The sequence below is a fragment of the Gossypium hirsutum genome, chromosome D09 (genome assembly GCF_007990345.1).
Source record: "Gossypium hirsutum isolate 1008001.06 chromosome D09, Gossypium_hirsutum_v2.1, whole genome shotgun sequence".
In the NCBI taxonomy this organism is placed as follows: domain Eukaryota; kingdom Viridiplantae; phylum Streptophyta; class Magnoliopsida; order Malvales; family Malvaceae; genus Gossypium; species Gossypium hirsutum.
In genome coordinates this window covers 41981429-42125607 of record NC_053445.1, presented here as the reverse complement: position 1 = coordinate 42125607, position 144179 = coordinate 41981429, and the positions used below count along the sequence as shown (strand labels likewise).

General features: G+C 32.7%; 15 protein-coding genes, 2 long non-coding RNA genes and 2 other non-coding genes across 32 annotated transcripts in view; 10 read left to right on the top strand and 9 right to left on the bottom strand.

Moving 5' to 3' along the window:
- LOC107891267 (bZIP transcription factor TGA10) overlaps positions 1–471 on the top strand; it is a 5764-nt gene extending 5293 nt beyond the window's left edge. For both annotated transcript variants that reach the window (XM_041100719.1, XM_016816003.2), the window contains exon 11: positions 1–471. This exon is cut by the window's left edge and continues 465 nt beyond it. The gene's annotated coding sequence lies outside the window, so the exon portion shown is untranslated.
- A 1740-nt stretch (positions 472–2211) lies between these two features.
- Positions 2212–2284, top strand: TRNAK-UUU (transfer RNA lysine (anticodon UUU)). The gene has a single exon. It is a non-coding gene; the product is annotated as a tRNA-Lys (tRNA).
- A 1893-nt stretch (positions 2285–4177) lies between these two features.
- On the bottom strand, positions 4178–7395 carry LOC107891268 (FT-interacting protein 1). The gene is made up of 3 exons (XM_041100718.1): positions 6939–7395; positions 6774–6808; positions 4178–6682 (listed from the first exon to the last, which is right to left on the bottom strand). Exon 3 carries the CDS (start codon positions 6647–6649, stop codon positions 4280–4282), a length of 2370 nt encoding a protein of 789 aa, XP_040956652.1. The 5' UTR covers positions 6650–6682; positions 6774–6808; positions 6939–7395; the 3' UTR covers positions 4178–4279.
- Positions 7396–8241: 846 nt separating this feature from the next.
- Positions 8242–8999, top strand: LOC121220904 (uncharacterized). Its single transcript, XR_005918161.1, has 2 exons — positions 8242–8551; positions 8732–8999. It is a non-coding gene; the product is annotated as an uncharacterized lncRNA (long non-coding RNA).
- Positions 9000–28513: 19514 nt separating this feature from the next.
- Positions 28514–29631, top strand: LOC107891269 (uncharacterized). The gene is made up of 2 exons (XR_001682171.2): positions 28514–29065; positions 29377–29631. It is a non-coding gene; the product is annotated as an uncharacterized lncRNA (long non-coding RNA).
- A 3197-nt stretch (positions 29632–32828) lies between these two features.
- On the bottom strand, positions 32829–60356 carry LOC107891270 (3,9-dihydroxypterocarpan 6A-monooxygenase). Of its 2 annotated transcripts, XM_041100717.1 has the most exons (3): positions 59230–60356; positions 58645–59048; positions 32829–33182 (listed from the first exon to the last, which is right to left on the bottom strand). In XM_041100717.1, the coding sequence occupies exons 1-3, from the start codon at positions 60235–60237 to the stop codon at positions 33068–33070; spliced, it is 1527 nt and encodes a 508-aa protein (XP_040956651.1). In that variant the 5' UTR covers positions 60238–60356; the 3' UTR covers positions 32829–33067. The 2 variants fall into 2 exon arrangements, with proteins under 2 accessions (XP_040956651.1, XP_016671495.2); XM_016816006.2 differs by lacking the exon at positions 32829–33182 and having other exon boundaries at positions 58135–59048; positions 59230–60349.
- An 8790-nt stretch (positions 60357–69146) lies between these two features.
- LOC107891271 (3,9-dihydroxypterocarpan 6A-monooxygenase) lies at positions 69147–71026 on the bottom strand. The gene is made up of 2 exons (XM_016816007.2): positions 70025–71026; positions 69147–69903 (listed from the first exon to the last, which is right to left on the bottom strand). Exons 1-2 carry the CDS (start codon positions 70946–70948, stop codon positions 69289–69291), a joined length of 1539 nt encoding a protein of 512 aa, XP_016671496.2. The 5' UTR covers positions 70949–71026; the 3' UTR covers positions 69147–69288.
- Positions 71027–83341: 12315 nt separating this feature from the next.
- LOC121203120 (cytochrome P450 93A2-like) lies at positions 83342–84166 on the bottom strand. The gene has a single exon (XM_041100716.1). The coding sequence runs from the start codon at positions 84164–84166 to the stop codon at positions 83501–83503; it is 666 nt and encodes a 221-aa protein (XP_040956650.1). The 3' UTR covers positions 83342–83500.
- A 77-nt stretch (positions 84167–84243) lies between these two features.
- Positions 84244–85107, bottom strand: LOC107892534 (cytochrome P450 93B16). The gene has a single exon (XM_041100226.1). The coding sequence runs from the start codon at positions 85105–85107 to the stop codon at positions 84244–84246; it is 864 nt and encodes a 287-aa protein (XP_040956160.1).
- Positions 85108–85515: 408 nt separating this feature from the next.
- Positions 85516–87351, bottom strand: LOC107892888 (cytochrome P450 93A2). Its single transcript, XM_016817912.2, has 2 exons — positions 86375–87351; positions 85516–86248 (listed from the first exon to the last, which is right to left on the bottom strand). The coding sequence occupies exons 1-2, from the start codon at positions 87323–87325 to the stop codon at positions 85637–85639; spliced, it is 1563 nt and encodes a 520-aa protein (XP_016673401.2). The 5' UTR covers positions 87326–87351; the 3' UTR covers positions 85516–85636.
- A 3589-nt stretch (positions 87352–90940) lies between these two features.
- On the top strand, positions 90941–91023 carry TRNAL-UAA (transfer RNA leucine (anticodon UAA)). Its single transcript has one exon. It is a non-coding gene; the product is annotated as a tRNA-Leu (tRNA).
- A 1358-nt stretch (positions 91024–92381) lies between these two features.
- Positions 92382–96287, bottom strand: LOC107891275 (ras-related protein RABA4d). Its single transcript, XM_016816008.2, has 2 exons — positions 95660–96287; positions 92382–92994 (listed from the first exon to the last, which is right to left on the bottom strand). Exons 1-2 carry the CDS (start codon positions 95884–95886, stop codon positions 92553–92555), a joined length of 669 nt encoding a protein of 222 aa, XP_016671497.1. The 5' UTR covers positions 95887–96287; the 3' UTR covers positions 92382–92552.
- A 1462-nt stretch (positions 96288–97749) lies between these two features.
- LOC107891274 (transcription factor bHLH130-like) lies at positions 97750–100117 on the bottom strand. Its single transcript, XM_041100715.1, is given in 7 exon segments — positions 97750–97952; positions 97955–97991; positions 98092–98160; positions 98240–98305; positions 98406–98576; positions 98688–98938; positions 99230–100117. Coding segments are annotated over 7 exon segments (1026 nt in total). The 5' UTR covers positions 99630–100117; the 3' UTR covers positions 97750–97920.
- A 4358-nt stretch (positions 100118–104475) lies between these two features.
- On the bottom strand, positions 104476–108299 carry LOC107891276 (OVARIAN TUMOR DOMAIN-containing deubiquitinating enzyme 4). Of its 9 annotated transcripts, none has more exons than XM_041100712.1 (8): positions 108069–108299; positions 107137–107281; positions 106142–106552; positions 105974–106072; positions 105738–105859; positions 105405–105445; positions 104886–104984; positions 104476–104776 (listed from the first exon to the last, which is right to left on the bottom strand). In XM_041100712.1, the coding sequence occupies exons 3-8, from the start codon at positions 106539–106541 to the stop codon at positions 104605–104607; spliced, it is 933 nt and encodes a 310-aa protein (XP_040956646.1). In that variant the 5' UTR covers positions 106542–106552; positions 107137–107281; positions 108069–108299; the 3' UTR covers positions 104476–104604. The 9 variants fall into 9 exon arrangements, with proteins under 9 accessions (XP_040956646.1, XP_040956647.1, XP_016671499.2 ...); XM_041100713.1 differs by lacking the exon at positions 108069–108299 and adding an exon at positions 107908–108040; XM_016816010.2 differs by having other exon boundaries at positions 105974–106552.
- A 2316-nt stretch (positions 108300–110615) lies between these two features.
- Positions 110616–113400, top strand: LOC107891277 (protein cornichon homolog 1). Of its 2 annotated transcripts, XM_016816014.2 has the most exons (5): positions 110616–110889; positions 110963–111144; positions 111697–111819; positions 111953–112049; positions 112927–113256. In XM_016816014.2, the coding sequence occupies exons 1-4, from the start codon at positions 110815–110817 to the stop codon at positions 112029–112031; spliced, it is 459 nt and encodes a 152-aa protein (XP_016671503.1). In that variant the 5' UTR covers positions 110616–110814; the 3' UTR covers positions 112032–112049; positions 112927–113256. The 2 variants fall into 2 exon arrangements, with proteins under 2 accessions (XP_016671503.1, XP_016671504.1); XM_016816015.2 differs by lacking the exon at positions 111953–112049 and having other exon boundaries at positions 112927–113400.
- Positions 113401–114853: 1453 nt separating this feature from the next.
- LOC107891282 (transcription factor bHLH48) lies at positions 114854–120898 on the top strand. 3 transcript variants are annotated; one of them, XR_005918158.1, is made up of 8 exons: positions 114854–115984; positions 116096–116224; positions 116337–116402; positions 118540–118608; positions 118722–118793; positions 119643–119847; positions 119945–120013; positions 120501–120658. XR_005918158.1 is itself a non-coding variant. In XM_041100709.1 (8 exons), exons 1-8 carry the CDS (start codon positions 115487–115489, stop codon positions 120537–120539), a joined length of 1128 nt encoding a protein of 375 aa, XP_040956643.1. In that variant the 5' UTR covers positions 114854–115486; the 3' UTR covers positions 120540–120898. The 3 variants fall into 3 exon arrangements, 2 of the variants coding, with proteins under 2 accessions (XP_040956643.1, XP_016671507.1); XM_041100709.1 differs by having other exon boundaries at positions 119964–120013; positions 120501–120898; XM_016816018.2 differs by lacking the exon at positions 119945–120013 and having other exon boundaries at positions 120501–120898.
- Positions 120899–121069: 171 nt separating this feature from the next.
- Positions 121070–123971, top strand: LOC107891280 (exo-poly-alpha-D-galacturonosidase). Its single transcript, XM_041100708.1, has 3 exons — positions 121070–121899; positions 122898–123229; positions 123324–123971. Exons 1-3 carry the CDS (start codon positions 121337–121339, stop codon positions 123851–123853), a joined length of 1425 nt encoding a protein of 474 aa, XP_040956642.1. The 5' UTR covers positions 121070–121336; the 3' UTR covers positions 123854–123971.
- Positions 123972–124055: 84 nt separating this feature from the next.
- LOC107891279 (putative pentatricopeptide repeat-containing protein At3g13770, mitochondrial) lies at positions 124056–126956 on the top strand. The gene is made up of 2 exons (XM_041100707.1): positions 124056–124920; positions 125301–126956. The coding sequence occupies exons 1-2, from the start codon at positions 124605–124607 to the stop codon at positions 126548–126550; spliced, it is 1566 nt and encodes a 521-aa protein (XP_040956641.1). The 5' UTR covers positions 124056–124604; the 3' UTR covers positions 126551–126956.
- An 8212-nt stretch (positions 126957–135168) lies between these two features.
- LOC107891278 (putative pentatricopeptide repeat-containing protein At3g13770, mitochondrial) lies at positions 135169–138506 on the top strand. Its single transcript, XM_016816017.2, has 2 exons — positions 135169–136048; positions 136427–138506. The coding sequence occupies exons 1-2, from the start codon at positions 135553–135555 to the stop codon at positions 137869–137871; spliced, it is 1941 nt and encodes a 646-aa protein (XP_016671506.2). The 5' UTR covers positions 135169–135552; the 3' UTR covers positions 137872–138506.
- Positions 138507–144179: the final 5673 nt, after the last annotated feature.

Sequence of the window (144179 nt, the reverse complement as noted above, 5' to 3'; positions counted from 1 at the left end):
CAAACACTAAATTAACTTGTTTTAAGAGGAAAAAGGAGATGCCGAGTGTTGAATCATACAAATTTAACTTTCATCTTAATGTTTTTATAAAATTTAAGTAATTAAAATAATTAAGACGAAAAAGTTAAAAAAATTTGACCTTGGAAATATCAGTGTCACATTTTTACTGAGACAGGGAATAAATGTCGTACATCCTTTGGATAATAATTTTACAATGCGTGTAAAAACCTTCCGCCCCCTCCACCGTGTCTCTCTTTATGGCCTACCAGTAAAACTTCCACACGTGCCTAAACTCAATTTATATTAATGTTTTTACTTGAACGTCTTGACGGCAAAACTCGATAACTTGTCCCTAAATGAATCAATTCGATTAATCACTTGGTAGCAGCGGCGGTGAGTGGGGCAGCTGGCCGGAATAGGATGGTGCCGGGACAGGGGAAGCAACAGCCGAACGAGGAAAGGGGCATAAAGTAAAAGAAGAAGAAAAAAGAAATTGCAGCTTAAGGACCTCTTACTTTTAAGTGTGTGTGTGTGTGTTTTTTTTTACCTTTCAATAAACCAACTTGAATTTTTGTCCTCTGCTAAAAGAGCTGCCCTCCTCTGGTTTTTTGTCTCTTTCTCTGCTTGATGTTTGAATTGCAAGCCAAATATTGTTAAAGTAACTCCATTGCAGTCTTTTGCTTATGTTCATCTTCTACAAGCTTCATGGCTTCACTCTTGCAATCACAAAATTGATTCCTTGATATATGTCTACATAAAGCTTTCTTTTTCTTCAACAAAGACAATTATTATTAAATGGATATATTAAAAATAAAAACTAGTTAAATTTAGTGTTTAAGAAAGGGCAGAGAAATTATTTTTAATTACTCTTAATAATATTAATCAAATAGTAATATAAACTTCGCTGCTATTTGAGCTGCCATTTTATTTTTTCTCATCAAAAGAAATTTTATTAAAATAGAGAAAAGAAAATACAAATACCACGCAAACATGAAGAATATTGCTAAAGACAACAACATAATTATATCCCAGCACTAGACGATATTAATGAAAAACGACCCATAAACGTCTTGATCTTAAATCGAACACTGTAACGAAATCCTTAAGTGCAAAGGAGAACAAAAACCACCAACACAAATATCTCACGTCTATAAATTATCAAACACCAAAAAAAATCTGATCTCAAATTAATAATATACTTATATTTACCCAATTTGTAGTGATTTTGCCGATTTGTTCATGGACATGGATTCTTTCTGCTCATCTTTCTTTCTTTAAATATATTTATAAAATTCTGATGAAAGATTAAAAAATATGTAAAAGTAGTTCATTAACTAAACTAATTTTTTTTGAAAAATTAGAGCCATTTGAAGTAATTTAAATTATATTAACAATTCAACATATAACTACTTTTTAAAATATGGTTTATTAATATATAAAATTCATTTTAAATTAGAGGAGTAATTTAAATTATATTATTAATTTGTAGTTGAGAGGTTTTTTTCTTTTCTTTTTTGTTTTAAAAGGTTTTCAGCTTTAGTTAGGAAGCTTAATGATCAAATTGATAGAGGTTGTAAATGTGAAGGGTTAAATTTATTGAATTATTTAGAATTAGGATCAAATTGATAGAATATGTAAGAATTGATGATTAAATATGTTATTACACCAGTTTAAAAAAAGCTTTTCGTAAAACTAAATTTTAAATATTTTAAAATTGAATAACCAAAATAGAAACACGAGAATAATTATTTAAAATGAATTATGTTAAATATTAAAAAGAATGTGATTTTCTAACAAGTCATTACATTTTGTTGAGGGATATTGGACTCCCCACCCATATTGTTTGAGGCGTATTAAGCCTCCTTTTGCAATAAAAATAAATAAATTCAATTTTGAATATTAGATGGAAGTTTTTAAATGGTTTCATATATGTTTATGCATTTCCCATTTCAAAGAATAATTTTGGATCTCTCTTTTTAATACAATAATAACTTCTTACAATAATATTTTATCTAAAATAAACCTATATTTAGCAATAATTAATTTATATTATGTTGTAAATAATTGGGGTCAAAAAAAATAAAGATATTTACTACAATTTCTTTCTTAAAAAAATTTTACAACATTAGTTAGTTGAGGTAAAAAAAACCAAGAAAATATCTTATACGCCAGCAATAGGATCTCACAAAGGTTTAAGAGGTAGATTGTGAAGCCGTCTTAGCTCAGCCGGTAGAGCGCATGGCTTTTAACCATGTGGTCGTGGGTTCGATTCCCACAGACGGCGTTTTCTTAATCTTTGTTTCTTAGGCCTATATTTTTGTACTTCATATTGGCTTAATCTATTCCCCCCCTTCCCTGAAGCAGGGTGATACAATCCCTTTTTCCCTTACACATTCTGCAAAACGTCAAACAAACAACCTTAAAAATATTTGTTTATTTCATAACATAAAAGTCATCTTTTATAAAAATAGGCCTTAAATGCAAATTTAACCCTCCAACAATATCACTTTTATCATTTAAATTTTTTGGCCAAAAATAGTACATTAACTATCAATTTCGTCCAAGAACATAAAATAACAATAATTCTTATCCAAGATAACATAAAATAAAATTTGATAATCTAAATACCGCTTTTATAAATAAAAGAATCTTTAAATATTTAAGTGAAAAAAAACAATATAAGGAATTTTTATGGTTAAACCTAAAACTACTGGAGGTCATGTATTTTTGGTTTGAATCCCTTAACCCCTAATTCACTTTAACCTGCAAACTCCAAAATTCTACCATATCATCGGTGTCAACTCACAAAAATTGTTTTATCAACCATCACTTCACATTGTTAATTTCAGACTACATTATTACACAAAACAAGTCATATAAATATCGGATTATTATATACTTCCTCTCCTTTGTAATATTTTGAGTTTTAATAGTAAAAAAAAAATTCATTTCAATTTCTTAATCTTTAAAATTTATTGCTAATATATAACTGATGAGCTATTTAAAAGTCTACGGGTCATTTTCACATATATTGTAAAAAAACAAAAAAACAAAATGACATTAAGGGGGCGTTTAGTTCACCGAATGTAGCATTCCAAAATTAAGATTATAGTGTTTGAATTTTAACATTCCGACCATCCCGTAATTTCAAATTACGGTCGTAATATAAGGTGTAATCTCAATACAACCCATTCCTAGGTAATTTCAGATGATGGGTGTAATCTTAAACTTTAAACCAATTTACCTTTTGTTTTTATTATTCTAATTAATTTAAGCTTTTTTTTAAATGAAGTTTAAGACTAATTAAAAATAAAAACTTTCTTTTTCTTAATAGTGAACCAATAGATATCATACATTACAATTATAATCATTATATTTTATTTAATAATCTATTTATTAATATATTAATTATAGTTATAAATATAATTATGGTTGGTGTTGCAACTACTTCTTCATGAATTATTATAATTATGATCTATCAATTCATTTCAACACAATATAATTACTTATTAATATATAAATTGTAATAGAAAGTAAGAATTGTAATAATTTACCATAGTTTTATAAAAATTGAGACTAAAAAATATTAAATGAACAAAATATGTTTAAAAAAAAACAAATTCTATAATAAGTACAATCGAATAAAATGTGCTTTTAACCAAATACTTGAATATTATATTCTAGCCAAAAAAATTAAATAAAAAAATTTTATATTCTACTTGTAATGTTCTTATAATCTTGTTACGAAACAAAATCTAATATTTAGTGAATCAACAAAAGAAATTGAGGGAAGAATTTGAGCAGATAACCCTTTGAAGCACTGGCATTTTTTATTTTTGATTCGTAAATCCGACATTAACATGCTTATCATTTTGGATAAATTCAAAGAAAAATTAGTAAAGAAGATTAAAAGAGCAAGGAGAAATGTATTGGGTTGGGTCAAATATCTTGAATAGGAAAAGACAATAGAGAAAAGGGCTAACCAAATAGGACATCAACTATTATACCAATCAAATTCCTACATAGCTGGGAAAGTTAATGAAAAAGGGAGAATTTCAGACATGCATATTTATAATAATTTTATCTATTTAAACCAATTTTAGAACATATCTTACTGCTTCTTATTTGTATTGAATGTTTGTTGGCAAATTTGTTCATGACTCAATCCAAAAGAAAATCCAGTAGAACATAGCCCCTTAATTTAACTTTATTGGAAAGACAATGAAAGAAATCCGAAAGAGAGTAAAAAAAGAGAAGAGTATAATGGTAACAACAATTTTCAAAGCATGCTATCAGCTCGAGAGGGCAATCTCCGGAAGAAATTGCTGGGTACCGATGGTAGTTTGCTGCGGAATCTGGGATGGCGAAGCCAATACAAGCCTGCAACCAAAGCCATGATCTTAAATGGTGTCACATACAGTGCCACTGCTGCAACGAGGCAAAATAGAACAAATAGGCTGGTTGCCCTGGGGTCTCTCCAACTGAGTAGAGCTAAAAATCTCTCGCCCTGGGTTGCCATGTCTCCCACCACTGTTTGAATTCTTCCTGCCACACTCCTAAGCCTATCATATCTCATCCTGATTACATCTTGAGCTTTCGATGTCGGGAAAGTATCAAACTCTTCATCGAGTTCGTCGGGGTGAGCTACTTCTGCCCATGAAAGCTTGGTGTCCATGTGAGGAGGATGCCTCGGCCGGTATCGGTAATTCCAAACCCCGATAAGGAACATGTATAAGAACATGGTGGGGAGGATTAATTCAGGGTAGCATATCAATATGAAAAACAGAACATGCACTAGAATTGTGGTGATAGGATTTTTCCACTGGCAAACCTCACCAAGCCACTTGCTCATAGCGATCACACCCGAAAACAGTGATACAATCCTGAAGAAGTTAGCTTTGCTTCTTCTCATGCTCCACATGTGGGAATCCACATCCAACATATACTCCACCGCCTCTTTCCTCAACGGTGGCTCCGCTCGGCCAAGCCTCACCGCCACAATGTTCATGGCCTGATATCTTAGGCTGTCTAACTGGTTTACAGTGAAAGGATGCAAGTAATGCATTTTTGGTAGCAAGGGATGCGAATAGAGGTAGATCATATTTGCAAGAGAGAGGCATGTGAATCTAACTGCTAACTGAAGCTCCCCCATTTTCTTCAATCCAGATGGTTGTAGGACGAGAAGAGGGTAAGAGTGGGTATAAATCTTATCTGTTTCCAGTGTTGATAGCCGAATTCTTACCTTGCCGATTCGAGAATCATTTTTACCTCCACTGCCACCCAAGTGGTTGTTATCGAAAACTCCCAACGTGATCACCGTGCAAGGGTCGTACACCTCCCATGTATATTGCTCATTCCATTTAGGATTTAAGCTTTCGATTATGGTTCGGGTTCGCACCCACTTCTGCCCGTATTTAGCCACACAGTAAGCATCTGTGCTTCCTTTCCCTTCTTTGTTCTTCATTGGTTGAAGCCCTTGAGCACTTAAGATGCCCACCTCCAGGATTCCAATTGGGTTCTTCCAAAGCTGCCTAGCAGTTGGCCTTTGGTCACTTATGTACATGGTTGATTCATCCAGCACATGGTAAGCTCCTTCAAGACAGACTCTAAGGTGAATCCTACTTGAAAATTTGAGTTCATGCCTCTTGTCTCCCTCCAGCGCACCAAATCCGAACTTCTCAAGATTGAACCATTTTGAATGAACCGCTCGATGATCCAACCGCCTTTCAAAGATGTGGAGGGGCAAGATTATCCTCCCCATAACTTCATCTTTTGCAGAGGTGACTTTATTTTCAACTGTTAGATACAGTTGCTCTTCGAAAGGCTCAGCTGCTACGAATATCAAATCTTCATTCCACATGGGATTCAGTGTCTTCTGAGGACATACCTTGGTTTTAAGTATTTGATTTCCAACTTGAGCCTTAACAAAAGCCTGTGGTAATTGGCTTTTATCATGTGGCTCGACATCCTGAGCTTCAATAACGTTCACTCTAAGGTACCATAGTTTTGGAGATACATAAACCTTTGATCGGATGTTGAAAACACCCTCTCCTTGAACTGAGCTAGCATCTGTATGCCAAGCATCTGGAAATGCTTCATCTGCTTGTGTTCCCATCCACACCGCAAGCATAACCTCCCCTCTCACCTTGCTTTCCCCTCGACGGTCTTCTAATCGATACCATTGTGGTGCCAAAGGACTATCAGGTGGAACCCTTGTAGGCACTTCATTCATGTCGAAGATGACCCTTCCTATGTAATCATCCCTGCCAACCATCTCTCTGTCTCTTACAAACACCTCTAGAATTGAAGACTGTATCTTCTCCTTGGAGAATGCAAACACTTGGTGCCATTCCGGGTTCGGTTTCTTCTCGAAATGCTGTGTTTTTCCTTTATAATTCCCCAGCTTCACTTCGACATAAGGATCGATGGTTCCGGTAACAGGATTAGTGGGCAAATCTTTGGCTTTAACAACCCTGACATAAAGATAAAACATCTGCTCAACAAGGTCATATGTGCTTGTTGCTCGTTCACTGCTAATCCAACCACCTCCGCCGCGTGTTCCTCCATGAGGCCATCGTTCCCCGAGCTGCGGTTTTGTGTCCTTCAATTTGAACTCTTCTTTCTGGTTAGCAGCAGCCGCTGGATTCATTGATGACAGACTTCTTCTAACTCACCTCTTATCCTAACGAAATTTTGTTGCTTGAAAGCTTAGGAACCCTCAAAAGGTGCTAAATGAAGTACAATGAGTTGCTTTGTAGTTTGTATCAGTATACCTGTATTGTAGCTTTAAATCCTTTAATAGCTGAAGCTGAAACATTAGCACCAAAAACGAAATAATAAAAAAAAAAGTTAGAAGGGATTTCTTTTTACTTTAAGACAGCAAAACAGTTAATCAAAGCTACATAAAAATATGGATTCTAAAGTTGAATAACTCTCACCATGGCATACAAGAAGAAAGCCACTACTTTAGTAATTGGAATCGTTCATAATTGTCACTCCTTTATTGACTTTGTATAGTTGTATTCAAACAATGGATTCTTCTTATCTTCCCAAGAAAGTTTTGGAGGCACTTTGGGACCCTTTGGAGCTTCTGGTTTCGAAGGGTTTCAGATACTCTGTTAAGACCTCTTTAGCTATTTCCAACCCAACTTCCAGAAAAGTTTCTCCAGCTGCTGCTTTAATGTTAAGAAAAAGAATCATTTATTTTCAAAGAAGAAGAAAAAAAAGGGTACGCAAAACGACTGATGAAGGTGGAAATAAATATTAATTGAGGAGGGGAAAAGGCATTAGAAACCATAAATCATGACCATCCAAACTCCATAATTACTTCATCTGAGAACATATTAAAACAGAACAGAATAAAAAAAAATAGATAGTGACTTTGGTTCCTAGAATTCCAGGAAGCAGCAAAGGAGAGTTGATGCCCCACTTGGTTAGACAAAGATAACCTTTATAGCATTTTTAATATATAAGCCTCAAACTAAGTGCCTTTGATCCTCACTTTTATAGATTCTTTAAGCTTTCTTAACATTTTGTCAAACTGCAAAAGCAAATAATAAAAGCTTATTTAACCCATTAAGTCTGCCATGACACGGGCCTCCTACCCATTTTACCTTAGCTGCATATAGAGATGGAGGCGAGGCGAGGCCTTTTTTTTTTTTTAACCTCGGATTCAAGTATATATATACTTGAACTTGTGTCTTAAATTTTATTTAAGGATTAAAGTAATATTTAATCGTAATTTTTTTTAATTTAATCTTTGAACTTTTATTACTTACATAAATTTGGAACTTCGCAAATTTTTTCAATTTTAGTCATTTGATAGAAGATGAATGAGATGCGGTTGGAATATTTCTACCATCCGAGTTGCACCACTTTGCAATTGGCTCCTGATTGTTTCTGAAACGCAGGCTAAGGGTAAAAGTAAAGATTGCAAAACAGATGACTTCAGTGAGCTAAAAAAGCAATGTGATGACTGATGAGAGCTTAATTAAAGCAAAAATTACAAGTAAATAAATAAAAGTGAAGCAAAAAGCTTAAGGGTATATGACCTTTCGTACAAAGATGCTTTTGCATTTTTATTCTCCATCTTTATTCCAATCTTTAATTGTTTTTCTTTTATTTCCACTGGCAGAGAATTTGGTGCCACTTCGCGTTGCTTCATTGTTTATCTTTAGCTTCACAGTTGTTTTTAGAGCAATGTGATACCTTAGGTTACACATATTGTTTCAATAATTTAATTTTTTTTTGAGGTGGCATGGTGAGCCAATAAATAGGTGATACGTGGATATTTGATTAAATATATTAGATATCTATGTATTTGTTTATTAAAATTTTAGAAATAAATTAATTTATGATTTTGGGTCCTTAAAACCCTTTCATATCTAGCTTTCCCATCCTTTTTTGTTCTTAAAACTATTCTCCATCGTGACCATCTCTACTCTTTTCTTGCCTTCCTTATTTCAAAGCTCTAAATCATTTCACACCAAGTTAAACCTGAAGCTCCATCGATATCTTTTTTCTTTTGCAAAACTCAAAATCTATGAGTCAGGTAAGGGTGTTGTATATGGTTTGAGGGCTTCAATATGTTTTACAGATACTCAAAATTTAAAGACGTAATTGTAATGTTTAATTTTATTAGGATTAAGATTATTTTTCATTAAGTTTATCAGTTGTTAAATTTAGTGCTCATTGTTAATTTTTTTTCTAATTTAGTCTTTAATTTGTTAAGTATTTTGATGGGTGGAGTCAAATTGTGTTGGAGAAATTGCTGAGACAAAAGGATAATTTAATGCGTGAAAATTTGTGTTGACCGACGATAGAAAGTTGTGGATTGGGATTTTTAAGCTATTGGAGTTCCTATTTGGTGATGAGTTGCAAAATATTGCATGCAAAGGAATTATTTCAAAAGTGATCCAAATGTAATAATTCTTCATTGCTATGTGATGTAATTTGTTTGCTACCATTTAATGAAATACGTTTTTTTTTTTACAATTGAATGAAGGCCTTTCAAATACTCAGTTTTAACATAAAAAAAATCCAAATATGCATATTTTACATTTAAAAAAAAAGCCTAAAATATGTGTTTTGTAAATAAAAAACATCTAAATTATTTTCAAAATAGTGCACTTAACTCGATTACTTGTAATGGTCCTAACTTCAATCCGTAATGTTCTAACTTAACAGTGTACGAAGTTTTAATATGCACTAACTACATTAACCAGCCAATGTACCTAATTTAACAATCAAAATAGACCCCAACTCAAGCTTTCCAAATGTTGACACCATTTTTTTTTATGAAAAACGAAGTCGACTTGGGTTTTGAAAAATGAAACGGGAGTCGCCACTAATCCTTTTTTATGAGGTGTGATTGGATCACCTCGAAAAGTGGTTGTTTTTAATAAACGATTTGATTTTATTAAAACAACAAGTTTGGTCCACGAAATTCAAAAAAACGGGTTCGGGAGTCGGTTACGCACGAGGAAGGATTAGCACCCTCGATACGCCCAAAATTGGTACCTAGTTGATTAGTTAATGTCTTAATGTCGAAAACTGAAAACTTTAAAGAATTTTAAAAATACGATCCTTGTATTAAAACGTTGAAAAATTTCAGGAAAAGGGGGATATTTCACGTTATTCGAGAAAGAGAATCATATCCAGTAAGTTAGGACATAATGTCTCGAATTCCCGATACGCGAATGAAAAATGCTTATTCATTTAAAAGATATTTTATTATCTCGGGTTTAGGAAAGAGATCATGCCCAGTAAGTTAGGACACGATATTTTCTTAATTCCCGAGATCGTTTAAAAACTTGAGTTTGAAAAGATTCGTGTATTTAGATTTATTATGAAAATCGAAACCCAGTAAGTTAGGGTACGATCATTTCGAATCTAAACACGAAATATTATTTTTTAAAACAAATTTTGTTATATCGAGTAAACTAAAACACGAAAATCGTAGTAAAAAAATGTGAAAGCAAATTACATTGTTATTATGCGTGGTAAAATCATAATACACATAAAAGTATAAAAATAATACGAGTAATAGCAACAATATAAAATAAATAAAAGTCATACCTACAATCATATAAAATAACAATGTATATAAACAAATAAATTAAAACATTCATTCAAAATAATAAAGAAAATGAAATAAATAAGTAGTAAATACAATTAAATGTAAAGAGATATATATGGACATAAATTAAAATATGTGTATATATGTATATGTAATTACAAAGGTTAAAATGTGTACATATATATATTATAAGAAAGGTATATATAAATATTACAAAACATAGAATATATGTATGTAGATGAAAATATATACATATGTGGATTATATAAAAATATATATATAAATAATATACATATTTTAATATATAAAAACATATATATATATAGATATGTATATATAAAATTGAGTATTTATATATTAAATGAGTTAGAAAAAATATATATATGTATATGTATATAAAAACAATTATAATAATAATATATTATAACAAACATATCTAAAATTTTTATAAGTGAATATATAAAAAAAGACATAATAATAACAACAATAATAATAATAATAATAATAATAATTAAATAATAAAATTGCTAAAATATGGACTGAATCGAAATAAAAAACGAAAGTATTGGGCGAAATCGAAATAAAAAAAACAAAAAAAGATTAAATTGTGATGCGCGCCAAAAGAAGGGGGCCAAAATGGAAAATAGACCATAGTCCCAAAACGCAGCGCTGCAGTGGACCAAAATGTAACAAAAACAAAACATTGTGGCTAAATTGAAATTAAAGAAAATGACGAAATAGGACCAAATTGCAATACGCTGCAAAAACAGGGGGACTGTGCGTGCAAATAATCCATTCGAAGAAAACACGCGGATCCTCCCCCTTTTGTCGGGTCACCGCGCGGGTCAGAGACCAAAACGACGTCGTTTTTGGTCTCTGAACCCTAAGCCCAAATGGCGTCGTTTTATTTCTTATATAAATAGCAAAATAAACAAAAAAAGTTTTAAAAACATTTTCACAAAAAAAAAAGAAAGGAGCTCTCCATCTCTCTCTCTCTCGGTCCCTCTTTGGCCAAACATTTGGCCGCCGTCCGTCAGCCACCGCGCACGGTGGTCGGAGGCACAAAATCGGATCTTTTCGGTCCCTTTTGAAGCCGATTGCCTCTAGACCACAGATCCAAGGTGGAACGTCGAGAAAGATGAGCCCAAGATCCGAAAATGAGGAGAGACCGCTCGTCTCCTCCTCCTCCGGCGTGGCACATGTGAGATTTTCTTCTCCTTTTTCTCTCTTTTATTTTATATTATTGATATCTAAAATAAATAAAACATAAGAGATAAAAAAAATGCGAATCTGAGAAGAAAAAAAAACTTTTAAACTTGCATTTGTTCTTTATTTCAAACGTTCATAGCAAACGAAAGAAGAGAAAACTCTTCTTATTTTACGGTAAACTCAGCTTTTTCCGAAAAGGAAAAAGAAAAATCAAAGAAAATCCCCATTTTTTACAGATCTTTTGACGGCTTTTATAGCCAAATAATAAATCTATTCTATTTTTCTTTTCTGTCAAATATTGCTGCTGCTTTTGACTTGTTTGCAGGTGCTTGTAGCGGTGGCGACGTGACCGTGGCGGTGGCAAGTGGGCAGGTGGCTGCAGGCGGCGGTGGCAGAGGGCAAGTGTGCTAGGTGCGGCACTAGGCTAGGGTTAGGGTGATTAGGGTTTTTTCTTTTTTGTTTTGGATTTAGGCCATTCGGGTTTTGGGTCTAGAGAATTGGGCTTGTTGGGCTATTTTGGGGTATTGGGTGTTTTTGTTAATTTGGGCTTCGGGTTAGGTTTGGGCCTCGGGCAAATTTTGGGCTGTACACCAAATATTACGATTTATGAACTTTGGTATCTTTGTGTTTATGCTTTCTTGGGTGCCTATTGTTGCATCCTTGTTAATTTCTTCCCTTTTTCCAGCTTGTTTCTTTTAGGTAAAGATATCAAGATTTCACTTTGAAATCATGATTGTTTCAATTGGATCGTACATTCTGGTTGGACTAGTTGGACTGAGAACCAATCAGGGTACCATTCCAAAGAAAGGTACTATTATGAAAGGATGCAGCACCAATCATGCCTGTTTTGAATTCCTATTATTATTTTGTTTAGTGTAATTGTTAAACATAGCATTTTTGTGTTAGAAACTTTAATGAAACAGGGCGTCACAGCTAGGATCTAAGTCGTGTTCAAAACGACTTGTTTTGAGTCAATACCGTTTAATGAAACAATGCGTCGTAGCTAAGGTCTGAGTCGTGTTCAAAACAATTCATTTTGAGTCAATACCATTTAATGAAAATGGTGTGTTTAAGGCAACTGATAGTTAACAACTTTCCAGTCTGTTCTCAAGAGTCGTTACCTTTCCCTCTTAAACACCATTCATGGGGGAAAAACAATTATGCAATTTCAGAATTGGTTTTTCTCATCTCTCTTTCTCTCTTAGATTTTTTTCTTCTATTCTCTGGTGACTTTCCTTTGCTTGATTTCTTCTCGCATCATAAACCAATTGACCTAGGAATCAGTATGGATTAGTTGAATCGAGCAATTGAATTGGATTTTTTTTATATTTTTATGATTCTTTTAGTGATTTGTTTAATCGAACTACACAAATCTATCAAATTAATTAAATCAGTAACCGATGGCCTGATAAATTTGGCTATTGATCTGATTCTAAAACCTTTTGAAACACCCCTCATCTAGCCCAATCGTCGGGTCTGAGCTATAGGATGCTACATTCATTATTGGAGCAACTACCGTCAAATTCACAATAAAACAATCATTTACACATGCAATTCATTCTCAATCACATTTATTTTAGGTTAAACAAATAATTTCGAGCCTTAATCGAGCTTGCGAAAGCTCTTAGTCAGCCTAAGTACAAACCAAATTGCAAAGTTTTTAAAATGTGTGGATCAACGTCGCGACTTCATCTAGGGCTTATCACAACATGGCCATCTCAGTATGTTATGTTGCGACGACAAGCTCTAGCTTGTCACATCATCACTCACTATAATTGCAATGTTGCGGTGTCCAGAACTTGAAGTCATAACGTGGCCCTTGTTTTTGGTAAAAATGAACCATTTGGTACCTATTTCATATCTTCCAACCAAACCATACAAAATATGCACCAAACAATGATTTAATCTGATTCAAAACATGTCAAAAGCATGCCAAACAAGCTCAATATTCATGCTCAACTTTACATCAAAGCATTCATTACTTTAACATTCAATAAATCATAAGTATTTGAATATCGTTAAGGAATACCTACTAATTTATTCAATTACAAATCTTACTTATGCTATAATGCATTAAAACTTACCATTTTATACACATGTGAACATTATATACCTTAATGATTTAAAGGCATTAAACTTAAACCAAATCAACCAACATATATCTCAAACGTATAAATCAAACTTACCATTTCAACTAGGCGTCATTTTGGCCATTCTACTTACCTCATCCTACTAAATTATATGACAAGCTTAAGTAAATTCATGTTTCAACTTCCCACATTCATCAAGCATTGCTAATTCATGCATTAACCAATTCATTTACCATAAACAACATGAGAATCATCATATACCAAATCCATCAAAAGTTATCAACCTCATCAAAACTTTTATACATTACAATATATACAAATAACTTATATACATTAAGACACTTATATACATGCCACAACCCTAGGTTCAAAATGATCAAATATCTACCAATTCGATGATATGATAGTGTGAGCTTCGAGTTGATCTGGCTCGATGCGTTCCGTAAGGTATCAATCTATAAGGAAAAGGAAAAACAAACTAGCTAAGTATATAAAATGCTTAGTAAGTTCATAGGCATTAAACAAAACTTACCTTATGTTTCAATTAAATTCAATAAGCTACCAAAATTTGCCATAGTTTGGCTAGACACGACAAATCAAAACATCAACAAGGTGTGTAACACCCCGAAATTAGAGTTAGAAAAATTAAGGTTTGTAGGATGAGTCTATGGTTTCGAATAGACTTTTATGTTTTTCTTTGTGATTTAAAGATAATGATGAGCTTAGTGGTTCAGTGGTTAAACTTTTGTATACCTTTTGGTCTCGTATTTGAATCCCTATGTGTGTAAAGTGAGAAATTTATTTTTGGATATTAAGGTTTCTTATATTTTATATTTTATTTTATTTTAATTTTATTATTATTTTACTAAAGAATTTCCAAAACAAGTAAACTCCCCTCACTCTCTTTCACTTTTTCTTTTTATTTTTCTTTCTCTATTTTTCTTCAGATTTCTCTTTTGTTCCAAACCTATGTTAATTTTCGTTTCACAAGATTTCGTTTGTTCATTTGTTGTATGTTAAATCTGAATTTTAAGAAGGAAAAAGGTAACTACAGTTGTTTGCATTTCAGTCACTTGTCTTCGAATTGTTTTATCTTGTTACGATCGGAAAATATTTGTAATATTTGTATATTCATGTGATCGAGTTCTAGATTGGTTTTTCGATGTATGTCGGTTGATTTTGTGTGTTGGAATCGTCTTTCGGGTGTGTATTCTTGAACTATCCGAATTAGGGGTGAAATTGTGGTTGAATTTTAGGTTTTACAGCGAGAATAATGATGGTTTTTAGACCACACGGGCGGCCGCACGGACGTGTGTTGCACACGGGTGGATCACACGGTCGTGTGACCCTTGTTAGGAAAATCGATAGTAAACTACACGGCTTGCTCACACGGCCATGTATCTCAGCCACATGGGCTTGTGTCTAGTCACACGAGCTTGTCTCCTCTACTTTTAAATTGTGTAATTTTGTCACACGGGGTTAGAGAGTTATACGATCTACCCACATAATCGGGTATCTCAGTCACACGGGCATGTCCCTCAGTTACATGACCATGTGCCTTGTCCCACGGTCTGAACCCCTCCACACGGCTTGGCCATACAACCGTGTGGCCCTATTTTTGCAATTTTCTCACCTTTTTGCAAATTGATTCGTTTTAGTCCCAGAGTGATCCCAAATTCGTTTAAGCCTTTGTAAAAGTGGTTAGGACATTATTTTTGTGTGAAGAAGGTTATTTAAGGGTGTTTTTCTTCTCAATTGTGTAAAAGAATATGTATTTGTAATATTTAATTCATTATTCGAATAAGTACCTAGTGATTTGGTAAACTAAGTTTGAAATGTGAGAATGATTGGATGTGATAATTGAAAGTGTGTGCGTTGTTGTTCCCTCAATTTGTATCCGAATACGAATATGTCTGATTCTGACTCTGAATCTACTAAATTGTACTAATTACAAAGTGTTCATTGATTATGTAAGTCCAGAAAATGATTATGTAAGTCCAGAAAATGATTATGTAAGTCCAGAAAATGATTATGTAAACTAAGTTTGAAATGTGAGAATGATTGGATGTGATAATTGAAAGTGTGTGCGTTGTTGTTCCCTCAATTTGTATCCGAATACGAATATGTCTGATTCTGACTCTGAATCTACTAAATTGTACTAATTACAAAGTGTTCATTGATTATGTAAGTCCAGAAAATGATTATGTTCAATTCTGTATATCTGTATTGATCATATTATCTGTATTTGCATCTGTGTTTGGGATCTGAATATGAAGTGAAGGAAGTTTGGTTTGGTAGTTTAACCACATTATTTGATTTAGCAGTAAAACCGTAATAATTCAAGTGGCAAAAAACCACATAATAGTGTGATTTGGTTGGATAGGTCCATTATAAACTAGAACTGGTATGTAGAGGATGAAAGGGTCTAGTAAACCCAATTTGGTGTGATTGGGTGGACGGAGATGGTGTGTAGCGGTTGGATAGGTGGGATCACATTACATTTGTCTTAGCATTCAAGTGTGTATTGCATATATGTTTGATTGTATTATTTGCGTATTGATTCACTTATTCAACATGTATGAACATCGTGGTATTATTCGATATTTTTTTTATGTTTGAACGGTTGTTGACATCGCTTGTTTACGTATGTTTTGGAATCATAGTGAGCTTTCGTAGCTCACTTCCTTAGTTTTCTCTCTTTCAGGTAAATCGAGTGGATTAGTCTTGGACTCAGCGAATCAAATGATCTTAGAGTATTCCATTCTAGTTTGATTCAAATAAGTTTTCTATCATATTTTGATCTGGTTTAGTTGGTTTTGTAAATAAATTTAAGTAAACTGCAGTATGGGATTTTCGATTTAAGTTAACTTAATTGTTTCCATGCTTGACGGTCGATTAAAGTATGTTGGTTACTTGGAAAACTAGACAGTTTTAAGTCTTTGTTCGAAATTTTCAATTGACTATAAAAGGGTCATGATTTTACGTCGTATTACTTCAAAAATTAAGATTACTAAGTCCATTTTGGTTTCAAAGTTATTAAAAAAGTATTTTTTATCTGGTTTTAAGGTATCTGAATGACAATTGGTTTTAAGCTATCTTGGTGGTCAATATGACCTCCAGAATCTGGTCAAAACTTCAAAGCCGGGTTTTGGGGTGTTACAAGGTGAGTTTAACATATAATCAAAACATATAACATCTCAACCATATATCAATCAAATTCATTTTAAAGTCAACATTTCAATACAATGCTCATGCTCAATTCAACATTTATCCATTTGAATATCAAACAGATATAAAAATTTCATTTCAATTTTTCATTTTATATTAACCACTTAGCCAGATGAACTCAAGTAAACGAACTCAGATACATAAGTAACTACATAACACAAATTGCTCGTCCGAGCTGAATATATATTCGTGTCAGGTTACTAGTCCAGGATAAACCTTTATAACAACACATCCAATTGCTTGTCCAAGTTGAATATATATATCAAGTTACCCATTCAAGCTAAACCTTTAAAACGATATCAGGTTACCAATCTAGGCTAAACCTGTGTCACATGTATCTTCAAGTCTGCAACAAATGTTGGATCTCGATAATATTTGTAACCAATCACGTACAAGCGCGCACAAAACCCTATTAGCATGCCAATCGTATCTTAACCTTTACTATGTTCACCTAGGAACCTTTTAAAATATATACAAAAATCAAATACACAACAAAATAAACACATTTATACCATATGAACTTACCTGGCAAAAACAACAAACAAGTTAAATCTTCAAGGACTAATTGACAATTTTGGCTTTTGTCCGATTATCTTTGGTTTGATCCAATTCTTGATCTAAGCAATTATTTTAGACAATTCATTAATACCAAACACTTATACATTGTATTATGATATGAATGAACGTACGAAACTTTTTTTTAATACCCTTAAAAGTTTACATTTTATTCAATTCAGCTCTGAAACCGAAATAACTAGTTTTTTCAATTTTGAGCTTTAATTTTGAAACAAATTTCAATTACATTCATTTCAGACCCTCTAATATCTATTATTACCAAAATCTCACATCAATTGTACATTTTATTCACTTTAGTCCTTATGAACAAAACTAACAATTAAACTTTACAATCTAGTTCTTTTTCACATCTAAGCTTAAAATCTATCAATTTAACAATAATTTCTTCAAAAAATCATCAATGAAAACTTTCAAAAACTTTAACAATTTTATAAATTGGTACATGGGCTAGCTAAATCAAGCTCTCATGATCTTAAAAACATAAAAATTACAAGAAAAAGACTTGAATTACCTTAACAATTGAGGATCGAATGTTTGAAGCTCTCATAATGGTTTTTCTTTAGGTTTTCACAAGCTTGGACGGTTGAGGTGGTGAGAAAGATGACAAATTTCCACTATTGTAACCTTTTATACTTAGTTTAACTTTAATTAATTAAGTTTAATTAATTTAATCTTATTTAAGCTTAATCTAATCACAATATACATCACATCCCAATAATTCATGTTGGTAACTGGTTTAATTTCCATTTTGGATCTTTGTCTAATTACAATTTAAGTCCTTAAGCCTTTGACCAATTAAAAGCTTATATCAATAAGACTTTTACAATTTAGTCCTTGTACCTAAATTAAACAATTAATAGACAAAATTGATGGGTCAAACTTTAATAAACTTTTATACCAACCCCATAAATATTCATATTTAATATTTATGGGTCTCAGTTTATGAAATAGGGTTTCAAAACCGCCTTTTTTGACACCACTAAAAATGAAGTTGTTACAACCTTGCTTGAAACACTGGTTGCATATTATAAAACAAATAGATCAATAAGCACACATATATACGATGCACCATCAGTACAAATTCAAAGTTTACATTCCTCTTCTATCATTTGTGTACAAACTCATTTCCTACATGATTTTTTCCTTTTCCCCCAAGCCATCCCAAATTTGCTTCAGATGTTGAAGATTGAATTGATGGAGGAATAGATAGAAGGGCAAAAGTGGCTGCTGAAAAGGCTATTAGGTCTTGTGGTCTAGATTGGCAAATAGTAGACATTTGATGACTCTACATAATATAAACAAATATTAGCTGAATTTTTAAATAAATTATAAATATTTTCTTTATGTTGCAATTGACTTTGTAACTAGCAATTATAACTGACACTAATATAATATATATGTTATATCATGTATGTATTTTGTGCCAAACAAAATGCACAAAGGCTACCAAATGGAGACATATATTGACTAGCATATAATCAAACAAACAAAAATCAAGATAAAAAAGATGAGATGAATTGGTGTAAGATGATTAACCAAACCCACTTTTAGCATTCACTTCCAAAGCTTTTGCCAATGTTTTAGCTAACAATTAGTTAGCTTCAAGACATTTTGCACTTAAAAAGAACATCACCAGCCATGTGAAGAGAAAAAAAAAAGATAATATCAAGATTTTCCCCAAAAATAAGTGGGTGTCCGGCCTAGCTTATGAAAGAGATTTCTAATAGAAAGGTAGAAGTAAGAGATTCGACACTCAAATTTTCAGTTTTAACTTATGCTGTTGCAGCCCAAAAAGGATTCCTGACTTCTAAACAATCTCAGTCTATTATCTGGGTGTACTGTCAAACAATAAAAGCAAATAGCCAGTTAATCAAACTAAACCATAACAACGAACCAAACCATCGACACAAAATGTCTCCAATATTAATCATTTTCGAAACCCACAATGAACAGACCAAAATTGAAAGTCCTATAATCAGCATCGTAAAACCCTCAAATCAATTTCAAAAATTATTAAAAAAGCTCTTAACTCAAATAGTATTTCATTACGAGAAGGGACCAATGTGAGTAGCATCACATGCTTAATACATTAGGAGCAAAACACCTACGATGACCCAGAAAAAAAAAAAACCCCACACAAAGCAACAAAATATGGTTTCAAATAGGCAAAATAGTAAAATAAAAAATAAAAAATTAAGAATCCCTTTTGAAAACTAATCAACTTTACAAATTACAAAATAAAATGAAAGAACCAAGGAATTTACCGGAGATAAAAAGGATCTCTCTTCTCTCCTCAATGATTAAGGATTTAGGTTCTCATTTGGATTTTCTTTTCTCCATCAAAAAATGCTTATCTTTATGTTTGACTTTCAAAGAAATTTTTCAAATGATTTTTCGGTAAAATAAGTTAAATGAATGTAATTAATTTATATTATATTATTGATTTTATAAATTTAAAAAATATAAAAAATAGATAATATAAAATATTAATTCATAATTAATCAATTTTCTTTATCTTAACTTCTTTATAAGTTATACTATTTATCGGGTAGGGAATCAAACCAATTTGATTAAATGTAATTAGTATTTTTTAAAATTAATATTTAATTTAATTATAAAATATATTTATTTTCTTTTGGATTTTCACATCTAAATTAAAAATAAATTTATATATTATAAATTAGATTACTAATATATTGATATTATCTTTATATATACTAGATTTTATCATAATCATGATGTTGGTGAACGAAAATATTTTATGCTGAAAAAATATTTATAAGAAAATATTAATAAATGATTGTAAGTGGAGTGGTAAAGATATATATATATATAAATTTGTTGATTTTGTGTTTGATTCTCAAATAATATTTTTTTAATTATTTTATTTGAAGATTATATTAAAGTATGAAAAAAATGAAAATACCCTTATAATAATATTAATTACCCTTTAAAATAAAAGTATTTTTTTAATAATTTTACAGTTAAGTTGGTGTCGAGTTGATTTGTGACACCAACTTAATCGGTCACTTTATATATAGTATAAATAATTTTTATTAGTTATCATATTTAAAATAAAATCATATTATATATAAAAATTATATTTATTCAATTATAAGAATTATATTTTTATTATTTTTAATTTACTCAAATATATTCAATGGTTTTATAGATTTATAATTTTATTAATTAATAATATATTCACATTAATATACTATCATCTTAATTAATATTTAATTAAAATATTTTTATTATTATCATATAATAATACTAATAAATTGTAATTCCAATATCAATTTAGTAATACCATGAACAATAAATTATATTCTCTTTAGTTTAAACTTGTACTTTTATATATACTAATCTCTAATGTAAGTAATATGTGTTGCATGTACTTTTACGCGTTTAATTTTTAATTAGTTTTTAAATGACGTATTTTTAAATTTTGTTACCTATTGTTGATAATGATAATTTATCTTAGTTTTTAAATACTACACAAATTTGGGAATATATAAGAACATAAATTATAATATTAATTTGAAAAAATAAAAAAGGTAAAGCAACATGCACAATTATATTAATAGTTCATGATAAATAGAAAATATATTTAAACTAAATTAATAAATAAATTTAATAATAATTATTAAAAAATAATTGTTGAAATTTGACTTTCTTTTTAAAACAAACCCACAAATTATTTTTTACCTGCACCAAACAAATAACCTATAGATAAAAAAATGACTTTAAAAGTATTTGCTTCACACAATATAAACTTATAGAATTTTTTTTAAAAATAATACCATAATATTATAATACCTAATTATCAATTAAAACAATCTTCGATTACTCTCCGATGTTGTTACTATTCAAATGTGATTTATTATTGCCTCTTCATAGAACCATTCCTTTAATTCTCTATTTTTTATATAATTTTAACTTATTAATGTTGAAAATGTCCCTTTTTTTATCTGTATTTTTCTTAGATACTACTTGATTGAATATGTCTAATTATTGAATGCTATTTATAAAGCTAACCTTAAATTTTAATTGGCATATAACTCTAATATTAATTAAGTGATAATTAAGATGCTTAGAGTTTTATTCAAATAATAACAAAACTCTGTTTTACATTAATAAAATTAAAAAAATTTAAAAATAAAATAAACACTTTTTAACGTTAATTTTTTAACTAATAATTGTAAATTAAATTATAATTATAGTTATCACAAAATTTTTTTTATACCTTATACTTAGAGTTCTATTCAAATAATAACTCTATTTAAATTAAAATTATTTTTAAAATTAATTTAGTAATATGATGAAAAGAAAGAGTATTCGGTAAAAGAACCATGGAGGCTCTTGTATTAGGAGTCAGATTACATTTGCTCCATCTACTCAAAAAATGGACAAACTAGTCCATGCACATTAGATTAAAGAGACGATCGATCTTTTATGTTAAAAATTTCTTCCATTTATACTATTAAAAATTGACATAGTTGACAAAATAACTAGATAATGACATGTTACGTGCCACATCTACCTCATACTGACATACAAAAATCAACTTCATCCATTCATAATTGATAATTTTTTTTAACAAGAGGAATGGTTTATTTTTTGATTTAATATGTAAAGATATTTTTTTCTATTTTTTAAGTAAATGAGACAAAATGTAATACAATTATAGTAGAGAGTCCTCTATAATAATTTTATGAGCATATTCTTTTTCAATTCAATTTTTTTTCCAAATTGGTATGGACTATAGATAAATGGGTTTTTTACTAAATTATTATAAAAAAATAAAAAAATAACCAAAATATTATAAATTTTTTTTATTTACCAAAATATACAAAAAAAAACAAAAAAATAGAAAAAAAAGCTGCGCCGATTTGACAGGACCCTGGTGGAGGGTTTTGGATTGGTGGCACCAAAGGTGTCTAATTGATTGGCGGCACCGATGGTGCCATACTAGTTGGCGGCACCAACCTTATAATGGGGCCGATTGGTGGGGGGGAGAATGAGAGGGAAAGAAGAAGAAAGAAAGAAAGAAAGAAAGAAAAGGAAAGAAAAGGAAAGGAGAGGAAAGAAAGAAAAAGAAGGAAAGGAGAAGAAGAAAAAAGAAAGAAAAAGAAGGAAAGAAAAGGAAAGGAGAAGAGAAGAGAAAAAAAAAAGAAAGAAAAAGAAGAGGAAATGAAGGAAAAAAAAAGAAAAAAAGGTAATTTTTATTATTAAATTAAATTTTTTGTAATATTTGTGTGTTAAAAATTTATGTTATGTACATTATACATGTTTTATTATTTTATTTAGCATATATATTTTATGAAATATATTTAGCATGAAAAAATTCATGGTATGTACATTGTATGTTGATTAGAAATTTTTTTATAAAATTTACTTAGGATGTTGAAATTAATTTTTAGGAAAATAGCATTAAAAGTAAAATGATAAAAAAATATATTTAAGAAAGCATAAAATACGAAAAGAAGAAACGGAAATTGTACATTCACCGAAAGTAATAAAATGCGAAAAAGATTATATATTTAACAAATTTCAAACATTATACACTAAAATAATGTAAAATGATAAAATTAGAAATTACGAAAATTTTTAAAATAATATAATACGGATAAAAAAATACGAACAAATGGCCGAAATAAGAGTGTATTACTAACTTTTTTAAAAATTCAGAAATAATTAATACAAAAATTTCAAACAAAATGCACTGAAACAGTATAAAATAATAAAATACAAAAATAATATATTTTTATTGAAAGTAATAAAAATCAGAAAAATAATACGAGCAAAGGCAGGGATAAGGTTTTTTTCTTACACCAAATTAATTTAAAAAACACACTAAATTAATAAATTTCAAACATTATGCACTGAAATAATGTAAAATGATAAATTTAGAAATTACAATATTTTTTAAAATAATAAAATGCGGATAAAAAAATACGAACAAATGGTCGAAGTAAGAGTGTATTACTAACTTTTTAAAAAATTCAGAAATAATTAATATAAAAATTTCAAAAAAAATGAACTGAAATAATATAAAATAATAAAATACAAAAATAATATATTTTTACTGAAAGTAATAAAAATCGGGAAAATAATACGAGCAAAGGTAGGGATAAGGTTTTTTTCTTACACCAAATTAATTTAAAAAACACACTAAATTAATAAATTTAAAAAATTATGCACTGAAATAATGTAAAATGATAAAATTAGAAATTACGATATTTTTTAGAGTAATATAATGCAGATAAAAAAATACGAACAAATGGCCGAAGTAAGAGTGTATTACTAACTTTTTTAAAAATTTAGAAATAATTAATACAAAAATTTCAAACAAAATGCACTGAAATAATATAAAATAATAAAATACAAAAATAATATATTTTTACTGAAAGTAATAAAAATCGGGAAAATAATACGAGCAAAGGCAGGGATAAGGTTTTTTTCTTACACCAAATTAATTTAAAAAACACACTAAATTAATAAATTTCAAACATTATGCACTGAAATAATGTAAAATGATAAAATTAGAAATTACGATATTTTTTAAAGTAATATAATGCGGATAAAAAAATACGAATAAATGGCCGAAGTAAGAGTGTATTACTAAATTTTTTAAAAATTTAGAAATAATTAATACAAATATTTCAAACAAAATGCACTGAAATAATATAAAATAATAAAATACAAAAATAATATATTTTTACTGAAAATAATAAAAACCGGGAAAATAATACGAGCAAAGGCAGGGATAAGGTTTTTTTCTTACACCAAATTAATTTAAAAAATACACTAAATTAATAAATTTCAAACATTATGCACTGAAATAATGTAAAATGATAAAATTAGAAATTACGATATTTTTTAAAGTAATATAATGCGGATAAAAAAATACGAACAAATGGCCGAAGTAAGAGTGTATTACTAAATTTTTTAAAAATTTAGAAATAATTAATACAAATATTTCAAACAAAATGCACTGAAATAATATAAAATAATAAAATACAAAAATAATATATTTTTACTGAAAATAATAAAAATTGGGAAAATAATATGAGCAAAGGGCAGGGATAAGGGTTTTTTCTTTCTTACACCAAATTAATTTAAAAAACACACTAAATTAATAAATTTCAAACATTATGCACTGAAATAATGTAAAATGATAAAATTAGAAATTACGATATTTTTTAAAGTAATAAAATGCGGAGAAAAAAATACGAACAAATGGCCGAAGTAAGAGTTTTTTACTAACTTTTTTTTCAACTTGCAGGCATCGCACTGGCTCCATTGATTCGAACCGATAGACACATATCTAATGCGGCTAATAACGCGGTATGATTTATTATTTGTTAATCAAGGGTTATATTTATTTAAAAAAGGATATTCATAGTATATACAAATAAATCATTTTATCGTAATATTTTTTTCTGTAATTTAACACTATCAAGACTCGTACCGAGTATTAAGGGGCCGTGTGAGAGGTTTAAAGAAAGCTCCGGATGCACGATTGATGCCGTACTTGGAGCAAGCCAGATTTGGGTCAGCAGCATTGATCCAGTCCTCCGACTTACGCTATGATTTATTATCTGCGCTAGTGGAGCGGTGGCACCCGGAGACCCACACTTTTCATTTTCCGTGCGGGGAGTACACGGTGACCTTGGAGGATGTTGCAATGCTGCTTGGACTCCCAATTGACGGGAGTCCCGTAACGGGAGTATCTTCATTTACCGATCCGACTGCACTTTGTTATAAGCTCCTTAGGGACTCACCAGGAGATGGTGAGTCAAATTTTACGGGCTTACAATTTACATGGCTGAAAGCCAAATTTGGACAATTATCAGCGACTACCACTGAAGATGAGTTGATGTGCGCTGCTCGAGCGCACATCATGCATATCGTAGGGAGAGTACTTATGCCTGATACAAACAACGACAAGGTGCATTTGATGTACTTGCCCCTGTTAGCTGATTTGTCCATTGTTAGCTCGTATAGCTGGGGCTCCCCCATTCTAGCAATGTTGTACCAGGACCTTTGTTGGGTGACAAACCCGGATGTTGTAGCCATGGGTGGATGCCTCACACTGCTGCAGTCCTAGACGTTCTATTGGATGCCATTTTTGGCATTCATTAGTCACCAACCGTATGTCTATCCACTACTGAACAGGTGATAAAATATAAATTGTCATTATTTGTAGTCATAATATATTGACTAATGTTACCAACCCTAAACCCTATATTTATTTTTTGTAGGTGGAGTGTTCGTCCGGGTATCGAGAGGTCGAACACTGTCTCGATATACCACCTCATGATCGAACAGTATGCCCGGAAAGGGGTAAGCTGCTATTCTAATATTCATGACATCTTACTTTCTATATCTTACTCACACGTTATGGCTCTAACTTGTTACAATATTATTAATCATGCAGTTTATATGGATGTCATACCGTAGGCTGAAAATTACAAATGTGGTACCTTCGTTCGCATACGTTGATTCCCACATATGGTGCACAAATGCACTAATTATCAATTTCAACATGGTCGAGTGGTATCACGGAGATTGGGTGCTACGACAATTTGGCTGCATCCAACCTATCTCGGATCCGCCATGCGAGGTGGAGGAAGTTCACGGCATGAATAAGAGAGGAAAACCGATGTTGGATTGGAGAATTAAGCACCGAAAATTTGTGGCGCTGTGGAACGATCGATTGCATCGAAGACCTCGGATGGTTATGGCTACCGACCCGCAACCATCATTAGAGTATACACAATGGTACTATAGTTGCGGGAAGCCATATATACTTGGAGGCCAGTTGACTGTAGTCCCCCCGCACGTGCAGCAACCTGGGGGATCGAACGCAGCGGGCCCGATGGATCCGGATCCTATGGCATTTTATTCTCTGCAACCACCAGAGCCCGAGTAGGAGCCCCAGCCAGATCCCAAACAATTACAGTCGCATGTGGATTCAGATGGCTATCATCCGGATTTAGCGGGTGGTGACTATTTTTCGAGCTTCTTAGGGGGCGAATACGCCTACGAGTTTGAACTCTTTGGATCTTACCCGCCGCAGTACGGCATGCCCGGCCCGTCTGACCCGTATCCGCAGCGTCATGGGACTCATTCCGATTCAAGTTCGTCGGTGCCGAACAAGTCACAGGATTTTTCCTCTATGTAATATAACAAAATAACATCCATTAGGCAAGGCCCCTTTACTGACTATCAAGATAGTTAGACATGAACTTCACCACTTTGAATAGAAATATGAGCCAATAATTGGTTGGTGATAAAAGAAAGTTGATTAATTGACTTTGATGAACAAGAATTAACATTGTTTCAGTTGAAAAAGATAAATTGTTGTAGCCATATGAAGGTTCAAGAATATGTTCATTTGAACGAAGGGGTGAGAAAACGTGTATAGGCTAGGATTGAGAACAAAAGGCTCTAATGCCATATTAAAATAATGTAAGATTGTTAATTTTGATTTTCAAAGGTTTTGATATAACAAAATAATTCCAAATTCCTTTAATCAAATGTTGCAATTTGATTTAATCATACTTAAAATATTTTCAAGTCTTATAAACACTACAACAAATCTATCAATTAGTGATGAATTTTCTATGTGACACTTAAAATAATGTTAGAATATACTACAAACGTGATGAAAGCAAAAATCCTCACGTTTCATAATTGGTGGTATATCTAATTATATAACAATTTCTTAAAACGCCATAGGTTTATGTCTTTATATGTTTGGCATCAAAGCTTACCTCTAAAAATTTTGGTGGGAAATGTTTTTGTGATGTCTTGAAATCTTGCAACGATTTTTTATTGTCACTAATGTATAAATTTTTATTAGTGATGAATTATTTATATTCTAAACCATTTTTTTTTATTTTTACGTCACTATTATTAATAGGTTTTGTTTTTGACAATTTTATTCATTAATTTTTTATGATGTATAAAGGGGGACGTGTTATTTTTGTCACAAAAAATAGGTTTAATGTGAAGTACATAGTAATTTGTTTCTCCTAGTTATTTTTCTTATATTTTATATGATGATTTTAACAAATATTAGGATTATGTCTGTCGAAACTAATTTTAAAATAAAAAATTTAGTTGTCGACTTTAAAAACGAAAATTGGAGTCGCCACCGATCCTTGATTGAGGTGTGATCGGCTCACCTTAAAAATAATTGTGGTCTGCGAAATTTGAGAAAATAGGTTCAGGAGTCAGTTACGCACGAGGAAGGGTTAGCACCCTCGCAACGCCCAAAACTGGTACCAAATTGATTATTCAATGTCTTATTATCGAAAGTTTGAAAAGATTTTAAAAGAGAACTTTTTACTCACAAACGAATCAAAATAATAAAATATTCTTATTTTAAATCTTCAAAATACCGAATATTTCCTTTATTTTTTGAAATTCTTATTTCGAGATAATAAAATGTCATGACCAGTAAGTTAGGACCCAACATTTTTGAATTCCCGAGAATAAGCTTTATTTGAAATTTGTGAATTTATTGCAAAACAAATACATGACTTTCTAAATTCATCGAAAAATAATCGCAATCCAGTAAGTTAGGACACGATCTTTCTCGAGAATCATGAATGCCAAATATTTTAGAAATTTATAAAATATGATGATTTTAATGCTTTGACGCAACCAAAATATATATTTTCTTTAAAAAGTATAGTAACAATGCTAATGTACCACATGAATCCAATACTTTAATTTAAATTATATGTATGTATGTATTTGCAAATCGTGAAAATAAAATAAAAATATAAATGTATGGATATGTGTATATATTTACAAAATAAAAATGTCTGGGTATATCATAAAATATGTGTGCATTTAAATATATGTATATATGTACAATATGTATAAAATAATGGAATATAGAACAACAAAAAGATGTTTGCAATAAGCTAAGAATGTAAAAAGATATATATATATATTATAGAAGATGAATGTATTTGTTTTAAAAACTTTATAAAATATGGGAAATGTATGTGTATTTTAAAATGTGTATGTATACACATATATATACGTTTTGTAAAAAACAATATGAAAAATAATATATAAAAAAACATATGTATATGCATATGTATAAAAAAAATTTTGAAACCAAAATATAGAAGTATATATATGTGTATATAAAAGTTAGGAAATAAAATTAAAAATAAAAGTAAAAAAAGTATGTATGTATAAAATAGATGCGTACTTATAAATATATATATTAAAAATATGCTTATATATTATATATAAAAAATGCGTATTTATATGTATAGAAAATACAATAGTAATAATGATAGTAAATAATACAATAATAATAATGGTATAATGATAATATAATAAAAAACACTGAAAAATGGACTAAATTGAACTAAAACGAAAAAAGAGGGGGCGGATTCGCAATAAATAAAAAGGGACTAACATGAATGCGCGAACAAAAATGGTGGACTAAAAGGGAAATTAATCCCACCCTCCAAAACGCTGCGCAGCGAAGGACCACATTGAAAAAAAAATATGCGGGCCAATTTAAAAAAACAAAATAGGTTTAATTGAAGCGCATTGCAAAATGGAGGGACTAATAGCGAAAATCTCCCATTCGGCCAGAAGGCGCGGATCCTCCGCTCCGGTTCGGGTCACCGCGCGGGTCTGGCCATCAAAACGGCACCGTTTTCGTTTCTTCTTTAAGTTAGTCAAAACCCTAAAAAAAAAGTATTCTGCTTGTTTTTTTTTTTGTTAAAAAACAGTGGTCTACTAGGGTTTTTTTAACCCCCTCCCTCCTTGCGCCGCTGTTCGAGCCTAGTGCCCCATGCCCCGATTTCGCCGAAGAAGACATCGGCTCGACAACTCCGGCGTCCAGGTAAGTCTTTTCCTCCTTTCTTTATATTTTAAATGAAAAATAAAATAAAAAAGCTAAAAGAAAAAAAATAACAAAACGAAACTAAGAAAGATGAAAAAGGGAAAAAACACCTTATATATTCGAAAAATTTCTGTATCTATTTCGTATCAGTCCCTTCTTTGTATTTTTTCTCTCCCCCTTTTTTTCCTTTTACAAATTTAAATCAACCTTATATAGCCGAAAATTTGAAAGAAAAACAACCAAAATCAGATCTATATCTATTCTGTTATTCCTATTATTTTGTTGCTGTTTGTTTCTGCTTGTTGCTGCAGGTACGGAGGCGAACGTGCGCGACGTGCGCGGGTCTGCTGTTGGGATGTGCGGCGGCTGCGGGCAAATGCTGTTAGGGTTTCTGAAATTTTAATGTTTCTAGGCTTGTAATTGTTTGGGCTTTATTTCTTTAACGGGCCGGGCAAAAATTGGGCCCTACAATATCACTTAACAATTAGTGTCAAGAACTAAAAAAAATGTTTAGGAAACTTATTGGGAGACATTTTTATTTTTATTTGATTCGTTTGTGTGGCTAATTCAAAAGTTTTATTAGTGACAAATTATCTAATGCTTTCTTTATGAAAAAATTAACCTCACGTTAGTATTGAGCAAAATAGTAGCATACATTTACATCACTAAAAGTTTAATATTAATGACAATAAATTATAAAGAATTTACAAATTTTAAAAATGATAAAAATACAAAAAATGACATAAAAACTAAAAATGGTACATAAAATTATTAACCCTAAAACACTTATTTTCCAAGTTTCGGAGATCTGCTGAAATAGCATGTAAAACTAAAGCATAATCCATCCATCCATCCATCCATCATCCATGACCTTAAACATTTAATAATACTGTAAATTGTAAGTTAATATCCACAACTCTATCTAAAAGAGCATGGTATCAAGACTTGTTAGCCAAGTGTTATAAAACTCAAAAAATTTATTTCTAAAATGTTGTGACCTTAGACATTTTAATCATGATGCAAATTGCAAGTTGATAGCCACAACTTTACCTAGAAAGCATGGTATCGAGATTTGTTCACCAAGTCTTGAGACCTTCCGTTGAAGGTCACAATATGTAGGGAGTCCCCACTATTAGGTGTAATCAATTGGGTTTATGGAGCCCTATTCGAATTTAAACTCACTCTCAATTTAATTAGTTAAGAATTCTGAATGAGAATTAAATTCTTATATAATTTCCTTTGTAAACACCCAAGGTTAATCGAAAATACATAGCAGAAAATACTAAGAGAAAACTCTATAGAAATTTAGTGGTATTTTATTTCGGTAAAATTTTTTGTACTCAAATAAATTCTATTTTTCTTGACTTGAGATGGTGGATTAAGAGCAATCATAATTGTAATAATCCAACAATTATAATTTAGATCTAGAAGTTAAAATTTCGGTTTTGGGTTTAATAAAGGTTTGCATAAAGCTATTCTTAGAGCTCACTCTTTAAGCAATTGTAAGTTCAAAAAGAGTAAAGAAGATCCATCAGTTGAAAGTTTGAAGTATTCAGACTTTGGTTCAAGTTGATCGAAAAGCTCAGGCACCTTCCTAAAGGCCTTTTGCGACAATGACCTATCCTCTAAATACTCAATACATAAGTAGTTATTAATTGGGTTTATTATTTTAGATATTACAACAAATGTTCGAATTAGAAAATTTTTAAATTTCCTCTACTAAAATTTTCTAACATATTATTATTATTAGTATTATTATTATGCTTTTTTCACATCATTGTCTACTTCTATGTGTGTTTGTTTTAGCATATATTTTAAATTTTATTTTGTTTGCCTTTTACTATAACTTGGATTTTAGATTTTATAATTCTTCTCTTACTTTCTTTTCTTTTTCTTTTTTTTTTGTATAATTTGAAATGAGTTTTGGAGTTACAAGTAAATCTTATAATAACATTGGCTTGTACCATATATGCATGCATGCATGTATTTATGTATGCTTTTAATTCACGATTTTGGAGACTTTTTTAAGCTAGAAAAATTTGAATAAAATGCTCAACGTTTATGTGTGACAGTAACAATTGCAATTGTTTTTAACTTTTTAACATTTTTTTTAGTTTTATTCTGCACCATTGAATTTTTAAGTGAATCGTTTAATACCTATTTGTATTTTTTGTTTATTTTGACTTAAAATTAATTTTGTTTAATTTGATGATTTTTTTAATTCAAAGTATGAAGCACTTGTTAAATATATACATATATATATAAAAGAACTTTAAAAAACCTACGTAGTTGAACATGCTAGATTGTTGGAGCTCCTGGATGAACAAATCAAGAGTCTAAATAGGTAAATCAAGCTTCTCATAAGGAGGAATCGCGTTTTTTATTATAAGGTTGATATTCTTGCTTGTGCACCTTGATCTCTTTTGGATTTTTGTCTTAGGGGAGGATGGGGAACTACTGCTAATGAGGAGTTTTTGCTCAGGGGGAGTTGGATTGGATCTTGCTACTATTTTGCTTCTTGTTGTTTTTCTTGTTGATATTATGGTTTGTTTTTATTGATTTTGATGATGAAACAAACTTCTTTTATTTTGCCTTGGGTCTATACTTAACTTGATGGGTGATGCTAATATTTTGTTGTCATGTCTAATGGTGAATTGATATTATTGATCATAATCTGTGCTATAATATTTAAGGGGGGTTTAAATTTTAAGATTTTATTGATTGGGAAAATTTGCTGCAGAGTTTTTGGTCAAAATAAGCCTAAGGAGGAGAATGTTAATGCTACTAGTTGCATACTCACTTTGCAACTGGATTGGTTGCAACTTGCCTATGTTATTGGCATGTTTTGACTGTATTATAATGACTATTAATTTTATGCATATTTTAAGGGGGTTCTGAGCAGCAATTTTCATAGTTGTTTTTAGTGAAGATATTTAGTGATATTTTGAATAATTCAAGTATGCTTTATTTACCTTATTTAGAAATATTTTAGAAATATTTATGATAGAAAGAAGTTGAATTGGTGAATATATATTTTTACCTCTTACCATATTAAGGATCTTATTTTGAGCGACACTTTATGATCTAATGTAATTATACTAGTTAGGATTCACAAGTCTACAAAGATTTATATATTGAAGTATTGTTTATTGATTTTTAAGTGTGAATTAGAGAACTCAAATAAGTTCTTTGTGAAGAACATTCATGAATGTTTATGTGTTGTAAATAATTTATTTTATCAGTTTAGTTTAAGCTCTCATAGGAGAAAAACTTGGTAAGAGAGTTGAATCTAGATAATTGTAAGGGAGTGAGGTTGCAACGAGTTTAGTGAGTTAAACCTAAAACATCTCGTGTACTTTTGAATTATAGTGAGATTACTCTCTGAGCAAGACTTTGAAGATGTATGAAAAGGTTTTGAATCACGTAACCAATTACTGTATTCCTTGCTTTATTTTTCTAGTTTAAATTGTTTCCTAACCAACAACTCAACACTAATAGTGTAGGCGTCTTCTCAATAGTTCCTTAAATCACTGTCAAGACTTATAAAAAGGATTCAAAATCATATTGCATAAAGCTAAATAAGTCATTTCTCTACTTAGTAACCTTAATGGGTGGAAAATACTAAGACAACAATTGGGCAACTAACTTTGATCCATAGGGATCTCACAATTGTACCTTGTAACTTCTTACGATATCCTTGCAATGCCTTACGTGTTCTATGAGCTTTATCTACATACTAAACACCACGTAATCAACATTTTACTTAATATAAAGAAAGATCTCAATATTTATTATAAACAAATAACATTGCAAGCGAATCATGATTGGCATCTGGGCTTACGCTTAACATTTTGGAACAAGACAAGGAACAGTAATGAGAATGTTCTTAGGGAGGGAAATGGAGAGAGCCTAACAGCTGGGTGACATGCTAAGGGATGAGGTCTAAGAAGAGCTATTCCGGCTTTTTCCTCCATATTAATCCCGCTGTTTGCTCCATTCCAATCAAAACATTGTATCATTATGGCAAGGACAGTTGGGGACAACCTGTACTGCTAGTGAAGCTCCAGGGCAGCTTCTTCTTGCACTCCCAAATGGCAACAGGCTGAAGTGTTGTCCCCTCACATCCAAAAACTGCTTCTTTCCTTGCCTCCACTCTCTGATCTGAACTCAAGTGGGTTTTCCCATTGATTGGGATCCCTGCCAAGACCCCGTACATTGATAAACACCCTGGTTCCTTTGGGGATTTCATAACCATCAATGCTGCAATCTTCTGTTGACTCCCTCCAACTAATGGTCCTGCAGGATGAAGCCTCAGTCTTTCCTTTACTAAAACGTGGAAATGAAATTCTTGGACAAGTTAGAAGGCTACAAAAATAAGAGATATTACATTATCATTTTGATCATGATATATATAAAATACAAGCATTAGCTTGATGCTTACCTTTCTCCTACCTGTTTTCTTCATTATCTCAAATTTTATATCAATTCAATGATCGGAAATCAACCCATCCAATATGTAAGCAATGGTGTCATATACCGGCCGGCATGCTTTCTCCTTTAATTTCTAAATAACCTATTGATTTAAATAGAAGCATATGTATGCATAATAATATCTTTATTAGATACAGAGAAATTATTTTATAAACTCTTCTTATCACATCATTTATAGTTCTTACCAATTAAAAATAAATACATTATTTTTTGCACTTTATATGTACGATTAGTAAGGAGAAATCATGGATGATGCGAAAAGAAGAAATAATATATTTATTTTTAATTGATAAGGGTTATGGATGATATGGTAAAAAAGATTCATAAAATAATTTTTCTTTAAATATAAGATTGTTTGTTTTAGGAGTGGTGTGTGAGATAGAAAACTATATATGCAGAACCGTGGTTTCAATTGACACTACACCAGAATAGGCTTTTAGCGGAACTTTTTGTGGCGTTTGGAACAAAAGCGCCACAAAAAATAGAGCATTAGCGGCGATTTAGCCAAAGCGCCACTAAAGGTAGAGCATCAGCGGCGTTTATACGGAAGCGCCGCTAAAAATAGGAATTAACGGCGTTTTATATAAAGCGCCACAAAAAACCTAAGACGAACGGAGTCGTTTTTTGCGATTTTTTAAACATTTAGCGGCGTTTTTGTCTAAGCGCCGCTAATGCTCGGGTCTATAGCGGCGTTTTCGTCTAAGCGCCGCTAATGCTCCGAGTCTTTAGCGGCGCTTTCGTCTAAGCGCCGGTAATGCTCCGAGTCTTTAGCGGCGTTTTCGTCTAAGCGCCGCTAATGCTCCGGGTCTATAGCGGCGTTTTCGCCTATGCGCCGCTAATGCTCGGGTCTTTAGCGGCATTTTTATATATGCGCCACTAATTCTCCTGTATTCAGCAGCGTTTGTATCTAAGCGCCGCGAATGTATTAACCTTTAGCGGCGTTTTTGCCGAAGCGCCGCTAATAGTAACAAAAATCTTATAAGTTGAAATAATTAATATTTTGTTCTATTTATTATATATATATAGTGGGATAATTTACATTTAAATTATAATTAACAAATAATATTGATTAATAAAAAAAGTTTTTATTAAAGAGAAGTCGTATATATGTAATAGCTAACTATTTATAACAGTTGATTTAAACTACTTTACGAGAGAAAATATATTAAATTATGAATAAAATAAAATATAGTAAAACTTAAATTGTTGTATTAATGTAAAGAGTAAATTAAAAATAGAATTAACTTTTTATAAGAGTAATAAATTAATTTTGGTAGTACGTATATATTGTTCGACTAATTTATATATATTTAACAATAATTATTGACTATATTTAATTTAATTATGATTATATATATTAAAGATTTAGGGAATTTTTTTATGGACGGTATTTTAATGAGTACGGGGTATAGATTTAAGGTAATTGGGGATTTAAGGTTAATTTAGGGGTTAGAGGTTTTGGGGTTTGAGATTTAGGGTTAATTTCAACAGTCATGTGTTAGGGTTTAATTAATTAGATTTGTTTTTTTATTATTTTTTATGGTGATCAATATATACGTTCTTATATTTTTGTAAAATAGATATTCAAGAATAAATTTAATATATTGAATATTATAATAGGTAGATCATGATCACTTTATGCATGTCGATTAATCGGTAATTATCAATATGTCTACAATTTTGTTAACCCGTCACCGTTTGTTTGTGGAATTGAAAAATTTAAGGTTTAAGTGTTAGGGGGATTTAGGATTTAAGGGTTATGCTTTAGGGGTTAAGGGATTTAGGGGTAAAGGGTTAGGGGGTTATGGATTTGGGCCGAGTTTAGGGTTTCAACGGTTATGTTAGAGTTTAAGTTATTAGATTAATTTAGTTTTATCAAATATGTTCTTATATATATATTTCTAAAATATATAATATATAATAAATTTAATATATTGAAATTATGAGTATATAGTTTAAATTTATTTATTTATCAATAAAATTAAATATTATAAATTTCAAACTTAATACAAAAAAATAAATATTATAAAGGTAATATTACAAATTATTAAAAGTTTTTATTACTATTAATTATTGTTTAATCAATTATAACTATTTTATATATGATTATTAAAGATTTAGGGATTATTTCTGATGGCCGTGCTATTTTAAGGATTAGGGGGTATATATGGATTTAAGGTTTGGGATATAGGGTTAGGGGTTTAAGTTTTACGAGTTACGGGCTAAGGGTTAGTGGTTTAGAATTTATGGTTTAGGGTTTCAGGGGTCGGATAAGGATTTTAATTAGGTTAGTTTAGATTAATTTCTTTAAATAATGTTTTAAAAAATCAAATTAAAGTACCAATTGATATCAATTATATTAATGTTTTTGTCATTTAAATATTATTTTAAATAGAATTAAGTTTAATAAGTTAAAAATAGTTTGAAATATGCATTAAAGCTTTATTAAATGGCACCGTTTCAGAGTATAACTTCAATTTGTAGTGGCGTTTTTTGGAAACGCCGGAAATATACAAATAGTGGCGTTTTCCTAACAAACGCCGGAATGGTGTCTTAAAATTTTGGCAAAACGACGCCGTTTCTGTTCCGCGTGTTTTTACTTATCATTTTCCGTAAGGCAGAACACAAACAGAAACAGAATCAGAGAGGAGAAAACGAAAGCTATAATATCGAAAGAGAAAATACAAAGGAAAAAAGGGAGAGGAGAACTCATAAATCGGGTGAAACGAAGCAACAGTTGAGCCAATCTTGATAGGATACTATCAAAGTTGCGGAATTTGTGGTGAAAAAGGTAAGCTTTTTGTCTTTTAAATTGCTGTATCTTGATTTAAGGTTTGGGTTAAGTGTAATTTAGGAAATTGGGGTTTAAATAATAAATTCAATCACCAACCTTTGGCCTGTTTGTTTGGGAATTCGGGGAATTTCGGCGTTTTTGCGTGTCAAGGGTTGGGAATTTGGGAATTTCCTTTAGTGTTCCCCCAAGTCAAATTTCCACGATTTCATTTCCCCAATTTCCCAACTTCTTTTCCCCCAATTTCCCCCAAGTTATTCTTCCCCAAAGTATTTTCCCCAATTTCCCAATTCCTCAATCCCTTTCTGATAGCCGAACAACATTATTTTCTGGTATCGATGGACTTCCCCTTTCCCGTATTTTTTTGTGCATTTTGGGTTTGGATCAATGGCAATTCATTTTTGTAACATTGGCTTAGGGGAGAGCTCAATAGATTCACTTTCACTATCCCTTTACATGTTTTGGTTTTGGTTAGTCTTACTGACGTATTTGCCATCTATGTTATTCGAGTTAAATGAGATGAGTGTTGGGTATGAATTCGAGTTAAATGAGATTAGTGTTAGGTATGAATATATGTATATTTTGAAATTTAAAATTTATGTCTGCATGTTTTGTCATAAAAAATTATATGCATATTGTATATTTTAAACTGCTGCTTTCTCTTTATATATGTTATTTCCCTTATTGTTGCTTGGCTCATCTCTGTATAGATGACCCTGTATAATGTTTTCTTAGTCAACTGCAGCAGAAAGTAGACTTTTTGATCAATTGATAAACTGCTGGAAATTCAATCGTGAAGCAATCCCAGGAACTTGCAGCCTCTACTTCCTTGCAGCCTTTACTTCCTTGTGAACTTTAAGAGGTATGTATATTTAATTTGCTAAATTTATTAGTTAAAGCAAATGTTCATCACTTTCTTACTTTAATTATTATGATTATTATTAACTTAATGAGTCCATGAATGAAATCCAAAACTGATGTTAACCAAATTTACTGTAGTTGAATTCATCACTTTGTTAGCTGATAATTATTGAGTAGTGTAGACACCGAATTTTATTTGTAGTGTAGACACCGAATTTTATTTAAGTCTACCAATTATTGAGTTTAATTTTTCAAATGAAAAGAAAAATCTAAATTCTGAATCAATGTTAATTTGGACAAATTAATTAGAGGACTTTGATTGAATTTGGATCCATTTTCACTATTTGGGTAATGTATGATCCTTTTATTTTTTATGCTAAATACATATATATTTTTTTGGCTTTGACCATTAATGTTAGATTTATATAATTCTGAAAATATATTTTACAATATTTGGTCCATATGACCTTGAGCCTGTTGATGGAGTCAAAGTCGCCAACCACCACTGCCAAGGACAACTCCCTCTCCGATCTTCACCAGCGCCAACTGTTGCAACCTCTACTCCAGCCCTACCATCACACTATTCACTAAATCAGAGTCCAGATCACTACTTCAGCTTGCAGCTACCATCAACCTCACACCCAAAACCCTAGTCAACCCGAACATCATCATAACCAAATCCACTACCAGCAACCTCAGTAAAAAAAAAAACACACCAGATCGCAAGTAAAAAGGAGGAGGGAGAGCAAATACAACCCTTAATCGAAACTACCAAAGCCAGTATAAAAAATTGATAAGGATACAGCTCAACAATTTTCAACCAATTCTCTTATTGATGGCTTCGGTTTAATAAAAAATTGAAGAGTATAACTCAATTACGATGATCAATTTTAAGAAATAATGTTACTTCTTAAATTATCTTGAGTTATTTTTCTTTGTAAGTAGACTATATTGACATTTAATAATTATGAAGTTATTTTTTACTGTTGGATATTTACATTTCGTCTTCTTTGAAATCAATTTATGCTTTTATGTCTATTTGATTATCCATGAAAATTAATTACTTTAAGGTTTGTTACTGTTCCTCCCAATAATGTTTAATTTTAATTTTACGTTTGGATTAAACTATATTCTTTTATTAGATTATCTAAAATGAGGAAAGATAAGGAAAAGAAGAGATTAACCATAACTTTCATTTGATTATATGGTAGAAAGAAAAGGAGGTAATATATTGTATTCTATTTTGTATATAAAGTTCAATTCAAAATTTCTCTTTAATTTTTTATTTTGATGGGTTGAGAATTTAAAACACACATTCAATTCGGTAAGAATGTGAGATGGTTGGAGTTAAAATGCCATTGACAGCTACCTAATAGAGAGACGGTCCACGTTTTTTATACAAACTCAATTCCCTATTTGCTACTAATTTCTTAGTCAAGTTGCATGCAAAATGCTTATTTACCTTATAAAATACTATTTGTATAATATTTGTAACTAAAATTAATATTATATTTGTATCTAAAATTAATATTATATTATAAAATACTGTTTATCCAATCTTTTTTTTAAACAAAATTGTTTATCCAATGTTTATATTATAAAATCAATATTTGTCTCTCATTGTAAGGGACATAACTTAATTAATTAATATTATACATAACTTACATTAATATTATACATAGATGACATAACTTAATTAATTAATATTATACATAACTTACATTAATATTATACATAAATGACATAACTTAATTAATTAATATTATACATAACTTACATAAATTAATTAGTTAATATACATAAATTACATAACTTACATTAATATGATACATAAATGACATAACTTAGTTAATTAATATTATACATAACTTACAACTTACATAACTTACATATTTTAATTATTCGTAAATTACATAACTTACTTAATTTTCATAATAAATAACTTACATAAATAACTTCTTACATAACTTATGTGACTTACATAACTTACATAGCATAATTTTCATAATACACAACTTACATAATTTGGGTAATAAATAACTTACATAATACATAACTTACATAGCTTAACTATACTTATTCCTAAATCCTAAACCCGTGCAATTTATTGTCAAGATTAGGCTTCAAGAAATAAGAAATGGACCGGTCTTGGATGAATTTGTCAAGGGTAAGCGACGGTTACCGAAATGGAGTACAAACTTTTCTAAATTTTGCATTTCAATATGCAAGCCAAGAGAACATGATTCTTTGCCCGTGTAAGAAGTGTGTCAACATAAACTGGCATTATCGTGAAGTTGTATACGAGCATCTAATTGTTGATGGGTTTGTTCGTGGTTATAAACAATGGTTTTTTCATGGAGAATGCCCGCCTAGTACTTCATCTTCAAGGATGGATGTATCTTATAATAGTACTGCCTACCATCAATCTGTTAGAGGGGATGACATGGAAGGGATGTTGCGGGAAGCATTTAATATTCACAGTCATGGTTTACAGTCGTTCCCACCCGACTTTGTGCCATCTGATGATTGTAATCTCGGTGGAAATGCTTTTACCGAACCCGGAAGAAACCAACATCATGAAGAGCCGAATGGAAAAGTGGCAAAGTTCTACGCGCTACTTAATGAGATGAACGAAGAACTATATGAGGGATCAAAATTTTTAAAAATGTCGTTCTGCATTCGTCTTTTCCAGTTAAAATGTTTGGGAGGGTGGATCAGGAACTCATTGACAATGCTGTTAGACTTTTTGAGAGAAATGTTTCCGTTTGTAAAAATCCCTCAGTCATGCAAAGATATGAAAAAAATGATAAAAGACTTAGGTCTTGGGTACAACAAAATCCATAGTTTCCCGAATGATTGCATGTTGTACTGGGGCGATCGGAGAAACCAACAGTGCTGTCATGTATGCGGCGAATCCCGTTGGATGAATAGAAACACAGAAGATGGGAACGACGATGAAAATGATGCACAACCAAGAAAGAAGCCGGTCAAGATTTTGCGGTATTTTCCGCTGATACCAAGGCTTCAAAGGCTTTTCATGTCGTCGAAGACAGCGGAGTCAATGACGTGGCACCATGAAGGACGAACCGATGATGGACTATTAAGGCATCCGGCAGATTCTTTAGCTTGGAAATCATTTTACAATAAATTTCCAAGCTTTGCAAGCGATCCGAGGAGTGTCAGGCTTGGCCTAGCATCTGATGGATTTAATCCTTATAAGATCATGAGTACTGCATACAGTACATGGCCAGTGGTGCTTGTTCCTTACAATCTGCCTCCGTGGATTTGCATAAAGCAATCTTCCATTATCTTATCTATGATTATCCCTAGAGAGAAAGGGCCCGGGAATGATATCGACATTTATTTACAGCCACTTATTGAAGAGTTAAAATAATTATGGGCTGGTGTCGAGACATACGATGTGCGGAGAAAGGAGAACTTTAATTTACGTGCAGCTTTGATGTGGACCATTAATGACTTCCCCGCTTATGCCAATTTATCCGGTTGGAATACCAAGGGTCGTTATGTGTGCCCCTGTTGTGCTGCAAAAACATGTTCGCAATGGTTATACAATGGGAAGAAGTTCTCTTATATGGGGCATCGTCGGTGGTTACCGGAAAATCATAGATTTAGATTTCAGAGTTCGGCATTTGACGGTACTGAAGAGTTCAGAGAAGCTCTTTCGCAGACAAGTGGATCTGAAATCTTGTTAATGTTGGAAGATATGAATTTCAGTTATGGGAAGATGAATCAACCAGCAAACACGCAAAGAAATAGAAGATCAAATGATGAAGCTGATGATAACTTCGATGAAGAGGACGATCCTAATGAGGCGGACTTGTGGAAAAAAAGAAGTATTTTTTTTTGAGTTACCTTATTGGGAGCACCACCTTTTACGACACAATCTTGATGTTATGCATATTGAGAAAAATGTCTGCGAGAACATTGTCTGTACAATTTTGAATGTAGACGGAAAATCAAAAGACAATCTTCAGAGTCGACTTGATTTAGTTCAGATGGGAATTCGACCTGATCTTCATCCGAATCCACTTCTGAATGGTAAATATCGGTTGCCGCCTTCAATTTTCTCAATGTCGAAGACAGAGAAAGAAGTGTTCTGCATGGTGTTGAAGGATATAAAGGTTCCAGATGCGTATGCATCAAATATATCTCGATGTGTTAGTGTTAAAGATCGAAGACTATATTCGCTAAAGTCACATGACTATCACATCTTGATGCAAGATTTACTGTCAGTTGCTCTACGATGTTGTATTTCGAAGAAGGTGACGTCTTGTATAATTGAACTATCCAATATAATGAAAGTCATTTGTGGCAAAGTTTTGGATGTTCAAGAACTTCAGAAGGTACAGGATCGAGCCGCTTTAACTCTATGCAACATGGAGAAAATCTTCCCACCTTCCTTCTTCACTATTATGGTTCACTTGATAATCCATCTCCCGCATGAAGCAATTTTTGGCGGACCCGTTTTCTATCGATGGATGTATCCCATAGAAAGGTGTTAATTACAATTTTGTAAATTTTCCTTCATTCACCCATGTGCCTTTAGTTACAACTTTTGACAATGTTGTATATTGTGTTTAGGTTTCTATCAAAATTTAAGTCTTATTGCCGCAACAAGCGTTATCCAGAAGGATCGATTGCTGAAGGCTACTTGGCAGAGGAATGTATGACCTTCTGTTCAAGATATTTGGAAGATGTTGAAACAAGGTTGAACAGACCAAATAGAAATGCTGGACTCACGGATCGTAACTTTGCCGACAGTTATTTGTTCCAAAGTTTTGGAGAACCAATCGGTAAAGTTGAAATTGCAGAATTAGATGATTTATCGTGGGTACAAGCACATCGATATGTTCTGTTTCACCACGAATCAATGGAACCTTTACGCAAGTAAGTTCTAGAAATTTGATAAATATTTATCATTTCAAAATTGTTTATAGTCTAACAAACTTAACATATTTGTAACATAGTGAGTATAAACAAATATTGAGATCTCGTTCGCGCTCCCGAAGAACACAATATCGAGATATCAATAAGTTGTTTACAGAATCTTTTCATGAATGGTTAAGTCAAACGGTATGTAATTGGAGCTTTCACTGACAAATAATAATATTTGTTCAAAACATTTTTAATTACTCAGTTTACTTTCCATTCAATAGGTTTGGAGTGGGAAGAACGTCACCGATGAAGTTAAATGGCTTTCCCAAGGTCCAAATCGGGTGGTTAAAAGATATAGTGCATTCCTCATAAACGGATTCAGATTTCATACAAAATATCGCGAGAGATTGAGGAGAACTCAAAATTGTGGAATAGTTGTTAATTCCTCAATTACAAGTTATGCTAGTGCTAGGGACAATAATCCTGTGGGGGGAAATGTGGAATATTTTGGACTTCTTACTGACATAATTGAGTTGGATTACTACGACAAATGGAATCAAGAAAGATCAATTTAGTTTCACAATGGTAAACTTCGCTCGATTGATTCACACAGGACAACAATTGATTGATGAGCCGTATGTATTTCCTTCTCAAGTCAAACAAGTTTTTTACTCAAAAGATCCAACTGATGAGGGTTGGTACGTTGTACTCCGTAACATCCCTAGAGACTTGTTTGACATGGGCAGTGGAAGTAGAGATGACATTGACGACAGAACACAAACTTTACCATTTCCAGAACAGAACTTAAACGAAAATATCCCTAGTACTAGTACACAATTTCAATGGGTCCGCCAGGATACGGATGAAGATATTTACGAATTATAATGTAGTCAGCTTTTACGATTATCTAATTATATTTACGAATGATGTTATTGTTGTAATTGTATACTAATTTTTCAACTAATTTATTTGTATTGCAGATAAAATGCCTAGAAGAAAAGTGCGATCGCACCGCATTGTTCAAGGTACTCCAAACTCGGCGGAAACAAACAGCACTGAACAACAGACTGCAATTGGATCTTCGAATGTTCCGGTTACACCTGAGGAACATATAGAAGTTCAAAGTAATTTAACATTTAATTTTCATGTGTGCTGACTTCTTGTTTATTTTTTTTAAATTTCGTATATTACAATACTTTTATTTTTCAGATGAAACTGGTGAGACGCGGAGAGTTCGCGGACGTACAGTACTGAGCGATTTATACGACCTAGATCCAGTCGAGCGTGTCCAAGTATCCAGTAATAGCTTTGGTCAGCCTGTTGGATCAGAAGCCCGCCTTTTAGCAGGATACATGGGCATTCTAGCACGGAATGCAAATATGTTGCCAATTAACTTCGAGTCATGGCATAAAGTGCCCGAGAGTAACAAGAACCAAGCTCTCGATAACATTAAGGTAACAAAACGTGTATGTCATTTATAATACTTGGGTTTAAGTTTCGTTTACATTTACTTTCTTAAGTTGTGTTTTTTGTAGGCGAGATTTGCTCTAGAGGTCTCCGATGCTTATGTAAAGAAGGCATTGGGAAAAAGATGGAGAGACCATAAGAGCACTTTAAAGAAAGAATATTTTAAAACAAAAACAACACTCGACGAGAGATTACAAAATGTCCCGCCGGGAATGCTGAGGTACCAGTGGGAAGAGGTCGTTAGATTTTGGACTTCGAAGAAAGGAGAGGTATGTGTAACTTATAAAATTTTGTAATTATTTTGGTGTATAGTATTTCCTAATTAACGTACTAATAATTTCATAATGTAGGATTGTGAACAAGTTGGAAAACAGAGTAGGCAGCAACAAAAATTCACTCACACAGCTGGGTCGAAAAGTTTTGCGTGTGTAGGTCATGCAGAGGTATTTTGAAATGCTTTTAATATTGGCAGATATTTATTACTTTCTATCAATTAATATTTTTACTATTGTATTGTAGGAACTGTCGTCTGGTCAAAAAGTTGGACGACTTCAACTTTTTGACATTACACATAGGAAGAAAGATGGAAACCCTATGACTCCTGAAGCTGCAGAAATTATGGTACGTTTGCTTAATACAATTTCACTTGTTTTAATTATTTATATAGTGTTTACTTTCTAATGATTTATTTCATTTATTATAATGCAAATATTGTTAAGTTATGTTGCATTCTTATTTTTAATATATATTGCGTTCCTATCTATGTGTGATTTACACAACTTAAAGCGGAGGCAACATCGAGAGAAGCTGATGTTCAAAAAAGATATGAAGAACTCCAGCTACAACTTAAAACAGATGCAGCAGCGAGAGAAGCTGAGGTTCAACGAAAATATGAAGAACTCCAGCAGCAGCTTAGAGCAGATGCGACAGTAAGAGAAGCAGAGGCGGCAGCGAGAGAAGAACAGGCTGCAGCAAGGGAAGCAGAGGCTAAAGCGAGGGAAGCAGAGGCTGCAGTGAGGGAAGCAGAGCAGCGTCAAAAGTTCGATGAACTCTAGCAGCAGCTCCAGAGTATGATGAAGATATTTCAGCAGTCGCAACAGCCGCCGTCTTAGACTATCGTGTAAATATACTTCAATTTTGACTTTCAATTATCATTTTAACTTTTAATATTTTTGTAAGAATAATACGAATTTGTTTATATTTATTGATATTTATTATATTATTTGTTTAATCTATAGATTTGTTACTTTTGGCTGGTTTAGATATGATTTCTTTTGGTTTGTTTTTTACAAGAGGGCAGAAAATATAAAAAAAAATTTACAAATCTGCCAAATTTAGCGGCGTTTTTGGTAAAAGCGCTGCTATAGATTAGGGTCTTTAGCGGCGTTTTTGCGCGAAGCGCCACTATATAGACAAAGGGTATTTAGCGGCGTTTTCTGGATAAGCGCCGCTATAGATCAGGGTCTATTGCGGCGTTTGTGGGGAAAATGCCGCTATAGATCAGGGTCTATTGCGGCGTTTTTGGGAAAAGCGCCGCTAAAGACCATGATCTATAGCGGCGCTTATATAAAAAAACGCCGCTAAAGACCCTGATCTATAGCGGTGCTTTCAACAAAAACGCCGCTAAAGACACCAATCTATAGCGGCGGTTATATTAAAAATGCCGCTAAAGCTCTTAGTCTTCAGCGGCGTTTGTGATAAAAGTGTCGCTATAGACCAACACCTTTAGCGGCGTTTTTTTGTGAGAACGACGCTAAAGGTAGCGGCGCTATCTTTAGCGGCATCTTTTGCGGCGCTTATCAAAGCGCCGCTAAAGGCCTAAAAAAGCGCTGCTAAAGGCCTGTTTTGGTGTAGTGTGAGTAGGCATTTCTCCACATCATCTTCCAGGCTTTATTTACAAGTATTTGATTAATCTTTGGAACTATTGAAGGAAGGCTCTATAATTTTATTTCTCTCATTTTTCTCAATAGGTCATTTCAATGTAATAATTTGTCAACGCGCGTACTGTTTTCTTGCCTTCCTTCTATTGAAAGACGCATGAAGTACTATGATAATTTCTTGATATAAAAAAATCTAATTTATTAGAATTTGATTCTCATATTTCATAAGTTAGTCCAATTATTAATAAATGCATAAATTTATAATTTTTTATTAATTTGTTGGACCGTTGCTATTAATTTGTTAGAATTTGATTCTCGTATTTCATAAAAATTAATAAGTTAGTCCGGGGTTGATGGCTTTGCCTTTGAGACTCACGGACCAAGGGTAGTGCGTCCATAGATTTTTAAACTTTGACAGTATTCTTTTAAAGACAAAATTTGGTGCATAAGTTTCATTCACCGTCAATAAATAATAATATGACACATCATCATTAAATAAAATAAAAATAGTGAATGACTTATAAATAAATACTAATAGTTTTATTTAAACATAATTAAATAATAGTTCATTATAAACAATTATTAAAACCCTATACCCAACACCCTAGACCCTCAATGCAAGACCTTAAACAAGATCCTAAATCCAAAAGTTATTAATATTTATTTATAATAGTTACAATTAATATTTAAATAAAATTATTAGTAATTATTTACAAGTTCTCCATATTTTTTGTCTAATTTAATTATGATGTGTCATGTTATTATTTATTAATGTGCATAAGACTTATGCACCTACTGTCGAAATCATTTTTTGAAAATAAAAAATTTAGGTTGTCGACTCTAAAAAAATGAAAATTTGGGAGTCGCCACAAATCTTTTATTGAGGTGTGATTGGATCACCTAAAAAAACGGCTTTGGTCTACGAGTTTTAGAAAAACGGATCCGGGAGTCAGTTACGTACGAGGAAGGATTAGCACCCTCGTAACGCCCAAAATTGGTACCTAGTTAATTAATTAGTATCTTAAGGTCGAGAATTTGGAAAAAAACGTAATCCTTAGCAAAACTTAAAAGGCTGCGTATTAAGACCCTTATTATTTCAGAGAAAGAAGATACCACACCCAATGCGTTAGGGCACAACATTCTAATTTTCCCCAAAATGAATTGGGCCAAAATACTTGTACAATAAAACTTTAAAAGAACATCCACTCATCCAAGATTTAAGAAATCACACCCAATACGTTAGGGCACGATTCCTCTAGAATCCCAAACTCGGAATATTTCCTTTACTTTAAAAGAACATCCACTTATCCAAGATTTAAGAAATCACACCCAATACGTTAGGGCACAATTCCTTTAAAATCCCAAACTCGGAATATTTCCTTTATTATTTTTAAAAAAAATCTTCATTTCGAGAAATCAATGCGTCACATCCAATACGTTAGGACACAATGTGTTGAATTCCCAATAATGAGTTTTTATTTTTTTTGATTGAAGAGAAATGCTCGATTGTCGGATTTAACGAAGAAAATCGGAACCCAATACGTTAGGGCTCAATTCCCTTGAAAATCCTAAATACGAACATTATCTCAATTTTAAAAAAAAATTCTATCTTTAAATTTGAGTAAAAAATAATGTAACGTGATTTTATACATACAAATGCTATAATAATAATAACAATAATAAATACATCATCGACATAAAAATAATATAAGCAAATGAATAAAACGAAATAAAAAAAGGGTAATCCATGACATGCAAAATATTAAATGTAAACACAATTATACAATGGATGGGATAGCAAACAAATAAATAAGGATCAAAAGATGTACACATGGAAATTATGAAGATTAAAAATATACATATAATTTACAAATAAAATTTTAGGTTATAGAATTTATATATAAATACAACACATAATATACTTATGAAAATAAGGAAAAAAATAAGTATATTTTAAAAAAGGAAAAAAAAATGTGAGTATTTAATCACTTAAAAACGTAAATATATACATATATATATGAAAATATTCATTTAAAAAAAGGAAAATATTCGTTTTTAAAAAATATATATATGTGTACATATAAAAGGAATATATATAAATAAAAAAATAGAATAATAATAATAATTACACTATTAATTAATAAAATAAATAAAAAGAACATAAAAACTAAATTGAATTGCAATTAAAAAATCTGGGGTAAATCCACAAATAAATAAAAGTAAAAGGACTAATTTGAACGCGCGAGTTACATAGAGGGGCTGGAAGGGAAATTTTTCCTTTTCCTCTAAAACGGCGCCGTTCAAAAGGATTAAATTGGAATTTAAAATAAATAAAAGGGTAAATTAAAAAAACTTAATTACAAAAACATTAAAAAGCGGAGGGGCTAAATAAAAATAGATAAATAAAATTCGCAGTGGTATCACCTTCTCCTTTTTTTAAAATCGTAAATAAGTAAAAAAATAATCGAACGAAAAAAATAGTACGCCACCTTTAAAAAACTGCCAATCAGTCTTTTTTTTATTTATCCTCCCTCCTTTTCTCTTTTTTTTTTACAATGAAGGGAGAGGACTCTATTTATAGCTGAGCCTCCCTAATCCAACGATACAGATCAGTTACATCAACGGCTGAGATTAAAGGGTATCTACAAATTAAATCTCTAAGATTACAAAATCATATATTCTAAGATTACATATCATATTCAAGATTATATATCATCTCTAAGATTGCATATCATATATAAGATTGCATATATCATATCTTGGACTGCATATCATATCTAAGATTGCATATCCTCAAAAATTATGTTTCCATATGTGAGCCCGAGCTAAAATTGGGTATTACAGCTGCCCCTTTTTGCTCGTTCTTGTGTAACAGGGACGAAGCAAAGACTTTAAAAATGCCCGATTTTGTCCGGTCCTGCTGGATCTTGGTACTCTTCTTCTTTAAGTAGCATCATTCCTTGCTACTGCATCTTTAGAGGTATAGGAATTAGTGCTTCAATCTACTCCACTGCAACTTCAGGGAGATAAGACTTGCCATCTTCAGTCTGCCTCACTGCAACTTCAGGAGGATAAGACTTGCTTCCTTAGTCTGCTCCACTGCAACTTCAGGGAGATAAGACTAGATGCGATCTGCTCTCTGTAACTTCAGAGAGATAAGATCAGTGATTTTAATCCGCTCTACTGCAACTTCAGGGAGATAGGATTATCGGCTTTAATCTGCTCCACTGCAACTTTAGGGAGATAAGATTTGCCATCTTCAGTCTGCCTCACTGTAACTTCAGGAGGATAAGACTTGCTTACTTAGTCTTGTCCACCGCAACTTCAGGGAGATAAGACTAGATGCGATCTGCTCTCTGTAACTTCAGAGAGATAAGATCTGTAATTTTAATCCGCTCCACTGCAACTTCAAGGAGATAGGATTGTCGGCTTTAATCTACTCCACTGCAACTTCAGGAAGATAAGACTAGATGCGATCTGCTCTCTGTAACTTCAGAGAGATAAGATCTGTAATTTTAATCCGCTCCACTGCAACTTCAGGGGGATAGGATTGTCGGCTTTAATCTGCTCCACTGCAACTTCAGGAAGATAAGATTTGCCATCTTCAGTCTGCCTCACTGTAACTTTAGAAGGATAAGACTTGCTTACTTAGTCTGCTCTACTGCAACTTCAGGGAGATAAGACTAGATGCGATCTTCTCTCTGCAACTTCAGAGGGATAAGATCTGTGATTTTAATCCGCTCCACTGTAACTTCAGGGAGATAGGATTGTCGATTTTAATCTACTTCCAACTATCTTGGAAAGATATGATTTGTCGTCTTCGATCTGCTCCACTACTGCTTAGGGAGATAAGATCTACAATCTTCAACCTACTCCGTTGCTGCTCAGGAAACAAGGCTTGGTGGCTTAAATCTGCTTCCCACTATCTTGGAAAAATAAGATTTGTCGTCTTCGATCTGCTCTACTACTGCTTAGGGAGATAAGATCTACAATTTTCAACCTTCTCCGCTGATGCTCAGGGAGACAAGGCTTGGTGGCTTAAATCTGCTTTCCACTATCTTGGAAATATAAGATTCGCCATCTTCGATCTGCTCCACTACTGCTTAGGGAGATAAGATATACAATTTTCAACCTTCTCCGCTGCTGCTCAGGGAGACAAGGCTTGGTGGCTTAAATCTGCTTCCCACTATCTTGGAAAGATAAGATTCGCTGTCTTCGATCTACTCCACTACTACTTAGGGAGATAAGATCTACAATCTTCAACCTTCTCCGCTGCTGCTCAGGGAGATAAGGCTTGGTGGCTTAAATCTGCTTCCCACTATCTTGGAAAGATAAGATTCACCGTCTTCGATCTGCTCCACTACTGTTTAAGGATATAAGATCTACAATTTTCACTGATCTGTTCTCTGGGGAACATGACCTGTATAATGAACCTATATTATGCCTCAGATTAGGATGGCATGATCCAAATGCGTCAAATGCTCCTAACTAGACATGTGCGAATAATGTTTGCATGAATGTTTTTTTTAAGAGAATGATCCCACCTGGGTTGTCATTGTTCGAAGGTTATTAAGGCTTTAACACTGACGTGCTACAACGCTTTCTTGCTTGGCTGGCTTTTCTGAAGAAATATTTAGTCAGGTTACCCCCACTGTAAACCTCAAAGTTTAATCCATTGGGGCGCAAAAATTCATACAATTGTTGTCCCACTGTAACCCAAGGGTATGTGGCTTTTCTTCAATCCTCTCCTATCACAACTCAAGGATACAGGATCTAAATCTTTCTGGTCTCTTACACCATTCCCAGGGTGTCATACCAAAGGCTCATGCGCAAATGAAGGCTCTCTTCCCTGAGGTAACCTTTTTCTATTGCCCGGTGATCATTACTTTGTCACCCAACAGATTTCTAACCTTTTTAAAACTTGGTGCGTTCTAAACAATAGCCCTGTTTCAGGTTCCTGTATTATTTAGAAACTTCTAAAGTAATATGCAAAACCTCCATTGTGAAAGTTTTATTAGTCCATTAATCATTATTCCAATGCAACATGTTTGCTAAAAGGGTATAACAATGGATGAGAATACAATTGGTTCTGAGCATAGCTCGAAAGGAATAAATTATCAACAAAAGTATATAAGGATAGAAAAGAAATTGATTGGGAATGTGTATCTTGGAAAAGAATGAAGTATTCCAAGAATAACATATTCAATATAAAAAAATTTGGATGCCCTAGATATCGCAGCTTGAACTTCTCTGTACAAACTTTTTGAAGACCCTTCTGAGTTTGACATGTGTTTGAGAGATCTACAGTACTCTGTCGATGCCTCAAGATGTCGTCTACCCTTTCCTGTTGATTCAAGTATAGCAAGATCATCATATGCCCCAATCTGATCAAAATTTGAACTGCTCTAATCACCTCATGCCCTATTTTGATCAATATTTGAGCCGCCCTTTTCGGGTTTTCAACTCAAATCCCCTTTGGTCTCAAGGCGTCCTTTGCAGATTTTCACATTGGCCTCTCCTTTTACTTTTTCTTTTTTCCTTTTCTTTTTCCTCTTTTTTTTTGAAATATTTTTTGATTGAATCTGAACTCATAGGATTAGGCATGTCCTTGTTATCCCTTCTGATCGACGCTTTTCCAGATAATGCCCTCAATATAAGGTCCTTCTAAACTTGGATAAAATTCTTTTTGTATGGGAAAGATCCTCTTCAATACCAGGTCTCTCTCAAAGAGTTCTCTAGTGCAGACCCTTTTTTGTGAGCTCGCATCATTTTCTTTTGGCGCATTTGACCATGATGGATAACTTTGAACATTCCTCTTCAATTAGATCTTAAAACTTAGAGTGAAAGAATCTTGCCTTCAATAGGCAAAACCACGATAGGCCTAAGAGAAAGTCATTGCCCTGGTAGAGTTCTTTTTTTTTTGCCATATTTTCTTTGGGCAATATAGCATTAATCGTGAACAGACTGCAAACTTTTAATATTGTACTGTTGTTCAAATTTAGTACATTGTCAGATATGATCCTTTTGGCGTTCTATATGATTCTTCAAGAATTGACATACGAAGCAGCTTCCACATATTTAGTAAAGTAATTGACGATCACAAAGATGAATTGATGACCGTCAGACTCTTTTGGCAAGATCGACCAAATGACCTCCATGCCCCACATAAGGAGAAGTCATGCACCCTGATAATTCTTTGTAGGGTGAGATCCATTTTCCGACTTGTTCTACCATCCTTAACAGGTCCAGAAATAGGCTACGATCTATGACATCTTCAAAGTTATGAGATCCCTCTAAACACATGTCTCGCTCAGAAGGAGATTCTGAATCAGTAGCAGCATCACTCATGTCATTGATATCTGAGGACCTAGAATAATTGTAAAAGAATATACAAAAGAATGTGTGAATTTACGAATGATTATTTATACAATATAATTATGAACGAAAGAATGATGTGGAAGAAAATCCAAAAGAATGAAAGAATAATTACTCACAAAGAATGAAAAAATATTGGCTCAAATACAAAGATGTATGTTATTAGAATAATGATGTTCAGACATAAGCCTATTTCACAAAGGAATTCCTATCGTTTTTAGGCTAAAAGCAACAAGAATGTTCTGAACATTACTCTAAACAAGCTCTAAAGACTACAGAGATTTCTTCCGCAATCCAATTACTTAGAACACTCCCAAATTTTATAAGGGCAGACATCTAACAAGGTCCCTTTTCAATTGTGTCTCCGTATGTGAACACTTCTCAATACCTCTTCATATATTGCATTCATACCATTATCAATCATGATTGGGTAGCGAATTTCCTGCATTAGATGAGTTATCCAACTTGACAATACCCATGTTGATGAATTTTTCAACTAGCTTTTTGAAGGCAATGCAATTCTCTATTGAGTGCCCCATAATTCCCGCAAGATAATCGCATTGTGCACCTGTGTCGTACCATTTGGGATACGGGGGCTGTGGAGGTTTCACATGTAAAGGAGCAACAACATGCGTATTGAATAAGCTTTGATACAGCCCTTTGTATGACATTGAAATTGGCGTGAACTGGAGCTTTTCAGTACCTGGCTTCACATATGATTCTTGTTTTAAAGGAACCTGATGACTGGTGGTTTCTATTTTTAACCGACCCACAGCGATTGGTCTTGAGTAGCCCTTGTTATATCTACCTTCATTTTTCCCCTTATTCCTTTTCTTCCTTGAGGCTTTTATAGTATCTGGGTGCTCTACCTTCACCTGTTTTATTTCTGATGAATTGTCAAGAGCAACAGGATTGGATTTTGAGTTTGTCAGGCGATATACTGGTGTCGATGTACCAGTCAGATATTGTCGGGATCTGATAGTAAAGAGTGCCTCTTGTGGACATGCGTCTGGTTGGGCCTGAACACTTATCAAGGTAAAATCTGGAGAATATATAAGGTCCTCATTATCATCCCCAAAGTGAGCCTCTGGGCTTTTCCCTTTACCCAATAACTGGGTTAGCTGGCTCATATTTATTTGGAATTCTAGCATCTGATTCCTCATTTCTTGTTGAAATTCAGTCAATTGCTCTTGCATCTGTATTTGCATTTGCTCTATTCTCTCCAATCTTTGGTTCATGCCTCCTGACTTTGCTCGGGTACTATAACGGTGTTCGGTTGATTAGTTGGTTTCCAGATTAACTGAGGAATGATGTAAATTAATTAGAATCTTTTAATGTTTTTAAATGCATATGAAGTAATGCAATGCATGAATGCAAAAAGACGTCAATTTTGATTCAATTCCATATAAGAAAACCTTACTAGAAAGTAAATTTCTTTACATAAAGCGAATTACAAGTAAGACTTTGCCCTAGTACCCAGAACTCTGATCTTCCTAAGTAACAAAACTAATTCTTGCCCCCGATCCGATTCTAATTCATACTTCATACTCAGCATGTCAGCCTGTACTGCTAAAATCTGTACGTAATCAGCTGCTTCTCGAATCTAGACCACAGCTTCCTTCATAAGATGATCTCTACTCCTAACTTGACTTTGAAAGTGGTGGAGCTGTTCATTATTACTACTTTCGTTTGCATTCAAGTGCTTGATCTAGATCTCACAATTTTGCAACACCATTTCTAGCTCTTCCAAGGAATGCACTTGCTGTCCCTCTTTTGCTTAACTCGTGCAGCGACCCACTACTCACTCATCCCTGTTATACCTATCAGCTTCTTTGAAAAGGTTGGCACATTTACCGTTCTCGAGTAAACTCTATCCACTTGAAACTTTGAACATCGGAGTAAAGCCACATATTTTTCTATTGTAGGTACCAAATCGACATTCCCAAACGTGAAGCAACTGTAAGCAGGATTCCAAAACTGGGCGAGGGCTCGAAACAAATGTTTATCTACCTTCACATCAAGCAAATAAGGCAAGTCCCCATAATTATCGTAAAATAACTGCCTAGCCTCATTATTCCATTGATTCTAAATTTCTTTCAACTCCTGCAAATTGTTTTGAGTTACACTGATGCGAGTAAAATCCCATAATTTCGATACATACCCATCGGCCAGGCTATCACCATTTTCTTGCTGCGTTGTTTCAGACCAAGTTTGGACGCCGCATTGTCCTCTACTTTATCAAGAAACCCTTTTTCCATGTCAAGCTTTCTATCTAGCAACCGAATCTGAACTGACGCCTTTTATGATGAAATGAAATGCCATGTCATGCAAACAAAATAAAACACAAAAGGTCAGTGTCATATAATAATATAAAATATAATCAAGAAATAGTAAAACACCTAATCGGATGTCTACTAGGGTTCAATATAGTTCTACCTAGGGTGGATTCCTAAGGTTCATTGTATGAAGTTTGGCTTCTAGGGTAAAGGTACCCGAACCAGCAGATTCCTCCATCCTCACCCATTATAGGCTCCTATGGATCGAGTTCGGTTCAGGGGAATACATTTCCCTATGGCTGCACGGAGATGAAAATCTCACGAAGACATAGGTACGGATGTATCCCGGAAGCAATCCACTACCCTACACGGAGGTGAAAACCTCACGAAGGCATAGCTTCTCACTGCCACTTAAAAGGGTAAAAATGTTAAACCCATGAAATGTATAATGCAAGCAATATTTAAGGAATAAGATAATGAATGCGAAAGGATGTTATGATTTTTTTTAAAAAAAAATTTCTCGACCGTAAGACAAAAATTAATCAACTTTGTGGCTCGACTCTCTTCTTTTTAAAAAAAAATTTCCCCAGCGGAGTCGCCAAGTTGTCGAAACCATTTTTTGAGAACAAAAAATTTAGGTTGTCGACTCTAAAAAAATGAAAATTTAGGAGTCACCACCAATCTTTTATTGAGGTGTGATTGGATCACCTAAAAAAAGGGCTTTGGTCTGCGAGTTTTAGAAAAACGGATTCGGGAGTCAGTTACGTACGAGGAAGGATTAGCACCCTCGTAACGCCCAAAATTGGTACCTAGTTAATTAATTAGTATCTTAAGGTCGAGAATTTGGAAAAAAACGTAATCCTTAGCAAAACTTAAAAGGCTACGTATTAAGACCCTTATTATTTCAGAGAAAGAAGATACCACACCCAATGCGTTAGGGCACAAAATTCTAATTTTCCCCAAAATGAATTGGGCCAAAATACTTGTACAATAAAACTTTAAAAGAACATCCACTCATCCAAGATTTAAGAAATCACACCCAATACGTTAGGGCACGATTCCTCTAGAATCCCAAACTCAGAATATTTCCTTTACTTTAAAAGAACATCCACTTATCCAAGATTTAAGAAATCACACCCAATACGTTAGGGCACAATTCCTTTAAAATCCCAAACTCGGAATATTTCCTTTATTATTTTTAAAAAAAATCTTCATTTCGAGAAATCAATGCGTCACATCCAATACGTTAGGACACAATGTGTTGAATTCCCAATAATGAGTTTTTATTTTTTTTTGATTGAAGAGAAATGCTCGATTGTCGGATTTAACGAAGAAAATCAGAACCCAATACGTTAGGGCTCAATTCCCTTGAAAATCCTAAATACGAACATTATCTCAATTTTAAAAAAAAAATTCTATCTTTAAATTTGAGTAAAAAATGATGTAACGTGATTTTATACATACAAATGCTATAATAATAACAATAATAAATACATCATCGACATAAAAATAATATAAGCAAATGAATAAAACGAAATAAAAAAAGGGTAATCCATGACATGCAAAATATTAAATGTAAACACAATTATACAATGGATGGGATAGCAAACAAATAAATAAGGATCAAAAGATGTACACATGGAAATTATGAAGATTAAAAATATACATATAATTTACAAATAAAATTTTAGGTTATAGAATTTATATATAAATACAACACATAATATACTTATGAAAATAAGGAAAAAAATAAGTATATTTTAAAAAAAGAAAAAAAAAGGTGAGTATTTAATCACTTAAAAACGTAAATATATACATATATATATGAAAATATTCATTTAAAAAAAGGAAAATATTCGTTTTTTAAAAAATATATATATGTGTACATATAAAAGGAATATATATAAATAAAAAAATAGAATAAAAATAATAATTACACTATTAATTAATAAAATAAATAAAAAGAACATAAAAAACTAAATTGAATTGCAATTAAAAAATCTGGGGTAAATCCACAAATAAATAAAAGTAAAAGGACTAATTTGAACGCACGAGTTACATAGAGGGGCTGGAAGGGAAATTTTTCCTTTTCCTCTAAAACGGCGCCGTTCAAAAGGATTAAATTGGAATTTAAAATAAATAAAAGGGTAAATTAAAAAAATAAAAAAAAAACTTAATTACAAAAACATTAAAAGGCGGAGGGGCTAAATAAAAATAGATAAATAAAATTCGCAATGGTATCACCTTCTCCTTTTTTTAAAATCGTAAATAAGTAAAAAAATAATCGAACGAAAAAAATAGTACGCCACCTTTAAAAAACTGCCAATCAGTCTTTTTTTTTATTTCTCCTCCCTCCCTTTTCTCTTTTTTTTTTTTACAATGAAGGGAGAGGCCTCTATTTATAGCTGAGCCTCCCCAAATCTAACGGTACAGATCAGTTACATCAACGGCTGAGATTAAAGGGTATCTACAAATTAAATCTCTAAGATTACAAAATCATATATTCTAAGATTGCATATCATATCCAAGATTATATATCATCTCTAAGATTGCATATCATATCCAAGATTATATATCATCTCTAAGATTGCATATCATATATAAGATTGCATATATCATATCTTGGATTGCATATCATATCTAAGATTGCATATCCTCAAAAATTATGTTTCCATATGTGAGCCCGGGCTAAAATTGGGTATTACACCTACAATCAATGTTTTTTACAGCAGACCGATGGTCGAACCGATTAGCCCACAATCCGCCAATCCGACTGGTCCAATTAAAACATTATTAAAAATTTAAAAAATTTTAAAAAATTCCAATTCGACCATCAATTCAACTAGTTTTAACCGGTTCAATTGAGTTCTCAGTCTAGCCAGTTCAAAATTACCTTTCGATTCGGTACTCTAGTCGATTTCCAATCCAATCAACTCACCAATCGGTCCAGTTTATTATTGACTACTGTACATGAAATATTATTCTATTTTTTTACTATTTACAATGAAGTATTATACTTACTAGTACAAAATATAAATAATTATTATATTTCATCATATTTTCAAGATTCATCTATTAATATCTATTTCGCACACTAAAATATATAATAGGGACGAATGAAATTTAAAAAACAATGATTTTTGTTAATTTTTTTTATAAATTTTATTTTATTTTCACATATCATATTATAATTATTCGGATGTTTATTATTTATATTTGTAGTTGTGATGAATCTTATACTTGATAACCTAAGAAAAATCATATCACAGCTCCTTCCCTTGGCTTTCCTCACTTCTTCCACCGAACTTACTAGAAACTTCCTTGAGCTTTTTTATTCCTTCCATGCAAACCCAGATTCTTACACAACCACTGAAACCTGTCAAAAGTTTTCTTCAAAAACTTCGTATACGGGTCTATACAGAGCAATAAATCAACTGAGCCACGTATAAGAAACATCACCTGGTTCTCAATAAGAGCCATGTATACGCGTCTGCATTTGGTTGGTTCTGCAAGTAGCAAACCAGAAATGAGAAACCTGATCAGCAATAGCTACTCTGTGTTGGTCAGACATTATGACAATATACCATGTTTATATACTTATCTGGATAGTTATGAGATGTTACTATTTAGATAGCTAGTAGTGTATATGGAAAGGCATCAAATTTTGCATAAATACAAATGATACACAAACATACGAGGAAACTCTAAAATCATTCTATTTTCCTTTTATCTTCCAGCGTTTATATTGTTATATAATTAATTACCGTAATCTCATTATACACTATTCGATGAATTATTTTCGTGCATACAAAATCACAAATAATTATTGAATTTTATTTTATTTGTATGAATAATCTTTAAATAAAAAAAGGCAACAAAATTTGCAGAGTGGATGAAGTGGATGTAATTAGTTAAACTGGAAAGGAATGGTTTCATTCATCTTATTGGTTGCTCATTTTCTTTGGTTATACCCGATAGTCCTCCAAAAAGGAGGAACATATGTGGCAGTTTGAGATACGAACATGCACATCGTAAACTCATAAGACAAAGGAATTTATTGACAGGGCGATTCAGCAATCGCAACAGAAGTAATTCTAAGAAGAAACAAGTTCCATACGAAGCCACACAACAATGGCAGAGCGCCTAGTCATCCCACATTTTACAACTTACTAGAATAGAAAATGTGGACACAATCGACGGTTTACATACATGCTTATTTATACTAATATTGCACTTTTTACTAGATATTTAGATATAGTCCAAGCATGTCTGCAAGGAGACAAGGGTCTGTATCGGAATACTCATACTGCTGGAAATGGAGAAAGCCTTGTGACTGGGTGACAAACCAATGGATGAGCTCTAAGAAGAGTCATTCCAGCTTTTTCCTCCATATTAACAGTGCCATTTGCTCCATCTCTAACCTTCCAATCAAAGCATTGTATCATTATGCCAAGGACTGTTGGGACAACCTGTAGTGCCAGCGAAGCTCCAGGGCAGCTTCTTCTTCCACTCCCAAATGGCAACAGGCTGAAGTGTTGTCCCCTCACATCCAAAAACTGGTTCTTGCCTTGCCTCCACTCTTCACTAAGAAATCGCTCTGGTATGAACTCAAGGGGGTTCTCCCATTGATTGGGGTCCCTACCAAGAGCCCACACATTGACAAAGAGCCTGGTACCTTCTGGAATCTCATAACCACTAATGACACAATCTTCTGTTGACTCTCTCACAACTAATGGTCCACCAGGATGAAGCCTCAATGTTTCTTTTACTATAGCTTGCAGATATGGGAGGTTTGATATGTCAGATTCTTCCAGTATTCTGTTCCTTCCAACCACGGAATCAATCTCCTTTTGTACTTTCTCCATCACATTTGGGTGATTAATAAGCTCTGCTATTCCCCATCCTATTGTAACCGAGGATGTATCTGTCCCAGCCCCAAAAAAATTCTGAAAAATTCACGTTATGTCAGTCTTCTATCCTCTACTACTAACAGTTGATAATAGCAAAATATAACTAGTATGTTTCTTGTCTTTACGGTTAATAATTTTTCATGGTCAAACTAAAATATGGCTATGTTACGTGCATGTAAATGTTATTTGCACAAAATATGCATCTAAGTCTCATTACCATAACGAAGGCTTTTACGTTCTCTGCGGTCAATTTCATCTCAGCATTTTGGTCTTCCGATATTTCGATCAAAATATCAAGTACATCTTTCATGGTGTCAGCTGCAGTCGATTTATTCTTCTTTCTTGCTTCCTTGTGTTCCAATATGATTTTCTCCATCAGAATATCATATCTATCTCGAACATCCTTGAGCCTTTTCCTAAACCCTTGCAGATCTAAATTTTTACAAAACCAAAGTAAATCCGATAGATTAAACTTTGTGCCAAGTTTGTTCATCTCTTTCACTATTGTCTGCACTTCATTGGCTTCATCTTCTTTATCTGAACACCTCTTACTAAGTAGCATTCTTGATATTATGTTGTTGGTCAGCCTCATCAGTTCCACTCCAACATCAAGTGCTTCACCTGTCTCAGCTTTGTCTTGTATTAATCTTACAAATCTAGTCATCTCCTCACGTCTGACGGGAAGGAGTTGGTCCAAGGTTCGAGTCCCCAAAAGTTCAGACATGCAAAGTTTCTTCATGTACTTCCAAAGGGGACCATAAGGTGCCATGGCCATATCAGCAGTACCATATGTAAGGTAATCAAGATTGGCCATTTTTGGGCGGTTTAAGAAAGTAGTTTCATGGTTTTTAAATACTTCTTTAGCGGTTTCTTGGGAAGACACAAGCAGACAAGGCTTTGATCCGATGTAGAAGTAGACCAAAGGTCCAAAGCGGTCTGAAAGTTTGTTAAGAGCTTGGTGAGGTATGGGGCCAAGGAGGTGCATGTGTCCAATAACTGGAAGGGCACGTGGGGTGGGTGGAAGATGGGGTTTTTTCCCTCGTGAGTTGCTAAGGATGGCTCGGAGAAAGAGGATGGTTATGAACCAGATAAGGAAGAGAAGAATGTATTCTTGAGAATCAACCATGGTTGAACAGGACGAAAAATATATGTGAGTTGCAAAAGCTGGGGTTTCCTGCATATTCTTATATAAGGTCCAAATGCAGAGTTGTTCCATCAAAATCATTTTGCAGCAGGAGAGCAAGGGGACCACGATATATGAATTGTTCCATTGAATCTCTGATATTAAGTGAGAACTTTGAAGTTTGATGATCAATCACTCCCTTTTTGCAGTGTTTGAATATTTACTGAAGTTGATCAAACTAATTATATTCCTTATACTCATAATCACAACAAACATACAAACATGAAGCGACTCCACAAATTTAAATTGATGGTCCCAATATTATGTTTGTATTTTATGGGAGGATGCTTGTATATTTCTCCTACTATTTCTCTTGTTTTCTAATGGTCCCCATATTATGAGTTCTTCTTCCTCTCCGCCTAGCTTAATTATTGTACTTATATCTTTTAATTTTCATGAAGTCACAATGGAAAATGGACCAAATATGTAAACTATGGTGTCAAACATCGGCTGAAGCTTTCTATCTTAATTTTTAAACGGTTTCCCGAGGTAAACAGAGATGTTAAAAATTGCCGTTAATTGGCAAAATAGGTCAATTTCTCATTCACATTCATTGCTGAATGTGTTTTAGTACACCTAAGCCTACGTCCTTTTATATTGACAATAAAATCTATATCAATCGAATTAAAACTCAATCTGTCACTTCCTCTTTACGTTAGAGGAATTGATAATAAAAAGTTATAACAAATTTCTAACTTACTAATTAAGTATCAAATTTATATACTTTTATAAATATCATCATTTTAATATTACCTAATAAAAACAAATTTTTATATTAAAAATTACAATTTAAAAAAAACATTAACTTACAATTAAATCATCAATTTTACGTTTATCGATTATTACATCAAATTAATCAATCAAAATTTAGAATGAAATATTATTTATGAGTAAATGCAAATTAATAATAATAAAACTAAAATAGTGAATATATTTATACTCTAACGACATTACACTTTACTTTTTATATTAATTTAAAATTAAAATTTTATGTTAATGTAGTATAAGGAATATACAAAATTAAGATAAATCATTATATTATATAATATAATAATATATACCAAGTACATAACGAGTGTAAATTAAAATGTATACTTACTATATATAAAGATTTTGAGTGAATATCAACTTCATTGTTAAATTACTAAAAAGTTTTTATTTTAACAAAATAATAAATATTAAGTTAAGGGTATTTTTATCCCAGTTTTACGACTTCAACCAAAATAATATTTAATTTTGTTATAAATTCTTAATAAATATATTACATAATTATTTTTAGCATGTCATAATTTAATATAATTTATATAGCTTTGGGTTATTATTTCTTTCGTGGTATCTATAAATCATAATAAAGCATTGTAGATGTGCTATGCTTAGAAACTGACATCATTTTTTCCCCTGGAAAATTTTAATTTTGAATTAAATTAGTAATAAATACTTTTTGAAAATCCCCAGCATGGGAAAGGTTCGAGTAAATAGATGATTGACCAGTAGCTTTCAGTGAATAATAGTATATCTGTATTTCCACGAGAAGTGGTGCATTTTTTTTTATATAACTTGATTGAGTTGGTCTTTCAACTTAATCAATTTTAATTCAATTGAAAAGAAATTTATTATATATCTTGCAATAATTTTGTAATTATTTAAATTAAAATCTTGGGAAAAAATAAAATGCATGAGTGATCAAGTAGGTAGACTTAAAATTCTTTGAATGTGGATTCGTTCATTGGTGTTTTTATATAATCTTTTTCCATTATATATCTTTCTGTTGGGTGGCAGTTGAGAATGATGCAAATTTGGTTTTCTTGGATTATGATTAAACAAAATTAAAAGGGACCAAAATTGATGTTGAATTATTTTTATTAATTTTTGTGGTGGAGAATATTTTCAAGAAAAAGCCTTTGTTTGGATTCAATAATTGAAAATCTTGGGATGCATTTTAATTTCTTTAGGACGTCTTTTTCTATCTAAATCTTTTATCTTATTTTAGCAGTGGATTGTTTAAATCTTCTTTGAAATTAGGACTCTAACCTTTTTTTTTTTTAATACGTTTGATTTTTTTTCTCTTGTTTTTCAATGACGTACGGTATTAATTTCCAGGTTGGTTATCGCATGCTTTTTCTCTCTCTCTCCCACTAATCTTTTGTTTCTTCCTTTTCTTCATTCACTATCACTCACATGTTTTCTTTATTTTTCAATTTGTAGATTCATTTTGTGGGTTTTTTTATTGTCTTCACAAGTTGTGATGGTGGACAAGTGATGGTGTCTGTTGTCACTTTTATTAAACCTCCACTGACCACCAACAATTTCTCTTGAAAAGTGGGTTGGTCGTAGATACTTGAAAGGTGACTCTTCGTCGACTTTTTAATCTATTTATGTTTTGAGAGCAATTAACAATAACCAATTATTTCACGAGTCAATTTTGAACCCTCTTATCTTAAGTATTATATGTTTCTTTTTCATTATTGAATAAATCTTCTTCTTCTTTTTGAAGTCTTTTGTCTAGTCTTGTCCTGTACAAGTTTTTTAAGTCTTGCACATGCATATGTAGTCTTGTTTTCGCAAGTGATTTTAGGGATGATTTTGTCGTCGTCCTCTCCAATTTAGTAGATGCTCAATTCTTTGCCGATTTTTGCTAATCGATTTGGATCATCCGGGGTTAATTTTCTTATCGTGTTAAGTGCTTGCAATCACTTTAGATATGTCGTATTCGAGTTGTGGCAGAGCTGATTATAAATATGACATAATATTCTATTGATGCTAAGACTAAAACCTTTGTTGTATTGATGGTGCTTGTCCTCCACCATCTACAACAGTATTTATTATTATTTTTTGCTAAATGTATAACTTCATTCATGAAATAAATTAATGATGGTTACTTTCAAAAAAAAAAGGTGGGAATGGGATAAGGTCTAATTCATAAAAAAAAAAATCATACCCATATTTAAAATAAAATTTATTTGGTCCACTGAATTTTCTCGTTTAATTAAAAAAAATTATATATTAATATTTATATATTTTAAAATTAAAATTAAATAATAATAAAAACATTTTCTATTGTTTGATCTTGATTGACGTTAAGTTGAACTGGACGTATTCAAATTTAAAAACTATAGTGGGTTGAATCCAAGAGCAGAGCCATCAAGATGGTAGCAGGAAGCAAAGCAATGTACAGCAATGTTCAATGAGATTGAAAACAATGTATGAAGTTAGGTTTAATTTCCTGGACGTGAATCTAAGAAATTAGCTTAAACTAGCTATTTTTTTACTCTGAATTAATTGTATGTGTATAGTTTTTAGAGTGTAAAATATGATATATTATAATGTTGCAGAAGCAAATTACTAAGTGATGCCATGTATGTTATCTTGAGCCAAATAAATAAAAAGGAGGTGTTTGTGACAAAGTTGTTAAGAAGCCAAAACATTGTTATTCTTATATAAGAATGTGGCCAGAAATTAAATTTATAAAAGCAAATATTGAGAAATTTAGGCGACAAATGAGGAATATAACAATACATAAATGAAAATCTTTAAAAATTGCATATTTCACTAATTTTTTTTAATAGGAACTTGCTTCCATGACCTTCAATTATTTCTATTCACATACTAAATCATTAATGCAGATTTATTTAGAAGGTCCGCATTTGTACGTCTATATTTTTTTTATTATTTCGGGCTGTACAAAGCTTGGATCCTTTTAATTATCTACAAAGTGAATCAGGGTTAATCACTCCAACTCTATTATTTTGTCCAGATTATTACCATGTCAATTTTGGCAATTTAATGATTTTTTTCCATATAATAATGTAAACATGTTACGAGGTTAAAATTTTAGCCCGGCAAACCAAGCAGCCTTAAGTGATTTTTTTGCTTCAAAATGTCCAAGTTAACCTAACACTCGAAAAGTAAGAATTATCTCAGAAATTCTCCAAGGCACCCAAAAAATATAGCAAAAACGAGCTCAAAACGAAATAGCAACTAGAGAACTGAAAAAATCATAAGAAAGCAGTGCACGCCAAGTGCTTGAGTAAATGATCTCAAATATATTCTTTAACTATCAATGAGATTCAATGGGATGATTACAAATGAAGGAGTAGGCTTTTATTTATAGTTGAGCTCCCCCAGATCCAACGATACAGATTGAATTACATCAACGCTCAAGATTAGAGTCATTCTACAATTGAGAGTCCTAAGGAATTTAAACTCCATATATCTTTATCTCTTAAGATTTACATTAATGACCCTAGTAACTCTAGTTTTACACTGGGCCACCAAGACTTCAAATAGAAGGGTTTCTCTATGGGTTCCAAGAATAAGGTCAATTCATGTGCGTCAAATGAGTCTCATTTAATAAGTTGACCTTTATAGGACGTTTTATGTGGTCACAGGCTTTGATCCGTGGCTCGTGACATTCTCCACCGCCTGTTCTCGCGTTGCCCTCGTCGCGTCCTCAAGATGACACTGATTTGGCTCATCTCTCTATCGAGTAGTTCCACCCCTCGGAATATTTGCCTTGACTTATGTCTCTACCATCGCCTAACTCAAACTGTATTTCTCTCTTGTACATTTCAATCGTAAAAGGCCGTCACTCTTACTTGCCCCCATTGTAACTTGCCTCGATCAAAATCCTCTTGATCCACACGAAAAGGCTTTGACACACTCACATTGAACACCGGGTTAACCTTGAGTATTGCCTCTAACTCTAGTTTGTAAGCCCCTCAACTTACCCACTTTAGAACTCTGAAAGGGCCCCTTACGTTTTTGCTAAGCCAACAATAAGTCAAAATGTACACAAGATAAGTATTTGAGATGTACCTCACTCATAGTATTTACTTTATCTGACTACCCAGTTTGCATCACTACTTTTCCCACAAAGTCTGATTCACAACCCACCTCTCTTATAGGTGGTAACCCCATCGATGACTCAACAGGCTCCATATCGGTTTTCTGTACCTCTAGCATTCCCAAGGGGGTCTCCTTAGCACTTTGATCTACCAAGTCGATGTTCTTACAACAATGAATATCCTCGGCTAGTTGGATTGTCGGCAGTACCTTGGTCCCTCCTTTCTCACGACTCACTGACACCCGCCATTGTCATTGACGAATATACAAGATACATATGCAATCGACAAAAGGAACTAACATAACACTAATCTTTACTTTTTAAAAAATATTTTAACCCTAAACAATCAATCGAGTTTCTCCTATTTTCTTCAGCAAATAAGTGATTATCTGTTCTATCATCTAATGTTCAAACCGAAAAGGCTCAATCCCTTAATCCCATAAATAGAAATTACATGATTCTTTTATAAAGGTAAATGGCTGTAAAAATTTCATGCTAAATAGTCGGACCAAAAGGATAAATAAAAACAATCCACGTCAGCCTTACATGTTGGATTGGTTAAAAAAAGTCCACAACACATACTTAACAGAACTTTCATCACCATTATCAATTTGGATTAATTCCTCAACGAATAACATTATTCACAGTTGTACGAAAAAAACAATCAGTGATTGCAGTTGGAAATTGTTGTTCTATGGAAGGGGGACCAAAATTGATGTTTATGTATTAAATAGTTAAATTTTTTTTAAAAAAAAAAATTGTTGTTCTATTAAACGGGACCAAAATTGATGATTTTGTATTCAATTTTGGTCCCCCTTTCATACAAAAGATTTTTTTTATTGCTAATGTGTTGGCAATGGGAGCTTCATTGGGTTAGTGCTAAGCTAAAGGAATTCCAAATGTATAGGATAAATATTTGTCAACACTAGTTTTCTTTGTAATTTTCATGAGGTAAATAAAAAAGAAAAAGAGAGTCATGTTAATTATTTTTGTTGTACGATAAAGTGGAAAATTTTAGGGAAAAACTCTTTGGTTGGCTCTAATAATTGAAAATTATAATATCTTTAGAACGTCCTTCTCTTCCTATATAAGATATTAAACTTATATTATTTTCTTTAAACTTTTCTTGATCGATATCCTACCTAACATATATTCTATATAGATTTGTGGTAAAATAATTTAAATATATATATATTTATGATTAAGATATTCTTTAAGTTTGTTTCACCGAACACGAAAAATAATTTTTTCGGAATTTGTTTTTCTCAGCAATATTATCTTTAAAGTTCAAATATGAATTCTCTCTTTAAAAGTACAATACACTTTACCATTGCACTTGATACTAATTATATAAAATATTTTAAATATATGGAAGCTACATGAGCCACTAGGTACTCGCTTAGATCTTAGTACTGTCTTCCATCCGCAAACTAGTGGATAGTCCGAACGGGTTATTCAGATCTTAGAAGATATGCTAAGGAATTACATTATCGAATTCCAAAGGAGTTGGGAGGAACATTTGCCTCTAACTGAATTCGCCTATAATAATAGCTTTCAGTCAAGTATATAAATAGCACCTTATGAAGCTTTCTATGGTCGTAATTGTCAAACAACACTGTGTTGGATTGAACTAGGTGAAAGGAAAATTTTGGGTCCCGAAGTGATACAAGAGTCTAAGGGGAAAATTAGATTAATCTAAGATATGCTGAAAGCAACTTCGGATAGGCAAAAGTCATATGCGGACCTAAGGAGAAAGGACATTGAATACAATGTTAGAGACCAAGTCTTCTTGAAAGTGTGTCCATGGTGAAAAGTGTTGAGGTTCGAACGAAATGGCAAGTTAAGCCCTAGGTTCATCAGACCTTATAAAATCCTTAAGAGAGTCGGTCCAGTGGCATACCAATTAGAATTACCTCATTAACTGGACCGCATCCATGACATCTTCTATGTCTCCATGATGAGACGATAATGATCTAATCATTCCCATATTGTACCAATTGAAGAGATTGAGGTGAGACTAGATTTGTCCTTTGAGGAGGAACTCGTACAAATTATTGATCGTGACGTAAAGGTTCTGAGAAGGAAACGAATCCCACTTGTTAAGGTTCTATGGCGAAACCATGGCATATTGAGGAGGCCACATAGGAACCGAAAGAGATGTTTTGTCAACAATATCCTCATCTGTTCGAAACAAGTAAATTTCGATGACAGAATTTCTTTAAGGATGGGAGAGTTGTTACGCCCCAAAATATAAGAGGTTAGCTGAAAGAATTAACCAATAAAATAAATAGGGTTGAATCAGTTAAGTGTTTAGTGTCCTTCCAAGAAATCCTAGGTTCAAGCTTCCTTCCTCCTATTTTCTTTCATTTTATTTTTGGCAATCTAGGTTGAAAGCCACAACTAAAATATATATTGTCGGGAATAAAAACTAAACAAGAAATAAGGCGGTTAAATCTTAAAAAAAAGTCATATTTGATTCATCTCAAAAGTATTTAACTTATTTTAACTCAAAATATGACATAAATTTTCTGTTTTATAAGTTTAAGGCTTAACACATGTTTCGGTATTTTTTTCCCATTTTAATACATGTATTTGACAAAAGTAATACATTTTGATACTCAAAGGTAAGTTTAATTTTTTAGAGTTTAAGTCGGATTTTAGGGTTCTAATGAAAATTAATTGCTAATATTATTAAGATTCAACTTTCATGAATTTGTTAATAGAATAAACTTAGTGTACTTAATTGTAGATTCATTTAATTTTGTGTTAAATACTTGGATGACTATAGTTGTTTTCGAGTTTTAGGGTTGATTTGATAAAAATTAATTATAATTTTTTATTAAATTAATCCTAAATTTTAAATGAAATTAAATGTAATATTATTGTTTTTAAATATGAAAATATAAAACTTTTCTCATATTGAAAACCACATGAATATAAGATTTCTGACATTTCAAAATTGAGGATTAGGAAAGGAAGTTATTTGGCAAAAAAATAAAAACTTTTGGACATTTAAATTAATTGCTAAAAAGATTTAAATAATTGGGTAAGGTCATTAGTTCATTAATCATATATTCATAATTTGTCAATTGTGTTGTTTCTATATGAATGATGCCATCAAATTTTAAAAGAAATGCTATACTCCCGTAAGCTTTACCAGTGGTCCAGGGGATTAATCAAAGTTAATAAGATATTTTACAAATTTATTGTCTTACCCTTTCACAAATATCGGTGTCGGTTTTCGATTTCTTATATTAATTTTTTAGACTTATTTTGATAAAACAGGTTTTATTTTATGAATTTTAAATATTATTTGACAATATTTCAAGTCTTTTTCATAAATGTTTCTACAATACAATAAACTTCAAAAACTTTTAATTTATTTTTATTATTTTAAATATAAAATGTTTATTTTTATATCATATTAAACATCAAATTAATTATATATTAAACAAAAATATAATTCAATTCAATTTTGAATAACCATAATTTCTGAAATTACATCCTATAAACCGTCTAAATACTTCAGTTGAAGTTAATTTTCGGTTTAATCGGTCTTTTTTCTCAATCCACTCAAACACCACGATCTTAGAGAAATAACCCAGGTGGTTATAGACATTCAATTAATCAATGGGCAATGTTGTAGCTTCAGAGTCATAATGTCATTAGTGATAATCATTACATGTAGTTGAATTTCATTTAATGATTTAAACTCTTTAGACTTATTAAATCTAAAAAAACAAAAATCACATCCAACCCATTTTTCCAACTCGGTAACGTCATATTCAACCTACACTCTTAATCGAGCCTAGGATTCAACTCTAGTTTAAATTTAATTACACTCTTCAGAATAGTTCAAATCATGTCTATACCTATATATGTATATAATATCCTATTGGGTGTTGGAGTTGATATCGACGTTAGGGTTAAGATTTAAGATATTGAGGTTAAAGTTACAATTTAGGGTTTATGATTTTGATACCAGAGTCTAAAATTTTAGGGTTTAAGAAATTTTGTGGATTTGTGTAGATAGATTCTCTTTTTATGTTCAAAGAAGAAATTAGGTCTTAGATTTGGTGGGGAAAGTATGAAGTGGAGTGATGATATATAATAGACAATGGAAATAGAATTCATTATTTGGCAAGTATGTGTCCATAATTGCATTGAAAAGTCCAAGATACTTTGATCTAATGAAACAAACACAAGTACATTGATTCATGTTAAATAAAAACAAGCTTCAAATCTTGGGCTCATTCCTGAAAAGGATCAAAACGGGTATTGGGATAGCACAGGAGAGGAACTGCAAATGCACCCGAATAACCAGTCCCTGCTGCTTCAGTATCAACTTTCTCCGCCTCTTTCACTTTCCAATCAAAGCATTGTGTAAGGGCTCCAATGGTGGCATGCATCACAAACATAGCATGAGATGCACCAGGACAGGCTCTCCTTCCACTGCCAAAGGGAAGGTAATGAAAATCCTGGCCCTTCATTTCAGTACTGTAGCCTAAGAAGCGGTCAGGCATGAACTTTTCAGATTCCTTATAGCAATTGGGATCCCTCATGATCATGTAGACGTTAATGAAAACTCTAGTCCCTTTCTTGAGATCGAAGCCGTTGATTTTGCTATCTTTGTTAGAAACCCGGCGGAGTAAGGGCCCTGGAGGGTGTAGTCTTAGGATTTCCTTCACTACAGCTTGCAAGTAAGGGAGTTTTGGCACATCAGATTCTTTGATTAGTCTGTTGTTCCCCACAACTGAGTCGAGCTCTTCTCTAAGGATTTTGAATATGTTGGGATGGTTGATAAGCTCCGCCATTGCCCATCGTATTGCCGCCGCTGTTGTATCCACACCAGCCATAAACAATTCCTATATCAGCAGAGCAAACATTTTGTTTGATTTCAATATGATGCATATATAACAGACAGTGTGATGGCTGGAGGGTGACAGTTTTTGTATGGAGTGAGAAATTAAGCAGAAGTATAGTTACCATGAAAAAGTTCTTGATCTGATCCCTAGTCAACTTCACTTCAGCATTTGTGTCTTTGTAACTCTCCAACAAAATATCCATCACATCTTTTTCATCATCATTTTCACTAGTTTCCAGATCATTATCTTGATAATCCTTCATAATCTGCTCTATCAATTGATCATAACCCTTTAGAGTCAACTTAAGCCTCTTTCCATTACCGAATAGGTCGAATTTCTTCAAAGGCCCAAACACTTCTCCAAAATGAAACTTTGCCGCATATTTCATGGAATCTGTAATAAATCTTCTGATTTCCGCAGCTTGGTTAGGATAGTTTGAACATCTCCTTCCCATTGCCATTCTATAAATCATGTTATTTGTCAGCGCAGTTACCTCTGCAGCCAAGTCACATGGCTCCCCTGCTTTAGACTTGTTCAGCAGCGATTTTAAGAGCTTGCTAGTCTCTTGCTCTCGAATACCGTTGAACCGATCGAGCTGCGAACCCGTAAACAGTTTAGTCATACATAATTTCTTCATATACCTCCAATAAGCACCATAAGGAGCATTGGTGAAAGAACTGTCTTCATATATGTGGTAATTAGTGGGACCGGGTTGGAACTTGGAGGCAAAATCAGCGTCAAATGTTCTCAAAATTTGTTGAGCTGATTTTGCATCCGAGGCCACAACGAAGTTAGCAGCTCCGACGCGTATCTGCATTAAGGGACCGTATATTCGGGCTAGAGATTGGAAAGATGTCGGCAATCCAGATTTTAAGAGATGGATGTGACCGATGATGGGTAAAGCTGGAGGGGTGGGTGGATACTTTGATTTGGACTTGAAATTTCTGAAAGACTTAACCAAGAAAAGTAGGAAAAGAGTAGAAATGATGAGGATTAAGAGATGGTGGAAGTAGTCGGTGAGGCAAATAGAGAGAGGAGGCGCCATGAAATTTTGGTATGGTGCATGAAGAGATGTAATTCTGCGTATGTACTGATAACTGACTTGCTTATATAATTGGACTTGGGTATCAAGGCAAACTCTACTCTTCTAATGAATGAATGACAATCTGTCCTATTCGTGTGGTTTATTTATTAATTCTTATGTTTGTATGAGTCCAGTAGAAGTCTACATTCAAAAAATATATATTTGGAAAGAAGATCATATGTGTGCATTTCAAAAAACCAAGTTTAGGATTTTTTGGAAAAAATGGGAGTGAATTTTCTTTTTTATATATATAGATCAAGTTTGAGTCTTGTAATCAATATTTTACAGTAAATTATTTCAAAATTTTCATGCTAGCATGAAAAAATAGTTGGACCAAAAAGATAATTAGAAACAATCCTCGTCAACCTCATATGTTGGATTGGTTAAAAAGAATTCCAAAACACACCTTTCAGCACTATTATCTATTTGGATTAAATCCTCAACTAATGAAAGCGGACCAAAATTAATGTTTTCGTACTATTAAAAATTTTGTTGTTCTCTGGAAAGGGGGACCAAATTTGATGTTTATGTATTATCAAATCACTATTGTTAATTATTTAAGTTATTTTCAAGGATTTATTTTAAAATATATTTCATTCGTCTCAAAATTATTGAATGGTGTATAACTTAATTTATTTTAATTCAAAATATATTTACTCTACGTAATAACTAATACATAAATTGATTAATTTTTGTTGAGTAATATTTTTCTCGTATCGTATTAAGGGAAACTATTTTGTCTCGGTTTTAGGGCCGATGGTACTGGCATTCCCTGTCCCTAGTGCTAACATTCCCTAGGCATTCCTTGGCTTATTGGACGCGTGTCTGCAGAGCACGCGGTCCTTTCTGATTCCTGGGATTGACTCCCCCAGCGAGCCTCGTACTTGCTAGTCACAAGCGAGGATTCATTGCAGGGCTCACAATCTCTTCTGCGAACATAGCTCGCAACCTCATTCCTGCGAGGCTTACACGAGCTCTCCTTGCGAGCTATCTTTACGAACATCTAGCATTCCAACTGGGTCCCCAGCGAATTATGTCTGTAGGCGAACATTCTTCTTTTGGGTCGGGTCTATCCAGGTCGGAGATTCGGATTCTATTGGGTCATTTGAGCTAGCGATTCCCAAATCCTAACAATTTTAATAACCATAATATCTTGCTTTTCATTCCATTTTAAAAAAAAAATTAATCTGAAAGTAAATATTATTCAATTTTTTTCACCATAATATCTTAATAACCATAATTACACAGTGAAAAGAAAAAAAAAAGAGAAAAAGATCAAGTGTTATTGGTTTTATTTTAATAAAGTAAGATAAATACAAAATCTAAGGCTTAGAACCGTTTATTTTGATTTAATGGCTAAGATAATTTTGGTTCTCATGGTTCGCATTTTAATAGTTTTCACTATAGTTGCCACCGTTGAATTTATATTAAAATATTATTTTATTTCATAAAAGTAAATATTAACTTTTATAAGATTATTTATTTTTTATAGTTTTGGATAATCGATAAATATGGTATTTTAAATATGAGAAATTATTTGGTACATTGTTAGTGAAGTTTTGAGACTCCACAAGTAGATTGACAAGTGTCTTATAAAAATAATAAAATATTAAAAGAATATATATTAAAAAAAGAATTAATTTTTTAAGATTGCTTGTGGAATAAAAAATATTGTAATGTACCAAATACTCACCCTCTAAATATCTCAATTTTTTTTTTAAAAAAAAAGATAATTTATTTGAACTTTTTAATGAATCAGATGGCTCATAATAGACCGAGGACGATTGCTTGCTTCATAACCTTCTCCGAATCAAACAAAATGGCAAACGTATTCTCCGCAACTTCCCTTACACAAATCAGTTGCTTCCGCTAGATACCACTCAAAATACTCACCATCCCTTTCCGATCAAGGGCTTTATCCGCAATGATCCTTCCCACTACCATAAGCTTCGTCAATTGAAGACGTTGCACATCATCTCCTTCCAATTGAATTTCTAACAACTCCATCATAATTAAAAAAAAAATTACCTTACCAATCGTGCTTCAGAAAAAAGAAGACTGGCAAATTTAGATCAAACAAAGAAATAGTGATGAAGAGTTTTCCACCCCTTTGCAAACAAATGATATATAAAATAAGACTCAAATCCTAAGAATCAAAAGGATCTAGACTCTAAATCCTAAAGCAAAACTCTTTAAGATTCAAAATCAAAGAAAACTTATGTTGAGATTAAACTTAAAGCAGAAAAGGAATCGACTCTTTTAGAGAAGACAGAAAAACTCAGAGAGAAAACTTCCAAGTTAGTAGTTTCTACAAGAGTTTAATCTTCATTTAAACTTTAGACAAATTAAAACAAAAGAGTCCTAGTCCATTTAGGGCAATAGTCGATAGGGAGCAAGAAAGCTTCTCATGCGTAGGGGTGTGCAAAATTCGGGTAAAACCGAAAAATTCAGTTAACCGATGAACTCGATCGGTTAACCGAATTTTTCGGTCAGAAGTTGGTTAATTATTTTTTAATTTTTTAGTTAATGGTTAATTCGGTTCAAAACTGGTTGGTTAACCAAATTTTTTCGGTTTAACCGAAAAAATTAATAAATAAAATTATCTTATATAAATAGGTTCACTATTCCCCTAAACCCAATACAAACCTAAGCATCCAACCCAACCCAACCCAACCCAATCATAAAAATTACAAATAATTTAATAAATAAAAATAAAAAATATATATAAAAAAACATATAATTTTCAGTTAATTCGGTTAATTTAGATAATTCGGTTAATTTTTAATCAAAAATAAAAAAAAACATATAATTTTCAATTAATTCGGTTGGTTAACAGTTAAAAATTTTGAAAGGTCGGTTAATTCAGTTAATGTTATTTTGGGTCAATTAACTGACTGAACACCCTTACTCATGCGCACTTTTCTAAGGCATGTGACCTTACTTGTGCAGCAAGGCTTATGGCCTTATGCTTTTTAGGCTATCATTCTTAATTAGATAAAACAAACAAGCTTAATTACTAATTAGGATTTTATATTCATTTTTATAATTAATTTAAAGTTAATTTTATATAATTAAATACATCACATAACTTAATGCTAATTTCATTAAAATCAAATAAATTAAACCATATTCAAATATATGTGTAAACTTATTTAATTATGGATTACTTGGACTCTAAATTTAATTAATTATGATGACATATTAATTTTATTTTTACTTTGGACTCGTTTTTTAATTTATTCATCAAATTAATTAATAATACAAAAAATTTATATTAACCCCATGGCATCTCTTACTCTTTTGAGAAAACGCAGTTACATCAATTAGTAATGTATGCAATCTTTCTCTGATTTTATTATCTGTAAGTGAAGTTATATTATGTATAAATCAAATACCCATCGCACCTCCCAATTGTATAGCATTATGAAAGCTATATTTGAAAATCTGTTTGTTTTATTCAAAATAACTTTTAAAAAATAATTTCTGGAAAATGGTTTAATTTTTTTTGAAAAATTTGATATTTTATTATGTAAAATATTTTTCATTATTTCAAAAATTTTCTTGAATTTTTTTAAAAATTTGTTTTCAGTGAAACAAACACAACATAAGTCATATTTGTAACATTATATTATATTTTATAATAAATAATATCTTATATAAAATTTTTTTGAAGGAATCTTATATAAACTTAATAATAATCAATGCCTAATTAAAATTTAATTTGTTATTTAAATATTTATATTTTATACTATAAAACATTTATTACTAAATATTTATAAATTTTAATATATATTTATTATTAAAATATTAACAATGTTCAATAAAATATTAAAAATATTACTTAAAATTTAAAAGTATTATTAATTTTAAATTTTATTTTTAAAATAAAATTTATATTAATAATTTTATTAAAATAATAATTTATATTAATTACATTAACAATTTATTTTATGATTAAATATAAATACATATGTTTAATAATATTGAAAAATGTAATATTTGATATTAATTTTTAAATATTTTTAAAAGTTAAAATTTATTATTAATATAATAACATTTGTCTTTCTTTTTTAAATTAATTTTTATATAAAAAATCAAGTTACTAATAAAGGGCTCTTCTCCGGAAAAACAACTTGCTTTTTTCAAAAAGGGAAGTCATTTTTCAAATAGTTTCTTTTTCGTTGTCTAGTATATCATTTTTCATTCACTAAACTATTTTCCATGAAATAAAAATATAAGAAAATACATAAAACATTTGAAGTAAGTTATTTTTGTGCGTGTGAAACAAACTTACCTTATTCCATTGGTCTTCTCATATGTGCTATCCGTATTGTATATTTGTCCCAAACAGATGAACCATGATCATGTTCAATTTTCATAACACGTACAATGTGTTTGAGACAATACTATTAATTCTTTATTCAAGTTATGATTTCACTATGTATAAAAAAATTTATATCATCTATAAGTTATATATTAACATTGTACAGCCCAAATTTAGCCTGGGGCCCAAAACCTACCCAAACCCGAGTAACCCAATACAACCTAAATACAGACTAAAAAACATAAGCCCAAAAAACCAGCCCAATAAGCCCAAATCTAACCCTAGCCCAGAAACTCTAATCTGAAACAAAAAAACAAAATTTTCAAACCCTAGGGGCGCCGCACCTAGGGTTCTCTGCCTACTGGCCGCCGCATGCTAGGACCTACTGCCACCGCCCTTGTCCCATCGCCTCTGACGCCTACCACTGCCACCGCCGCCTGCAGCACCAACTCCACTACTCAACCCCTGCAAAATAAAAACCAAACAAGCAACAAACAGTGCAAAACAGTAGAAAAAAAACAAAAATGCATTGTAAATCGGCTATAAAAGCCTGGAACGAATGCTTGTAGTGGCTTCTTCATTTTTTTACGATTATTAAGAAATAAAAAGCAAAAAATAAAAGGTGAAATCTTGATTCTCGGTTAAAGTATTTAAATTTGTTTTAGCATTATTTTTATTTTCCTTTTTGTATATCTGAAAACAAAAAAAAAAGCAAAAAGCCTACCTCGGCGTCACTGTCCATCGCCGGAGTCCCTCTCTCCGCCACCGGAGCCATCTTGGTCGCTGAATTCGGGACCGGAGGGGGGCCAGGAAGGCTTCTTTTTCTTGCGGTCTTAGGGCCCAGAAGCCTAAGCCTTCGGGCGTTTGAGAAACGGGCCAAAAGGTGACCTCAGTGTCGCTTCCGAACACCGCCTACGGCGGAGTCACGGCGGCGCAAGTGATGGCACTATTGGCCAGATTTGGGGCTACGAGACAGAGAGTGTTTGAGCTCTCTGTTTTTTTTAAAATAAGGGTTAAACTGTTTTTTTTGATTTTTTTTAGCATTTATATTGTGAATAAAACGACGCCGTTTTGGGTTTAGGCAACAATGGCCAAAACGACGTCGTTTCACATCTGCCCCGCGCATGCGACCCGACCCAGTAGCAGATCCGCGTGTTTTTGCTTGGAGGGGCTAATTGCATGTTTAGCCCCTCCGTTTTTGCAACATAGCGCAATCAGGTCCCCTTTTATATTACATTGCGGCCACAAAACTTTCTGGTTTCATTTTAATCCGCGCTGAACGCCGCGTTTTGGTGCTGGAAATATTCTGCGATCGGTCCCTTATTCCTGGCGCGTGTTTCAATTCGGTCCCCAGCAATCCTCTTTTATTTATTTACAATTTAAACCCCCCGAATTTTATTTCGATTTTAATCTCGTCCTTAGATCATTTAACTTATTTATTTTCTTTTTAAAAAGGGGATTCTTTTATTATTATTATTTTAAATTTTATATATATTATTTGCATTAAGTTGTTATCTAGTATTTTTATAGTATACTATTTAGTTCAAACTATCACATTTATATTATCTTTTAAAATTTTTCTATATTATCTTTAATTTAAAAATTGTTTTATACATTATTACTGTTATTTATTTTTATTTTTTTAACCTTTTTATTGTTCATTTTAAGTTCTTATATATTGTTTATTTGAAATCTTTTATCATTTATTTTGAAAAGTTCTTGTAAATTACTTATTTTAGACTATTAGTTACGTAGAATTGTTTCCTATTATTTCGTTTCGCTTACTTGGATTATCAATATGGGTACGTTAAAATGATGCATGTGGTGTGGTTATTATCATTATGAACGTTATAACTTGTTTATTTACATTTTTTTCATAAATTGAATGTGTGCTATGTTATTATCCCGTTTCGTTTCATCACTTTGAAAATTGCGTTTGATTTGTATACATATAATTAACCGTTTTATTTTATCACAAAATAAATACACCTGGTTCAAGTATTGCACTTGTCATTATTCAAAAAGAAAATTTTAAAATAAGGCAATATCTCGCATTTTAGGAAATTTGAAGAATCGTGTCCTAACTTACGGGGTTTCGTCGTTTCGATTTTCTCGTTAAACCTAAATGGCCAAATATCCTTTTGAGTTTCAAAATACTTGAAATTTCATTAGAAGTTAAAGACAAACTCGTGCTCGGGAATTCAAAGTATCATGCCCTAACTTACGGAATGTGATACTCCAATATATCAAGACAAGAGAATCTTTAGCAATCATTTTGATTTAATTAAAATGTTTTAAAGTCAATGTTAATAAAAGAGGATCGTATTTCAAAATCTTTTTAAACTTTTATTTTCGACATAAAGACATTAAATAATCAACTAAGTTACTAATTTTGGGCACATTGAGGGTGCTAACCCTTCCTCGTGCGTAACCGGCTCCTGACCTGAACCCATTTTTGAAAATTCGTAGACTAAAAATGTCTGTTTTAATAAATTTAAAATTTTATTAAAATGGTTACTTCACGAGGTGATCCAATCACACCTAAATAATAAAATATTGGTGGCGACTCCGATTTTCGCTTCATTCTCAAAATCCAAGTCAACCCCGTTTTCACAAAAAAATGGTGTCAACAAACATATTGTTCTATTACTTATGATTTCGAGACACATCAATTATCAACCCATCAAAATAGATATCATTCACTTATTAAATATTAATGTGAACCCATTCAATTAACATATGAAAAACTGAAAAATTAATGTCTTAGAACATCAAACTTAAGATGATGGAACTGAAATGAAATCCAAAAGCAATTTGATTTTTCAACCACTAGCTAAAGAAAATTATGTCTTCCAAAGCCTCCGACCATTAAGGCATTAAACCCTAAACTAATGCAAAATTGTGGAATAAGGATGGAGGATATTAGAATGGAAAGCAACTTCTGTTAAGGTCGGATCATATTCTAGGCTGAATATAAACTAGAAAGTCTAATTTATCTACTGTTGAAAATTGTGTCGGACAAATTAAAAATATTGCCATCACTGAATTGTCTTATTCAACATTCAAGTGCATTTTTCAATCAATACAGTTTTCTTTTACATAATTCAAAGGGTAATATAATCTGAAACAGGAACAGAAACAATTAGATTAATAAACGCAAATCAAACAAGTTTTCAGATCTTTGGGCTCATTCCTGAAATGGATCAAAACGGGTAATGGGATAGCACGGGAGAGGAGATGCAAATGCACCCGCATAACCTGTTCCCGTTGCTTCAGTATGTAGGAACAATGGCAGCAGCAAGCATCAAACAAAGTTTCAAATCTGTATTTGTAAGACTGAAGCAAGAAGAATCGAAGCAAAGAAAAAGCAAAGCAATGAACACAATTGAATACTCAGCAAAGTTGTAACTGAACATTGCATTTTTCATTCAAGATTTGAATATATAAAAGAGCTACAAATTTTGGTTCATTTGACAGATACCTAATGACATAACTACTCCCACTTAAACTAAACTAATACAAGCTTAAGTCAAATACAAAATAAGCTGACATATCAGCTTTTACATCATCAATCCAATCACAAACTTAATCCAACTAACTATTAAAGCTAGTTACAATCAAACTAAACTAAGTTACATCAAAACAAAACAGCAATATCAGTTGCTTCATTTGGTCTGAAAACCATTCGTGCATACCAAGCAAAATGAGCTGAGCTCGATAGCTGCTGGTCTCGATAGTAGCATGCTTCCGGCTCCATGTTGCATTGCAGTCCAGCTTTCAACACTCCTCCTTGGACTGTATGCAACACATTCCAATTGCACTTCTCAAAGATTCAAATCGAGCAGCCCCCAAGGACTTGGTCATTATGTCAGCCAATTGTGCCCCTGAGCTGCAATGCACAAGGCTGACTTCCTTTGCTTGTTCAGCCTCTCTAACAAAATGCAGCTTGATTTTAAAATGCTTTGTCTTACCATGGAACACAGGGTTCTTGGCTATTGCAACTGCAGACTGATTATCCACCCAAATTTTAGTTGCTTCATCTTGAGTTTCATTAAGGTCATGAAGCAGCTTCCTTAGCCAAATGGCCTGATTAACTGCTCCTGCTGCAGCAATGTATTCTGCTTCAGCTGTGGACTGAGCAACAGTTTGCTGCTTTTTTGAACTCCAGCAAAACATCCCCGATCCAAGTGTAAAGAAGTGTCCTGAGGTACTCTTTATGTCATTGAGGGATCCTGCCCAGTCACTATCAAAGTAGCCTTCTAGTTTCAGTTGGTTCCCACTTTCAAACATTACACCAAAACTAGCAGTGCCCTTGATGTATCTAAGGACCCTCTTTGCTGCCTTCAAATGTGCCTCATTGCAACAATGCATAAATCTCGATAACAGACTGACACCAAACATGATGTCTGGCCTGGTTGCTGTTAGATACAACAGACAACCAACTAGGCTTCGATAGTGCCTCTCATCAACCCTCTGCTGATCACCACTGCTAGTCAGCTTTTCTCCTTGGGCCACAGGTGTGCTGACTGCTTTACAATTATGCATGCAGAATTTGTCTAGGATCTTCAAAGCAAATGAGTGTTGGCTGATGAAGATACCTCGATCAGACTGGTGAACTTCCATGCCAAGGAAGTAAGTCATGATCCCCAAGTCTGTCATTTCAAACACTTGCTGCATTTGGACTTTGAACTCATCAATGAGCTCAATTTTGCTCCCTGTCACAAGCAAATCATCCACATACAAGGAGACAATCAGCAAGGTTTCATGTTCTGACCTTTTAACATACAGAGTAGGCTCACTAAGGCTCTTTACAAATCCAAGTTTGCTCAGGTAAGCATCAACTCTGTCATACCAGGCCCTTGGTACCTGTTTCAGGCCATAAAAGGCCTTTCTCAACTTATACACTTTGTCTTCATGTCCAACAACTTCAAAACCTTCAGGTTGTTCGATGAAGATCTCCTTCTTAAGAAAACCATTCATGAATGCTGATTTGACATCCAATTGGTGAACTCTCCACTGCTTTTGAGCTGCTAAAGCAAACAGCAGCTTAATTGTATCCAGTCTTGCCACTGGAGCAAAAGTTTCTAGGTAGTCAACACCATACTGCTGACTGTAGCCCTTCACCACAAGCCTGGCCTTGTGCTTGTTCAGTGAGCCATCAGCATTGTACTTGGCCCGGTACACCCATTTAACTCCTATGACCCTCTTGTATTCTGGTCTGCTCACCAACTCCCAAGTCTGATTTTTGTTGATCATTTCCAACTCAGCTTCCATAGCTTTTATCCAGCTTCTGTTCTTAGCAGCCTCTTCAAAGTCTGAGGGCTCAATCACAGCAACATTGCACCTCTGATAGACATCAGCCAAAGTTTTGGTGCCCCTCACTGGTATATCATCGACAGCATCATTACTTGGTCCTTCTTCTGCAGGTTCAGCAACCAAGTCTAACTGGTCCAATTCAGACAAGTCAGCCTCAACACCATTCCAATTCCACACCTTTTCCTCATCAAACGTTACATCCCTGCTGACTAAAACCTTCTTTGCTGTAGGATCATACACTCTATAGCCCTTCTTGTTGCTGCTGTAGCCAACAAAGATTCCTGGAGTTGCTCTGCTCTCAAGCTTGGTCCTTTTCTCTACTGGAATAAGTGCATAACATACACAGCCAAACACTTTTAAGTGTGTTACCACAGGTTTGACTCCATGCCAAGCCTCAAAATGAGTCTTATCCTTGACTGCTCTAGTTGGCAGTCTGTTGAGCAGATACACTGAGGTGTTGACTGCCTCAGCCCAAAACTGACTTGGAAGCTTGCCTTGAAACAAGAGGCACCTGGCCATGTTCAGTACAGTCCTATTCTTTCTCTCACAGACTCCATTCTGTTGAGGAGTATAGACTGTTGTGAGCTGATGGTGAATCCCAGCACTGTCACAAAGCTTCTGAAATCTCTCAGACACATATTCAGAGCCATTATCAGTCCTCAAGGCTCTAATTTTGTAGCCTGACTGATTTTCAGCATAAGCCTTGAATTTGCAGAAGGCTTCAAACACTTCTGACTTTTGCTTCAAGAAGTAGACCCAGCACAACCTTGTTAAATCATCTATAAACAGGGCAAAGTACCTGTTCTCACTGATTGAAGGTGTTCTCATAGGGCCACAAACATCAGAGTGCACCAATTCGAGCTTGTCTTGAGCTCTCCAAGCACTATCAGCAGGAAAAGGCAGTCTAGCCTGCTTACCAAGCTGACAAACCTCACAAACATTCCCACTAACTTCAAATTTTGTAATGTCATCAACCAAATTCAGCCTATGTAACAGATCGATGAATCTAAAATTTGCATGGCCTAGTCTCCTATGCCACAAGTCAGTGCTTTCAACAAGGCTGGTGTATGCCTTTCTTTCTATTTGGCTAACATCCAGCATGAAGCACCTATCAGTCATAGAGACTGTGACTAACTCCAGACCATTCATGTCTTGAACAATACAGCAACCATCCTTAAAAACCAATGTATAGCCCTTTTCAACTAATTGGCCTACACTAAGCAAATTCTGGTCTAAGTCAGGTACAAAAAACACATCTGAGATCAGCTTGTTACCTGAACCAGTGCTAATCAACACACTGCCCTTGCCTTTAGCCTCAATCAGCCTACCATCTCCAATTCTAATCCTCGAGTGGAAGCTTCTGTCTAGGCTTTTGAACAGCTTCTCATCTGCTGCCATATGGTGTGAGCAGCCACTGTCTAGTAGCCAATCATTGCTGGCCTTGGTTGTGCCAACAAAACAAGTTGCTGTGAACACTTGCTCCTCCTGAGCTTGAATGTCCTTAGCAGGTCTAGCTTGTTGCAGAGCAGCCTCCCTTGGTTTGCCCTTGCACACCTTCTCCACATGGCCAAACTGCTTGCATTTTCTACACTGAATATCTGGCCTAAACCAGCAATACTTTTCTGAATGTGTTGTCTTCTTGCAATGAACACATGGTGGGAACACCCTTTTTGCTTCATCTCTTCCTGACTTGACCCTTCTATTGTGCCAAGGCTGCTTGCCTTTTGCACTCACACTCGAGCCTTCACTGGCTTTAGCCTGGAAAGCAGCTTCAGGATTCTCCTCCTGCCTATTTGCCCTTCTTTGCTCAAGTGCATACAGGGAGTTTATCAGCTCAGACAAAGAAATGGCTGATAAGTCCCTCGAGTCCTCACGTGAAGAGATTTTAGACTCAAATTTCTCAGGGAGAGTTGTAATAACCTTTTCAACAACTCTGCTCTCTGTGAAGTCCACTCCCAGGAGCCTAATGCTGTTGACAATGGCCATTATCCTGTCTGAGTACTGCTTGATGGTCTCAGACTCCTTCATCCTCAAATTTTCAAAGTCTCTCCTGAGGTTGATCACTTGCTGTTGCCTTGTCTTATCAGTCCCCATGAACTCCTCCTTCAGCTTCTCCCAAGCCTGCTTTGGTGAGTCACAGGCCATGATGCGAGTAAATATCACATCAGAGACTCCATTTTGCAAGCAGGCCATAACCTTATGCTTCTTGGCTCGCTCCTCAGTATGTTGCCTCATCTGTGCAATGGTGGGATTGGCTCTCAATGGAGGTGGTTCAGCATCATTCTCGATCACACTCCAAAGATCATGTGCCTGGAGATAAGTCTTCATTTTAACTATCCAAATGTGATAGTTTTCTCCAGTGAACACTGGTGGAGGTGGTGGAGTGAAACTCATTCTGCTAGACTGAATCCAAATGCTTCGATCTTACCAAATTTTGAACTTGCTGTTGGTTTTGATTCGAACACAACAGATTGCATACAAAGGCCCCTCAAAGACTCGGGCTCTGATACCATTTGTAGGAACAATGGCAGCAGCAAGCATCAAACAAAGTTTCAAATCTGTATTTGTAAGACTGAAGCAAGAAGAATCGAAGCAAAGAAAAAGTAAAGCAATGAACACAATTGAATACTCAGCAAAGTTGTAACTGAACATTGCATTTTTCATTCAAGATTTGAATATATAAAAGAGCTACAAATTTTGGTTCATTTGACAGATACCTAATGACATAACTACTCCCACTTAAACTAAACTAATACAAGCTTAAGTCAAATACAAAATAAGCTGACATATCAGCTTTTACATCATCAATCCAATCACAAACTTAATCCAACTAACTATTAAAGCTAGTTACAATCAAACTAAACTAAGTTACATCAAAACAAAACAGCAATATCAGTTGCTTCATTTGGTCTGAAAACCATTCGTGCATACCAAGCAAAATGAGCTGAGCTCGATAGCTGCTGGTCTCGATAGTAGCATGCTTCCGGCTCCATGTTGCATTGCAGTCCAGCTTTCAACACAGTATCAGCTTTCTCCCCATCTTTTACTTTCCAATCAAAGCATTGAACAAGGGCTCCAATCGTGGCATGCAATAGGGACGTAGCAAGGGATGCACCAGGGCAACCTCTCCTTCCACTGCCAAATGGAAGATAATGAAAATCTCGGCCCTTCATTTCAGTACAGTTGCCTAAGAACCGCTCAGGCATGAACTTTTCAGGTTCCTTATAGCAATTGGGATCCCTCATTAACATGTAGACGTTGATGAAAACTCTAGTCCCTTTCTGGATATCAAAGCCGTTGATCTTGCTATCTTTGTTTGAAAGTCGGCGGAGAAAGGGCGATGGAGGGTGTAGTCTTAGGATTTCCTTCGCTACCGCTTGCAGGTAAGGGAGTTTCGGGACATCAGATTCTTTGATAAGTCTGTTGTTCCCCACAACTGAGTCTATCTCTTCTCTAAGGATTTTGAATATGTTGGGATGGTTGATAAGCTCCTTCATAGCCCATCGAATTGCCGCTGCTGTTGTATCCACACCAGCCATAAATAATTCCTATATCAGCAGAGCAGGCATCAAATTGTCATCAATGGTGGTCGACTGTTTTTGTATGGAGTGAAAATTTAAGCAATCTGATCCCTAGTCAACTTAACTTCAGCATCTGCGTCTTTGTAAGTCTCCAACAAAATATCTATCACATCTTTCTCATCATCATTTTCACAGTTGTACTTCATATCATTATCTTGATAATCCTTCATAATCTGCTCAATCAACTGATCGTAACCCTTTAGGGTCAAATTAAGCCTCTTTCCTTTACCAAAGAGGTCAAATTTCTTCAAAGGACCAAACACTTCTGCTAAATGAAACTTTGCTGCATATTTCAAGGTAACTGGAATAATTTTTCTGATCTCTGCGTTTTGACTAGGATTGTTCGAATATCTCCTTCCCATTGCCATCTTATAAATCGTGCTATGTGTCACCTCTGTCAGCTCTGCTGTCAAGTCACATGGTTCCCCTGCTTTAGACCTGTTCAGCAGTGATTTTATGAGCTTGATTGTCTCTTGCTCTCCGATATTGGTGAATCGTTGGAGCTGTGAACCCGCAAGCAGCTTGGTCATGAATAATTTCTTCATGAACCTCCAATAAGCACCATAAGGGGCATTAACGAAAGAACTGTCTTCATAGATATGGTAATTAGTGGGACCGGGTTGGAACTTGGAGGCAAAATCAGTGTCAAATGTCCTCAATATTTCTTGAGCTGATTTTGCATCTGAGACCACAACGAATTTAGCAGCTCCCAAGCGTATCTGCATTAAGGGGCCATATTTTCTGGCTAGAGTTGCGAAAGATGTAGGTAATCCGGATTTCAAAAGATGGATGTGACCAATGATGGGTAGAGCTGGAGGGCTGGGTGGACACTTGCCTTTGGACTTGGAGTTTCTCAAGGACTTAACCAACAAAATTAGCAAAAGAGTAGAAATTATCATGAGTAAGAAGTCTGTGAGGACAAGAGTAGGTATGGCAGATGATGAGAAGTAGTTTTCTTTTGTTTTACATATGGGCTGATAACAATCAGACTTATATGATTGTACTTGACATCAAGTGGCAAGCATTGTTATTCTAAGAAATGGTAACGATATTTACATTCACGTGATACTCGCTTCATTTATTTTTTGTGTGTTAGGTTTGTGCGGGGTCTAAAATTTGGAATGTGGAACAAAAGGATTATTTATGCTATTTAAAAGGAATCGGGTACCTACCATTTCATTGCATGTTGAGCTTAATGGATCTTGATTTCAAGTCTTGCAAGTTGAAAAATTAGACTCTGCAAACCAACTCGACTTCAAATAGTCAGGGCTCAATATTGCTACGGGAAACTAGACTCCAAAAAGAAAAGAAATTAACTTGAACAATTATTTCATAACCCAGAAATTTGCAAACCCAAAAGCCACACATACTACTCTGGGAGAGTTTTATTGAGAGTGCTTGGAACATTTATACGACACAGGTTATTTTTCATTCCTGAAATGGATCAAAGCGTAAAATAGGATAACATTCCATGGGAAGTGCCATCGCACCTGAAAATCCTGACCCAACAGTAATGTCAACCTTTGCCCCATCTTTAGTTTTCCAATCAAAGCATTGAACCAAGCTCCCAATTGTCCCATGCATAACTAGGTAAGCATGTAAGGAACCAGCGCATACTCTTCGACCACTCCCGAATGGAAGGAACCAAAAATCCTGATCCCTGTTTCCTCCCGAATTCTCCAAAAACCTCTCTGGCAAATACGTGTTAGGGTCACTCCAGGCTTCAGGGTGTCGCATAATAGCATAGGCATTGATGAGGACTCTATCCTTCACCTGGAGGTCGAAGCCATTGATGTTGCAGTCTTTGATGCATTCCCTATGGAAAATAGGCACCGGAGAATGCAGCCTCAAGGTTTCCTTGGAGATTGCTTGCAAGTAAGGGAGGTTTGGCACGTCTGATTCTTTGACTACCCTCTTGTTGTTGACTACTGAATCGATCTCTTCCCTTAGCCTCTTAAATACTTGTGGATGGTTCATCAGCTCTGCCATGCCCCATTGTATGGCTGCCGATGATGTATCAATGCTTGCAGTAAACAGTTCCTGTCACATATTTGTTGTTAAGTTAGTCAATGCAACTTTTGATTATGTATGCTACATGTAGTCCAGCATAAACTTTAGCTTCATTTTACAATTTGTACATTAAAAAGTAAAATGAACAGAACTCACAAAAATGAAATACTTGATTTGTTCTCTTGTTATCTTCAATCCAGCATTCTTGTCTCTATAAATTCCCAACAGAATATCCATCAGATCTTCATTTCCAGATCCATCATCCACCCCATAATTTTCTTCATAATCCCTTATAATCTGTTCCACTAATTTGTCATACCTTTCAAGTCCCTCTCTAAGCTTTTTCCCATTTCCAAAAAGGTCGAATTTCTTCAATAAACCATGCACTTCATTCACTCCTAGCTTTGCCGCCAATCCCATTATCTCCGTCACCAATTTCCACATCTCATTGCCTTCACTATTATCTTTTGAAAACCTCTTGTTCATTGTCATCCTGAATATCAAGTTGTTGGTTAAGTTGGCTAACTCCGCACTTAGATCACACCACTTCCCTTCCCTGGATTTCTTAACCAATGATTTCAATAGCTTCACCATCTCCTCTTCCCGTATATGGTTGAACCGGTCGAGCTGTCGTCCTGTGAAGAGCCTTGTCATGCAAAGCTTTTTCATAAACCGCCAGTAGGAGCCATAAGGACCAGTGATGAAACCAGCATCTTTGTATATGTTGTACTGGGCTGGACCAAACTCGAACCTTGAAGCAAACTCAGCGTCATGGACTTTCAATACCTCTTTGGCGACGACGGCATCTGAAACAACTATGAAGATGGATTGGGCTATATGAATGCGCATGAGGGGGCCATACCGCCGAGATAGGGCTTGGAAAGACTTGGGCAAGGAGGAGCTTAGGAGGTAGAGATGGCCGATAATGGGGAGTGCCAGAGGGCCGGGTGGGTACCGGATGGACGATTTCGGTTTTGCCCACCTTTTTATGAGCAAATAAACGATGATAATTGAAAGGACGGAAACCAAAAAGGGGTTTCTACAGTGCAAGAACTTGCTGCTTGTCGCCATGGCAGCACTACTGTGGGTAATGTAAGAGAAAACCATATTTTCTTCTTATAATAAAAAACATATACGATGATTCATGTCTGCTTATGCTATATTCATTAGCTACCATAAGCATATGGCTTGATTAAATGAGTATTTTTGTGTTTGTAAAAATAATACATTCATCTCTATAATTATAATTTTGCATCCCATGCATTTATCGGATCATCGGTTTTTCATTAATCTTTTTATAAACTACTACCTAATAATTAATATAACCCAATGTCAAACGATTCTATGCATGTAGTCACATGGACTGAATTCATATAAAATTAAGCACGTGATTTACCACTGTAATGGTACTTTTTTTTGTTAATTAAAGCTCCTAATATGACTTTGCTTCGAGTCTAATTGCTTCGCTAGGACGACAGTAAGCCAACATTATTTAGAATGGAGAATTCGATGATTGGTTTACAGGTTTGTTCAAACTTCAAATTGCCAACACTTCTGGTAATTCATTTGTTGGATTTCCCAGGATCCGACTCTAGCGGCTAAAACCATTGGTCCTACTATGTTAACATTTTAATTTTTTTTATAGATTAAGCCATTATAACCAGTACCAGAAAAACACTACAGATTTTAAATTCAATAAAAGGATATATTAGTACTCGAAACATAAAGTCATGCATGTTACAAGTTGGCCAACCATGCAAGATGCAACAGCTCAAACACATGATGAACCGTAAAGTGACAAGCTGCGAAATGAACCGTGAAGTGACAAACTGCGAAATGAACTATGAAATGACACAGTCAAGTGGTGAACTACGAAATAGCACAACGAAATAGCGAAGTGCGAGATGACTTCGCAGGTGGCGAGATGCAGCTAATGTCTTGATGCATGCAAACTCAGCTCGAATGCATGCTGCACTGGTTTGGTTTTTGTTTAGTTCCTTTATTATGTTACTTAGTTGAAAATGAACTTAGTTGTTAAGCCTTGTTGTGCTTGGGTAATGAATGACATGTCAAATAATGTTTTCAAGTTTCAAGATAGTTTAGTGGGATTGGTTGAGTATTTGGTGATGTATTTCACTTTAAATGTATTGTTTTCTTGTTGAATGCTAGAGCTAACAGATATATGCTCCTTTGCTGCACGTTTTTGCTTATTGTTGTCCGCTCGTCTTTGATAATATATATCACCAACGAGCCTATTCTTCCGTCTCCTTCCTTAATCTCAAAACTTCATTATTACTTTGAACCAGTTTGACTTGGTTTGTCAATGGTTGTATGTCGAAAAGAATTCCCAACTCACCTGTGACTTACCAAGGATGATACTGGTCTAACCCTTTTCCTTGTTTATCAATCAACAAAATTTGATCTCTCTTTCTTTAAGGAGCGTAAAAGCCTCCGCAAGTCATAAAGAAATTATCACAATAGTTTTTAGTTATCATTGCTTCTCTGAAATATATAGGTTTGTAAAATGTTGAAAATGTCTGTTAGTTGCTAGTCAAGTGGCAAATGGATCAACAAATATTAAAAGAATAAAATAGAGATTGACACGAGAGTTGATTACTAGTTCGGAAGATTTTATGTCTGTGGAGCTCTATCCTAAGAATAATCCATCATCAATCAATAGCACAATATATAATTTAAGTTTAATTTACTTGTCAATTTACAATGTCACTCCTAAACATCAACTCAAACGACTCTCCCCACTAAAACTTTCGTCTTAAAACTTAAGTACAACTGAACATAAAAACAGTTTATATACAAAGTAATTGCACTAAGAATAAGTTTTTAACATTGAATGGATAAGTGATCTCTCTCAATCATACAAAATCAAGTAAACAAATCTTCTTTAAATAGTCACTATAAGCTTGCAATTCTTTAACTAGTGTGAACATGAAAACCCTAGAATTGTGCTTGAATAATGCTCAACTCTTCTGCTTGTTAAAGAGCTTAACGGGTCAACTATTTATCAATACAAGTCACTTCTTCATCTAGATACTCTATTATTAGTCTAGCCCAATCAACAACAGGTGTTCTGGTAGTTGCAAACCCAGTTACAGCTGGTTCAAAATCTCACACTTGGTTCTCATTAGCTTCAAAGTCCTCAACAACAAGACTCGAGTCAACAATTGCATGTTTCTCTCTGCTCCACTTGTGTGAATGCTTCAACTCAGGTTATGGTGGCTTAGTGACATCTCATTCCTGAACTAAGTCTTTCTTTCGTTGCAACAAGATTTAGTAAATGAGTGAGAGAAATAGTAGCATGTGCCATTTCTTTCTAGGTGATCTCTACGAGTTTGACAATCTCATCAAAAATTAATTTGACAAGATCAATTGGAATAAAAGATGTTACCGTGTAAAGAATAGTTTGCATCTTTTTGTTAACAACCATGCTTGATATGGTGATAGTCATTTCCTAGTTACAATGGATTGTAGTATAGCATAGGTTGGTTGAAGCTCTGAAGTTCTAGAATTAGCCCCTTTGGTGCCCGACACATCGATCCCTAGAGTCTTCACAGCTTCTCCTTCAACGTACTCCGTAGTTTCATTCCTTGAAGGCTAAGAGGAGTCTGTAGGCCACCTATAAGGCATCATCGCCACCACATCAGGGCCCCTAGACCACATCACGCACCTAGGTAATGTCGGTCTCTCTTCCTCCCTCGACACCAACTTTGTTTGCCATCTCTCACTCTTGAATACAAACGCTCTCCCCATTACAGTCCTAGAACTATTTTGATTATTTTTAAAAAAATATTATATTGTTTTATATGTTTTTAATAAATTTTTAATATTTTTTAGTTATTTTCTGCGTGACATATAATATAAAATAGTTAAAAAAATTTACATAAAATAAATAGTTAAAATATTTTAATTTACGCCAAACTTGACATGCATGATCTACATGAATGGAGCATGAAATATGATGGTTAGATTATTAAAATATTAAGCATATAAAAAGTTACAGAATGGTATAAAACCGTTTTAGTTTTACATCGAAATAAGTGAATTTCTCCCCTATTATAAAACAGTGCAAAATTAGTATCATTATACACGTGACATGTTACATCATTACAATAAACTGAATTAACAATCGTTAACAAACACATCGTTTTGGTTGCGAGGACTTAACAGGTAATGCAAAGTTTTGTCTATCGAAAGAGTTACTGATGTATTTTCTTAATTTGATAGCTTAATTGAGTGCAAAATGTTCATAAAGGCTTAACTATTTCTTTTGAAAAACTATATGACTTTTTGAATCCTTAAACCTAAATTTTCTTTTTAAGGTGAAATGGTTGCAATTTTTCTATGCACTAAAAAAATTGTTACTTGGACTTTTTTTTATTTTTTATTTTGCAAGAAATCTAGTTTTACATGAGTGAAAAATATTATGTAAAAAATATATTTATTAAAAACTTATGTAAGAACCGAAGTTTTAGTTGAAATACTAAAGTTAAATATTTGAAATTCATAATATCTTTGGTTTAAATCTTTAGTGTTTTTATTAATTTTATATAAAAAATATAATAATAAAAAACTAACTTCTTAATAATATGATTTACTTTATAAAAATATTGTCATTTTTTAGCTGAGTTGGTGAACTCGTGACACCAACTCAAGACGGGTTGCTACTTAGAATTATATATCTTTATGCACGAAGGTACCTCAATAGCAGGTTTGCCCGAGAGGTTAAGGGGGAAGACTTAAGATCTTCTGTGCATAAGCACGCGTGGGTTCGAACCCCACAGCCTGCATTATAAATTCTTTTAATATATAATAAACAATGGCAATTTGAAAATCCGTGGATATTGGAGACAAAATATTCAGAATGATTGGCAGCTGTAAATGTGGAGATATCTACTATATGAAATCCGGTTGTTTATTCCAATACCAGATTTTAACTTTGAGTATAATTTACACAAATGTATGAAAAACATAATAAGCAATAATTATTTTAAATATATTTATTTTTTATTAGAAAAAAGATAACATCTTATTCTCTTAAATTTTATATAATTTAAATTTTTCATAAGCCAAGCCAAGTCGAGCAGCATCTTGATTCCAAAAAAAATTTCAATCCCAAGCCAACTTGCCTAAAAAACTCATTTTGCTATTTAAAAATTATTAATATATTATATATTAATATTTATAATTAAATTTAAATTTAAAAATATTTTTATTATTTAAATTGAGCTTGAATCATAAAAAAAATATTATCCAAGCTCAAGCCAAGTAAGGTAAAGCTTATTCAGCCAATGGGTACCTAACCCATGGATAGGTAAAGTTTATTTTTATCAACAAGTGTTAAGTGCAGTGGTAAGATATATTATACTCTCACGGAAAAATGTAAGTCCAAACCTTAGAGATGACATTGTTAGGAGGGGCAACCACAGATCCCCTGAAAGAATTAATCTTCATAAACCGTAAAACAAATATAGAAGATATTTTGATTGTACCCAAAAAAAACCAACATTGTTTTAAAACATCAATTAATATTTTTTTATTTAAAATATATATATACATTAATTCTAAATATGAATTACTTAGTACTATATTATTATTTTAAAAATAAGTTGTCCACGAATATGATTTATGCTAAAATATTTTGCTTCTATATTTTAATTTAAAATTTAATTGTGTATTTTAAATTGTGAAGAAGTAATCGAAGTGAAAAAAAATATATTTTTTTAAATATTATATCAAAGGCGGTGGAATATTAAAGTACTGATTTTTTAATGTGAAACTTTGATTGGAATGATTGCTTAATATTTTACTATTGGTTGTTTTTCAAATTTTATTTTCATTAATTTTCAAAATTAATGAATTTTTATTGTAAATTAAACCAATTAATAAATATTTTTTTAATTTATAAAATCTATTATTTAATAAATTTAGAAATAAACACAGAAAATCGCATATGATAACCAGTTTATATTAAATTGGATTTTTGGTCTTTTTTGAAGAAAACAAAGTTCATCTTTATTCTACATGTTTTTTCACAAAATTTTTGAAAGAATGATAGTACTCTTCCATTATAGATTTTAGGGTTTTCATACAGTATAATGAAAGGCAAAATAACATTTATATGCTCAACATTTTAGATGTTGGTGAATTAAGTGGGAATAAAACTACAATTTTCATTTAATTTTGTTAATTTGGAGTGGGAAGGGTAATATTCTTATTAAGAGTTTTTAATCAATTTTAAAAAATTGGGTGGGTGCAATTGCCCCCATAAGCGCGTAGGTAGATGAAATACAAAACTGAACCTAAAGTAACATTAGGATTATGCGCAGCAGCCGCCTCTACTGTCTTTTTGCATCTCCTGATTGGGAACAATAATCCGGGTTCCCTTAAGAAGTGCTGCATTGCCATTAGGATCTAACTCATCATTAGCAGTAAGTGTTTTCTTGCTGATTGTTCGATATATCTCTGTTAGAACCGTAAAAAAAGCTGTTTCAACATTGGTAGATTCTAGTGCTGATGTCTCCATGAAGAACAGGTTCTCTCTTTGTGCAAACTCTTGTGCATCTTCTGTTGGTACCGCTCTCAGGCTTCCCAAGTCACACTTGTTTCCCACAAGCATGATCACTAGATTCTGATCAGCATGTCCCCTCAATTCCTCTAGCCACCTTGCCATGTTGTCAAACGATTGCCGCTTGGTCATATCATAAACCAACATCGCTCCTACTGCTCCTCGGTAGTATGCACTTGTCACAGCCCTGTACCTGATTTCTTAAAGCAACAAGGGTACTTCAGCCGCACATCATACATTATGAAGGAAAGCAAAAGCTTGACGAGACAGCCATTGCCATGTTTACTTTGGGGTCTTAATCACTGAGTTAAAATGATTAAGGACCAAATCTAAATCACTTAGTATGCCAAAGAAGATGGTTTGATTTTATATAGTTCCACGTTGATGAATGGTTTGGTTTTATATGGTTTCACATCAAAGCAGCCTGCACGAAGACTGTCAAATATAAATATTAGCAATCTCTGCCTGTTGCCACAGCAGGATAACTAGTTTTTTTTTTTTAAAGCAAAGTAATTGTCATCATCAATATTTAAGATGAACAACCATAACAAACTGATAAATCAAATTTCTTCCTTTCATTTATGTGAATGCACTAACAAGTAGCATTTCAAGATTAGATTGGATGCAATGTGTATGACCAATAACACCCATTTTGCCAATATGCATACTGCATAAAGTAATCTATATCAGGGCTTATCTTATAGATTCAATCTAATTCTGGCAGAACTTGTGGATCTCCCTAGACAACAAGTCACTGTCCTCTTTATAATCATATACACAAATCCCTTGATATGCTTGAGCTGCTCTAGAAATCGCAAAAATAAACTAAATATGTCCGTGAATGCACCAGCTCATTCAGATAAACACATGCATACATGCATGCAAATAGGTAATGGTATATGCATCCATGTAATGAAAAAATAAGCATACTTATACATGATAGGCTCATCCATGTGCTTGTGCAAAAACACATACAAAAAAAATAGCAGATAGCTACAATAGTGGTAAACAAGGGGAAAAAATGATCAGTAATTGAACTCGATAGGGAACAAAATATCTGGCAAAAATATTGAGCAGCTTCATCTAAAATTTCAAGACTTCTCTATGGCTTTTCAGTCAGGAATCAGGATAAGAAAAAGTAATCTTGAGGCAATAGAAAAAAAAGGATGCATGCACATTTTAATTAAGACTTTCTAGATGCAAACAGAAAATTCATGTTTCCATCACAATTCAAGGATTATTTCAAGGTCCTTGAAGAATACCAAGCATATAGGTTTTTGTCGTATTGCAAGGCTGAAGTGTGTATAGATATAGATATATATATAAATAAAGATTTAAAGTAAATAAATTGTTGTGAAAATCTTATAAAATATATTTTATTTAAATTTAATTATAAAATAGATTTAAAATATTAAAAAAATAAAAGTTTAAATTAAAAGGTTTCAAAGGTCTTACAACCTAGATTGAGTTTTGAACAAGCTAAAGTTTTTGTCATTCAAGCATGGCTTGATCCATAAATAAATAGCTTAGCATGAACAGATTAAGTTTAAATATCACATATGACATTAATCTAGCAAACAATATATAAATTCCTTAAAATAAAATAAAATATCAATTTTGAAGTATCGTAATTAGCATAGTTACATATGTAAATTTTTTATGTTAAAAAGATATCCAGTCTAACTAAAATAATAAAAATCAATATAGAATTATTTCATATTACAAAAGAAAAAAAAAGGTTGTATACAATAATAATAAAAAAGTAAAATCCAAGTCGATCCAAATTTAGACAACTATTTGGACCAAGCCATCAAATTAGTCATTATATATATGCATATACATATGCATATATTTCAAACTAGCAATATTTTTAACTTTGCTCTTCGTATCTATTTCCCCAGCCTAACAATAATCTTGGCTTTGCCCCTGCTTATATCTATATGTAATTGTGTTCTCTCACTATGAAGGGTTAGGGTAAAGAATACGAGAGACAGTAACCATTATGCAGAGGGTTCACCATTGAGTAAAATGATGCAGCAATAAGCTAAGAACCCAGGGCAGTGATATATGCACAACTGTTCTCTGTACTTGCTTGATGGACAAATCCAGCCCAAGAATAAACCATAACACAAACAATCCATCAAGTCTGAAAATCCTGAAGTCTAACTTTGATGTTTTACTAGTTGGCATTGCAACATATAAGAGTAGGAAACAATACAACAGCAGCCACGATCATTACATTTCACTTCTCATTTAAAAAATTAGCATCTTAACCAGCAGAAAATTACTCTACATTAGAGGACTAAAATTTTCCAATGAATTCCATCTAAAAGCATTCCTAGAGAACACAAACAATAAAAAGACCTGGTAAGTGGTTGTTGGCCAGGTAGCTCAGCTTCTATGACATTGCGACTAACCATTTCAATCCAGCGTAATGATAGGATCAGAAATAGAATTTATAGGACTCAAGTTCCACATTAAACAACCTTAACTCCGGCACCACTCCTCCATATTATCATTACAGGATGTATAAAGGCATTGCCTTCCTATCTTATTCTTGGTCCATCCAATGAAACATTGATCCAGTTGCACCTTCTATGTATATGAAGTTTCCTAATTACCTAGCTAGAAATAATGATAGTGCCCTAATTTCCTAGCTTGAAATAATGAGACTTGGGTCTGCCTAATACAAATATTCCGAGGATAGAAAGAAGGATGTAAGCGTAAAATAACTGTTCCTTGACACTTTCTACTCCAATTCTTTATTTCCATCAAATATAACAATTATGCAAATTCAATAAAATAAAATAAAATAAAGTAAAATAACTAACTGAAAATTTCAGGGGAAAAAGTCGCACCTTTCTTGGCCAGCAGTATCCCAAATCTGCGATTTAACAGTCTTGTTATCAATTACAAGGGTTTTAGTCTGGAATTCAACACCAATTGTGGCTTTTGAATCCACACTGAATTCGTTCCTGGCGAAACGAGCAAGCAGCTGAGATTTCCCAACTGCTGAATCCCCAATCAAAACCACTTTGAATACATAATCAATCCTTTGATTATAATCGCCATATAAGTTTGACATCGTCACCACCCAATCAGATGCCCACTGAGATGAACCCGCCGATCAAAATCCACGAATTTAACCCGATCATAAAATACAATGATAAATATTCAGATTCTTCGTGTGGATCTGGCACAATATGCAAGAAATGAAGCTTCGCATGGCATAATTATAATCACAGTATGAAATGGGGAGAATGGCTAAAAGGGATGATGGTGAATGGGAGATTCGAACCGGCAAGTAGGGTTAGGGTTAGGGTTATAGGAAGCCAGTTAACGAAGAAGAAGATCAGAAAAGTTTGGATTCAGTGAAACAGTAAATTTTCTTTTATTTATTTATTTTTTGGGTTAATAGGTGAAGGAGAAAGACGATCACTTCCCCATCAACGGTTTTTAGTTTCTAACGTTCTACCTATGGCTATTCTTTTGTTTATGGCTTAAATATTTAAATAAATAAATAAAACTCTTGATAAAATCATTTAAAAATCAATTCAACTCAAACAATGGTTAAAAGATGATGTTAGTCCCTATACTCTAATCAAGTTTGAGATTTTATCCATGGTAAAAATAATTAGAGGACTTAATTTAAATATATTAAAAAAAAGCTTTATTAAATATTTAAATTAATACAATTTTAATGATCTTTTTATAAAAAAAAGTTCATGGATATTTAAATGATTTTTACAATTATTTTAAAACTAATACAAAATGTTAGAATATTTAAATTAAAAGAATATGAAATGGAATTTAAATATATTAAAAAAGTTTTATTAAATCTTAATATTTTAAAAATAAAACTATCATTGTACGTTCAATTAATTTTAATTTAGAAAACTTTAGACTATATGAAATGAATATTTTTCTTAAAAATGTGTATATACGTTTGTCCAATTTATTTCCCAATTATAAATGAATAATATTGTCCATAATCGTTAAATTTTCGTAATATTTAATTATTTTAGTACTCCACAATTAACTTTATATTGCATAATGTTATTAATGATAAAAAGATCTTTTTTTTATTTTTTTTATCAAAATAATACGATTACATCATTTTATATTTGTATGATTTTATAAAATTATATAAACTAATTTTGTCGATGTGCAACAATAATTGTGTGGGACTATTGTAAAAATTAAGATTGAGTGGGTAATCCATATTTTAGAAATCAAGAATATACTTATTTCAGAAGGTTCCCTTATTCCAAAATTTTTGATACAATCATGAAGGTTGCCAAAAGCCATCTTTAGGAATAGTTAATTTGGGAGTGGATAAGGGTTGTTGAATCACCAAATATTTATTTAAATCAACAAAAGTCATAACTACGTGAGAAATTATAACCAAGAGTGCAACCCTCCTACCCCTCCTCTTTCCAAACTTTTCCTTCCAATAAAAATAATAAAATTATTGTTGTACAACTACAATTCATTTTTTTTCATAAATGTTACAAAATTGCGAACCAAAATCTAAACAATTTTTTTCCAACCTCCAACACCGATTATCAAATCGACTTGGATCTAAGGTGCGTTATTGTACTTGCTGATGGGTACTGGTCCATCATACCAATCGTTGGGTCGTCATTTGGAGCTCGCAAGTTATAAGAAAAAACATTAATAGTTCACTAACTTAAATGAAAACTTTCGAATAGCTCAAGATTATTTCATAACTTTTTGAAGTCGAGTGATCAAAACGTAAACTTACTAATAGTATAGTGATCAAAATGTAAACTTATTAATTATTTAGTGAACTTAAGTATAATTTACTTAATAAAAAAATAAAATACATTCATGCTTGATACATACTTGAATCTACATAACATAGAGATGCAGTACCAAAAAAAAATGAACAAACTAAGAAGAGATTGTAGAGTGAGAAATGGTAATATGAGGAATGCAATCCTATACAATTTTCTCTTTATTCCAATATTGCTATGAAGTGGGAAGCTTTCTTAGCTTACACGATTAAGAATTCTGTGATGAAAACGCAACCAACTTTTTACATCACAAAAAGGGAAATTTTTAAACAAAAGAGAGAAATCTGAAAAACAAAGTAAAATCATAAAACTTGATCAGGGATCGGCTTCAGATATTTAAGCACTTGCAGTTTGCACGACGGTCGCTTAGCGTCTGAAAAAAAGATAATGTTATTGCAAGTGTAAGATGAAAAAAAAGCACAGAGCACCAGAAAGAAATGTTGAATTGGAAATTGAGGTTCTCTTTCAGTTACCTTGAACTGTTTTTGAAGATCGTTGATGTAGTCCACAGCCAAATCTAACATGTCTGCTGTGTTTGTTTGCTGCCAAAATGGAACCCCAAAACAATCAATTTCCAAATCTAGAACTGCTAAGGGGAAAAAAAAACAAACGAAACCATACCCTGTCCATGTTTGGGACAAGCTCTTGTAGCTTTCGCATTCGTTCACTAATTCGGGTTCTTCTCACCTGAAAGTAATTTACCCTTTATGATCCTCTCTAATGCAACTCAAAGTTACAATGATGTGTTCATGCATGTACACTAGTATGAGATGAAGGTATTCTTTACCCTTTCGGCAATGCTTCGAGGATGTGTAGCGCACCCACGCTTAGCTCTAATCTTACAAGGGACTGAATCTTGAAAGCTTAGAAACTTCTCCATGGCAGGCGTTTCATTCGACGTCTTCGGCAGACTCAAATGGTGAGACAATACATGAAGACGACTTCCACTATCACTGTTCTATTGATAAAGAAACACACATAAACGAAAATTGATTACGACAGCTTTAATCTTCATTTATCGGAGGAATTTAGAAAAGCAATAGTCGAAGATATGCAACTTCGATCATACCTGGTTGGCGGAAAAGAAGTTGGGGTCGTTATCTTGTGTCGTTTTCGAGCCAGAAAAGTTCTCTGGGAAGTTTGCAGAATCGTTCCAAGAACCGTATTGGTATCCAGTTCCGAGTTTAGCATCATTGCCAATTTCGGAAATCTGTGACAAGATGCCCAAGGATGAAGGTAGTCTTGATGAGAAGCTAATCTGATTCTTCAATCTGTTTGAACTTGAAGATGGACTTAGCTCTCCATTTGTATATCCCAAGCCTGCAATTTCACTGAAGCCATTTTCAGTATATTTTAATTTGCAATAAGTTTAATGATTATCAGCTTGATAGATCTATAATCCAACACCATATCTATTCAGCACAACCAAAATGTCAACTTTAAACGGTATAGGTCGCTATCCAATGTTAAATGACAAGAGAAAAACAAATATCTTCTTTTTTTCTTTTTTTTTAAAGGGACTGTTCTGTAACAACTAATCAAAATGTTCCAAAGCATTCAAAACCTCAAGAAAAGAAGTTGGCAATCATAAATGGGGACAAAGAACAATACCAGTTTGGACAGATAAGTTGGTAAATAGCCCTGGGGGCGAGCTGCTTTGCCTCAATAGGCTGGACGTAACCGGTTTCCCACAACGTGGATCCATTCCCAATAAGAGATATGAGGTGTCCATAGCAGAGGAGGTTTGTCTGGGATAATGAGGGGGTAATCCGGGAAACGTCTGCCGGGAATTCGCGTGGTCAACAGTCGCCTCTGTCCCAGATTTATCCTGGCTTGGATTCATGAACCTGTATATCAATCTGTCGGAGTGGGGACCGCCTTTGCTAAGGCCGGTATCAAGGCTTTCGCTGAAAGTAGCGAGAAGAGAACTGGGAGCAGAAAGGAAACGCAACAACTCCGAATTGGGTTGGCTGTTTTGGTTTTGACAACTTGGAGGGGTACTTGAATCCATCGCCAACTACCTCTAGTTTTGCCCCTGTTTTCCTTGTGAGAAGTTTTAAGCTAGAGAGGCATTGTACGTAGCAGAAGTCAGTGTGGAAGGGGGAATTTAAGCATAAAAATTGCAGGAAGCAAAATTTGAGCTTGATTTGTAAGCAGAGTGGGATAAGATCTTGAAGAAGAAGCAAAGCCCAAGATAATAAGTTGACAAGGGAAGGAGAAAAAAGAAAATAGAAGAGCGTTCCAGGGAAAAAGTGGAACTTGAAAGTTATACAAAGAGATGGACTTTTTGGTTAAAGAAGGGATCTTGTGAGAAGAGAAAACGGGAAAGACGAAGAGGATGAGAGAGAGATGGAGTATGAGGGCAAAAAAAGCAAGGAAGAGGGGGCGCTGAAAGTAGAAAAGTGAAACACTGAAACAAAGAAGAAGAAAGAAAGGCTGCGATATTTATCTGCTTTGCTTTGGTTTTGTTTTGAAATGAAAGCAGTCAATGTCAAAGGCAAAAATACAAGGAGAGGGAGAGCCATCCATGTAATATGCCCTTTACTGCACTTGGTTAACATTTCATTTGCACTCAAAACATTTGTTTTATTTTTAAAATTTTAATCTTTTTTATTTTTTAAATTTTAAAATACACGTCCAAGTTTTAAAATAGTTGACATCTTCAAATAATAAAAAATTACTCACTTGGTTATAATTTATCTAAAAAAATAACATTGTAATGAACATAAATTTAACCAAATAATTTTAATAGTATTAATAGTTAGACTTAAATTTTAAAATTCAAAAAGTAGAATGAGTAAATTCTAAATTTATAAAAAAGTATAAGGACTTATAATTTATTTTAACCTAAGAAGTCAAAGTTATTCATCTTTTGATTTTTGGTTCATCCGGTTCAATCACTTTAAAAATTAAAACAAATAATTAAGAGAAAACATTTGATTTAGACTTCACAACTGGCAGAGTGATGGCAAGTATCTTATAGAGAGTATGATAAAATATATAAAAGAAATGAGTCACATAATAACTTTTTCAATCTACTTGTGAAATTAAAAAAGTACACTATTGGTGTACCAAATAAATATGAACGAGAAGATGATAGAATATGAATAGAAAATTTGAAATTCCATCTTTTTAATTCTCAAATTTTGGTTTTCACCATCCGGTTTCAACCTAACCTAAGGTTTTTAAAATTGGGTAGGTGGTTAAATGAGTTAGATTACTGATTTTTGGTCTAATTAAATTTATTTAATGAATTATTAAAAGTTATAAAAAACATTTAAAAATATAAAAATCGGTTCAACATGTTCTTAGCCCAATTTGTAGGTCAATGATCCAATCCTTTATTTTGGACAAGTACATTAGACGAATGTCGTTCTGATTGGCTAATTTGATCCAATTTCTAAAAACAATAATTCAACCAACCAATCTAATCCACTTCTGTAACTATGCTGTAAATATATGCTTGAATTTTCTGTCAAATATATTTTCTGTTTAATCCCTGCATTACCCAAATTTATTCATCTTAGTCAAGATATATTCAAAATTTCAATCCAATTGTCCTAATCCTAGTTCTATTTATTTAAAAATATATTTGTGATTGACTTATAAATTCCTAAAAAAGATTTTTAAATAAAAATTAATGAAAATAAAAAATATAGGTTTATATTAAGATTAAAAAATTGTTAAGTATAGTTGTTAGTATAAGAAAATACTTTTGCAATAAAATAAAAAGTGAGAGTTGAATTATTTTTATACAAAACTAGAGGTTAAGATAGGGTAATCCAGTTTGAATAGGTGTCTAACAAAAGTTGCAATCATCATCATACAAATCTAATTTTTTTTAATTGAGATTTATATTATGCTTTATTTTTTAAAAAGTAAAAAATAAACTTTTTAAGTGAGTAGTTAATTTTTTAAAATTAAATTTTAGAATGATTAATTAAACGTTTAATTTTACTTTTAAATGAATTGTTTAAAAAAGTGGATAATGATATCTTCCAAATCACCAATTTTTTAAACAACCAAATTAAGTGTAATTCCCACCGTTTTGTCTAGGAAAATAAAACCGTCTAATGACGTTTTCTTTAAATAATTTAGTGACGTATCATTTTCTCTTGTCGGCTAATTTATCGGCATATGCTGAAAAAATATTAACAATTTATATTTTTTTAATTAATTAATTTAGAGAGAAAGTGTCTTACAATGTGTACTTTCAACCACATCAATTGAAAATTCATTTTATAATATGGTTTTCGCTAAAATTTGACACATTATTTTATATATTTGAATTATTTATTTAATTTTATAATATTAAAAATCACCATACCCCACAATATAGGTGAAAAAAATATAGATATTATATATAAAGAAAAATATATCTAAAGAATTAGCTAATATTTTTAAAAAATAATTACATATTTATTATTTGATTTTATAGATTAATTAAAAAAATTTTAAAAATAATATATTTATTAATTATAAACATTAATTAAAAGTAATAATCATCACTCAATTAAATGAAATTAATAAAGAAAGAGAAGAAGGGGAATGAATAGTGGAACAGAAACCACGGGGATAAGGCGGAAACCACACCAAAATTGAGACTTATTGGGTCCCTGCTCTCCAACCTATTTTGTTTTTTTCTTTACTTCACCTACTTCTCCATTTCTTTTTTGAACTTACTATAAATATAGTTTTTAATGTTTCTTCTTTTAGTTTTAAAATGTAACTTTTTTTTAATTATCTTATTGAAGTTAGTTCAGTTTAAATTTAATTAATCGATTTAATTCTATTAATCGGTCGGTGATTGAATTTAATTCAATCGAAGATCAATTAATGATTTCTTTTTAAATTTCAACTATCGATTAATTCGGCTCGAAATTGGATAATAAATCGAATTAAATAATGTATATTATATATAATGGTTAACTTCTTGTTTGGTTGCTAATTTTTAATATTTATGCGGTGTTTCTAAAAGAATTTGTTGGTTTCACATCCACTTAAAGTTTTCTGAATTATTAAAAAAAAAGGAAAATGAATATTAGCAATGTATTTTTTTATATGTTTTATATTTATTTTAATAAAAGAAACATATAAATCTTGATTCATTCAATTAACTGGCTGAATTAATCGAAATATTTTTGTTTTGTTAATGTATTTGAAAAAAAAGTTTGATTTGGTTAACGGTTAAAGACTTTTACATTTCAAATAATTTGATTAATGGTAATTCAATTCAGGTATTAACCGAACCGACAGTTTAAATATCCTTAATGAAAAGGAATATAAATATTTAGAGTTGATTAAGTATTTTATAAAGATATTAGCAAAGGATGGAGGAAGGAAAACTGAAATAGTTTGTATGGATAAGTATTTTGATTATTACTGATCTGATTTGTGGGATAATTTTTTAGATTCTGTTCCAGTGTTTAAGAGTTAGAATATGTTATGTTGGTAGCGAATATTTTTTATGGTTCAAATATGAAATCTGTTTTTATGAATAAAATTGTTACTATTTATATATTCGAATTTGATATTGTACACTGGAATTATGTGGATTAAAATAAGACTAAAAACTAGCCCAAACATTTTTGCACCTATGACATGTTGGAACACCGTGGACTGTTGCATATGTTTCCCTTGGAGCCGTCGGCTATACGCTTTGGGAACGATTTAATTAATTAACAAGGGATTTTAATTTTTGCAAATATCCCTCAATAAATACGATAAATTTTAAATTTATACATAAATTCTAATTTAATATGTAATTGTATATATGAATTTTAATTTTACGTAATTTTATACATAAAATTTAAATTTGACCAAATTCTTGTAAATTATTAACACAATTCGTTTAAGGTTTATATGTTACATACATAAATAATTATATTTATCCAATATAAAAATAAATTAATGTATTTATTTTTTTTAAATGTGTACGATTAAATCAAAATTAAAATTTCTAAGTATACATTTGAATCACAATTCATATATAGTTTTAAAGCTTATCGGCATCAAATTAGTAGAAAAAACTGTCAAAATTTGCGCGAATTATAATTACAATAATCTAATAATTATAATTATAATTATAATTTAAAAGTTGAATTTTCAATTTATATATTATGTTTAGTTGTTTTGAGGTAAAACCCATTCTCTTAGAAACTTGAAGATATTAGACTATAATTCTAATAAATAGAAAATTCAAACACTTCCTCATAGATTTATTATAAAATTTCTTAATTTTAAAAACATCGTACAATCATATAATTTTCCCCCCAACTACATCGTGGATGCATCCATGCCGTAGTTCCATCACTCCCATATTTTGTTTTAAGATATTAATTACTTTTACTTTAGCTTTCAAATTTTTAAAATTTGATCATTTAATATAGTATAATGAATAAAAGATGCGATTAGTTAAAATTTTAAATGTTAAATACTGTTAATAAAAATAATTAACAGAGACTTTAAAAATAAATTTTCATTTTCAATCTCTCCACTAATTTTAATATAATAACTAAATTATCCAATATCATTACAATAAGTAAGATCAACATCACTATTTTCAATCTCATCCTACGCCCATATACATCTTCAAATAGAGCTCGACTCCCAGCTGCTGCTGAGTCACCTAATTTGATTTTCTTAGTCATTTTTAACCCCACGAGATGTATTATAATCGCATTTTACCCATCAATCACAAAACCAAAACCAAAACCAAACAAAAAAAATATCCCACAAACTGTTCACTATTTCTTACCTAACTATCCGTACATAAATGTCATTTTACATCTCTTTTCGTGATAACATGAATATAATGTGCGTATTATACGAGTTTTATGCTCACATCATGCACAAGGTCAAATGAAAAAGTAATTTATTACGTCAATAAAAAAATCATGAATAATCTTTAATTTGCATACAAATAGTTACACGCTATATGCTCTAGAAATTCAATGGTAATACTTATTAGCAGTCAGAATCTGAAGCTAAAGCTTTGATTTACCTGGTTTACTTCCAGGCATCTGCAGCGCATCATAATGACCAAAACCATGGTACAGAACTCTGACTGGATTTTCAGTACCATATTCTTGGCCATACTCAGCAATGGCAATCAAGCCACCGGCATCCCTGTCAAACATGTAGACCGTGATCGGCATCCTGCCAGATGCCATCATCAAGTTAACAGTACATTTATACATTATTTGATTTATAAAAGGAAAGAGGGAAAGAAGCCCTGCTCAATAAAATACACAAAACAAAGACTTACTGGAGAACATGTGAAGCCATGAACAGTTCAGGTTCACCTCCCCACACATGTGGCTTCCTTATATGTGATACATAGGTATCGAAATCTCCTTCAACAAACCTGTTGGCATTATTAATCAGATACATGTTTAAAAGAAATGTTTTTTAACCCAAATCACACAATGTCTTCTTTAGAAAAGTGAATGTCGTATGTTTTTGCCCAAGGTGAAAGACAAGTATTTTTGTTTTCATGTAGAGAACGAATTCTTGCATCCTCTTTAGTGGAACCTGCTTGGATACTATATTTAAATTTGGTAGGAAAAGTTGTATAACTGAAAAAGACAAATCATTAAAACACTAGGGAGTTCTGACTTAAAAATGAACAAGTTGCCTACATGACTCCTCTCATCGAAGTCTTTCTTTCCTTTCATAGAATTTAACAATAGGTGGAACTTTGGAAGTTTCTTCTGGCAAAAAAATAGCAGCCAGAGAAAGTGACAAAGAAATGAGTCTAAAAGCTGACAAAACCAAACAGGCTTACCATTCTGTTTCTTTTCTTCGTTTGATGAATTCATCTGCAACCTGAAAAATTACACATTGCAGAGAAGGCAACACTAGATTATGCATCAAACGAGATTGTCGGCTTAAAAAGATCAGGAATCTAACAGAATATCCATATATCAAACAAACCAGCATCAAATTTGATTCAGTAAAATTTTTATAAGGTCAGGAAAATCTGCAAACTTAGCAATTGCAAGTTATAAAAAGGGATATGCATAGTATATAATCAAGAAACCAATCAGAAGGAAAGATGCCTTTTTTATAAAAACAACACCAAAAAAAGAGTTTATGGAAGCAGAGATTAAGAATGTACTTTAGCTCTCAAGTCATCTGCCAGTTCCCTCTGAACTTGCTCACTTGGAGCAGATTTCCCAGATCTTAAACAAGCTCCATGAGCCACCGACCGAAACATACATCTTCCATCTCCAGGTATTCCTGCACGATTTAAGACTTAGGGAAGTGATTAAACTGATGCCTCCAATTTGATAACTGTGAGCAAGCACTTTCTGACCAGGCTGCATAAGGACTAGGGTATAATCTGCCACTCACCAATAACAGAATAATCGGTATAGACCTTTTTCCCATGAGAGAATTGAGCTTGAGAAGAATCATGCTCATCTTCCTTTCCCTGCTTTGCCCCACCAGCTTCTGCATGTACTGGTTCAGAACTCGAATAACAAATTAACAAACCAAAAGCTAAGCCAGCAGATACAGAACCTGGAGGCCAGGATTGAGATCCTCCAATGCATTTGAATTTTTGAAATGTTCCATGTTTGGACAGCAAAAGCCGCATTTTCATACTTTGACCGGCCCAAGAAATTTCAAGCTGTCTTTTAAGTTTTTCTTTATTACTAATTGATTCGTTAATTGTTAGAGTCTGGAATTTTCCACTTCGCCTAGATGAGCGGAAGTAGCCTGCTTGGAATTCTTGGCAGCCAACAGACGTTGTATTGGAAACAGAAAGACCAGTATATTTCACCTTGGTTCCAGAGTATAAACAATAGCAGCAGGAACTGGATGGTCCGCAGGAAATGATGCCGCGGAGACTGCTGCTCATCCGTCCCCTCAAATGGACAACATTCTTAACACATGTGCTGATGGGAGAACAAACCATCATGTTGGCGAAACCTGATACACAAGCACAGTACAGAGAGCTTAATGCACAATAACCCAAAGGAATAAATGTCAAAATTATGTAATCAAACAATTAGTTGACTTAAAAAACAAGCATCAATTTGAAGAAATCAAGTTGCATTTTTTTCCCACTGTGTATCATTCAATTTATAGAGATTATACGCAAATATCAGCCAAATTATGGAATAACCATACTCAAAACATCATGCATGAGTATAAGTAGGTTAAATACTACATTTCAGTACCTTGACTTGCAAATTTTATACTTTGCAGTTGGGCAAAATGGTTTTTTCAGTAGTAATAGTATCATTGATACCCATTACTTCATGAAAAACAGTTTCTCAGAATGGACCTATGGTGAGAAAGGCAATAGCATAATGCATGTCATACTACTCCAACTGGGGTCCCAAATGCTAATGTTTCCCACCTCGTACTTAACATATCACAAGAACATATATTCTTATGATGATACACATAAAGTCGGTATAAGAGTTATCTTATTGCATACAGACAAAAGAATTCTCTTGAATAAAATAATAAGTTTCTGATTTAGGTTAGCTCAATTGTTGATTCCTGACCTCATAATCGGCCATATTTTTCATGACAACCTGATCGGTCCAAGCCAAAGAACAAACTAGGTTGACTGCTGAATTAGGAATGTTCAATTCTCAAATTGAAACTCTGAACAAGGTTAGCTTTAAATTTCATGTCAACCTGAGAACCCTGGCCAAAAATCAGATTAGGTTCATTGTTTGTCAACTCAAGTTTCATTTTGCACCATTCAATTCCATGAAAATTTGAATAAAGAAAATTTCCCCACACACACACAAAAAAAAAAGTTTACTTAAAAAAGTTAAGATCTGAAGCAATTTGGAAAACATTAGAATGATCAAGCCATTTTTCATCGAATCCCTAAAAACCTTGGAACCATTTCTGAATATTACTCGTCCTTTTGCCATATTCATATACTAATCGGTTTCTTACTTAAAGCAATACTCTATAGCATCTTATTGAAACAACAAGAAACTAGACCCTTATGATTCTATTATTATTACTAATGCTGATTCTGTATTGCAGATTCAAAAGCAATCATATCATCAAGTCGTCACCAAACCAACTAACCCATCTGTTTTGGAAATTAGAACCCTCTTATCCAATGCTATAACTATAAAGCCAATGTTAAAACTCATAAAGTTAATTGTAACAACAATAAAGAGCATAAATGTTCAAAAAAAAAAAGGGAGACAAAATTAAATAAATAAAAAGTGCCCTAATAATAAAAAAACGAAAGAAAATTCTGAAAAAGAGAGAGAGAGATGAATATGAAAAGAGAAAGGGGGAAAGCAAACCTGATGGGATGAGAAAATGGAAAATGATAGTTTAAGAAAAGGAAAGAAAATGGAAGAAAATAGGGGCGAAAAAGGGAAGGATTATAAGAGTAGATGAAAAGAAAGGGTTAAAGGGTTGGATTATGGAAAGAGAAAAGAATCATCAGGAAAGAAAGAATTACCTGGAAATAACACCAAAAAGGTTCGGTTGAGAGGACAAGCAATGGATTTTAGTTTCCCCTCTTTCTAAAACTTGTTCTAATAATTCATTAGCCCGTTTAGCCGTATCGTAGAAGTTAGCTTCTTGCTCCCTCTTCTCTCTCTCTTTGTGTTCTTACACAGAAAACAGTGTACTGTTTTTACTTCTGGAACAACCGTTTTCATCATATTTCCAAACCGGAGTCATCTAAACGGCGTCGTTCCGTAACGTTTCCGCTGCTCATTTTGAATAGAAACAGCTTGAAGTTTTATGAGGGTTAAAATATATCATAGGTCCCTGTACTCTTTATAAATTTATAATTTAGTCCCTATACTTTTATTTTAAAAAATTTAGCCTCTCTACTTTTTAGATTTCAAAATTCAAGGTCAATTGTTAACATTGTTAATTCTTTTTTTTTAATTTATTGGCGTGACATTTTAAAATTGAAAAAAAAACTCTTTTAGCAGCAATGTAACTAGAAAACAACATTGTAATAAACTTAAATTTAACAAAATAAATTTTAACAGGATTAACAGTTGGACCTGAATTTAAAATCTGAAAAGTAGAATGTCTAAATTCCTAGAGATAAATGTACAATGGCTAAATCCCAAATTTTCAAAGAGTAGAAGGACTTATGGTATATTTTAATCTTTTATTAATTGTTTAATAGTCAATGTATTTGCATAAATTGTGGATTTAGTCATTATACTTTAATTTGGTCAATTTTAGTGTTTTCACTTTTAAATTCTTGAAGTTTCAATCCCGACAACACTAATTATTAAATTCATTAAGTTAAATTTTACTGTTTTAAATTTTTGGACGGTGTTTTTCACTTAGCTCTAGTAGTTTCATGTACTTTTCGGAAGTATTGATAACTTCTAGGTGGTGTTTTTCTCAAGGGATTTGATTGTTTTTGTCATCCATAGGTAATTTTCATCTTTTGTCTTTCATAGCTTCATTGAAGTTTAGTAGGTCACTATCTATAAAAGGCAAAACAAATCATTAATAGCTTTAGTAGCAATACAAATAATAGACACTTCTCATTCTTCAAGGTCTTTCACTCGAGCTATCTTCAACATGGATAAGAGAAGGTGAAGATAGAGGGATTAGGTTTTGCATTAATGTCATGGTCTCTTATTCTTCCTTAAAATAAGTCAAGGAATCATAATAATGTTTTTCTTATGCCTCTCAATTCCAACCTTCTCATTTATCGAACTCAACATCTTGATATACACTAATCTTTCTATTGCTTTGGTTAAGCTAACATCTCGCTGCACTCTACTCTAGTTTATTCCTTAATTCATTTGTCACTTAAATTTATAAATAAAAAATTGAAAAATTAAGTTAGTTATGATTAGATCTGTCCATGGTTAGACCACCCAGCTTGACTCGAAGGCATACTCGAAAATTGAGAAGTTTTTGACAAGAATATAGGCCCAAAAAATGAGTTTTGACAAAAAAAAACAAGTCGAATCTCATTTAAGGCTTTTTGGCCCCGAACTCGGCCCAGCTCAAATTAGCAAAAAAAATTATGTTACTATTGTTTTATCGTTATTATTTGGATATTATATAACTCTTATTTTATTATTGATTTTGTTACTATTTTAGAGCCATTTATTTGTTAAGTTACACCTATCTTGAGTGTTTTTAAGTATAAATATTTTTTTAATTTATTTTCAATTTGTTAAGAAGCATTTATTTTAATGTTTTCAGTATTTTGATGTATTATATATATTTTAAAAAAATTATATGAAAAAAATTAATTCAGGCAGGTAGGGTTGGGTCCGAGCCTAACAAACAGACCTAACATTTTAACAATACTTGACTCAAACTCAGCTCGACCCATCCCATAGACAGATCAAATTATGATCTAAGCTCATATTTAGAATGAAGTTTAACTAGAAGATTTGAATCCAACCTTGTAAGTGAGGATCAAGCATGAAGATGAAAACTCCATTATATTTAGGGAGTTTGTGATGTGGTTTTTGTTATACATTTATTCAATTGGATTTGAGGCATGGATTTTATTGACGTGTAAAATATATGAAACCATAAATAAAATCTAGATAAGAAATGGTTGTTTATTCTAAATCTTGATTAACCTTTTGCTCATAATTTATATGGATACTCTGTAGTTAATTTATGCATTTTGGATGTTATGACTGGAGACAATGTTAGCGTCGGTAATGGTTAAGGTTATGAAAGGAAGAAATGAGAAAAAGAAGTAGAGAAGAAGAGAAGGAAAATAAGGGGATAAAGAAAATAAAAAGAAAAAAAGAAATAAGACCAACTGTAAAATGGATATTAAAATTTTCAATTGAAATGATGATATTAAGGTACCATATCAATTTGGTTTTACATCCTTAATGCCTACATCGTCAACTGCTATAACATAATAAATTGATAAGGTTAGTGACCTTATAGTGAATTTTAAAAATTTAATTATCAAAATGTAAATTTACTTAAACCTAAATGATCTATTTTGCAATTTATTCAGCAATTTATAATATTATCTCATTTTGAGGAAGCCGAAAAAGGAAAGGCAGGCTCCCACGCTGAAAAGTGAAAAAAAAAAGACCACCCGTGTTCCATGATCCATGTATTCCACTTTCACTCGGTTCAAATAAAGTAAAAAACCCTGTAAAACAAAGGGTTTCTCTTTTCTCTCTGAAGGAAAAAGAAGAAGAATAAAAGGCAGCTAATCGGAGCTTTAACATTGTTGGGGGAAAATGGCTTGGGATTTAATTTTCTGGGTTGTCTGTTTCTTCATCAACATTGCTCTTCTTGCTTCATCCTTTTATCAGGTAATAATACTCTTCTCTCCTCTTTTCTTTCTTTCTTTGTTTTTTGATCTTCTCTAATTTTGTTTTGGCACAGTTGTTATCGTTATCAGATCTTGAGGCTGATCATCTGAATCCTTTCGAAGCTTCTACTCGGATTAATTCGATTGTTCTCCCGGAGTTCCTTTTGCAAGGATTTCTCTGCATTTCTTTCCTGCTCACCTGGCATTGGTTCATGTTTCTTTTCACTCTTCCTATCGCTGCTTATCATCTCATGTTGTAAGTTCGTTTACTTACTCCCTAAATAAACTATGCATTTAAGTTTACTCTGATTATTCTACAATGGCATCCCCCCCCCTTCTTTGCTCTGTTAGGTTTGAATCAGGTCAAATATTTTAGACTTTATAGGTCGAGACCGATGATGATGTAGATATACAAGAACAAGATTTGAATCTTGCTAGGAGCTTGGCTTTAAATTTTAATTTTGGACTTTGACTTGGATCTTTGCCCTGAGGTTTTCTGTGCTTTCAAAACTGTTAGTATTATATTTAGAAAGTTGTGAATTCATAAGATTCTATCACCATTTCAGAGAGACAGATGTGTATAGTCGTGTTAAAGGAAAATTTTCAAGCAAGAAATCTTTTAAGTTAAAAGTTTTGTTTTGAAATGCTAACTCTAGCCAATGCTTGCATCATGGATCCTTATAATCGATTGAAAAATGAAGTCGACAAGTGAATCAACTAACTTTCCTTTTAATATAGTTACTTTTTGAACTAAATTCTGCATTCAATTTGTGACTGCATAATGTTTTATTTATAATTGATGTTTCAGGTACTTGAATCGGAAGCATCTTCTTGATGTCACTGAGATTTTCAGAGATCTTAATACTGAGAAGAAATATCGTTTTATCAAGTTGGCCCTTTACTTATTGCTCTTCACTGTAGTTTTGTTCAGGTTATTTCGGAACTTAAGCAATATTTTGTTTTTGATTCACTCCTATATTTAGCACTATTATTTCTGCACTGCCATGTACTTATTGCATGATTTAGTCTTTCTAATTAAGCTTTTCCCTCTTTGTTGGGTGTAGACTCCTCTCTGCAAGCATTTTCTTTTTCTTCGCATGGAAGTTTGAAGAATTAGACATTCGAACCTCTCTTTTCTACTAGTATTTTAGGAACCCTTTGGTTAGTCCTCTTGTCATAATTCAGCACATGCATGTACCGTTTCTCTGTTGTTGAAGTAGATTGCTGCATTTACAATTATATCCATGCTAATATTGCATGCATGCATAACCTGGCTAGTTTACTGTTGCATTATGCAAAATAGCTTCCAATGTGTCCAAAATTTAGTATTAACTTGCGTATCAGATTTGTGATATTTGATTTATTTTTCTTCAACTTTTGACTGTTTAAGATTCAAGAATTTCATTTTCAAAAACTGAAACTCCCTCACCAGGGATATATTATTAGCAAGTTATGGCATACTTGCAAACCAATCTATTTCTATATGTATTTAAAGATTCTATTTCCATTAATAGATTATAATTCTATATGTATGAAAGATTCAATTTCCATCAATAGGTGTTACGTGTCTTTGGACCCAAGCTGTCTTTGTTAGCTATACATGGTGTTTCTTGTGAGAACTGCGAAGTATTCAAAAGTAATGCAAGCTTCATTTGTTTATATTTTCTCCTAGCAGAATTATCGTATTTTCTAGTGTAAACTAGTGGAATTACGTAATTTCTTTCAGTACCCTACAGCTAGGAGGATGTCACAATTAAGCAGTGATAAAAATGCTGGTGTGTCTTTCATTCAGAGGTGTTTAGAGAGATGCATGCATGTTCATAATGGAGACAAGTTAGCTCTTTCTTTAATTGATGTGAAGATACTGTAGTTCTGTTGTTTGCTGCCTTAGAATATACACTTCCTGGAAATTATATTTCTTTCTGTCTATATAGTTTTCTTTCGTAATTAGTTTCTTTTTGCCTTCTTGAAATTTCTATCCGATTTCTCTGTTTCCCTATGCATGTTATGCATGCTGAAAATAACCTCCAATTTGCAGGCTAGTAATATCTGCGTTCAACTCTTTACATGATGAAGTTGATGTGCATGCATTTTGATTACTTGGCAGTGTGGTAGTTGGTATTTGTAAGTCTGTGTTGAAAGTGAAACCTAGCTAACTGGAGTAGATGTACCAAAAGTTGATAGTTTGATTAGTTTACTGAATGGGTTTTTACTCGGGCTGATTGATGCAAAGGGAAGGAGCTAGACAAATTTTCCAAGTTTTGAAGAATCAAGTGAAAGGAGTGTTATCTTCCTAAAGAAATGATTGAATCAAGTATGCTTTTTTTCTTGAAGTTCCTTCTAATATATTGAACTGATTGATGATCCATTTATGTTTTTGCTGTCATGGGCACATGTATTTCCTTCCTCAACTTCTGTTTTTCTTTTCTAGATTAGACCTTAGGCTTGAATTTTTACAGCGTTGTTACCTTCAATTTCATTCAATTTTGGTGTTTTCAGTAGCTTTTTAAAATATTCGTCTTTGAGCCAATTGAGCTTCTGTTTATAAAAATATTAAACAAAACTAAAATTTTCAAAATAATAAAAACTATTTAAAAGTTAAATCCAAAATGAAACAGGACATATGGTTGTCCACATTCACTATGAATATGGACATATCAAAGATAATTTTTCTAAATTATATAAAGTTTAGAAAAATATTAAAAGTTATTTTCTTTAAAAATATGATATAAATTCTATTGATACATTTTAAGAAATATAAAAAATATATAAATATATAAATAAATTTATTTTTCAATCTTTATTATATAAGGACATATGGTCATGGCAAATCCATCTCATGTTTAGATTGATCTTGATCATGTGCTTTGATTCATCTCATATTTATATATGAACAGTCAAGTTCGTGAAAAATGACATGTAAAATTCACTTATTATTATTTTTATTTAGTTGATGGATTTATTGTCCAATAACGAAAATTCTTGGCAAGTGTTAAATTCCCCTTCCTTTCCTTATTGAAGAATAAATTTATTTATTTTCCAAAATAAAATTTTATTTTTTATATATCTAAAAAGGTATCAGAATTTAAAAATTGACACAAGTTTAAAAAATATATTTTTTAATATTTTAAAATTTTATATAATTTAGAAAAATTGTCTTCAATGAACCTAGATGATCATTGATCGGGCTACAAAGCTCGCCTGAAAAGTGGGAGGATTTAGACAAAAATATAGGTCCGAAAAATGGACTTTAACAAAAAATAAAGTCTTTTTTTGGCCTAGACTTGGCTCGAATGTCTTTTTTTATTTCATTCTGTTGTTTTGTTATTATATTGCTACTATTATGTTGTTATTGTTTGGAATTTGGATATTGTATAACTCTTTTTTTTTATTACCCTTACTACTATTTTAGAAACATTTGCTTGCTAAGTTACAACTATCTCAGTTTTATTTAAGTATAAAAAAATTTTAATGTATTTTTAATTTTTTGAGAAACATTTATTTTAATGTTTTTAATGTATTTCATGTATTGTATTTATAAATTTGTTTTTATATAAAATAATATAAAAATTTTAAATACAGGCCAGGCTGGGCTCAGGTTTAACATTTCTCATCTAGGGTGCTTGAGCAAAATTTTAGCCCCATTTTTTGGGCCAAATTTGAGTCTAGAAAATATAACTAAAATTTTGTATTGGCCTGGCCCGGTCTGGCCCATAATTAAGTCTACATATTTATAAAAAATTAAAAGTATTAATTTTTAACTATTTTAAAAATAAGTTTTGAAATGAATGAACTTGGACAACTATTTGTTTAGATTCATTCCAGTAAAATATAAAAAATATTCCTTTTAATTTATAAAAAAATTAAAATTTTTATTTTTTTACTAAGGTGGCAGCTGACTTGACACTACCACATCAACAACTGTGATTAACACAAAACGTTACATTAATGCTATAGCAGTTAAAGACGAAAAATGTTCTTCGAAAAATTTAATTGATACCAACTTAAAAATTTAAAAGTTTAATTGAATATATTTTTGGTGAAGAGGGTTGATTGATTTTTTTTTGATTAAGGAGGTTGGTATACCCTCAAATCTGATTCAAACATAGATAATTATTCCCCTACTACTTGATGATAAAAACACTAAAAACGATTCGGGAAACCGGATTGAGCCGAAATCCAAATTCAGCCCCAAACTTGTAAATATTGGAAGCTTATAGTAGCTCGAACAGACCCAAAAATCTAACCCAACCCAGCGAACTTGTTTTCTCCTGATCTCAATCAACTGTACAAGTTTAGTGCGTTTTCCTCGTCGCTTTCTCTCTCTGCAGAAATAATAAAAATTTATAAAAGAAATTTCCTAATGTGTCTGCACTTTTCAGGGCGACAAACACTCTCTCCAACAACGTTTTACTCATTTTTCTAAGCTTGAGCTGACCGCCCTCCACGAATCTAACCCAACTTTCTCGCTTCACTTCTTTAACCTGTTAACACTGCAATTTGGGTTGAACTAACCAAGTGGCTGCTTTTTATTTTCCTGAATTTTGAACGTGGGTATTTTTCACACTTCCCAAATTGCCTAGTCCCACCGCTCTCTAATGGAGTCGAAGGCAGGGACGACGGAAACCAGATCCAACATAACGGCGTCAGACGGGGACCAAGTTGCGGCACTCGAATCCCTACAATTTACAGACGAATTCCACCGTTTAATCTTGGCTCCGCCATCTGACAATGCGACTTCTCTCGCGGCTCTTCTTGAACTCCCGGCTTCACGAGCCCTTGAGCTTCTTCACTCTCCGGCTTCGGCTAAGCTTATCGCTGCTCCGGCTCCCAGCTTTGAAGCTTTAAAAGGAAACTTTCTTTTTCCTTCTAATACCTCTTTGATTGATCAAGCTGCGAGATCCTCTGTGTTTGCTGGAGGGGTTAACAACACCAATAACAAGAGCAACGCGCCTGAAACGACGTCGAACAATTCAACCTTGAATCTTGAGAAAGCAGTGAAGAGTGAGCCGGCGGAGACCGAGTCATCTCAGCCGTTGGTTTCTGACCCAGCGGTGGAGAAGCGGAATTTCAAGAGAAAGGATCGCGAAAAGAAGGTGGAAAACCATACACAAAAGAAAATTTTCAACTAGCGTTTCTGGGATTTTCCTTTTTCGGCATAATTTTAATTAATCAGCTTAATAATTCGTTTTTGAGGGTTTTTTTAGGCTAAAGGTTCAACGAAGAAAAGCAAAACTGCGGTGAATGATAGCTCAGATGGCCCTGAAAAGCTGCCCTATGTTCACGTTAGAGCTCGCCGGGGAGAAGCAACGGATAGCCATAGCTTAGCAGAGAGAGTAGTTCACTAATATCCTATGAAATCACGATTAACTCCTTAATTAATTTTCTTATTAGTATTTGCTAATTTATGTTGAAGCTAAATTTGGTGTTTAATACGGGGAATTATAGGCAAGGAGAGAGAAGATTAATGCACGAATGAAGCTACTACAGGAGTTGGTACCTGGTTGCAATAAGGTGAGTTTCAATTGGATTAACAGGTTGGTTACTGATTTGATTGTTATTTTTTTATCAAACTAGGATTATCTGTCTAAACGGGCAACAAGAAAGGTCTTTAGATTCTTTTTTGTTAGTAAATGTTGTCTTTGTCACCTTTTGCACAATACTTCCGTAACAATAAAAGTGATGATCTTGATGTCCTAATGGCAGTTTGGTGATTTTAATGTTTTAGCTACTTTTCTTTTGTGGGGAGAGTTTGTTCAGAGTCACTTTTCTTTTCTTTCTTCTTCTTCATTTATTATAAAAAAGGGTTCATTTCATCTTTTTTCTAATAGCAAGTCCGGTTTTGTTGTCCTTTTAGCGATGTTAGTATAAATGGGAAAGCTAGATTTTCTAAGATCTTTCTACTTGGTGTTTTGGACTTTGAATCATCTATGGAAAGTATAGTTTTGGTCATGCGCAAATGCTTGAGCTTGACATTACCATGAAGAGCTCTGTAGACATGTCTAGTGGCTTGTTAGATTAGATGTCTTTATGGGGTCCCATTTCATTGATATATAATGGTTGCTAACTTCTGTTATAGGTTCGGTATCTGTCCTCTACGGGATAAGTAGAAAAAGGATGACAAAAGAAAATGCTTTTTACATGCCCAATATCCTGCCTAACTACATGTGGACATAATGTGGTAGTTCTTGGCTAATTAGTTTTAATTGTTCAGGACATTATCTTGATTTATTCCTTAACATTTCATAAGATCTTTTTAACAAATAAAAGGAGATCTGAGTCTTTTTCTGGTGCCTTTTCTTCATGAAGTGACCACAATTCAGCAAAAAGTAGATAAGCAAACCTGTGAATAACCTTTCTTTTTCTGGACCACAAGTCATGATCTCCTTGAAATTTTAAAGGACAGAGTTTTGGAATTTTTGAAAAAAAATTGTTGATTTTAATTGCTTTCAGTCTGATGCCTTTCACATTACATTCTTCAGGAGATTGGAACTACAGGATTCCATCTAGCTTTAGATTTTTGTTTTGGAGGTAGTCAGGTTGGAACTTATTTTAGTATGAGGCCATGATTAAGCCATCTATCTGTGTGTCATGAAATTTTCAATTCTCTCATGTCTTTTAATGGTTCCTGGTACGCAGCCTAAGATAAGCTTACATGGTTATTCCGAAAGTTGAAGCCATAATTTTCAAGCAATCAAAATCTAGGTGGATTCTACTATACTAAACTGGAAACTTATCTGCTTCCGTTTGAGTTGACTTCCTGCTTTTTAGTCTGGTACTCAGGCCATTTATTTCCAATATCTGAATCAGTGTTGTTAAACTGTGCACCTTAGCACCAGAAATCAAACGTGCACTTTTGATCAGGCACACACTTGTTTGCCTAAGCCCACTTTTCTGTAAGGCAATAAGCACCCAAAAATAAAAGTCTAGAAGTTATTTTTAATTAATTGTACTTTTACTAGTAAGAAATGGGATAATATTGAACTCGCTATTCTCAATATTTGAGTGTTCAACAACATATATGAGACTAAGGAAATCATGCATATTGGCCAGTAAAAGAAAAATGGAAAATTTGTATTTTTGTAAGATAAACTGGATTCCATACGTGAGACTATAAGGAAATGGTGCATATTGTCTAAGAACAGGAAAAGAAAATCTTGCATGTTTTGCAAGTTAAATTGAATTTACGGTTTAGAGTTTAGTATTATTATGGGTGTGGGTATATAATATATACACGCATATTGTACCTTCACTCAGAGAAATGTCTGTTTTGTGACATGCTCTCCAGCAATATGTGGGTTCTAGCACGTAAGTGTGCCTTGTGCCTTTGACAACACTGACATTATTTTCAATTAATGCTTTCATGTAGACAAAGTATCCTTGTAGCCCATACAAATTGTTTCTGGTAGTTTCAAATAAGAACAATAAATTAAAGTTCAAATGGTAGTCCACCCTTCTTGTATGTTTATTATAAAAATATTCTATGAGGATCAAATGTCAAGAGCTTTGTCAGCTATGTTTTTGTTTCTTAAGGCATTAGGTTCAAGAAGTTGAATGTTGTCTGAAGCGCTTTTAGTTTGAATTTCTTTACAGAATGTCTACAAGACTACAAATTTAAATATATTCAACAAGTTTGTAATCTGTTCTGCAGATTTCTGGTACAGCTTTGGTGTTGGATGAAATCATCAATCATGTGCAGTCCCTACAAAATCAAGTGGAGGTGAGAATTGTTCTTCTCAAGCATCATTTTTGTGTTGCAGTTCTTATCAATGAGACTTGCAGTATCTTCCATTCCCATGGTCTGATTCTGGTATCATGTTTCTTTGGTTGCAGTTCTTATCAATGAGACTTGCTGCTGTGAACCCGAGAACTGATTTCAACCTCAACAGTATATTCACAACAGAAGTAAGTATCTGGCACCTTGTCTTATATGCCTAGTGTAACATTTGGAGTTGAAAGCTCAGCTCCTTTGGTAATTCTCCTAGTTCATTTGACTGGTAGTTCTGCAAAGTTTTCAGCCTTCTTTAGGTTCGGTGGGAGCTAAGCTACGACTATATTCCTCCAGAGGACTTTAATGTCAGAGGTTTCTTGAAATTTTCGTATATTCATTCTAGAATTGTTGTTTATGAACTCAGACTATAGATTGGTAAAGTGTAAGTGGGTGTACGCTTCGTTCTATGGCTTCTTCCACCAGATTCCTAGCTGGTATTTTAAAGGACTGCTTCTCATTAATATTTGGAGGGCAGTTGGTCATGTCACGACCACCATCGTCATCTGCTCTTTATGCTTTCAACCATTGGTTAATGTGACTGGGAAAAATGGTTGTCAGTCAGCTAATGGTAATGTAGATTTCGATGGAAAATCAAATAGTGCCAGCCATGATGGCCCATTGTTGCTGGAAAATATTGAAATTCATGGGTCTTCAAATGATTTATAATGCTGTTAGCAGAATGGTTTGAACGGAAAATGCTGAAATGCTGGTTCTATATTAACCTTTTGTGGTGAAATCTGGTAATATAGATTGGTAATTAGACGAAGCCATAGAACGAAGCGTACATATAAATTGGTGAAATCTGGTAATATAAATTGGTAATATAAACTGGCTTTATAATGGATTATGTCGGGTAGGAGCATATATATGATGCACGATTTACATGGTATACCATCAAATTTCTCTTAGTCAAGACAATAGCTATTGATTTAATTACCTGAAAATTTCCACTAACAGGTGTAATCATCGTTTAATACTTGTAGAGCGGATCTCTACCGGACAGTAACTTCCCCAGTATGGTTATGCCTCTAATATGGCCTGGGGTTCAAGTCAATGGCAACAAGCAACAGCATCAGCAGCAATGGCAATTTGATGCACGTCAGCAGCCTGTTTGGGGGAGAGAAGTCTGCAATAATTACATCACTCCAGAGAACTCACTTTTAAGTTATGACTCCTCAGTAAATTCAGGTAGATAAGGAATGAGTTTAGTTGCTTTCTGAATTATCATCATTAGTAAATTTGCAAAACCACAACCTAACATTTTGAATCACATCTAACTTTCAAGTTTCATCTTAAACAAGCAGTAGCAGAGCTTGAACTATTCTCTTCAAATGGTCAATGGACAACCAACAAGGTGGTTGTTGTCTAGTTTCCTCACAGATTGCATTGAATTTTGACATTTCCCTTTAATAAATTGAATAGAATTTTTGAGAAAGAACAGCATAGCAAATTATGGAGAGTCGGAGGAACTTTTTGAGGTTAAAAGTTTAAGGAGTCATGATTTAGTTATCCCTGTGGTTATCTGCACTGGCTATTATTGTACTACAATGCTGGATAAAACCGAGGGAAAAGCTAGGTGGGAAGGGTGTCAAATAATTGTATTTCTCAAGGTTTTAAAACTTATCCTACAATTACTTCATTCAGAGAACTTCATTTCTTTGTTGAAGAATTGATGAGAAAATGATGTTGTCAGCTTCCAGTTCCAGATGTTTGCTACTTAAAACTTTTATCAAGTTTGATATTAGTCATTCAATTTCGTTTCATACATGGGTTTTGTATGTTCCTTCTCATGCCAATGAAACAGAGAATGAGACTAAACATCTATTGCAACTTTGGTGCAGCAACGTTGCATGCCAATCAAACTGAAAATGGAGCTATGAAGTCTGAAGAAGTTCCAACGGTTAGACTTGTGGAAAGATTGTTGTAGTTGTAGCTAGTATTGTATATATATCAAGTATTAGAAAATAGCAGGAAGTAAAGGAGAGACTCCTATCATTTATCTCTTGGTTTCCATGTCATATATTTACTCAGAGTTGGTTGGAAACCTTGGGATTTCTCAGGACCAGAGACAAGAAAGTCTCAGTATGCTGTTACTACTATTATATACATATATATACATTACTATATATACTAAAAAGTCCTTCAATTAATACTTCATTTGCGGGGTAGATTGATTCATATTGTAAAATCATAGAACGAACTATGGTTACTATTATGAAAGATAGTTTCTTTTGTTCAATATTATATATTTGCTTTAGTCCTTGACAGACTGAATTTGTGTATGAACTATGAAAAGGGTTTCAGTGGCTCCTGTTTTGTCCAATTCTGTTTGGTTGTATTTGATCGGAATGACGAGGATGGCATTTACACATTTCATTCCAATGAATCAATTATGGTGACAATAACAAGGCAGTCCGAAAAATGAAACCAGTCCAGTGAAAAGCCCCCCAAAAGAAAAACGTAGTAGATTACTCACGCCATAATGGTCCACTCTCCAATGGCCCAGACTCTTGTTTGTTACGCAAATTCCCAATGATTGCTTTGTATCGTATTTAATATTTCTCTGTCGATAAGAAGGAACACTACTTCATAACAAGTTTCCGCTTTACTAAACGCCAATTTCTTGGCTTGGCTTGGCCATTTCCATTTCCTAATCAGTTGACCAGATCCAAAAGAAATGGGTGGTGGAGCAGCAGCAGCTCCAATTCCCCGTCTAACAGCGATCGCTTTCCTATTCCTCCTCCCCATCGTCATTCAATCACATACTCCCTCTATCTCCGTCAGAGACTTCGGAGCCACCGGAGACGGCAAACACTACGACACAGCCGCCATCCAGTCGGCCATCGGCAGCTGCCGCACTAAACCTTGCTACGTGACCTTCCCAACAGGCACATACCTAACGGCCACCATCTTCCTCAAATCCAACGTGATTTTGGACATCCCGAAAGGCTCCACCATCTTGGGTGGGACCAAATTGGAAGACTACCCGAAAGAGTTCGATAGGTGGTATGTGATATTGGCAGAGAATGCAAGGGATGTAGGGATAACAGGTGGAGGGGTGGTGGATGGGCAGGGGTTGGAGTTCGTGGTGAAGTTCGACGAAAGAAAAAACGTGATGGTGAGCTGGAACCAGACAGGGGCTTGCTCCGGCGATGAGTGTAGGCCAAGGTTGGTGGGTTTTCTTGACTCTACCAACGTCAGAGTTTGGAATGTTACCTTCAGGCAACCGGCCTATTGGTGGTAAGTCCCTTTTCTTTTTCTCTCTCTATCATGTTGTGATTGCGTATGTGTCAGAATCGTATTGGTTACGAACCTTATCCCTTTTCAGTTTGTCCCTCGGCATTATTTAGTTTTGCACCTGAGGGGAACCGATCTATTTTATTCAATTTCAATACAGACTTGGCAGTCGTGGATGCCCCTATCCGTGGCTGACACATTGCATGTGAGGCTTTTACTGTTAAAGTTACATATCATTATAACTATAGTTTGATACTCCATGGTTATTCAAGTAAGAGAGTGAGTTTTGGCATTCCATGCGTATGCATATTTTAGCTGGTTATTCTCGCAATGATGATTCTATTCTGTAAGGATACTTGGATATGAATATAGAGGTCTAATTTTCCCAAGATATGAAGTAAACTTAGAAAAGAATTAAATATCGCACTCTTTCTTGGGTTGGGATAACATAGCTTCTGTGAAGACAACCCCCTACTAGAGGATGGTCAATGCCGGCCAACTTCATTTTAGACTCTCCCTTGACCCAAAGTTCCAATTTTGCTGGATGCCTCCTTACACAAGTTACACCCCTTTTTTTAGTATTACTTGTTTTGTTTTCTTTAAGTTGCTTTTGCTTCAAAGAATATAATATTATCTATCGGAATATAATTCATATAAGATTATTTAGTAATTAATTATTTAAATCATATTTCTTTTTCAATGGAAAGCATCTTGCAATTGAATATATGTTTCAGGGACAATTCCAAGGTACAAATTCAAGGGATACCATGTTTCTACAGTTACTTTGGTTTGTTGTGATTTATGGAAAGATTAGGATGGATAACACATTTGAATGTAAGGATGGATATAACGTAGGGAATATAAGATTTGATCATGTAGATTTGAAATATAGAAACAATTAGTAAAACCTGAAAATTGCTATTAGAAAAGGGCTGAGATGATATAAACAAGAGATTTGGGTTATTCCATGTATCCTGATGAACAATTTGGATAAATTGCAGCTTGCACATAGTTCGATGTGAAAACACATCTATCCATGATGTTTCAATCTATGGAGATTTCAATACACCTAACAATGATGGAATAGACATTGAGGATTCAAATAATACAGTGATTACAAGATGCCACATTGATACAGGAGATGATGCTATATGCCCCAAGACATACACTTCCCCTCTATATAACTTAACTGCAACCAACTCCTGGATTCGAACCAAATCTTCTGCAATTAAACTTGGAAGTGCTAGCTGGTTTGAGTTAAACAATTTGGTCTTTGACAACATTACTATTGTAGATTCTCATAGAGGGCTCGCATTGCAGATACGTGATGGAGGTAACGCTATCTGGTTTTCGTTTTTTGTTCTTCTTTGATCGTCAATGTTACCCGGTTTTACGCTAGTTTAGTGAACGATTTTTGGTTTGTGCAGGAAATGTAAGTGACATTACTTTCTCAAACATAAACATCAGCACGAGATACTATGATCCGTCATGGTGGGGGAGGGCGGAACCGATTTATGTCACGACTTGCCCGCGGCACTCAAATTCATCAGAGGGTTCAATCTCCAACTTGAACTTCGTAAACATCTCCGCAGTTTCCGAAAACGGTATCTTCTTATCAGGTTCTAAAGGTGGACTGCTAAGGAATTTGAGATTCATCAACATTAACTTAACATACAAACGATGGACGAAATACATGGGAGGGTTGGTTGACTATCGGCCGGGCTGTCAGGGACTTGTGAACCACAGCACAGCAGGGATTATAATGGAACATATTGATGGTTTGGATGTTGAGAATGTAAATATGAGATGGTTCGATGGACGAACGGTGCAATGGGATAATCCTTTGGACTTCAGGCCTTCTACTGTGAATAACATTTCCTTGCTTAATTTCCATTCTGGTGTCTACAAACAGGGAAGGGGGTCATCGGAGCAGATTCCCCTTTTTGGCTCAAATTGAATTCATCATTGAATTCATCATTTTTACACGAATTGTATGCGTGGACAAACCTTTGAAGGTGTAGTTTTACTTGTAAACTCTTTATCAGCAAAGCTATTTAAAACAAATGATTGATTCACTCTTTCACTTTTTAGGAGTAATTAATCATGTTTGCTTTTTTTTCTTTTGGCCATGGATGCTAGTGTTCACCAATTGCCACGAAGTCATATTTTGAGGAATAGAGATAGATGGTGGGGAATTTTTATTTCAAATATTAACTTTTTTTTAAATGATGTATAAATTAATTAAATTAGAACTCCAAATCATTGATTAAGAGTGTTTATCAAATCTTGAGCTTACGAGATCAATTTACAAGTCTTGTCATGTGTATAGCTGTATAAATTTAAAATTGTACTGTATAAAAATTAATTAAATTTTATTTAAAAATCATTTTAAATGTGGCTTTTTTAAGATGGGTTCAACAAGAAAATCTTTTCGGTTATAACTATTTCATTCACTGAGATAATACGTAGGTTTTGTGACATTTTTTTTAGTGCCGTAAAATATCAATGTCACTGAAGAGTTTGAAGATGAATTTACTTCGAAAGCTGAACTGCCTTTTCCATTACTATCCCAAAAGTGCACCATTTTCATCTTTAGTCAGCTCCTTTACCACTCACCAGCTAACTCTCACTACCTTCCCGCCAGACCCAAAAAAATTGTTTTAACTACCTTATGCTCCAATGGTCAACTGAAAGAAGCTTTGATAGAAATGGCGGCTCGAGGCCTTGAAATGAAGTTTGAAAGCTATGATATGCTATTAAATGCTTGTATAAAGAAAAGGGCATTTAGAGAGGGCCAAAGGGTCCATGCCCATATGATCAAAACAAGATATTTACCGCCTGTTTGCCTTCGAAACAGGCTGATCATTTTTTACAGTAAATGTGATCGTTTGAGGGAGGCAAGGAATGTGCTTGATGAAATGCTTGAAAAGGATGTGGTTTCTTGGACTGCCATGATTTCTGCTTATTCTCAAAGAGGGTTTGCCACTGAAGCGTTGGATCTTTTTCTAGAGATGTTAAGATCAGGTATTTATCGCTAGCATGATTCTATACAATTTTTGCTACATGCATGTTAACGTGGATTCAGTTTGCTACGTTTCGAGTTTTTTTTTATTTTGGAAAATGGGATGTTTATTGTGTAGACTTGGGTTCTAAATTTCAATACGGAGCTATCGCTCTATAATCAGTTAAATCAATATGAGCTAAAAGAGATTGGTAATGTCTAATGTAAAATCACATTTTCAGTCTTGTAAGTCTTGTTGTGGTTTACTAAAATCCCGTATTGTCAACGGATGATATAACTTATTCTTGATGGTTTATGAATCGCCTTTTATTAAAATGGATTGGCACCTTACTTATTTTGATTTGGTTTCTTGTTACTCTGTGGTGACATGACCTTGCTGCAGTTACTGAACCGAATGAATTCACCTTTACCGCTGTACTATCTTCTTGTACGGGGACTTTTGGTTTTGAGCTGGGAAGGCAAATCCACTCCCTTATAATCAAGAGAACTCTTGACACCCATATATTTGTTGGGAGCTCACTTCTTGACATGTATGCCAAAGCTGGTAGAATTCATGAAGCTAGAGAGGTTTTCGAAAACCCGCCGGAAAGGGATGTTGTTTCATGCACTGCCATAATTTCAGGGTATGCTCAGTTAGGGTTAGATGCAGAGGCACTAGAATTATTCCGAAGATTGAATTTAGAAGGAATGAGTTCAAATTATGTTACTTATGCTAGTGTTCTAACTGCATTATCTGGGCTTGCAGCATTAGATCTTGGTAAGCAAGTTCACAACCATGTACTGCGATGTAAACTTCCCTTCTATGTGGTACTTCAGAACTCTTTGATCGATATGTACTCAAAGTGTGGGAACCTCATTTACTCGAGAAGGATATTTGATAACATGCCTGAGAGAACTGTTATTTCATGGACTGCAATGCTTGTGGGGTACAGCAAACATGGAATGGGAAGAGAGGTAGTGGAGCTTTACAAATTGATGAGAAATGAAAATAAAATAAAACCTGACGGTGTCACTCTGCTGGGTGTTTTATCTGGTTGCAGCCATGGAGGGATGGAAAATGTGGGATTGGAAATCTTTGAGGAAATGGTGAATGGGAAAAATGGGGTCGAGCCTGACATTGAGCACTACGGGTGCGTTGTAGATTTGCTTGGGCGTGCTGGTAGAGTAGAAGAGGCTTTCCAATTTATCAAAAAGATGCCTTTTGAACCAACTGCTGCTTTGTGGGGTTCACTTCTAGGTGCTTGTAAGGTTCACTCAAACATCGACATTGGTGAATTTGTAGGGCATCGACTGCTAGAAATTGAGCCCGAGAATGCAGGGAACTATGTTATTCTATCAAATTTATATGCTTCTACGGGGAGATGGGAAGATGTAAGAATGGTGAGAGATTTGATGTTGAAGAAAGCTGTGAAGAAAGAGCCAGGAAGAAGTTGGATTGAGCTTGACGAAACCCTTCATTCCTTCCATGCAAGTGATCGTTCGCATCCAAGAAGGGAAGAGGTGTTTGCAAAGATGAAAGAGTTATTAATAAAATTCAAGGAAGCCGGATACGTTCCTGATTTAAGCTGTGTTTTACATGATGTGGATGAGGAGCAGAAGGAGAAGATGCTCCTAGGCCACAGTGAGAAATAGGGAGTGACTATTGTATGGGATGAAGCAGAGAAGATTACAGGATTGGAAACACCCTTTGGCTAACTCAGGTAATGTGGAGATCATCTGTTCTATAAACGGATTTGGGTGAAATTGAGAAGTCTTTGTTTGACTGCACTACTAAAACTGATTTGGGTGAAATTAGAAGTGGTACCTTCGTTGGCTTTGGGCAGCGATCATAAGATACCTATGGCTATGGTTGTGATCAAAAGAAAGGGAATGATAAATTAGTATAATTCAAAGGTTACTTCAACTCATTTCATTCACTCTGTTGACCGTTGTTTTTTAAGATAGGTTTGGAGTGATAAACAATGCTAAAACCAATTGTAAGAAATAGAATTTGTAGCTTTTTCATTTCGAAATGTATTTTTGGATTCGATTTAACATTCTTTTTTAATATTTATATTATATATGCAATTATATTTTTAAAAACTTATTCCAAAATATATAATATTGTGTATTTGAATTTATGAAATCTCTATTGAATAAATATGAGATGAAATACGCAAAGTGTGATGATAGATGTCTTTGAAATATTATGGCATCAGTGAGAAAAAAAACAAAATTGTAGACTACATAATTGCATTAATGGAGGTATTTCACAGGATCATCTAAATTTGAATTGTAATCTTATCTCTGATATTATATTACTTTGATGAAAACGAATTCTAAGATTCTCGTGCCATTTTTTATGATTGATGTCTGCCTCTTACAGGGGCTTTTTTACTTGTGTAAAATCAACTTATTTCTCTAATTAATCTAAAACACAAAGCCTTTTCTTTTTTTCTTTTTTCTTTTTTCTTTTTTTACATTTTTGACTAATTTTACCTTCACTTTATGCATAACTAGTTTAAGAATAGTATAAAAATATATATATTTTAAAAATTACACTGGTATGAAAACTGGCTAATAAAGTTTTATGGTAAACTATCTGGGTGGTCACCCAATTTTTGGGTAGGTACTATTTTGGTCAACCAATTTTAAAAATTTTCAATTTCATCACCAATGTTTTTAAATTTTAAATTTTAATAGAAAGCTGAGGTAGACCTTCTTTTCATTGATCTAATAACAAATTTAACCTTCCAATACTTGCATATTTTAACAATTTGATTCGAAATCTAAAAATTCAACAAATTTAGTTTTCAATTTTTACGAAATGTCATTTAATTCTACTTATAAAAAATTCAATAAATTTAGCTCGAATATTTACAAAATTTGTCAATTGAATTCTAATTCTAAAATTTAAAAAAAGAAAAATATTTTAAAAAAATCATTTTTAGATAAAAATGATAAAAATGATTTAAAATTTTAAAAAGCATAAATAAATTATAAATAGAAAACCAAAACATATGTATTTAAAAATAAAATTGCAAAAAATACATATATAATAATTCAATAAGAAATGAACACAAAACATATGTATTTAGAGAGATGAAGTTAGATATCCCCATGGAACATTGAATCGACAAAATTATCTCTTTTTAGTTTAATTCAGTTCATATTTTCAATTCCTAAGCTAGATTTTACGGGACTTTGATCGTTTGACTGATGTATTTGAAATCTTGAACTATCCAAATTTGAAAATTATTAATAACATATCAAAAAAAAACAAGGGGAAATATTTTTTTTATTCTCTCTATTCAAAGATTTATATTTTGAAAATATAAAAAAAATCAAAATAATTATTTTGTAATAATTTAAAAATTGTTAATTAAAAAACTGATTTTTAAAATATGAACAAAAGTGATTTTTTTATATAACTGAACATTTGTAATAAAATGTATTTAATTAAAAATATATAAATTTAATATTTAGTTAACCCTTCCAAAGTCGAGTGTCAACATTCATTATTGCTCTTCTTGACTCCAGATACCATAAATATGAATATGCATGTATCGGGACTGTTGAAGCAACTTTGAGCTCTGGATTAATCATGGTAACCTTATTTCCCAATTTTACCATGTCACTTCAAGATCCAAATCTTGTGGATACCTTGAAGGTTCAAATCCAGATAGTTAGGGCTGAAATGGTGGAATCAGCAGTTACTACCACATTCCATTATCAGATTGTATACAGGATTTAAGATCATGCCTTTAAACTATCCAATCAAGAATTTGATGATTCGCTGTTGATTTCTGTAAACACCAGGGAAGAGCCACACTGTATCCATGTACCCAGACAGATTCCAAAGAAAGAGTTATTAAAACTCTTACCAGAAATTAGGTTACAAACTATGAACAGCTTTAGGAGCACAGACAACTAGTCAGATCTACCAAAAGCCATATCATTTCAAAGGGAGATGATACTAGTGAGATTAGATTTGATCACAATCATCTCAGTCAAAATACATCAACAACTCCATCAGTGTTTCCTACACAATTGATGATGCAATCATTCCAACACCCCAGTCCAAGACTAGAAGCTACCCTAATAGAAAGTTTTCAGGCAGATGGGAAACCTATGTATATGTTCAAAGATCCAGCAATCGGACACTGTCCATGGGATCCTATATGTTCATGTGATTTATGTACAGATCTGAATTTTGAGGAATGGATTGAAAGTATGGACAACTCAACCTACAAGCCTCATAAAAAGAAAGGAGGCAAGAAGAAGAAATCCACCCAATCTGAATTTTAGAAGAGATGGATGGATGGTGACCTAGACATCGAACCACTTGGGGAAGGTAATGGGAAATTTGTTTATCTTGTAGATTACTTAGCTACAAGACCCAAAAACCCAGTATTTCTACCATCAACATTGCCACTACCAAAACCATCTTCTCTACCACCAGATGACCAGCAGAAGTAGAAATGGGTCCAGAAACCCCTAAAGCAACCTTGCTACAAAAAGATCAACAAATGGGTGCAGAAGCAAAGATGTTTAGCTGAAATCAGAAACACGGTTCCAAAAGTTGTACAACCATAAATACCTGCTGCATGTATATACCAATCAGTGTCATCATATGATAAGGTTTTTTCTCCTCTTGAGGAATTTTCTACTGAGTGATATACACATGTTCCTAAAATCCCGACAAAAATACAAGCTGACCAAGCAGGAAGGACAACCAAAATTGCTGCTGTAGAAGCAACACTCAACTGCCAGACAGAAAATGCTTTAGCTCAAAACTCGATTCTAAGAAACATAGATTCTAAAGTTTCTAGAGTTGAGGCAAAAGATAATGAAAACTCAAAAATGATAAACGATCTAACTCGTTTATTACAGAATCGTCTAAAAGAAGTAGCCAGAGAGCCAGCAACACTAGGACAAGATGTCTTCTCTTACCTTACTCAAAGAGAGAAAGAAATTCAGAATCTCAAGGAGCAAATCAAGATGCTAAAATAAACAGGACAAATTTCACCTCTTAAACCATTTAGGAATAGAATTGAATTATTCCCCTTAATAAGGCAGATAGATGCTCCACCTCCTCTAAAAGAATTAAGATTGACTTTCCTTCCACTAGATGAAAAGAATAAACCCAACACCTTTGATTTGTTTTTACAGATCAGAGTTCAAAAGGAGAAAGAAAAAAGAGAAACGAAAGAGAAAAAGAAACAAGAAGACGCAAAAAAGCAGAAGGAAGAAAAATCATTGGGGAAAATACCTATTAATGAATGACAAGAAGATTCTCCTACACTAAAGCAAGTGTCTTAGTCTTTAATAATTAAGGAGAATAGAGGTCATTCAAATCCTTTATCAACATTTTTAAAGGATTATAATCAGCAAACGCTCCCCAAGATAACAGCTTTACAAGAAGCCACAGATAAATCAAACTCCTCTGAAGAATCCAGTGAAGATGTCCCAGAATCTTCTGATGATATCTTAGAAAGAAAAGAAACTTGAGTAATAGCAACCACCTAGCCAGAAGTTAAAGTTGAAATGTCAGATGAAGGAATGGAGAATACTGGCGAAACATCAATTGTTAGACCTCTACCAACAATCTCAGGAGGAAAAACAACTTTCACTTTTGATGACATACCAACTTTCAGATGGCCAGAATGACTCCAGGAGTTTCATGTATGGCTTGACACCAGAAAATTGACAAAAGAAAGCCATTATAACATCCTACTAGAATTTGTCTCCAGATTCACAGGAATGTTAAAAGATTGGTGAAATTCAATCAGTCAAGTAGATCAGATGCAATTTTTGGTCTTAACAGATTTATCCCAATCTATCAGGATTATCCATAATCATTTTATTGGAAATCCTGAAGATCTCCTAACTTTAAAAAGAAGTTCTTCAAACGAAAATGCTGCTCTTACAACAAGAAAGACTTATCCAAGCATTTCCATGCAATGACCAAACTTTTTTGTTCACTTGGTCTGGAACAAAGTCTTAAACCTGCAGTTCTTGCATCTATTCCTGAGCCACTCCAAGTTGCCATCAATCAAAGTCTCCACAGGCAAAACAGAAACATTCTTAATCTAACTATGGGAGAAATCCAGCAAGAAACTTATGTTGCTCTTGAAGACCTATGTAACAGGAAGAAGGTTTTTAAGGATTATCTCCATGGAATATTGAAAAAACATGTGATGATTCTTACTTGCGAATCAAGTGTGGACATGAAAAACATTGCTATTGTAGGACAAAGAAGAAAAAAACATTTCAGAAATTTCAAGAATCCCAGGTTTTCAATATCCTTTAGAAGGAAAACAAAATTGAAATATTTGAAAAAAAAAAAGAGATCTCCAAGGGGAAATAAATCCAACAGATGTTATATCTGTAATTAAAATGGCCATTTTGTAAAAAACTACCTAAACAATAAAAAAAATATCTAGAATGATTCAACAAATACAACAAGAATCAGGAATTAAGATCAGAAAAGAAGATGATCTTGAATCCCTTTTCTCCATTGATGATAAACTAACGGAACAATCACTGTGTGCCATCCAAGGAATTGTATACAACTCGAAATCATCATCAAATGACAGCTATATGATCAAGGCCCAGATTCTTTCTACCTCCACGAAAGTCTCTATCCTTCACATACTAGTATCCATTTATTTGGATAAATACAATAAGCCCATTAATGTTATTGCCTTTATAGATACTGGTGCAGCTGAGACTATCATGAATCCAAAGATACTGCCTTCAGAGTTTTAGAAATCGCATGTCCATTATTTCAACTCAGCGACAGATCAAGTCTTTGCTACCCACTAGATTAGTAAGCCAGTTAACATCTAATTTTTCCCAGGATGTTCAATAAAGACTACAGTATTGGGATCTGATCTCCTTGAGAAATTCTGAATGTGAATCAGCACATGCTTTACCTTTCAATTCTCTAATTATCTCCTGAATATTTTCTTAATTAATCATAAACAATCTGGGAATCTGGACAAAAGTTTGAACATCTTTTTGTACCGAACCCTATCTAGTGGTATCCTCATATGTTGAGCTTTAGTGTATACATCAAAACCAACCACGAGATCTTTTAAAAAATGTGAAAATCCTTTATGAAAAAATTCTAAATTTTTCATCACACTTTCTTTCAAAAAGAATGAAGATATCAGCCCCACCAAAGCCAGTCATACAAGAATGAATCATGAACATCAGAAGCTAGCTGAAGAAGAATGCAGGCAGCTACAACAACAAGGGTTGATAGAATGATCAAATTCTCAATGGGCTTGTGAAGCTTTTTATGTCAATAAAAGAGCTGAGCAGGGTAGAGGAAAATTAAGGTTGGTAATAAATTATCAGCCTTTAAACTATTTTATCCAAGATGATAAGGTCCCTTTGCCAAATCGTAATTCAATGTTCTCCAGTATTGCCCAAACAAAGGTTTTCTCAAAGTTTGACCTAAAGAAAGGATTTTGGCAATTGGGAATTGATCCAGAAGATAGGCCTAAAATAGGATTTTGCATTCCAAACAAGCATTTCCAATGGACAGTAATGCCTTTTGGGCTCAAAACTGCTCCATCACTATTTCAAAAGTCATGATAAAGATTTTTCAGCCTATTATGGACCATGCTTTGGTCTATATCGATGATATACTTCTTTACAATCCAAATCAAAAAGCTCATACAGAACTATTGCAACGATTCAAACAGTTGGTACTGCACCATGAGATTATGCTATTTAAAAGAAAAATACAGATCAACAAAGATGAAATTGAGTTCCTAGGTATGCAGCTCAAGGATGGAAAATACCAGCCAGGAAAACATATTGCAGAAGAATTGCTTAAATTCTCATAAAGTATTTTTTCAAAGAAGCAGGTTCAACAATTCTTAGGAATTGTAAATTATCTTAGGGATTTTATTCAAAAAATCTCTAAATTTACAAATCCTTTAAGAAAAATGTTGAAGAAAGACCCTCTTCCATGGAGTACAACTCAAACAAATGCAGTAAAAACTCTTAAGGAGAAACTTCAGCAACTGCCACCGTTACAAATTCCATCAGAAGGAAAAAGAATTCTCGAGACGGATGCTAGTGATAAATATTAGGGGGCAGAAATGGAAGAAAAAAGATACCTTTGTGGATACAAAAGTGGAAGGTTTTCTGATGCAGAAATACATTACCACTCAACCTTCGAAAAAATCCTTGTAGTTAAAAAAGGTATTTCAAAGTTTGATTTTCATCTCATAGGATATCATTTTCTTATAGAGATGGATATGTCTTCCTTCTTAAAAAAGCTAAAATTCAAACAAAAGGAGGTTCCTCATCCTCAGCTATTAAGATGGTCAGAATGGTTTTCAAAATATTCCTTTGATGTTAAACACATTAAGGAAAAGACCAATGTTTTAGCTGACTTCTTAACCAGGCAACCTAAAAAGGTTTTAATTGATGACACATTCATCTTTCTCATCTTCCCAAAAGAAAAAAAGACATTGTGTCAAACCCTCCACTTCCTTTCAACACTCCATATGTGCCACCTAACTCACACCTTGAACATCCACCTGAAGTATTAAGTCACATCCTTGAAAAAATATTTCACAAGGAAACCATGAACATGATTCTTTCTTATCAACTTGATATTTTCAGAAACTTTGGGGGATTATACCTGAAACTGCTAGGACTTAAAACCATATTTATTCATCCAGAATATCCATTTATTCATCCCATTAAATTTCAATTTACTGAATTTTCTGATGAATTAAAATGGATGTTATGGTATCTCACCCACCTATACCAAATTGGAATACAGTTTGATATATTGGATCTCCAATATTTTCTCACTGTTGCTTATCAAGGACATGAAAACCCAGAGCTCCACAACTTGGCTATCTTTCTTAAATGGTTTTATCCTTTAAACCAGTGGTTGGATATGATTACCTTAACACTTGATTAATCTAAAGAGACACTTCCTTCAAGTATAGTAATTATCTTCTACAAACCACAATATTTTATGGAAAATGGTGCATCAACTCAATTGGGAGAATTTCCAATGACTTGGATTCACAAAACATACAGTCCAGAAGTCTATACAAATTCATATGACTACAAAGCATTGCAAAAATATCTCTGTCAACTCAACAGAACCATACCCACAGAGATATGGCCACTAGGAGATTTCAATGTAAAACCATACCCACAGAACCTTGGGATTTCAATGTAAAACCACCGACACCATATCAAATGGAATTAAAAAAAGCACTTAAAGAATATCATGAAAATATTCCAGATCCAAAAGAGTGGTCACAAGAATACCCATGGTTTTGCAGTAGTACATGGACAAATACGCTAGCTTGGAATAAAGACAAAACAACACCAATGGACCTTGACAGCTCACAGCAAATGGGAAGAAAAACACTATAGGGCAAAGCTGAACAAGGAGATAAGAATTGAGGAGCAGAACCTCACATCAGATATCAGCACCGACTACGAAAGTAATTAAAGTAGATAAAGTTTGTACTATTTTACTTTGATAAAGTTGTACTATTTTACTTTGTAAAAGGAGATTCCTTCTTATCTCCTTGGTTAAAGAGATTCCTTCTGATCTCCTTGAAAACCTATCCAAATTTTCCTATAAAAGGAGGAAGGATCCTTAGTTGTAAGGGAGATATAAAAAAAAAACTATCTATAAACATCAGAATGAATCTCCTGTGAGTTATGCCCTGTGCTTGTCATAATATGGATTTTGCACGTCAGAAATTAAACTTAGACCAGAGAATATCAACTAATAAGAGACACAAGAAGAATTTTGAGTTTAGAATAGGTAGCTAAAAGGCAGTGCCTATTTGTGGCCATGGAAGGATTTGTTTTGGCATAGCATACCGGCTATCATCTCTGAACTCTTAATTGTCTTCCTGCAGCTCTCTCACCCATTCTTGAAATTAATATTAGTAAAAAAATTTATCACAAATGTATTTCAATCGCTACTCATTTAAATTATTAATTATATACTCTTGAACGTAATAATAAATTGAATTTGATGCAATTTGTAACTCAATGTTTTAATTTAATTGTCAAATAAATTGGAAAAAAAATATAAATGTGGTTTTTTATAAAAATAATATTAAGAATTAATTAATTATAAAAATGAGATAGAAAACAAATTATTTGTGAAAATAAAGTGTCTGCTACAATAACTTTAGATATTACTTGATATATTAGTGGCACTAATAAACTTTTTTTTTTAATTTACAGAATAAAAAGCTAAAAAGATGAAAAAAAAAATTGTGATGTCACCCGATATATCGGCAATACTAGTGAATTTTAAAAAAAGTCTGGTAGAAAAAAAAAGGTAAAAAAAGTAAAAAATAAAAATTGGTTTGTGCTTCCGGGCAATAGTCTTTTCTCTACATACAATATTTTATTAAATTTTTTTTCCTGCGTTTAGTCTTTCAAACTACGGTTTTTTTTATTTAATCAAAAAGAGTGTTCTGTGACACCTTAACAGCACTAATTAATAATATGAATATAAACCCATAACAAAAAAGTTAATCTTTTCGGTTCATTCACTGAGATAATACGTAGATTTTGTGACATTTTTTTTAGTGCCGTAAAATATCAATGTCACTGAAGAGTTTAGAAAGATATAGTTTTTGAAGATGAATTTACTTCGAAAGCTGAACTGCCTTTTCCATTACTATCCCAAAAGTGCACCATTTTCATCTTTAGTCAGCTCCTTTACCACTCACCAGCTAACTCTCACTACCTTCCCGCCAGACCCACAAATTGTTTTAACTACCTTATCCTCCAATGGTCAACTGAAAGAAGCTTTGATAGAAATGGCGGCTCGAGGCCTTGAAATGAAGTTTGAAAGCTATGATATGCTATTAAATGCTTGTATAAAGAAAAGGGCATTTAGAGAGGGCCAAAGGGTCCATGCCCATATGATCAAAACAAGATATTTACCGTCTGTTTACCTTCGAAACAGGCTGATCATTTTTTACAGTAAATGTGATCGTTTGAGGGAGGCAAGGAATGTGCTTGATGAAATGCCTGAGAAGAATGTGGTTTCTTGGACTGCCATGATTTCTGCTTATTCTCAAAGAGGGTTTGCCACTGAAGCGTTGGATCTTTTTCTAGAGAAGTTAAGATCAGGTATTTATCGCTAGCATGATTCTATACAATTTTTGCTAAATGCATGTTAACGTGGATTCAGTTTGCTACGTTTCGAGTTTTTTTATTTTAGAAAATGGGATGTTTATTCTGTAGACTTGGGTTCTAAATTTCAATACGGAGCTATCGCTCTATAATCAGTTAAAACAATATGACCTAAAAGAGATTGGTAATGTCTAATGTAAAATCACATTTTCAGTCTTGTAAGTCTTGTTGTGGTTTACTAAAATCCCGTATTGTCAACGGATGATATAACTTATTCTTGATGGTTTATGAATCGCCTTTTATTAAAATGGATTGGCACCTTACTTATTTTGATTTGGTTTCTTGTTACTCTGTGGTGACATGACCTTGCTGCAGTTACTGAACCGAATGAATTCACCTTTGCCACTGTACTATCTTCTTGTACGGGGACTTTTGGTTTTGAGCTGGGAAGGCAAATCCACTCCCTTATAATCAAGAGAACTCTTGACACCCATATATTTGTTGGGAGCTCACTTCTTGACATGTATGCCAAAGCTGGTAGAATTCATGAAGCTAGAGAGGTTTTCGAAAGCCTGCCGGAAAGGGATGTTGTTTCATGCACTGCCATAATTTCAGGGTATGCTCAATTAGGGTTAGATGCAGAGGCACTAGAATTATTCCGAAGATTGAATTTAGAAGGAATGAGTTCAAATTATGTTACTTATGCTAGTGTTCTAACTGCATTATCTGGGCTTGCAGCATTAGATCTTGGTAAGCAAGTTCACAACCATGTACTGCGATGTAAACTTCCCTTCTATGTGGTACTTCAGAACTCTTTGATCGATATGTACTCAAAGTGTGGGAACCTCATTTACTCGAGAAGGATATTTGATAACATGCCTGAGAGAACTGTTATTTCATGGAATGCAATGCTTGTGGGGTACAGCAAACATGGAATGGGAAGAGAGGTAGTGGAGCTTTACAAATTGATGAGAAATGAAAATAAAATAAAACCTGACAGTGTCACTCTGCTGGGTGTTTTATCTGGTTGCAGCCATGGAGGGATGGAAAATGTGGGATTGGAAATCTTTGAGGAAATGGTGAATGGGAAAGATGGGGTCGAGCCTGACATTGAGCACTACGGGTGCGTTGTAGATTTGCTTGGGCGTGCTGGTAGAGTAGAAGAGGCTTTCCAATTTATCAAAAAGATGCCTTTTGAACCAACTGCTGCTTTGTGGGGTTCACTTCTAGGTGCTTGTAAGGTTCACTCAAACATCGACATTGGTGAATTTGTAGGGCATCGACTGCTAGAAATTGAGCCCGAGAATGCAGGGAACTATGTTATTCTATCAAATTTATATGCTTCTACGGGGAGATGGGAAGATGTTAGAATGGTGAGAGATTTGATGTTGAAGAAAGCTGTGAAGAAAGAGCCAGGAAGAAGTTGGATTGAGCTTGACCAAACCCTTCATTCCTTCCATGCAAGTGATCGTTCGCATCCAAGAAGGGAAGAGGTGTTCGCAAAGATGAAAGAGTTATCAATAAAATTCAAGGAAGCCGGATACGTTCCTGATTTAAGTTGTGTTTTACATGATGTGGATGAGGAGCAGAAGGAGAAGATACTCCTAGGCCACAGTGAGAAATTGGCATTGACTTTTGGGTTGATTTCAACCTCTGATAGAGCCCCACTCCGTGTGATTAAAAACCTCCGGATTTGCATTGATTGCCATAACTTTGCTAAGTTTGTTTCTAAGATTTATATGAGAGAAGTGTACCTGAGGGACAAGAACCGGTTCCACCATATTTCCATGGGAGTTTGCTCCTGCGGAGACTACTGGTGATGTCTGAAGTTTCGAAACAGTTTTCTACAACTGATAGTTCACCAGAAGTAGTGTCTTTGCCTGCTAAGAAAGCTTGCCAACGAAAGAGGTCATCATAATCATATTCAAAACAAAAGCAGGAAATGACTGCCAACTTCGTGGCACCTGGATAGATACTGTTTCAGCTATGGTGGTCAAAGAGCAGGGAGTGACTATTGTATGGGATGAAGCAGAGAAGATTACAGGATTGGAAACACCCTTTGGCTAACTCAGGTAATGTGGAGATCATCTGTTCTATAAACGGATTTGGGTGAAATTGAGAAGTCTTTGTTTGACTGCACTACTAAAACTGATTTGGGTGAAATTAGAAGTGGTACCTTCGTTGGCTTTGGGCAGCGATCATAAGATACCTATGGTTATGGTTGTGATCAAAAGAAAGGGAATGATAAATTAGTATAATTCAAAGGTTACTTCAACTCATTTCATTCGCTCTGTTGACCGTTGTTTTTTAAGATAGGTTTGGAGTGATAAACAATGCTAAAACCAATTGTAAGAAATAGAATTTGTAGCTTTTTCATTTCGAAATGTATTTTTGGATTCGATTTAACATTCTTTTTGTAATATTTATATTATATATGCAATTATATTTTTAAAAACTTATTCCAAATATATAATATTATGTATTTGAATTTATGAAATTTCTATTGGATAAATATGAGATGAAATACGCAAAGTGTGACGATAGATGTCTTTGAAAAATTATGGCATCAGTGAGAAAGAAAATAAAATTGTAGACTACATAATTGCATTATTAGAGGTATTTCATAGGATCATCTAAATTTGAATTGTAATCTTATCTCTGATATTATATTACTTTGATGAAAATGAATTCTAAGATTCTCATGCCATTTTTTATGATTGATATCTGCCTCTTACAGGGGCTTTTTTACTTGTATGACCACTGATTCTGTAAAATCAACTTGTTTCCCTAATTATTCTAAAACACAAAGCCTTTTCTTCTTTTCTTTTTTTTTCTCTTTTTTACATTTTGACTAATTTTACCTTCACTTTATGTATAAGAATAGTATAAAAATATATATTTTTTTTAAAAAATTACATTGGTATGAAAATTGGCTAATAAAGTTTTATGGTAAACTATGGGTGGTCACAAAAATTTTTGGGTAGGTACTATTTTGGTCAACTAATTTTAAAAATTTTCAATTTCATCACCAATGTTTTTAAATTTTAAATTTTAAATTTTAATAGAAACTTGAGGTAGACCCTCTTTTCATTGATCTAATAACAAATTTAGTCTTCCAATACTTGCATATTTTAACAATTTGATTCGAAATCTAAAAATTCAATAAATTTAGCTCGAATATTTACAAAATTTTTCAATTTAATTCTAATTCTAAAAGTTAAAAAAAGAAAAATATTAAAAAAATCATTTTTGGATAAAAAATGATAAAAATGATTTAAAATTTTAAAAATCATAAATAAATTATAAACAAAAACCAAAACATATGTATTTAAAAATAAAAATGCAAAAAAATACATATATAATAATTCAATAAGAAATGAATCACAAAACATATGTATTTAGAGAGATGAAGCTAGATATCCCCTGGAACATTGAATCGACAAAATTATCTCTTTTAGTTTAATTCAATTCATATTTTCAATTCTTAAATTAGATTTTATGAGACTTTGATCGTTTCACTAATGTATTTAAAGTCTTGAACTATCTAACTTTGAAAATTATTAATAACATATCCAAATAAAATAAAATAAAAAACAAGGCGAAATTTTATTTTTTTTAAGGTTTTTCGTTTTGTGAAATAGTTTTTTTATTCTCTCTATTCAAAGATGTATATTTTGAAAATATAAAAAATCAAAATAATTATTTTGTAATAATTTAAAAATTGTTAATTAAAAAACTGATTTTTAAAATATGAAAAAAATCTGATTTTTTTATATAACTGAACGTTTGTAATAAAATATATTTAATTAAAAATATATAAATTTAATATTTAATTAACCCTTCCAAAGTCGAGTGTCAACATTCATCATTGAATGGGAGTTACCTAAAATTAAACTTGAAATTAATACTAGTAGAAAAATTTATCACAAATCACTCTCAGTATTTCAATCACTACTCATTTAAATTATTAATTATATACTCTTGAACGTAATAATAAATTGAATTTGATGCAATTTGTAACCCAATGTTTTAATTTAATTGGGAAAAAAATAAAAATGTGGTTTTTTATAAAAATAATATTAAAAAATAATTAATTATAAAAATGAGACAAAAAACAAATATTTGTGAAAATGAAATGTTTGCTACTGTGACTTTAGATATTGCTCAATAAATTTTTTTTTAAAAAATTTACAGAAAAAAAAAAAGCTAAAAAGTGAAAAGAAAAATTATGATGCCACCCTATGTATCGGCTAGGAAAAGAAAAGGTAAAAAAATAATAAAATAATAAAATAAAATTTGGTTTGTGCTTCCGGTCAATAGTCTTTTCTCTACATACGTTTAATGCCTCAATATATTTTCTTTGCATTTAATATTTTAATTTTTTTCCTGCATTTAATCTTTCAAACTACGGTTTTTTTATTTAATCAAGAGAGTGTCGTGTGACACATTGACGGTATTAATTAATAGAATATTCTTTTTGATTTTTCAACTTTTTTTTTGTTATATATTTTTTAAAGTTTATTAAAAAATTAATGTGACAAATACTCTATTTTTAAATAATTTATTTTCTACCTTATGTTTTTAATTAAGACTATTTATAGGGGTATATATGGTATTGTATGGTGACGCAAGACACGATGTGAGAGGGAGGGTGGAATGAAGGCAAATGGATGAACGTATGATTGAGGGGAAAACGTGTTATCGTCGGTGGTGGAATAAGATATGAAAATAATTTTTAAGAATAAAAACCAAAATTGATGGTGGGCCCAATCACCGCCTCTTCCATTTGCAAATCTGACCTTTCCCATCCCATCATCAGTAGAAGCTGAAAAGACCAATTCTTCCAATTTCATCATCTTTTTATGGAAGAGTGGTGTAGTTTAGACATCACCATTCATCATTTATCAAAGCAGTAAATCCAATTTCTAAGTGAACTACATTTTAATTAAACTACATTTAATTGCAATAATGTTATTTTAATAAAATTTTATTGTTTATTATATGATTGAATTTGTCGTTTTATATGTATTTAGGGTAAATTTCTTAATTAGTCACTAAACTTTTCATGTGTTTCTATTTTGATCACCGAATTATGAAAATTTTCAATTTGATTACTAAACTATCTGAATTCATTTTTTAATCCTTGTGCATTTTGCAGCTGAATGTTTTAATTTAATTGTCAAGTTAAGTTTGAAATGGTTGGGTAACGTAATTGTTATAAATTACATAAATGGTCACTTAATTATAAGAGTGTTTTTGTTTTAGTCACCCTAGCTAAAAATCTTTATTTATTTATTTTATTATTAAAGTTTTTGAAATTAGATTTTTTTTAGTCACCATATAGTTAAGTTGATAATGAAAGTTTGACGAAGCCTTTTTATTAGTTTAATAACAAATTTAGCTTACTAATATTTATACATTCTATCGGTTTAGTCCTAATTCTAAAAAATTTAATAAATTTACCCCTCAACATTTACAAATTTATCAATTTAATCCTAATTATTGGTTTTTTTTTCCTCTCTGTCTACTATTTCATGCTCTTAGCTGATGTTATTCAACGTCGGAAAACTTAAAGGTTTCCAATTTCCTATGCTAGAAAGATCGTTGCTGGTAAATTATGGTGCTTCTCCAACACTAAAAAACTAAAAAAGTTTTTAGTTTTTTATGCTAGAAAGATAATAAGTCGTTGATATTTTTATGTTAAAACAATGGTTCTCTAGTGCCAAAAAAACCCTTCAAATCTTACAAGCATCAAATAAAAATTTATTTAAAAACTTTCTAGCTACAAATTCTATTAAGAATATTTATATTTTTTATATAATTGGGTGCCAAAATAAAAACATTCTCATAGTTGAGTGATCATTCATGTAGTTTATAATGGGTACGTCATCCAGTTGTTTTAGACTTAACAACACAATGACTAAAAGAAACAAATTTAGATAGTTTATGATCAAATTGGATTTTTCATAGTTCGATGACCAAAATAGAAACATATGAAAATGTTCAGTTTAGTGGCTAATTAGGCAGTTTATCTATTTTTTATTATTTATAAGATCTGTTACATTTATATATAAGACTTTTAATTTTACTAAAATAATTGGTTAAAAAATTATTTAATAATTAAAAAGTAAAATTTTATATTTAAATCATTACGTTTAAATTAACCCAAAAAATATTACTCTTGTTTTAAATAGAAAATTTTAATTATTTATATAATAAATAATTTTGTATTTCATATGTAAATTTTATAAACAGTGCATTTTATAATATAACATATTATATTAATATTAATTATATATTTTGAACAAATTATTATAGCTAATTTATTGGCTATTAAGAAAAAAATAAAAAGTTTAATTTACAATATATTATTTTTTATAGTTTTTTCAAATGCTTTAATTTATATATACACGAAAAATATGGTATATAAGGAGTTCTTACCACAAAAAAAAACTACATATAAAGCATTTAATTTCTAATTAAAAATAAATTTATTATTAAATAAATTTATAATATAAATATGGATCTCTGGAATATATCACATATAATTTTTTTAATATTATAGCATTACATTAATTATGTTATTTATTTTAAAATTGTAAAGTAGTTATATAGGGTTAATACGTAATTTTCAAATTAAATCAAACTAGAAGAAGAAATAGCTTATAAAGTAAAAGATTTAAGAAAATCCAAATGAAGCAAATTAAAGTTAGATTTGCCCAAAATTATGTCATATGCTTGGTTTGGGTGTTGGGTGTCTGGTTGGGCAAAATGGTGAGCAGAAAATCTCGTATTTTTGGAAGGAAAGTGGATTTGAATCAACATTCTACCTACATAAATCAACAAATTCACATGTACACTGTGACCATCTCTTTTTTATAATTAGCAATTTATCTTCCCACCATGACTTCCTTAACACAACTTGCATTTAGTAGTTGGCAATGCCAGCCTGCCTGCATGCAACCTTCTTTAAATATTTCTTATTTCTCCTTTCCTTCTCTTTTTTTAACTTTCTGTTTCTATTCATTTCTGTATTTTCTTATATGAATAAAATTAGTTTTACATCGTAAAATCGAAAAAAAATCCTAAGTTTAGATTAAGCATGATTAGTTTGTTTAATTAATAAAATAATTCCTAATTTGGCAAACTAACTATTGATTAGTGACATTTCAGATTTTTTTTTTAAAGGTAAAAACTAAAAGGGGTGGAAATCGAGTTTCAATGTTTGGGGATGGTTGAGAAATTGAGGAAACTTCCAGAAACAACAGTTGAGTAAAGAAAATTTTCAAAAAGAGATGCATTAAACTTTTTAAGTGCTTGAGATATGATTTTTTTTTTTGAGCTTGAATCGATTTTTATTTAAATCTGCATCACTATTTAATAAATAAAAGTCCAATGAATAATATTTGATGTACTGTTCGAATATAAATTTTGTGCACTATTAGTAATTTATAGTATAATATTTCATGGATCAATTAAACAAAAATATATGAACTTTTAAATTAAAACATAATTAAATATAATTATAACTATTATAAGTAAATAAATATAAATAATTCTCGGATTTAAAATCTTCTGATTAGGGTATTGGATTTAAGGGTTTAAGGTATTGGTTTAGAGTTTAGGGTTTAGGATTATTTATAATTAATCATTATTTAATTATATTTAAATAAAATTATTAGTATTTATTTACAAGTCTTCCACTATTTTTTATTTAATTTAATAATGATTTGTGATGTTATTATTCACTGTGCATAAAAATTATGCACCAATATACATCAAATAATCTTCCGAAATTTAATTATAAAAATAGATGAAAAATTAATTTATAATAAAATATACATTATTAATAATTAATAAAAAGTTAACTATTAAAATAGATGAATCTCAATTTAAAAATAAATTTTAAATGTTTTAAAATTTTTATATGGTAAAGAAGATTTGTTGAGCCTTATGAATTAGGTTGTATTTTTTTTTCTTATTTAGAAAACTTTAACTTAATTCTACCATTATAAATCTAAGATTCATATATTATTAGTATAATTTTCATGTATGCTTCGTATTGAGTTAATTGTTTATTTATGGATTAAATTATATATTAAAAAATTTAAATGTTATAATTTATTTA

Coding starts and splice junctions, on each gene's coding strand:
- LOC107891268 (XM_041100718.1), bottom strand. CDS start 6,649: ATGAATCCAGCGGCTGCTGCTAACCAGAAAGAAGAGTTCAAATTGAAG.
- LOC107891270 (XM_016816006.2), bottom strand. CDS start 60,237: ATGATTTTGATGGAACAACTCTGCATTTGGACCTTATATAAGAATATG. Junction 59,049..59,229: donor ACGTAAAAGCCTTCGTTATG/GTAATGAGACTT, acceptor TGAATTTTTCAG/AATTTTTTTGGGGCTGGGAC.
- LOC107891271 (XM_016816007.2), bottom strand. CDS start 70,948: ATGGCGCCTCCTCTCTCTATTTGCCTCACCGACTACTTCCACCATCTC. Junction 69,904..70,024: donor AGATCAAGAACTTTTTCATG/GTAACTATACTT, acceptor CTGCTGATATAG/GAATTGTTTATGGCTGGTGT.
- LOC121203120 (XM_041100716.1), bottom strand. CDS start 84,166: ATGGCTGGTGTGGATACAACAGCAGCGGCAATTCGATGGGCTATGAAG.
- LOC107892534 (XM_041100226.1), bottom strand. CDS start 85,107: ATGATAATTTCTACTCTTTTGCTAATTTTGTTGGTTAAGTCCTTGAGA.
- LOC107892888 (XM_016817912.2), bottom strand. CDS start 87,325: ATGGTTTTCTCTTACATTACCCACAGTAGTGCTGCCATGGCGACAAGC. Junction 86,249..86,374: donor AAATCAAGTATTTCATTTTT/GTGAGTTCTGTT, acceptor AATATGTGACAG/GAACTGTTTACTGCAAGCAT.
- LOC107891275 (XM_016816008.2), bottom strand. CDS start 95,886: ATGTCAAACTTATATGGCGATTATAATCAAAGGATTGATTATGTATTC. Junction 92,995..95,659: donor GATACTGCTGGCCAAGAAAG/GTGCGACTTTTT, acceptor TTAAGAAATCAG/GTACAGGGCTGTGACAAGTG.
- LOC107891276 (XM_016816010.2), bottom strand. CDS start 106,541: ATGATGGTTTGTTCTCCCATCAGCACATGTGTTAAGAATGTTGTCCAT. Junction 105,860..105,973: donor TACCGATTATTCTGTTATTG/GTGAGTGGCAGA, acceptor TAAATCGTGCAG/GAATACCTGGAGATGGAAGA. Junction 104,777..104,885: donor ATGGCTTCACATGTTCTCCA/GTAAGTCTTTGT, acceptor GGCATCTGGCAG/GATGCCGATCACGGTCTACA.
- LOC107891277 (XM_016816014.2), top strand. CDS start 110,815: ATGGCTTGGGATTTAATTTTCTGGGTTGTCTGTTTCTTCATCAACATT. Junction 110,890..110,962: donor TTGCTTCATCCTTTTATCAG/GTAATAATACTC, acceptor GTTTTGGCACAG/TTGTTATCGTTATCAGATCT. Junction 111,820..111,952: donor TTCACTGTAGTTTTGTTCAG/GTTATTTCGGAA, acceptor TGTTGGGTGTAG/ACTCCTCTCTGCAAGCATTT.
- LOC107891282 (XM_041100709.1), top strand. CDS start 115,487: ATGGAGTCGAAGGCAGGGACGACGGAAACCAGATCCAACATAACGGCG. Junction 115,985..116,095: donor GAAAGGATCGCGAAAAGAAG/GTGGAAAACCAT, acceptor GGGTTTTTTTAG/GCTAAAGGTTCAACGAAGAA. Junction 116,225..116,336: donor GCCATAGCTTAGCAGAGAGA/GTAGTTCACTAA, acceptor GGGGAATTATAG/GCAAGGAGAGAGAAGATTAA.
- LOC107891280 (XM_041100708.1), top strand. CDS start 121,337: ATGGGTGGTGGAGCAGCAGCAGCTCCAATTCCCCGTCTAACAGCGATC. Junction 121,900..122,897: donor AGGCAACCGGCCTATTGGTG/GTAAGTCCCTTT, acceptor GATAAATTGCAG/CTTGCACATAGTTCGATGTG. Junction 123,230..123,323: donor ATTGCAGATACGTGATGGAG/GTAACGCTATCT, acceptor TGGTTTGTGCAG/GAAATGTAAGTGACATTACT.
- LOC107891279 (XM_041100707.1), top strand. CDS start 124,605: ATGGCGGCTCGAGGCCTTGAAATGAAGTTTGAAAGCTATGATATGCTA. Junction 124,921..125,300: donor TCTAGAGATGTTAAGATCAG/GTATTTATCGCT, acceptor ACCTTGCTGCAG/TTACTGAACCGAATGAATTC.
- LOC107891278 (XM_016816017.2), top strand. CDS start 135,553: ATGAATTTACTTCGAAAGCTGAACTGCCTTTTCCATTACTATCCCAAA. Junction 136,049..136,426: donor TCTAGAGAAGTTAAGATCAG/GTATTTATCGCT, acceptor ACCTTGCTGCAG/TTACTGAACCGAATGAATTC.